This window comes from Pectinophora gossypiella, chromosome 28, assembly GCF_024362695.1.
Source record: "Pectinophora gossypiella chromosome 28, ilPecGoss1.1, whole genome shotgun sequence".
Taxonomy (NCBI): Eukaryota; Metazoa; Arthropoda; class Insecta; order Lepidoptera; family Gelechiidae; genus Pectinophora; species Pectinophora gossypiella.
Window position 1 is genome coordinate 5,598,022 of NC_065431.1, and position 144,179 is coordinate 5,742,200.

At 39.8% G+C, this 144,179-nt stretch overlaps 7 protein-coding genes across 13 annotated transcripts; 3 read left to right on the forward strand and 4 right to left on the reverse strand.

Annotated features, from left to right (window-relative positions):
• The first annotated feature begins 3,093 nt into the window (after window positions 1–3,093).
• Window positions 3,094–21,563, forward strand: LOC126379188 (putative fatty acyl-CoA reductase CG5065). Its single transcript, XM_050027865.1, has 13 exons — window positions 3,094–3,225; window positions 6,124–6,200; window positions 6,999–7,093; window positions 8,354–8,514; window positions 9,438–9,683; window positions 10,584–10,736; window positions 11,405–11,507; window positions 13,089–13,148; window positions 15,016–15,148; window positions 16,334–16,441; window positions 17,463–17,594; window positions 19,132–19,392; window positions 20,682–21,563. Exons 2-13 carry the CDS (start codon window positions 6,154–6,156, stop codon window positions 20,758–20,760), a joined length of 1,578 nt encoding a protein of 525 aa, XP_049883822.1. The 5' UTR covers window positions 3,094–3,225; window positions 6,124–6,153; the 3' UTR covers window positions 20,761–21,563.
• Window positions 21,564–23,866: 2,303 nt separating this feature from the next.
• Window positions 23,867–63,953, reverse strand: LOC126379187 (putative fatty acyl-CoA reductase CG5065). The gene is made up of 14 exons (XM_050027864.1): window positions 63,871–63,953; window positions 53,694–53,835; window positions 52,486–52,579; window positions 44,459–44,625; window positions 43,384–43,474; window positions 42,141–42,286; window positions 40,793–40,902; window positions 39,992–40,063; window positions 30,002–30,122; window positions 29,018–29,140; window positions 27,780–27,899; window positions 27,022–27,173; window positions 26,224–26,329; window positions 23,867–25,827 (listed from the first exon to the last, which is right to left on the reverse strand). Exons 2-14 carry the CDS (start codon window positions 53,828–53,830, stop codon window positions 25,686–25,688), a joined length of 1,581 nt encoding a protein of 526 aa, XP_049883821.1. The 5' UTR covers window positions 53,831–53,835; window positions 63,871–63,953; the 3' UTR covers window positions 23,867–25,685.
• A 3,167-nt stretch (window positions 63,954–67,120) lies between these two features.
• Window positions 67,121–86,733, reverse strand: LOC126379100 (WASH complex subunit 2). The gene is made up of 13 exons (XM_050027682.1): window positions 86,595–86,733; window positions 84,607–84,714; window positions 83,079–83,176; window positions 82,377–82,464; window positions 81,471–81,607; window positions 80,979–81,067; window positions 79,890–80,038; window positions 78,394–78,504; window positions 75,952–76,030; window positions 75,233–75,408; window positions 74,773–74,883; window positions 70,244–74,261; window positions 67,121–69,635 (listed from the first exon to the last, which is right to left on the reverse strand). Exons 2-13 carry the CDS (start codon window positions 84,706–84,708, stop codon window positions 69,529–69,531), a joined length of 5,265 nt encoding a protein of 1,754 aa, XP_049883639.1. The 5' UTR covers window positions 84,709–84,714; window positions 86,595–86,733; the 3' UTR covers window positions 67,121–69,528.
• Window positions 86,734–87,271: 538 nt separating this feature from the next.
• LOC126379255 (BLOC-1-related complex subunit 5) lies at window positions 87,272–94,698 on the forward strand. Its single transcript, XM_050027954.1, has 7 exons — window positions 87,272–87,612; window positions 88,776–88,889; window positions 90,018–90,184; window positions 91,253–91,328; window positions 92,147–92,259; window positions 92,785–92,919; window positions 93,535–94,698. Exons 1-7 carry the CDS (start codon window positions 87,513–87,515, stop codon window positions 93,616–93,618), a joined length of 789 nt encoding a protein of 262 aa, XP_049883911.1. The 5' UTR covers window positions 87,272–87,512; the 3' UTR covers window positions 93,619–94,698.
• A 6,876-nt stretch (window positions 94,699–101,574) lies between these two features.
• LOC126379157 (ribosomal RNA processing protein 1 homolog) lies at window positions 101,575–116,781 on the reverse strand. 7 transcript variants are annotated; one of them, XM_050027807.1, is made up of 12 exons: window positions 116,551–116,781; window positions 114,517–114,596; window positions 112,788–112,937; window positions 111,459–111,561; window positions 108,817–108,908; window positions 107,634–107,761; window positions 106,778–106,829; window positions 106,459–106,559; window positions 105,196–105,345; window positions 104,327–104,484; window positions 103,950–104,050; window positions 101,575–103,545 (listed from the first exon to the last, which is right to left on the reverse strand). In XM_050027807.1, the coding sequence occupies exons 1-12, from the start codon at window positions 116,750–116,752 to the stop codon at window positions 102,820–102,822; spliced, it is 2,043 nt and encodes a 680-aa protein (XP_049883764.1). In that variant the 5' UTR covers window positions 116,753–116,781; the 3' UTR covers window positions 101,575–102,819. The 7 variants fall into 7 exon arrangements, with proteins under 7 accessions (XP_049883764.1, XP_049883765.1, XP_049883766.1 ...); XM_050027808.1 differs by lacking the exon at window positions 106,778–106,829 and adding an exon at window positions 106,912–106,963; XM_050027809.1 differs by lacking the exon at window positions 106,778–106,829 and adding an exon at window positions 107,046–107,097.
• A 500-nt stretch (window positions 116,782–117,281) lies between these two features.
• Window positions 117,282–129,842, forward strand: LOC126379274 (ubiquitin-fold modifier-conjugating enzyme 1). The gene is made up of 4 exons (XM_050027982.1): window positions 117,282–117,512; window positions 118,984–119,115; window positions 127,811–127,978; window positions 129,671–129,842. The coding sequence occupies exons 1-4, from the start codon at window positions 117,390–117,392 to the stop codon at window positions 129,758–129,760; spliced, it is 513 nt and encodes a 170-aa protein (XP_049883939.1). The 5' UTR covers window positions 117,282–117,389; the 3' UTR covers window positions 129,761–129,842.
• LOC126379172 (uncharacterized) lies at window positions 119,451–121,806 on the reverse strand. The gene is made up of 2 exons (XM_050027834.1): window positions 121,457–121,806; window positions 119,451–121,370 (listed from the first exon to the last, which is right to left on the reverse strand). Exon 2 carries the CDS (start codon window positions 121,343–121,345, stop codon window positions 119,642–119,644), a length of 1,704 nt encoding a protein of 567 aa, XP_049883791.1. The 5' UTR covers window positions 121,346–121,370; window positions 121,457–121,806; the 3' UTR covers window positions 119,451–119,641.
• Window positions 129,843–144,179: the final 14,337 nt, after the last annotated feature.

Sequence of the window (144,179 nt, forward strand, 5' to 3'; positions counted from 1 at the left end):
TGAGGAAAAATGTAAAAAATAATAAGAAATTGAAACATTGCGGGTACAAATTATAAATACAACTTACCAATAAATACATGCAATTAAATATATAACATACTTCATCATCATCAGCCCATTAACGTCCCCACTGCTGGGGCACGGGCCTTCCCTATGGATGGATAGGGAGATCGGGCCTTTAACCATCACGCGGGCCCAGTGCGGATTGGTGGTTATTAACGACTGCTAATGCAGCCGAGACCAACGGCTTAACGTGCCTTCCGAAGCACGGAGAAGCTCGAGATGAAAACTTTTTTTTTGTGGTCACCCATCCTATGACCGGCCTTTGCGAAAGTTGCTTAACTTCAACAAACGCAGACCGAGCGCGTTTACATAGAGAGAGAGATAGATAGACGTTAAAGCTGGTAGTACTGGAATATCCCTCTTGTATCACGAATTTTAGCTATACGGGAAACTGACAAAATTGACGAACACTCAACAGTTTTTTTTTGACGTTATTTATTGTAGATTTGCCGCAGATGGCATTAACTACTTGGCCGGACAAATGGGGAGCGCTGAAGGCTCTCACCCGGTACAACGTTTAAGACAACAGGCCTGAGGGTGCCCAGTTGGGCGCGAACCTCGGCTCAGGGCGTCGTCTGAGAGGGAGAATATTTGAAAGAATTAATCGACTCTAGTGGGTCGATAGCGATAAGCGCTGATTGAGGGAAATCGTCGACCACGGCGGGGTCGGTATCGGGGTCCTGAAGTGTTTGGTGTCGCGAGCTGATTGGCTGCCTCTATGGCTAGAGAAACTCAACAGTGCTGCCTACATTTGAGCTTTTAGTTTTTATTTAAGTACAATCCGCTTCCAGGCGAACAGTCTTTCACCTATTGATAAACTTGAGTACTTACTTATGTACATTAAACAGTTTCAAAACAAGGCATACTATTAAGTACATTGGGTAACTTCGAATGTGTTTCATTCGGTCATTTGTTACAGTCTATTGCGGCTAAAGTCATAACGAAACAGCGAAATTATGTTTCGTATATCACGAGGGTACCTTAGTACTTTGTTTACTTACTTTTCAAAACATCAGCCACCATAGACGGCGATACGGCTCACCTATCACGTTGGTCTAACAGAAAGCTCGGTGAGGCGTGGGTACTTTGCTCATCATGCGATGGATGTAACTCTTCTTCTATCGTGTGGGTTGGATTACCAACCCCATCGACCCTGGTATCATGTTTCCTATTGAGCCGCCAAAGGCCACTTACATGGCTCATGTAACGACTTCTTACTTACATCAGGAAGTAGTTAGTAACCGGGACCAACGGCTTAACGTGCCTTCCGAAGCACGGATCGTCTTACTTTCGGACATTCAGGTAATCAGCCTGCAATGTCTTGACCAAACAAGGGATCACAAAGTGATTTTTGTGATATGTCCCCACCGGGATTCTGCAGGACATAAATATAAATTGATATTTTTCGCTATGTAGGTCATAGGTTCTGTTCCGGGTCGGCACTCGTCGTAGTTCCCATAAGCTGGGCACAGGCTCTGCTAATTATTTACCAACGTGAAAATGAAATATACAGATTTGTGTTGTGTACGGAACCGCACTAATGAATACGCAAGTGTCTGTGGTTTTTTATTTTTTATTATTATTTTTTTATTTTTTTTATAAACCCTTGTTCTAGCTCCTATTACAAATACAAAACATAAATATCATAATCTGTATAGTCACGAGCAATATCATTAACCCTGTAGCAAATTAGCAATATCATATTTGACATTTAATGAGACTTACGGTTTGATTCGTCATTCAAGTTAATGTGACATGGTATCAAAGTGTATACATATTAGTACTCGTGACCGTACAGGCTTATACAGGGTATTAGTGACATCCAGATTGCTTGTCCAGAAATAAGATGAGCGTTAAGCCGTTGGTCCCAGTTACTACTTACTGATGTAAGTACGTAGTCTTACTTGAGTCATGTCAGGGGCCTTTGGCGGCTCAATAATAACCCTGACATCAGGGTTGATGAGGTTGGTCAATCACCTCACAAACCTACACGATAGAAGAAGTGACATCGTAACCAAAACTTTGAGGGATGATTCACACAATGATTCTGAGTTGATAAGTGGTATTTTCAACTCAGAATCATGGTCTGAATCATCCCTCTCAGTATTCGTTACGATGGCACAGGCCTCCCCTCAACCAACGGGAGGGGGTAAGGAGCATAGGTACCTACTCCACTTAAGTTAAGCCGTTGGTCCCGACTTTTAGCCGTAAAACTCCTCCACTAACCCGCAGTGGAGCAGCGTGGTGCCTATCCCCTCCGGTTGATTGAGGAAAGGCCTGTTCTGAATAAGGAATAATACTACGTATTGAACAGCAACTCTCCGCTCCCCACCAGTGTCTGAGCTAGGTTTACCTCACCCTCCCCCTCGAATATAGCTTAGACTTGAATCGTATGACGTCAGACGTCACACACACAGATGCGCGTGTACGATAATGTCAATATTTAGTGTCTGTGTAAAACGAGGTTGTTTGTATGAAGTGTCCGGGGTGTGGCCTAGCAGTGGGACATAATGTTTATGTATGTAAGTATGTAACCGTTACATGGCCTTTGGCAGCTCAATAGTAACCATGACAAAGGGTTGATAAGATCGGCCCTTGATCTCTGACATAAGAGCAGAAGAGTTTTTTCGACCTCATGAAAGCTCATGTGAAGCTTCATGTAAAGAAAGCTTATTATAAGATCAATGACTACCTAAATGATAAAAATGTCTGGTATTGAATGTGTTCTTCTAGTTATTAAATAACTTGTAGTACCCTCATTGGTTTTAAAAGATGTGTCGCTGTTGCATTTTCTTGTCATTTCTTCTCCTCAGCCATAACACCTTGCGAAATTACGTAAATTCAATAATGTTACATTCACCTTCAATAAGTTTATCCATGATAATTACGTTGAATAAATGATTCTGATTTCTGATTTCTGACCATTTTCCTTATTGACCTAGGGGCGCCGCACACTACAGTCACCCGTGTGTTTTCACAACATTACAGCGATAGTTACGTGACGACTCCTCAGTGAAAGCCAGACCGCTGAGCTGAGCGGTCGATAGCGGTCGCAGTGATCGACGGAAAGAAGTCGCGCGTTTCGACCGGGGAAAGATGAAATAGACACCCCTATAATTTTGTGCTTGGAAATTTTGTGGGACTACGCTTCCCGGTTTTTTGGTAAGTTGGTTAGCTTCTTCTTCTATCGTCTGGGTTGTGAGGAGATTACCAACCTCATCAACCCTGGTGTCAGTGTTACTATTGAGCCGCCAAAGGCCCCTGACACGAATCATGTAACGACTACTTACATCAGTAAGTAGTAACCGGAACCAACGGCTTGACGTGCCTTCCGAAGCACGGATCGTCTTACTTTCGGACGATCAGGTGATCAGCCTGTAATGTCTTAACCAAACTAGGGATCACAAAGTGTAATTTGTGATAATACATAGAAGACGGTCTGCTGGTTGCCTTTCCATCGCTCTGAGCCGAGGTTCGCGCCCAACTGGGCACCCTCAGGCCTGTTGTCTTAAATTTTGTACCGGGTGAGAGTCCAGCCTCCGTGGTCTAGTGGTTAGAGCATTAGGCTCACGATCTGGAGGTCCGTGTTCGATTCCCGATGGGGACTTTGTCGAAATCACTTTGTGAGACTGTCCTTTGTTTGGTAAGGACTTTTCAGGCTTGAATCACCTGATTGTCCAAAAAAGTAAGATGATTCCGTGCTTCGGAGGGCACGTTAAGCCGTAAAAACACCTCCACCAACCCGCAGTGGAGCAGCGTGGTGGAGTATGCTCCATACCCCCTCCGGTTGATTGAGGGGAGGCCTGTGCCCAGCAGTGGGACTAGTATAGGCTGTTTATCATATGTATGTTATGTTATGTGAGAGTCCTAATTTCGTCATTTCGCCATTTTAAAAGCTGCCACAGAAACGCTGTTTGAATCATCTGATAAAGATGTAAAGGCCTGAGATGATGAATTTCGTACAACGTAGGTACCTACCCACGTATTTTCAACATAAATCACTTATGGATTTCATAATTCTCTTTTAAAGTGAATGTGAGTCGTTAAAAAGTTAGGAAATGTTATTGATTTTGTAAATGCTATCCGATTTATTACAAAACTGAGAGAATATCAGGGGGGTTAAAAAGGCTAAGCTTCTTTCTTTTTTCTTGTCGTTGCCTAACTGCTGAGTAGAGAATGCAATCCCAATCTCGCGAGGTTATTACAATAAGGTTTTAAAACTAGGTACTGGTAACAACATCATCCACAGATAACATACAAACAGTTGGTAGGTTGCCACAAAGTTAAACCTACAAATGCCACTACAAGGGTCCTCGATACCGACCCCGCCGGCGTGGTCAACGATTTCCCTCAATCAGCGCTTATCGCTATCGACCCACTAGGGTCGACTAATTCTTCCAAATATTTTTCCTCTCAGACGACGCCCTGAGCAGAGGTTCGCGCCCTACTGGGCACCCTCAGGCCTGTTGTCTTAAACGTTGTACCGGGTGAGAGCCTTCAGCGCTCCCCATTTGTCTGGTCAAGTAGTTAATGCCATCTGCGGCAAATCTACAATAAGTCACGTCAAAAAAAAAATGTTGTTTATATTCTGTGGCTCTTGAGTTGCTTATTATTAGGTATTTTGTGTCTACTATTTATCTAAGCTATATTATTTATAAGTATGTATGAATTTTTTTGGCACTGGGCCCGCGTGGTGGTTTAAGGCCCGATCTCCCTATCCATCCGTAGGGAAGGCCCGTGCCCCAGCAGTGGGGACGTTAATGGGCTGGTGATGATGATGTATTTTTTTATTTATTTTGGGGAGAAGGCAAGAGGAAAACTACTGCCCTATTTTTCTCTAAAAAAGTAGCATGGAGAATGCTACACCGACAAGAGCGTGGCTCTTAAATTAGTGATGACATAAAATTTATTTATTATTGTTCATGTCTACGTTCATGTACTTATTTATTAGTAAGTTGTACTTATAGTTTGCACCCACAATCTTTTAATTTAAACGTTATACCGGGTGAGAGCCTTCAGCGCTCCATATTTGTCCGGCCAAGTAGTTAGAAGTCAAATCTACAAGAAGTCATGTAAAAAATGCAATATTTTAATATTTACATATTCCCTCGCCTTAATGATGTCTGGAAGAAATCGCTTTAACCGATCCGCCATTTGCCGTGTACCTATTTAAGTCTATTTTGTAACTATTTTCTTTTATTTTGGTGCAACAAAGCACTTATGTTTGTATTTGTAAATGAGTGGAAAACAAGAAATTTCTCTGTACAAGGATTTAGAAGCAGGTTTAAGTGAGCAAGTATATTACGTAAGTCATTGCATGATATTAAGTAACATTTGTTGATACTAGTTATTGGGTAAGCGCGATGCGGTTGCGGGGTAGGCAGAGGTATAATATTCTAATTAATCTTTTGAAATCTCTGTCTCTGTGGTGTAACTGATTGATTTAAAAGATGTGTTGCTGTTGCAGTTTCTTGTCATTTCTTCTCCTCAGCCATAACACGTTGCGAAATGACGTAAATTCAAAAACGTTACATTGACCTTCAACAAGTTTATCCATGATAATTACGTTGAATAAATGATTCTGATTTCTGATTTCAATAACTCTCAATATTTATCTTCTTTCCCTTAATCTTACTAGCACTTCCTCATAGTAACCCTTTCTGTCCAACTTATTTTTTCTATCCTCCTCCAACACCACATTAAGTTAAGTACTTCATCATCATCATCAGCCCATTAACGTCCCCACTGCTGGGGCACGGGCCTTCCCTATGGATGGATAGGGAGATCGGGCCTTAAACTATCACGCGGGCCCAGTGCGGATTGATGGTTATTAACGACTGTTAATGCAGCCGGGACCAACGGCTTAATGTGCAATCCGAAGCACGGAGGAGCTCGAGATGAAGAAGAAGAAGACTTTTTTTGTGATCACCCATCCTATGACCGGCCTTTGCGAAAGTTGCTTAACTTCAACAATCGCAGACCGAGTGCGTTTACCGCTGCGCCACCAAGCTCCTCGGTGCTACTAGGTTAAGTACTTACTTATTTTATATTTTGTTTCAGATCCAAAATATTGTGGAAGCCGACATTAGCATGGAGAACATAAAAATTATGTCGACAGGCACAATGGATTCCATTCAGTAAGTGTCTATTTTAAGAGACATTTTAGTCCAGTTGGAAGAAAATTTGATTCTCACTGTAAGGTCGCATTGTCAAATCCCAGGCCATAATCAATGATTTTCGAATTTGTTTTCGAATTAATGTTTGTAACATAAATCTTTATTAAATGCTCAGAGGTGAAGGAAAAAGGAAAAGTCGTGATGAAACCCACATTCGGAGGTTTTTCTTCTATCGTGTGGGTTGTGAGGTGGATGACCAATCCCATCAACCCTCGTATAAGGGTTATAGATGTATCTTTGACTCCTTTGACAACCACAACTGTATAGATAGATAAAATACTTTATTGAGCACAATGGACACAAAATACAGAGATAAGGACAACATATACAGAAAAGCACAACAGGCGGCCTTATTGCATAATATAAGTAAGTAGTGACGGCCTCCGTGGTCCAGTGGTGTCGCGTTGGGCTCACGATCCGGAGGCCCCGGGTTCGAATCCCGGTGGGGACATATCACAAAAATCACTTTGTGATCTCTAGTTTGGTTAGGACATTATAGGCTGATCACCTGACTGTCCGAAAGTAAGATGATCCGTGCCTCGGAACACGTTAAGCCGTTGGTCCCGGTTACTACTTACCGATGTAAGTAAGTAGTCGTAACATGAGTCATGTCATGGGTCTTTGGCGGCTCAATAATAACCCTGATACCAGGGATGATGAGGGTGGTATTGCACCTCACAATCCACACGATAAGAAGTAAGTAAGTAAGTAGTTATGTTGAGATAGAAGTCCGTAGATGATTTAAACTTTTTTTCACAGGAAGACCATGGAGTGGAACGGCAACGACCCGGCGACACCAAACTTCAACGAGACCAACCAGGAAAGTCTGGAGTCCATCGCCGATTTCTATGATGGTAAGACGTACAATTGTGCTGACTCCAGGGGTGTTAAAATGGCCACATCGAAGCAATTCATCTAACAAAGATCGAAAGAGAGAACCGCAGATGATCGGGCTGTCAGTGCGTTGCATTAAGAATACTTAGTTTTATTATTATTGTTTTTATGATTTTGGTTTGTTTTTCTTTTTGTTTTGGTATATTTTTTTTTGTCTATGTACTTATTGATTTCTGTGTGGTTTCTGTCCTGTTAAATGTAATGTACTTACCTGTCTGTCTGTGTCTGTGGTGTCCGGAAGTAATAAATGTTTCTTTCTTTCTTTCTTTCTTTCAAAGCAATATTGCTATTTGACATTTGATCGCATTGCACACTTAGTTTTTATATGCGCACATGTCAAATTGCGACATTGCTTTCTTAGATGAATTGCTTCGATGTGGCCATTTTAACTCCCCAGTACACACCATCTAATTCTATTTTATGTCAACTTCTAATCCGTCGAAAAGGAAAGGGACGGGTGATCGACAGACACGTTAATTTTAGACACTGGCAAATAACCCGACAGAATCAAATTGACAGCACACGTCAAATAAGTTGTATATCAGTGAGATGTCTATTTGTTCCGCCCGGGTTATTGCTTCATTAATTTTAAAATTAATAGGTGTTTCCGTCCCTTTCTTTTTCAGCGAATGTATGTAAAATTTCAAATATTTGATCATTAGTATACTAAATTACACACCACGCATACGGTCACGCACGAGTACTTGTTTTTTTTTTTTATTTATTTAAAAGGTATACACAACAGGTAACAAACATGGCATCCGAAAATAAAAGGTTACAGATGTGGGTAATACCTAGATTGAAGCCCAAAACGTGTATACACGGCATGGTTAGGAAATTTTTGTAACACTAGCACTTCTATCCTCCTCCAACACCACATTAAGTTAAGTACTTCATCATCATCATCAGCCCATTAACGTCCCCACTGCTGGGGCACGGGCCTTCCCTAGGGCTGGATAGGGAGATCGGGCCTTAAACCATCACGCGGGCCCAGTGCGGATTGATGGTTATTGACGACTGCTAATGCAGCCGGGACCAACGGCTTAACGTGCCTTCCGAAGCACAAAGGAGCTCGAGATGAAAACTTTTTTTTTGTGGTCACCCATCCTATGACCGGCCTTTGCGAAAGTTGCTTAACTTCAACAATCGCAGACCGAGCGCGTTTACCGCTGCGCCACCGAGCTCCTCATTTTTTGATAACCTTACTTTATTTCTGACAGGAGCCGTAGTCATGGTAACGGGCGGCACAGGCTTCGTGGGCAAGGCTCTGTTGGAGAAACTCCTGCGCAGTTGTCCTGGCATCGACACCATCTATGTCCTGATGAGGCCTAAGCGCGGGCTCACAGTCGAACAGAGGTATAAGGAATTGCTGAAGAACCAGGTATGTTCAGATTTTGAATTTTACAGGTTTGTGGTTTTTGTGGTTTTAATTGCATCTAACTCTATACTAGGTATATTTATCTTTTTCTTGCACTTGTTGTTAGTGAAGGACGGCAATTGTATAAGTTCGTCCAAGCAAGTGCTTGCTTGTGCGCACGACTGCAATTGTGTCCTCATTGGTCATCATCTCTTAGCATTATCCAGTTGTTCTCAGGGTCCACTAACCTAATCTGAAGATTTGACAAGTCTAGTTTATTACAGAAGTCTGACCTTGCCGAAGACAAAACCTATTATCACATTATTCCATACTTACCTCCGAAAACACGATTCTCGGGCATGCGGGTTTCCTCACGATGATTTCCTTCACCGCTGTGGACACGATAATCATTTAATGACCTAAAACCATAGGTTTAGGTTCGTGCTGAATTTGAAACCTACGATCTGGTGAAGGTCGCGGGAAGCCGCTGGATGCGGGCAGCGCAGGACCGATCGTCGTGGAGATCCTTGGGGGAGGCCTATGCCCAGCAGTGGGCGTCATACGGCTGATGATGATGATGATGATCTCTATTTTCTTTCTTATATTACTCATATTTAAGCGAATAAATTACCTGTATCTTTTCCCATTGAGGAGCTCGGTGGCGCAGCGGTAAACGCGCTCGGTCTGTGATTGCTGAAGTTAAGCAACTTTCGCAAAGGCCGGTCATAGGATGGGTGACCACAAAAAAAAGTTATATCGAACTCCTCCGTGCTTCGGAAGGCACGTTAAGCCGTTGGTCCCGGCTGCATTAGCAGTCGTTAATAACCACCAATCCGCACTGGGCCCGCGTGATGGTTTAAGGCCCGATCTCCCTATCCATCCATAGGGAAGGCCCGTGCCCCAGCAGTGGGGACGTTAATGGGCTGATGATGATGATCTTTTTCCAGGTCTTCGACCGCATCCGCGCGCGGTGGCCGGAACGCTTAAGCAAGCTGATCCCCATCGCCGGTGACGTCTCCGCCCCGAACCTAGGAGTAAGTGGAGATGACATGCAGTTGATGGAGCGAGTGAGCATGCTGCTCCACTCGGCAGCCACGGTGCGGTTCACGGAGCCGCTGCACGTGGCAGCGGCGTTGAATGTGCAGGGGACTGCGCATATGCTCGCGCTCGCCAGTACCATGCCCAGGTTGAAGGTCAGTCGCTTGTTTATATGACGCTCTCCAGATAAATATAACAGGTATCGGCCAAGCAGTAATAAAAAAATAATTATAGGTGTACCAGAATCTAATGGCACATGGGGAAATAAAATTTCTATAGTAAGCAACACTCGGGTAGTTGGATGAAAACGTCTTGATACGTTTCTTCTTCAACTTTTTGTTTTTTTTTTTTGACGTGACTTATTGTAGATTTGCCGCAGATGACATTAACTACTTGGCCGGCGGCATTAACTACTTGGCGGAGGCATTAACTACTTGGCCGGTGGCATTAACTACTTGGCCGGGCTTCTCCAACTGCTTCTTCACTAATTTTACAATAAACAATGTAAACAATCTTCCTTGCTTGTGATCGAAGTGGTTTTTTCGATATTCTTACGAAATTTAGAATAATTTCAAGGAATCTTTGGAAAAACTCAGTATTGTTGACAAAACATGTACTTTGACTTGACAGGGGACAGTTTAACATTACCATAGGAAAATCAATATGTTTTTTACTTTTTTTATGCCATCATATCCTGGTAGACCTATAGTATATCTTACTCTATGTTAGCAAACGGTACAAAACAGAGTTATAAATATTTGGTAAGTAGGTCACTCCCGCCCCAGCCCACCGGAGATGGCGCAGCATTGACTCACGTAGCAACAGTCGAACTGGTCTGCGATCATGTTTAGGATGATGGATGAGGTGTGTGACGTGTGTAGTGTCTCAGACATTGACAGTAGTCTGTCAGACAACACATTCAGAAAGCTGTTGGCATCCGTTCTCAGGCGATGCATCAGCGATGCGGTTCTTTTGCGCGTTATAACACGAAAACCATCGACGTGCACATCCGCGAATTTTTAAGTTTACATTATGGTACATCTTCTTACCCTCAGGCCCTGGTCCACGTGTCAACAGCCTACAGCAACGCCCCGAAGAGCCACATCGAGGAGCGCGTCTACCCACCCCCTTACGACCCTGATAGCATCCTCAGGTGCGCCAAGATGCTGCCTCCTGAGACCATGGAAGTCATTTCTGCTTCTCTTCAGGTATGGAAGTGGATACGAAGGACATAATACGATCTTGAGGACTATATTACTCTAGCCATCGAGGCGACAAATCAGCTCGCGACAACAAACACTTCAGGACACCGATATCAACCTCGCGTGGTCAACGATTGCCCTTGTTCAGCGCTTATCGCTATCGACCCACTAGGGTCGATTAATTCTTTTAAAATTAATCCCCTCAGATGACGCTCTGAGTCGAGGTTCACGCCCTGGACACTCTCTTCAGGGGCTTACAGCCATTTAGGACTATGGTAAGACCTGAGAGAGCCATCGGCATGGCAATGCAGGACGGAAGGAGCAGGTCACAGGAACTGTAACCTGGAACCTGACAGAGGCCAGCAGTAACTGTCAGTACTATTCAGAAGTAATATTCAGAAGTCCTAGTACAGCTTTGAAATAGACTTCTCTGGACGCCATCCCAATCACGTCAGATAGAGTACTGCAGGGCGAAAGGAAAGAGAAACCACTGCCTTCTCTGATATTGCCTCACTATTTTATTAAAAAGTAGCATGGAGAATGTTAAATTAATGATAATGAAGACCCAAAGGGGGTGAGGTAGCGCCCGATACGAATTAGTGCGGGGCGGAGACTGACCGTTCCATACGTAGTGTTAATCTATGATTCCCCATCATCGAATGTGTTCTTTTCAGGGTGATCACCCAAATCCCTACACCCTGACCAAGGCATTAGCTGAAGCGATTGTCTACAACCACTCAGCTGATCTGCCTGTCTGCATCGTAAGGCCTTCCATAGGTGAGTTCAAAACGTTTATTTAAGTCCCATCTAACAGGGGGCGAGCCCAATGCCTTTTTTTTGACGTGACTTATTGTAGATTTGCCGCAGATGGCATTAACTACTTGGCCGGACAAATCGGGAGCGCTGAAGGCTCTCACCCGGTACAACGTTTAAGACAACAGGCCTGAGGGTGCCCAGTTGGGCGCGAACCTCGGGTCAGGGCGTCGTCTGATAGGGAAAATATTTGAAAGAAATATTGCCATTAACCAGGCACCATCTAATAAAGCAATATATTGCTATTTGACATTTGTTTGCATTGCGCACTTACTTTTATATGCACAAAATTATGTCAAACTGCAATATTGCTTTTTTATGCATTAGCAGTCGTTAATAACCATCAATCCGCACTGGGCCCGCGTGATGGTTTAAGGCCCGATCCATCCATAGGGAAGGCCCGTGCCCCAGCAGTGCGGACGTTAGTGGGCTGATGATGATGATGATGGCCATTTTCATCCAAAAAAGCAATATTGCAATTTGACTTTTGCGCATTATAAAAGTAAGTGCGCAATGCAAACAAATGTCAAATAGCAATACCTATTGCTTTTTTAAGTGAATTGCTTCGATTTGGCCTTTTTAACCCCCCTTGTCTTATGACCGTCTTGTAAACCTTCCCTTTTAGCCGATGCAAACATACAATGACGTAAAAAAATATCGATTATAAGCCACATTAACATCGTATCGCGTCTAGCCTAACCTTTTCATTTATTCATTGGAATGGTAAAAACTTCTAAACTAGGGTTATTGAGAACGGACAGGTGTTCAGTCGATCAATCGATATTGCTTCACTATTTTATTAAAACCGTGAGAACGATTCTATTGACGCAAGGTGGAACATTTTCTTTTAGAATTAAGTACCTAGGTCCGGAATGACGGACTTTCCACGCTGCGTTCCCTAAAATAAATACATATAAGTAGATGACTCTTTACAGTTTAACCTTCTAATTTCAACTTCTTCTATCGTGTGGGTTGTGAGGTGGATAACCAACCTCATCAACCCTGGTGTCAGGCTTTCCCTCATTCAGCGCTTATCGCTATCGACCCACTAGAATCGATTAATTCTTTCAAATATTTTTCCTCTCAGACGACGCCCTGAGCCGAGGTTCGCGCCCAACTGGGCACCCTCAGGCCTGTTGTCTTAAACGTTGTATCGGGTGAGAGCCTTCAGCGCTCCCCATTTATCCTGCCAAGTAGTAAATACCATCTGCGGCAAATCTACAAGAAGTCACGTCAAAAAAAAAGGTGTCATGGTTATTATTGAGCCGCCAAGGGCTCCTGACGTGACTCAAGTAACATACATACCTCCGAAAATGCATTTCTCGGGAATGTGGATTTCCTCACGATGTTTTCCTTCGCCGCTGAGCACGTGATAATCATTTATGATCCAAACATGAATTCGAAAACAAATTCGACAATCATTGGTTTAGGCATGTGCTGGAACCCGCGACCTCAAAGTGAGAGGCAAGCGTTCTACCAACTGGGCTACCACGGCTCTTATAAGGACCCTGGCATCTTCAATATATTTGTTTCCTCTGTTCGCAGTGACTGCTGCCCACCAAGAACCATTCCCTGGATGGATTGACAACATATATGGAGTGACAGGTACAAAACATGGTATAAGAAGAATAGAATAGAAATAGTTTATTATAAAAGGACGCCACACACAAAAAAGACAACAACATCATATCAAATTTCCACTAAAACAATTACAAAAAAGCAAGACACATGTTTGTCAGCCCGTGATCGTGGCACTTGCAACAGTGTCGAAATATCGGGAGTCTCATATCCCCATTTTAAACGCGGTAAGAACCCGTTATTATGTGTTTTAATTATGATAATAATCGCGTAAACTTAAAACAATGTAAGTATAATTGATTGTTAATTTTATTATAATTATATCATGAAAAAACCAACATGACAAACATAGGAGAACCATTTCAAAGGTGTATATGTTTTAATTTTATGCATTTTACTCTTTATGCGTATTATATAAATTATAAATGGTGCTAATTCCTGTAAATACCATCTAATTTTATTTTAAGTTATATCTGTCATTTTCTTATCCGCCGAAAAGGAAAGAGACGGGTAATCGACAAGCATAAAATTTATGGAACACACGTCAACGTCAATTTAAAAAAAATTACATCCGTCAATAACCCGACACAGTTAAGTAGACAGCACGTCAAACGGATTGCATACCAGCGACGTACCTTTTGATTCGCCCGGTTTATTCATTCATTTACTCATTCTTCCTAAAATTAAGAGCTGTGAATCATCCGTCCCTTTCCTTTTCGACGGATATGAAAATGACGGATATAACTTAAAATAAAATTAGGCGGTGTCTGCAGGAATCGGGGCCATTATTTACATTAAAGATATACATTTTCAACTTTGTACCAAATGGTTCTCTATTGTATTCCCTAAAATTTCTTATCCTACTTTTTATTTTCCTTCACATTTTAGTCCTAAGTATGGAATGTCCTAATGATCCTAGTCCAATTTTGTTAACTCCTAGTGTTCATTGCCCTATTTTTTTTCATCCTAATGATGGTAAGCCCTAATGTCCATAGTTACAATCGTTTATATTCCTAAAATGTATAGTCCTAAATAAAATGTGAAGGAAAATAAAAAGTAGGATAAGAAATTTTAGGGAATACAATAGAGAACCTTCACCGCCGCCTCTCGGCCCTTCGGGCCTCGATGGTCACAAGTAACCTAACCCACTCGGCTATATGGCAGGGGGCTCGCTTTGCTCGCCCCCTGCCATACAGCCTTCGTAACCTATATCTACAGTGTCGGGGTGCCGCGAATTTCCGTGCTCGCTTCGCTCGCACCCGTGACTGCTGTCGTTACGAAACAAATCTTCACCGCCGCCTCTCGGCCCTTCGGGCCTCGATGGTCACAACTAACCAAAATATGTCAAATAGATCATATAGGGAATGAAAAATTCGGAATTTCAAACTTTAGGGACATTAATATTAGAACTAAAGAATATTAGGACAAGTATTACGGTAGGATAATCAATATTTAGGATGATCGAACATTAGTACAATTAAATATTAGGAAAATGATGTTCGGAAAATCGACTTTAGGACTATAAACATTAGGAAATACAACAGGCCCCCGTACCAAATAATATTTTAAATTTGTCAGAAAATAAATTTAAAGCTCATGTGAAGCTTACTTTATGTAAAAAAGCTTATTATAAGATTAATGATTACCTAAATGATACTCTAGTTATTAAATAACTTGTAATGTACTTACCCTCATTGATTTAAAAGATGTGTTGCTGTTGCAGTTTCTTGTCATTTCATCTCCTCAGCCATAACACCTTGCGAAATGATGTAAATTCAAAAATGTTACATTGACCTTTAACAGGTATATCCATGACAATTACGTTGAATAAATGATTCTGATTTCAATTTATCTTTAACTTCAACTTGGGAAATTACTCAATTGTACTCCACAGGTCTTCTGATGGAGATGTCTCGCGGCACATACCGTTCGGGCTACTGCAAGCAGGAGATGGTAATCGACATTGTGCCAGTAGACATGGTGGTGAACAGCTGTATCCTCGCCGCGTGGAGGCAGGCTACTAAAAAGTAAGATTCAGTGTGTCAGTGACATCATTTTTTTTATTTACTTATTTCAAAAATTTAGTACACACAGTGATTATGCTAACTGGCATCGTTAAACCATGGTTTGTGTCGATGCTAGGTATCTACGATGTCCGTCTTACATTATACATAGATAAGTAGGTAACAAAAAATGTGGGTAAACAATAGGTAGACAAACATTTTATGCAGTTTGTGTCTCGGCTACGTATCGCAGAGCGCAAGCAAGTGATATGATAACTACATAGCTACAATTGTACCTATAAAACTTATGCCTACTGGCCGATGTGCATAGCAACACGGTAATGGTGGTGGCTGCGCTCACTGCTAAGCCGGAACCTCCCGCCTTCACCTCAGCCGCCGTAGGTACTACATTCAATCATAACGAATACTGAGGGGGATGATTCAGACGAATTATGGCTTTGACAGCGATTTCCCGAACGGCGATTCGCGGTGCGGGACGAGGCTCTTTACGGCGAGTGGCTTTACGTCGCGTATCTCTACAGCGCGTTCGCTTTATGTTCCCTATACTTCGAGCTATTTTTTTTGTATAGTACAGTTATGGTGAAAACTGTTTGGAAATCAGCTTTGCATCAATTCGGAAATGTATTTTTAGGAAATAAACCAGCAAGACTAAAAAAAGTTGTAAAGAGACTCGCCGTAGCGAGACTCGCCGTTTGGGGAGTCGCTATCAAGTGGAATTTTCCATCGCAAAAGTGTAGGATTGAAAATAATTTAAAAAGAAACTAAAATTTTCATGAATTTTCCAACAGGAAATTCCACTCAATATCAACTCAGGATCATGGTCTGAATCATCCCCCTCAGTATTCGTTACCTGTAAGTATTTACGTATTGTACGGTCACGAGTACTAATATGCATTCACTTTGAAACCATGTCACATTAAGTTTTTTGACAAATAAAACCGTAAGTCTCATTAAATGTCAAATATGATGGTGCGACAGGGTTCTAAAGTGGGTACATAATATTGCTCATGACTGTACGTGGTGTTAGTGACATGGTAACGATACTGAGGGGGATGATTCGGCTCATGATTCTTAGGTCATGAACCCCAATACCCCCCCCCCCCCACCCCGGGATCCCCCAATGTGACCACCCCATATTAGTCGTGAACTTATCTTATGTTATTTTTCTTTTTTCTTTTCTTCTCGCAGGCCAGGCAGGTGTCCAGTATACAACGTGACCTCAGGGTCTGTGAACCCGTTGCAGTGGGGAAACTTCTCCAGGCTGTGCATGAAGTGGTCCAGAGAGAACCCCACCAAGTAAGTGGATTTGAATAATTGAATAATTTCAATGTAAACTGGGTGTTAGTGACATCGTAACGAATACTGAGGGGGATGATTAAGCTCATGATTCTGAGTTAATATCTAGTGGAATATCCTGTCGAAAATTCATGATTTTTTTTGCGTTTTTTAATGTTTTTACTGTTGCGACGGAAAATTCCACTTGATATCAACTCAGAATCATGGTGTGAAGTGTGAACCATCCCTCAAAATAAAAATACAATTTAGTAATTTGGCTGCCTAATATTTCCCTCAATCAGCGCTTATCGCTATCGACCCACTAGGGTCGATTAATTCTTTCAAATATTTTTCCTCTCAGACGACGCCCTGAGCCGAGGTTCGCGCCCGACTGAGCACCCTCAGGCCTGTTGTCTTAAACGTTGAACCGGGTGAGAGCCTTCAGCGCTCCCCATTTGTCCGGCCAAGTAGTTAATGCCATCTGCGGCAAATCTACAATAAGTCACGTGAAAACATAAAAATTGCTGCCTAATATCAGTTCCCAGACAGTTAATCCATCTTCTAAATAATCGCTAACCTTATACCTTTTTTTTACAAAGTTTCTGTTTAATTACTGTCTTAAAACAGTTCAAAAGTATATTCTGAATGTGCAATCTTATTATTGTCCCCGAAACCTGCAGACACCTCCTAATTTTAAGTTCTACCCGTCACTTTCTTATCCGCCGAAAAGGAAAGGGAGGGATGATTGTCAACAAGTTAATTTTAAAATGAATGAATAACCCGTGCGAATAAAATAGGCATCTCGCTGGTATGCAATCCGATTGACGTGTGCTGTCAACTTAACTCTGTCGGGTTATTGGCCGATGTAATTTTTTAGACGGTTGTTTTAGATTTCTGTTTAAAATTGACGTGTATTCCATTAATTTTATGCCTTTCGATTACCCGTCCATTTCTTTTTCAACGGATAAAAAAATGACAGGTATAACTTAAAATAAAATTAGATGGCGTCTGCAGGAATAAGTACCATCGTCCCTCCTTACAGGTACGTGATGTGGTACCCAAACTTCACGTTTACGGAGTCTCGCTTCATGAATACTTTCTGGGAGGTCTCACTTCACTTCCTGCCGGCGTTCCTTTATGATATGCTGCTTAGAGCTCAAGGGAGGAAGGCTATGTGAGTATTATTACTTATGAATAAAATAAAAAAAAAATAAAAAAAATAAAATTACTACACGCACACACACACACACACACACACACACACACACACACAAACACACACACACACACACACACACACACACATACATACACACACACGCACACACTCACACATGCTAGCACTTATAGAGTTGATATTATTATTTTTAAAAAATGTTTTATGATTTAGCGTGGTATTAGTAAACTAATCTCAGCTGAGACTGCCCTCAAGATAATGCTCAAGTCCCTGTTTTTATATAAGAACTGTCACATTGACATGATCTTGAGGGCGATCTTGAAGCTGAGATTAGTTTATTAATACCACCCTTAGTCTATATTTAATTCAAGTTCAATTCAATTATTTTTTTCCATTTTTTAAAGTTTGGGGGTGGAGGCCTGGAGTCCTAAAACACAGGGTATCCTAGTTTAGGCACCAGCCTCTACAAATATTGTATTTTTGTATGTATTTAATTATCCATGTGTTTTTGTAGAGGAAACAAAAAATTTTTACTTACTTACTTCCTTATGACACTGTTGTTTGTTTTTTTTTTTTATATAATGGCCAAGTATGTTGGCTCAGCAGCCTCCTAACAGCCTCCGTGGTCTAGTGGTTAGAGCGTTAGGCTCACGATCTGGAGGTCCGGGTTCGATTCCCGATGGGGACAGTGTCGAAATCACTTTGTGAGAATGTCCTTTGTTTGGTAAGGACTTTTCAGGCTTGATACACCTGATTGTCCGAAAAAGTAAGATGATTCCGTGCTTCGGAGGGCACGTTAAGCCGTTGGTCCCGGCTATTAGCCGTAAAAACACCTCCACCAACCCGCAGTGGAGCAGCGTGGTGGAGTATGCTCCATACCCCCTCCGGTTGATTGAGGGGAGGCCTGTGCCCAGCAGTGAGACGTATATAGGCAGTTTATGTTATGTTGGCTCAGCTATGCCTGATGGTATGCATAGAGCTGAAGCCCTAATAGTAGTAGCAACTGATAAGCAACGCAAAATGTGCTAGGATCTATCTTAACAATATTGGTTATACAGGTTAAATATCTTTACTCATTTGAATATCCGTTTTTTTATAACCCCGACGAGCCCCCAAAATTGTGGGATATAGAAATAAAACGGGATATTTTAAATATCTTTACTCCTTATATTTTAATTAGTTTTATAGCAAAACAAAAAAGAACAACTTCTTCCCTTATCCTCTAACCCGATAGACATCCCCCCATCGACTCACCTTTCTTACTTTTTAAAACTGCCTTACGTCCCGTTCATTAACCATAGATAGATAGATAAAATACTTTATTGAGCACAATGGACACAAAATACAGAGATAAGGACAACATATACAGAAAAGCACAACAGGCGGCCTTATTGCCCATGCAGCAATTTCTTCCAGGCAACCTTTGGTTACAGGAAAATCCATCCTCCATTCATACCATAAACAATCAAATTCGCATTCTTTATCCTTCCATAGTATTCTTACTTTCCTACATTTGTATTTTTTTTTTTGCCAGAATGATGAAACTCGCCCGGCGATTCAAAATGGCCGCCGCAACAGGGGAATACTTCGCGAACCACGAGTGGCAATTTGGCATAACAGAACTGACTGCGCTCCACAACGACGCGAGCAATACTCTTGACGGCTCCTCCTTCCCGCACTGGCCGTCCATATATGACTGGAATCAATACATGGGGTCTTATATGATGGGAATACGAAAATTTATTTTGAAAGATACCGCTGAGTCCCTGCCCGCTGCTAGGACTAAGTTGCGAAGGTAAGTCCACATAACACAGGTGCTAGTAACCCGTAATTGGAGATGTCTTAAAAAGGTTCAGTACGATCTACTGTCACGAGTACTATTACTAATATGACACTTTGAAACCATGTCGCATTAACTTTTTTAACAAATTAAACCGCAAGTCTCATTAAATGACAAATATGATAGTGCGACAGGGTTCTAAAGTGGGTACATGACATTGCTCGTGACTGTACTTTGAACCGGCGTGCGTTTATGAAATTGATGAATGTGGAGGAAGCAAGATAAATTTGTCAGGATCGAACCAAATGGAACCATAGTCTCTGCTTACCCCGGTAAGAAAAAGGCGTGAGTTTATATATGTATGTGTATGTAGTAACCCGTAACACACCCCGGACACTTCATAGAAAACACCTCGTTTTACACAGACTCTACCCATCTTTGTGTGTGACGTCTGACGCCATACGATTGAAGAATAAAGTAAGACCGAGGGGGTGAGGTAAACCTCTTTCAGCCGCTAGTGGGGAGCGGAGAGTTGCCTTTCTGTACGTGGTATTATTCCTTATTCTATTACGCCAATCAACCTCGTTGGAAAAATCTTGAAATAAGGTTGAGACGCAATCTAAGAATACCAATTTTGAGCGGGTACGGAACACATGTAAATTTTAGGCAAAAATTTAAAACCCCTTCTTAAAATTTCCCATTGGCCAATAACCCAACATATTTGGCTAGTTTCCAACTAGTCAAATCAGTTACTTTTTACTAAACGTTTTACTACACGAACTTACTATGGAATTTGTATGAAAAACCACACTGTGACTTCATAGAATAACGTAACAAAATGTCGCACTCATTATTACGTTTTTCTTGATTAATATTCATAAATAAGTTAAATAGAAAAAAAGAAAATGTATTTCGTTACTTCTAGATCTGTCTTTATTTGGTAATCAGAATTTCATAATTTATCTTAAGTTGACAGCATATGCCAAACAGGAATTCGGCCGGGTTATTCATTCATTCAAGCATTAATTTTCAAATTGACAGCTGCTAATCACCCGTCTCTTTTCTCTTAGGCGGATAAGAAAATAACAGCGGGCTTAGTACCGTAAGCACGCGACTCTTTCTCGCCGCGACAGAGATCGCCTGTCTCTCTCTGTGCTGTACTGTGAGAGAGTAACGGGTGATGTATGTCGAGACGAGAAAGAGTCGCGCGCTTACGGCGCTAAGTCCGCAGGTATAACTTAAAATAAAATTAGGAGGCGTCTGCAGAAATCAGGGATCAAAAGTTTATTTTGTCTATATTTCAGGTTGTATTGGGTCCACAAACTGCTTCAAGCTGCCACCGGTTATTACATCTTTAAGTTCGTCGCGGGCCGTCTACGATAAGGATAATATTATCAATTAAAATTAAAATATATTATATTATATAGGGGGTTAAAAAGGCTACATTGGCGCATCATCACTAATTTAAGAGCCACGCTCTTGTCGGTGAAGCTTCTATCTTTCCCAAGCGTGTCGTAAAATCCGACAGAGGTATTGTGTCTTCTAACATGATGGACTAATGTTATGGGCGTTAGGCTGATCCCTTATCACCAAAAGGTTCATCATATCCAGCTTATATTGTATCAACAGTGGCTGCAAGTTGTCTTTGATTACTTGTGGCTCTGCCCACCTCATTAGGGATTACGGGCGTGAGTTTATGTATGTATGCTCTTGTCGATGTTGCATTCTTCATGCTACTTTTCTAAGGAAAAAATTGCAGTGGTTTCTCTTGCCTTCCGCCCCGCACTACTCTGTCCGAAGTCAGTGAGAAGCGCCCTGAGTAGTCTATTTCAAAGCCGTACTAGGACTCCTGTCCTCCGCCTCTGAATAGTACTGACAGTTACTGCTGCCCTCTGTCAGGTTCCAGGTTACAGTCCCTGTGACTTGCCACGTCCTGCATTGCCGTACCGATGGCTCCCATATTCGCCTCTGCTAACATTGAGGTACGATAAGCTGCAAAATTCCAATCAGTTTCTTGCAAAATAATAAAATAACTGGTTGCACTTAAGACCTCCTCCTCCGTCGTTTCTGTAATAGACCTACATAAACTGCCTATACCACTGCTGGGCACAGGCCTCCCCTCAATCAACCGGAGGGGGTATGGAGCATACTCCACCACGCTGCTCCACTGCGGGTTGGTGGAGGTGTTTTTACGGCTAATAGCCGGGACCAACGGCTTAACGTGCCCTCCGAAGCACGGAATCATCTTACTTTTTCGGACAATCAGGTGATTCAAGCCTGAAAAGTCCTTACCAAACAAAGGACAGTCTCACAAAGTGATTTCGACAATGTCCCCATCGGGATTCGAACCCGGACCTCCAGATCGTGAGCCTAACGCTCTAACCACTAGACCACGGAGGCTGTTTATATTTTATAATATGACAACTAATGGTTCATAATTTCACCACTGTTTACAAATAATTCGCTGGGCTCAGTGACTGCACTTTTGCTTTTAATGTTCAATAGCAATATTGCTTTTCAGGTGAAGCAATTCACCTGAAAAGCAATATTGCTATTGAACATTTATTGATATTGTGAAATTAGTTTGTAGCCCTTTTACATCCCCTTTCTTCAATAATTACAGGCGTTACGCCTTTCCAGTCACAAATGATAAATAATGTAAATAAAAATCGACTCAGCTTGAAACATATTGAAAGTTTTTGCATTAAGTAAGTACCTTTGTAAATAAAATGGCAACACTGACCGCTTTCATCCAATCACAAACCATGATCGCTCGTAGTGTTACCAATTTATAAATTTAATACTTACTGTAAAAAAATACACTTAAATATTTTTGCTTAAAATATTACTTAGTGTGTTATCATTCAAAATTAGAATTAAATTCATCATCACCAGCCCATTAACGTCCCCACTGCTGGGGCACGGGCCTTCCCTATGGATGGATAGGGAGATCGGGCCTTAAACCACCACGCGGGCCCAGTGCGGATTGGTGATTATTAACGACTGCTAATGCAGCCGGGACCAACGGCTTAACGTGCCTTCCGAAGCACGGAGGAGCTCGAGATGAAAACTTTTTTTTGTGGTCACCCATCCTGTGACCGGCCTTTGCGAAAGTTGCTTAACTTCAACAATCGCAGACCGAGCGCGTTAACCGCTGCGCCACCGAGCTCCTAAATTTAAATTAAGTACTTGATAGAAATCGGTGGTCATTGAGGGACTTTCCAGGCTTTTTTCTTCGTTTAATCTTCGAAAGATACGGATAACAAACTATGCATCATTTATCATTGTTTTTGGGTATAAACGATGACCCTTTTTATTACACGCAGGCAAAATTGCATCTTCCACCCATTATTATTCTGATCAAAATAACGAGAAGCATTAAAGGAAGCGCCAAAAACATCCAAGACTGATACGGTCACGAGTACTTACATGTATACACTTTGAAACCATGTCATATTAACTTTTTTAACAAATTGAACCGTAAGTCTCATTAAATGTCAAACATGATAGTGCGACAAGGTTCTAAAGGTACATGATATTGCTCATGACTGTACACCCTCGCCGCAAACTAACTTCATCGGGTTAGTTTGCGGCCACATTGAAACTCATACCGGGTGGACGTAATCAACATTTTTAAAAGATTTAAACAGGTTTTCGGTGGCCGCAAACTAATCGAAAAATTTTGTATTTTAAGGGGCTCATTGGTGCCACTTTGAGGTCGCGCACCACCTAAATATTTTTCCACTGATTATACCTAATTAAGGGTGGTATTAACAAACTAATCTCAGCTGAGACTGCCCTCAAGATCATGCTCAAGTCTCTGTTTTCATATAAGAACTGTCACATTGACATGATCTTGAGGGCAATCTCGAAGCTGAGATTAGTTTATTAATACCACCATAAGTCTGATTGTAATTAGAAAATAAGTACACTTATGTAAAGTTTAATAGTTAAATGTGAATACATAGTGTAATTAAATATATTTATTGTCTTTTATTTGGGATACCACAGCTTTTTTTTTGACGTTACTTATTGTAGATTTGCCACAGATGGCATTAACTACTTGGCCGGACAAATGGGGAGCGCTGAAGGCTCTCACCCGGTACAACGTTTAAGACAACAGGCCTGAGGGTGTCCAGTTGGGCGCGAACCTCGGCTCAGGGCGTCGTCAGAGAGGGAAAATATTTGAATGAATTAATCGACCCTAGTTGGTCGATAGCGACATTACAGGCTGATCACATTATGTTTTATGTGTGTATAAATAGAGAAAATAAACAACTTTTTATATATTAAAATATAAAAATGTTTTAATAAACATTATACAGTCAATTAAACATTATTTATTAAGTCTTATAACTTACACAGGTACCTGCACCTAATATACTAACCAATTATAATTATTTATACATAATTAAGTGTAATAGATTCCTAATAGAGCCATAGAGCAACACAGACCTCATGGAACTGATTTCAGTAGACACCAACTAATTTTATTTTAAGTTATACCTGTAATTTTTTTATCTGCCGAAAAGGAAAGCGACGGATAATTGACAGCTGTTCATTTTTTTTTTTTGGTTTGGTTTTCCCCGAAGGGTAAGGCAAAGGGAACTATGCCCATACAGCCATGTCTGACGTATTTTTTTTCTTGATGATTAATGAAATGGTGAAAGGTGATGAATCATGATGATGAAACCTAAGCCCCCACCCTCGGAGTAGACTCCTACTCCGAACCCCAAACGAATTAACTCAAAAGTCCGCATAAACTTTTGAGCTATGAAGCGGCTTCCTAGCACGAAGCGAAAATAGGCAGATACACTTTGTTTATTGAATACTCCAATATAATAACACTCGCGAATGTCTTCCGTCCGACTAACTTAATGCGATCATTAACCACAAAACACCACTTCACTTCGTATTAATTATTTAGATTACTCAATGAAGAAAGCAACTGTCCCGTTCCCGTTTCCCGCTAAAAAGCCCCAGCTGTTCATTTTAAAATGAATAAATCTCGCTGATATGCAACCTGTTTGACGTGTGCTGTCAACTTAATTCTGCCGGATTATTGGACAATGTAAAACTTTGAGCGGGTAGCTTAAATTCCTACCTAAAATTGACGTGTGTTCCATAAATCTCATGACTGTCGATTACCCATCATTTTCCTTTACGGCGGATATGAAAATGACAGGTATAACTTAAAATAAAATTAGGTGGCATGTACTGAAATGAGCACCAATATTGTTATAATTATATTAATGTACAAAAATAAAATAAGTAAATTCGACCCGGAGGTCCGGGTTCGATTCCCGATGGGGACACATCTTCACTTTGTAAGACTGTCCTTTATTTGGCTAATCATTGCATGCTAGATCGCTTGAAAGTAAGATGATTCCGAGCATCGAAGGGCACATTAAGGCGTTGGTCCCGGCTATTAGCCGTAAAACACCCGTAGGGTAGCAGCTATACCCCCTTCGATTGATTGAGGGGAGGCCTGTGCCCAGCAGTGGGACGTATACAGGGTGTATATGTTATGATTTTATACTTTAATTAAGCACTTACGACCCAAAATGAAGAAATTTAGACATAAATATAGAACAGACACACAGGCGGTATATTAACTAATCAATTCTGCCTAATAATTCACCATTTTGTCAGTGAATTCTACATTTAAATCAATATGTTGGCTAGCGATTACGATGCAGCTGCAATTTTGTAACCAACTTACAGTTCAAATTGGAAAATTAAGTATACTAATTCTATAATTTAACTACAAAACTTTGGAAGGTTAATAAAGTTACTTTTGAGCTAGTTAGAAATTATGCAAGAGGAAAGACTCAGTCCAATGAACTGACAAATGACAAATATCTATATTAGAAAAGAGCCCAAGGCGTTTATTTCTAAATCGCCCGTCTTCATCTCTTCATCTCGTTCGAAAATGTATACTCATTTCACTTTGAACTAGTCTTTTGCAAGATTTAAACAAACGAGTTGAAACGAGCTTTTAAAAAATAAGCAGTAGTTTTAGGCGGATGAGACGTTCGTTATGTAAAAACGACTTACGGAAAAAAGATATTTTTGAATTTGATTTAAGACCCTTGATTGGTGTGGGTACTTAGTTCATCTTGCGATGGATGTACCTCTGACTACCCCAATTAGGATATAGTCGTTAGCTTATGTTATGTCTACATTCACACCCCTTGCATATTTCTAAAGAAAATTATAATAGATAAGCCTCTACGCCATTTCCCTAAAATGACATCTATCCGCCATTTTGTAAAATGGCGTCAGTCAGCCAATATAGATGATGGCGGTTAAGCGGCCATCTCGTTGACGATGGACGATTGTTCGCTGGAGCCCAGAATGTAAGAGTAGAGAGAGGAAAACCAGCCACTCATCCAGTACAGCATGAGGCCCCAGAAGAGACATCTCGTGAGGATGTCCACACACCACATTCTGTGAAATAAATTTTAGTATTTAATACAATATAATACAACATAAAATAAACAGCCCATACAGGTTTTTAGTGACATCGTAACGAAAACTTTGAGGGATGATTCAAGCCCAATCAAACAATTCAATTCAATTTAATTTTTTAAATTAGGTATTTTTGTTCAATTTTTGATTTGGCTTTGTTTTGATGAGTTGATATCAAGTGCAACCTCATCAACCCTGGTGTCAGAGTTACTATACCGCGTAAGCGCGAGCGAGACAGATTGCGCGCGCCCCCTTCCTCCTTACGGCCATTTAGACTAAAGTAAGACCCAGAGGGAGTGAGGTCAGCACCCGATTCGAATTGGCGCGGGATGGAAAGTGACCGTTCTATACGTAATAAGCATCATTGGTACTCACACTTTCATATGCCTCCTGGCAGCGGGTAGAGTGTCGTCATACTCCTTGAGGATGAAGATCCGAGCGGCCCTGATGCAGTCTTCGAAGTACTTCGATATGTCGAGACCTGGAACGAGAATGATCAAGTATTACTTATACATCGTGGCGGCTTTAGGGTAGTGCGATATATCTTTGAAAACTTAATATATGTAAAAAAACATATAGGATTATTTGCTAAAAATAGCGATCGGCACATTGTTAATACCCGGAATAAAAATAAACTTGCTTTACAAGTCAGTCGATTACATAAGATTACTAAATCTTTTAAGGGGCAATGTATACGTTTTTACAATAAGATTCCCATTGACATTCAGAATTTGCCTTTCAACTGCTTTAAGACAGTAGTTAAACAAAAACTTTACAAAAAAGGTTATTATAAAGTTAGTGATTATTTAGAAGATATGAATGCATGGGATTAACTGTTTGAGAACTGATATTAGGCAGCTAAATTACTCAATTGTATATCAATATTTTATGTTTATTTTTATTTTTTTAAAGAACGTCTAGAGCCCTGTGCCGAGGTTTTTCTTGCAGCTTCTTTTCCCCGGCTATACAGGTTGTGAGAAGCTGCAGTAGTTTTAGGCGGATGAGACGTTCGTTATGTAAAAATTGACGATTCAAAGTGTAACTATGTTACCTACTGAATAAAGATATTTTTGAATTTGAATTTGCGAACCGGGCGGGGGGCGAATGTCCAATAACATATTATTAGTCCTAGTCTATTTTTAGTTTTCGTTGTGTAGCGGAGTGAGCACTTACCACCAGCGTCCACCTTATAGTCTCTCCTCTCTTTAGCGTTGAGGCTGAGCCGCACCGTCTGCGCAATGTCAGATTTAAAGTCCCACTGGTTGTTAGTGTAGTATTCGAATACTTCGAAACCCTTGCCGATACGACGTTGGACGCGCATGAGACTGGAAAAGAGATAACATAACATTAAGAACACAACAACAACGTAACAAACAACAACAACATTAACAACAACACAACAACAACATTATTTTAATTGATGATATCAAGTGGAATTTTTCGTCGCAATAGTATGAAATTGAAAATAATTTTATAAAGCACTTAAGTTTTCTTACATTTTCCGAGAGGAAATTCCACTTGATATTAACTCAGAATCATGCTATTCGTTACGGTGTCACTAACACCCATACGTACAGTCATCAGCGATATAATGTACCCACTTTAGGACTCTGTCGCACTAACATATTTAACATTTAGTGAGACTTACAGTTCAATTTGTCAAAAAACTTAATGTGACATGGTACCAAAGTGTATACATATTAATGCTCGTGACCGTACTTGTATGGCAACCATGTATGTACTTGTAGGAGGTGTAAGTGATAGCGTAACGAATACTGAGGGGGATGATTCAGCTCATGATCCTGAGTTAATATCAAATAGAATTTTCCATGGCACTTGAGTTGGTAAGGTCAGGCTCAATAGTAACCACCAGGGTTGATGGTGTTGGTAATCTACCTCACAACCCATACGATAGAAGAAGATTAACTTACACAGGCTTGTATCCGAGACAGAAGAGCAGTATGTCGACCAGGATGGCCGGGATCCAGTGGAAGAGCACCATGCAGATGTTGTGGTACAACCGGGAATGTTTCATCGACCCACCAGGGTACCTGGACAAAAACATCATCATCTGCATTATCCCGTTTTTCACAGGGTCCGCTTACCTAACCTGAAGATTTGACAGGTCCGGTTTTTTACAGAAGCGACTGCCTGTCTGACCTTCCGACCCGCGAAGGGAAAACCAGCCCAATACAAGGATGGGAATGTGGGATTCCTCACGCCCGGCGAATACGTGATTAATCATTTATGATCAAATTTGACAATCATTGGTTCAGGCCTGTATTGGATTCGAACCTGCGACCTCAAAATGAGAGGCAAGCGTTCTGCCAACTGGGCTACGACGGCTCCGGTACCTAGACAGAGATATAAATAATTCAAATTCAAAAAATATCTTTATTCAGTTGGTAACATAGTTACAATTTGAATCGTCATTTTTTACATAACGAACGTCTCATCTGCCTAAAACTACTGCAGCTTCTTCACCCTGACAGACGTGAGAGTGCACAGATGGGAATCTCGGCTCAGAGCGTCATAGTGGGTCGATAGTGGTAAGCGCCAAATGAGGGAGACATCGACCACGCCGTCGGGTTTGTATCGGGGTCCTGATTGGTCGCCTCTATAGCTATAGTGATCGGGTCGTCAGGATAGTATACACAGTGTTAGTGACATTCTAACGAATACTGAGAGAGATGATCGAGACCACGATTCTGAGTTAATCATCATCAGCTCATTAACGTCCCCACTGCTGGGGCACGGGCCTTCCCTATGGATGGATAGGGAGATCGGGCCTAAAACCACCACGCGGGCCCAGTGCGGATTGGTGGTTATTAACGACTGCTAATTCAGCCGGGACCAACGGCTTAACGTGCCTTCCGAAGCACGAAGGAACTCGACATGAAAACTTTTTTTTTGTGGTCACCCATCCTGTGACCGGCCTTTGCGAAAGTTGCTTAACTTCAACAATCGCAGACCGAGCGCGTTAACCGCTGCGCCACCGAGCTCCTCAATCTGAGTTAATATCAAGTGGAATTTTCTATATAGTGAAATATCAACTTGGAATCATGGTCTGAATCATGGCCTTAAAGTCTTCGTTACGATGTCCTAATACTGTATAACGAAGGCATATCTCTCCTGTTTCCATGATCTGTGGATAAAGCTGTCGACTCACCAAGCAACTCCGTTGAGCGGGACCCGGTTCATGATGATCTCCCGACCAGCGTCGATCATCTCCGACCAGGTCACCTTGATCTCAGCCGATGACGTGAAGTTTACAATGTTCGATTTCGTATCTCTGGGAGAGAAGATAGACAAATCAATCATATCTGATGATGTTGCTGGCAGACATCTTTCTTTGTCGTGACTTATTGGCAATCTTGATTGGGAATCTCACCCGATGCGAAAAAGGCAACGGACTGAGGGAATTCAGGTGGGTGAGAACCTTGCCTCAGGGCGTCGTCTGAGAGTTATGCCACACCCCGGAAACTCAGTACAAAAATCTAAATCTTACCACACCTCAGTAGTAACCCTGACACCAGGATTGATGAGGTTGGTAATCCACCTCACAAACATCAGGAATTAGACAGTTACATAAGCCAGTTATTACAGCATTAGCAATGTAAGACAACGTAATCGTTTATGTAGATAACTAAATTATACAAATACAATTATACAGATAATTACGAACACATTTTTGAAAATGGATTGATACATTATTTTTTATCATTACTTTCCTATATGACAAAAGTTTGGGACCGACTATGTAAATAAGTATATAAAAAAAACAAACAAAAACTAATAATAATAAATAAAAAATAATTTAATAAAACGCACATGCTTTAGACACGTAAAGTCTTGAATTGTTAATTTATAATTAAGTATATTAATTTTATGTGTTCTCGCAAATAAATGGATTTGATCTTCTTCTTCTTTGCGAGTCGATGGCGATCGAAACTAAATTTTTGCTGACCAATAATTGGCCACGCTTACGGCATTGTTAGTGGCTTCGTACAGGTCTTTAATAGTGCAGGTGTTAGAGCACTTAGGACAGCACAAAAGGTGAGCCATAGTTTGTGGTGATACTCCACACTCGTAATCATCGCAACCATCAACCAGGTATCCCCACGTATAATCCGTATGGATAAGGAGTACTCACCCACGAGTAATGTAGTTCCATGCGCAGATCATAATACCATTGATGAACACGTCCACTGGAAGGTAGTCAGCGTAACTGTCACTCTTGCAGTACATGCTTCTGATCACCCCCTTGCCGGCACCTGAGGATAATAATAAACTGCAATATGGATCTCGGTGGCGCAGCGGTAAACGCGCTCGGTCTGCGATTGTTGAAGTTAAGCAACTTTCTGCAAAAGGCCGGTCATAGGATGGATGACCACAAAAAAAAAGTTTTCATCTCGAGCTCCTCCGTGCTTAGGCACGTTAAGCCGTTGGTCCCGGCTGCATTAGCAGTCGTTAATAACCATCAATCCGCACTGGGCCCGCGTGATGGTTTAAGGCCCGATATCCCTATCCATCCATAGGGAGGGCCCGTGCCCCAGCAGTGGGGACATTAATGGGCTGGTGATGATGATGGATCTCGTACCCCCTCCGGATTGAGGGTAGGCCTGTGACCAGCAGTGGGACGTATATAGGCAGTTTATGTTATGATATGTTATGTTATGGATGTCGTAGATCTGGGGGGTTAAAAAGGCCACATCAAAGCAATTCATCATCATCATCATCAATTTAAGAGCCACGCTCTTGTCGGTGTAGCATTTTCCATTCCAGTCAATCAAAGGCCAATTCCTTGACTACCCTATAAGACACGACGTCGAACTTTTCTTTAATCTGTTCCATGTAAGCTCTTCTTGGTCTTCCCCTTCCTCTCTTTCCATCTAGCTTTCTTTTCTATGATGTTTTAATAAATTCGTCGTGTGTTATTAGATGTCTAATCATCTTGCCTCTTCTGTTCTCAATAATTCTCAGTATTTGTCTCTTTTCCCTTACTCTTACTAGCACTTCCTCATTTGTAACCCTTTCTGTCCAACTTATTCTTTCCATCCTCCTCCAACACCACTGTGTCTTATAAGACACGACGTTAACCTTTTCTTTAATTTGTTCCATGTAGGCTCTTCTTGGTCTGCCCTTTCCTCTCTTTCTTTTTTCTTTCCAATCTTTTTTTTTTCTCTTTTTCTTTCTTTTTTTTACTTTTATATGCGCAAATGTTAAATCGCAATATTACTTTTTTACATGAATTGCTTAGATGTGGACTTTTAAAATAAATATAATCATTTTATTAAATGGTCGATTGATCATGAAATGATCAGGGGGCTTACTGAACATTTCATGATGAGTTCGACTATTTCATAAAATTGTCATATTTCATGAAATAGCCAACTTAAGTTGATCATCTCGTTGAAACGTCAACGTTTAATGATATTTAAATCAACGTTTGGCCATATCGTTAAAGTAGGCGGTGTCCATATTATATTCGCATTGTAATAAAAAAAATAAAAAAAATGTTTATTTCAAAAGATGTACAGCTTACTTTACATACACATTTACAATTTTACATGGTTTTACATTGTTTCTAAAATATAATAAACCATCGTATCCTAAGCTAAGTTCTTACTTGAGACTTGTGTTATAGGATACGAAGATTCTCCGTTACATGGGTAGGTGATACAACCGCCAATATAAGTACATGGGTTTTAAGTATTATTTGTGTGGAATGCCGTACAGCGCGAGTGCGCGCTGTTGTCGTTTAATTTCTTAGGTTAATTGGGTTGTGTGTGACGTCTGACGCCATACGATTGAAGACTAAAGTAAGACCGATTGGGGCTGAGGTAAACCTAGAACAGCTGGTGGTGGGAGCGGAGAGTTGCCGTTCTATCTGGTTAACTAGTTCGATCCGGCACAAGGCACCCTTTTTTTCGCATAATGTTGTTTGTCCTATTTTAATTAGGCATAACCGGTTAGGCATATTTTTTAGTCATAATCGTCTTTTGGCATAATGGTTACTTGTCATACTGTTTTACTTAGCATAATGCTTGTTGGCAGAGGACAGGAGTCCTAGTATGGTTTTGTAATAGACTACTCTGGGCGCCATCCCACTTGCGTCAGACAGAGTACTGCGGGGCGGAAGGCAAGAGGGAAACCACTGCCCTATTTTTCCCTAAAAAAGTAGGATGGAAAATGCTGCACCGGCAAGAGCGTGGCTCTTAAATTGATGATGATGATGAATGCTTGTTAAGCCTAATGATGTTTGCCCTATTCTTGTAGGTTTATCACATTTAACTTGGATACCATAGAGTAATAGTAGGTTAGGGTGCGGCGGGGTGGCCCTTGGGTCACCGCTAGGCCGCCAACATGTCTATTTAAATACTTAGGTATGAATTTATGCTTAAAGTGTTTATGCTTTATTATATTATGTATAAATAGTTATGTTCAAGTATCAGACATTCCCGCTTCCTACCCTTTCCTATCACCCGGCGGCGCTCATTCATTCATTGAACACGCTCACTCAAATTTCCGAATCATTCATTCTCTTCTTGCTTCAACAACCGTGCGTGAGAGTGCCGGCCGACCAAACAAAATACAATTATCATCATAAAAGTGCACGCAGCCATCTGAATCATCATCTCCGAGGGCCCTCGTCGAGCAACGGTGTCCCCGGGGATATAAATCTCCGTTTTGCAGCGCATCTGTAAGTTTTTCCCACCTTCCCTCTGTTACTTGTCTGTAGGATATTTTTGTATAACCGCCCTTTTCGCTCAAACAACCAACGCGACCTATGTTTACGTACACCACTGGAGCTATCGAAGCTATCTTTACCACAACACAAACATTTTTGGGCCTTACGAGCCGAATTTTCATATTTGCACCGCAAATTGGTTGTTTGAGAAAAAGTTTTGGCGTCCATATTTGTTCGCAAAAGCCATCAACTTTCTAATAAAAAACAAGTGATATTTCACGTAGGGAACATAAATATTATCATATCACAACATATTTTACACTTTTCAACATATTTACATCATATTTCATTAATTAGTTTCATCCATTTGGGGTAGTAAGAGGAAGATTCATTCATATTTTTTCTTCTTCTACCGGTTGAAACTTGTCGGTTCGGCGCGAGCGCGGTCGTTGGGAGCCGATTCTCATAACGTTTTTGTACAATCGTATAATACGGTTTTCTAACCTACGTTTTGTACCATATCAAGCGTTGTTTTATGTGTAACATGCGACACTAAAACATTTCATCAAATTCATTTTTTTTGGGCGTACCATACGGCGCTTAAAATTACATCATTTTGTTTTGTTGTGAGAATCACTTTGTGCAACATCAGCACATAAACGTATTTTTGTTTGAGTGTAGCATATCGCACTCAACGAATATCGTTATTTTTGTATTACATTCACATCAGTTAATTTTCAGTGTAGCATATCGCACTTGAAAAATATCATTTCATAATTGGCGTATGATTTCAGTGTAGCATATCGCACTCGAAACATAGCGTTTTTCATTAAACATAAATAATTATCTTTTGTGTAGCATATAGCACAATAAGTTAATTTGCATCACATCTATAATTTTATTTCATTTTAGTGTTCGTACCATATGACGACACTTTTGTCATAATAAATTAACGGTCCTTCGAATTTAATATTAAACAAAAAAAAAATTGTATCGTACGTAAACAGTTATCAGAATAGCACTCATCATAACATTCAATCATTCGGATAATATTCGTTCTATGGTAGAAAAATATTACCATTCAATGAGTGAATAATTAATGTCATTCATTCGAATTCTTCATAACATTCATTCCATTAGCTGTCAATTTGCATTTTCGTATCGTATTGCATTTTGTAGAAGATTATCGTTTATTTTTCACAATTTTCTATTGTTTTCGGGATAATAACATTATCAATCGATAGATCATCATATGTTTTATGTTTTTTAGCCTTCTTTACAGCCTGAATTAAGCACAAAGTTAACAATATCTCGGAAGTGTTGGTTATAATATCAAATCAGTTTCTTGTTGTTTTTTTCAACTTTACTGATTAATTTCGTTCAAAATGAGTGAATCGTTGCTGTCCCACTATAGATCAAAGCGAAATATAGCTTTCAAACGCCTAGAAGATGGTGTCAAGTGCGCAAGAAGTTGTGAGAAGGATGTCGCGATTTTGCCTCGTTTTGTAACATGGTGTTCACGCTTAGAGTCTATCATGGACTCCTTTAATGATGCGCATGTCAGTCTTATGAGTGAATTAGACAAGTCTCAAGCTACAAGTGACATGATAAGTGAAGAAGCGATATACCAAGAGAAAGCTGATGACATGTTCTTCGAAATTCTTGAGATTAAGCGTAATTTATTGCCTGCGGAAAAACCAAACCCACAACAAGATGCACCTCCACCTAGCAAATCACATAGCAAATTGCCCACTATTAAGTTGCCAACATTTTCAGGTCAATTTAAAGACTTTCCGGGTTACATTGACTTATTCAATACCCTTGTTCACCGCCGTACAGATTTGTCTAATGTGGAAAAATTCCAGTATTTACAAACATCACTGTCGGGTGAACCAATCAACATCATCAGGCCATATCCTATTTCGGAAGCCAATTATCTAAGTGCTTATGAGGCTTTAAAAAACAGATACAATAACAAACGATACCTTGCTTTTGTATGTTGGGAACAGATCACCAATTCAAAGCCGGTTCCTTCAGGCTCGGCTCATCTTAGGAATTTGTTGGATACATTCAACGAGAATCTTTCAATGCTTAAAAGCTTAGGGCTCCCTACAACCGATTGGGACTTTGTTCTGTTTCATTCTTTGTTGACAAGATTAGATCCGAAGTCACGTGAGGCATTCGAATTGTCTACGAAGGGTAGTGATTTCCCTTCCTACTCTGAATTACAAAAATTCTTAGAAGATAGGTGCTCCGCTCTGGAACGCTCTACCTTGTCAACAGGTAATGTCACATCCAATAAAAATCAAGCACAGCCCAAGCAGAACCAGTCAAGAACGGCACCAACCATGTTGCTAGCACAAGCATCTGGCACAGGTTGTATTTTGTGCTCTAAATATCATCCTCTTTTCATGTGTTCAAGCTTTTTATCAAAGTCTCCTCAGGAACGTTCCAAACTTGTCAGACAAAATAAACTTTGTTTAAATTGTCTCCGTTCAAATCACTCTGCTGATCAATGTTTCTCATCACATACTTGCAAATATTGTAATAACAAACATAACAGTTTATTGCATTTTCCAACCAACAAAAATCAACAATCTAATTCATTAAACAAAAGTCAACAATCTAAGTCATCAGTTAATAATAATCAAACTTCATCATCATCAAACAATCAGACCGCTTCAGTGTCTGATGAGAGTGCGATCACACCTGTTACCTCTCTCTCCAATGTTTCTGGCGGTATGTCCGGGTCTTCATTTGTGATGCTGGCTACGGCAGAGGTGGAAGTTAGGGATGGTAGGGGTTGTTATCAGAAGGTCCGCGCATTGTTGGACCCAGGTAGTCAGAGCCACATCATAACAAACGCTTGTGTCAACCGTTTAGGCCTGACTCGTTATAAATCAAACACACCCATGTCGGGTATAGGTGGAATACCTACAAAATCATCTAACAAAGTTTTCATGGAGATCCGTCCAGTAGGTAAAACGGAGCCATTGTTTTCCACTGAGGCTGTGACTCTTAACAAGATTTGTGGCGACATGCCTACTCATCCTATTATCAAGGATCATTTCAAACATATATCAAACATAAAGCTCGCAGATGAGCATTTTCATACTTCGCGTCCCGTTGATATTCTCATCGGTGGCGAGATCTTTCCGCACATCTTATTGCCGGGCAAGATAGACGGCGGAGATCAGGCAGCATCAGCCATCAATACCGTGTTTGGATACGTCCTCATGGGTAAAACATTATCATCAACATCATCTCCCGTACCATTATCAATCAATCATTTATCAATGGATGCAAAGTTAGACGATGCAGTCCAAAAGTTTTGGGAGATTGACACTATACCATCATCATCAGAAAAATCAAGTCTCTCTCCAGACGACGTGCGCTGTGAGGAGATTTATCAATCAACACATGAGCGTGACGCACACGGGCGATACATCGTTCGGCTTCCGTTTCGTGACCAAGAGCCAACTTTTGAGGGTTCATATGATATAGCCCTTCGTCAATTCAAGCAGCTTGAAAAGCGTTTGCTTCGTAATCCATCATTTCATCAAGATTATCAGGAGCACGTCATGGAGTATCTATCATCAGGGCAGATGGAGATTGTTCCACCAGAGCAGTGTCAATCCCCTACTGCTTACTATATACCACATCACGCAGTTATTAAGCCTGGAAGGCTTCGGGTCGTCTACAACGCCTCCAATAAAGACAAGAACGGCGTCTCTTTGAATGACACTCTGCTGACCGGTGCCAAGCTTCAAGCTGATATCAGTAACATCATTTTGCGCTTTCGACTCCATGCCATTGTCTTCACTGCTGACGTACGACAAATGTACCGGCAGATTATAGTCGCGAAAGAACATCGTGATTATCAACGTATCCTGTTCAGAAGTTCACCTGATCAATCAATCCAGGAGTACCGTCTCAATCGAGTTACGTTCGGCGTATCATCAGCGCCGTACTTGGCTATACGTAGCATGCACCAACTGGCCGAAGACGTGCAGACAGCTTTCCCTGCTGCTGCAGAAGTTCTGCTTAACGATCTGTACGTCGATGACGTCGTCACTGGCGCTCAAGATACTCACCAGGCTTTGGAGATCAAGCACCAGCTCGTTAACATTATGGGTTCTGCAGGCTTCGAGCTCAGGAAGTGGTCCAGCAACCACTCAGCTGTGCTACAAGACGTACCAGAAGATCACAAGGCGGTTCCAGACGTGACTTTTGACAGTGATACCCAATTCGTGAAAGTTCTCGGGTTAGCCTGGAATTCATCTCAAGACATTTTCAATTATCAAGTCAATCAGATATCACGTGATTGTACCAAGCGTACAATGCTTTCGGAGCTTGCACGCATATATGATCCGATTGGTCTTTTAACACCATTAACATTTTTAGCAAAGCATCTTATTCAACGTTTGTGGCTCTTGGGTTCTTCGTGGGACGATCCAGTACCCGACGAAATCAATCAACTTTGGACGAAGTATATTTCACAGCTCCCCAATCTTTTGCAACTTCACATCCCGAGACGCATCACGCGGGACGACGCAGTCACTTATCAACTTCACGGTTTCTGCGACGCGAGTGAGGCTGGATATGCGGGTGTTGTATATCTCCGTTCCACTAATGCTCAAAATCATTATCATATCGCTTTGGTAAGCGCAAAATCACGCGTTTCACCTACCAAACGCAGGACTCTTCCAAGGCTCGAATTATGCGGTGCCTCATTGCTCGCAGATCTCATGCATTATGTCTTGAACATCTTTTCTAACATCATCAACATAGACGGCGTTTACGCCTGGTCTGATTCTATGATAGTCCTGGCTTGGATCAAGTCCAAATCATCAAACTTTAAAGTGTTCGTCGGCAACCGCATATCTAACATCCAACGCAAAGTGCCTAATGCCAAGTGGGGTCATGTTCCTGGGAAACAAAATCCAGCGGACTGTGCCAGCCGTGGCTTAATACCAGATGATCTCATCAGTCATGACCTGTGGTGGACAGGCCCGGAATGGTTAACTGAAGACGAAGACCACTGGCCCAGCGAACCTGTAACTGAAAAATCATCATTAGAATCAAATCAGGATGTGGTGTGTGAGAAACGTACCTTGACAACTCTGATAACAACCTCTATCATCGAAGATCCTGCCGTAATCGATCAGTTGATCAACAAACATTCATCCCTGCGCAAGATACAGCGCATTTTTGCCTATTGCAGGCGTTTTATTGAGGCTCTGCGTAAAAATCAGCGCTCTGAGTCTGCCCACTTAACAGAGACTGAGCTGCATAATGCTCTCATGGTTCTCGTGATACATGTTCAGGGCTCTGAGTTTAGCGAGGTAATTCACAACCTCCGTTCAGATCGTCCTTTATCAAAGCAATTTAGGAAGCTTAATCCATTTTTAGATCAAACAGGCGTTTTGCGCGTGGGGGGAAGGCTTGCTCGTTCTGAGCTTGAATATAACTCAAAGCATCCTGCTTTACTTCCGCGTAAACACCGCTTAACACAACTTATCATTCAATGCGTTCACAATGAAAACTTTCATCCTGGTCTACAGACCTTGCAGTATTTATTGCTCCAAAATTTTTGGATTTTATCACCAAGACGAGCTATTAATCATGTTATATCAAAATGTTATCGTTGCTTCCGTGTGAAGCCGATTGCTTTTCAGCCTGAAATGGCAGACTTACCAAAGGCTCGCATTACTCAAATCAAAGCATTCCAGTCAGTGGGCTGTGATTATGCAGGTCCTTTTAATATCACATTTCAAAGATATCGCGGTGCTCGCACCACGAAAGCTTATTTGTGTCTTTTCGTATGCTTCGCTACGAAGGCACTCCATTTGGAATTAGCATCCGATTTATCAACGGAATCATTTTTGGCAGCCCTCCGTAGGTTCATTGCCCGACGCGGTAGGTGCAATACAATTCATAGTGACTGTGGCACCAATTTTAAAGGAGCTCAGTCTCAATTATCAGATCTCATGCGTACAGCTTGTGAAACAGAGCGCATTGAATTCAAATTCAATCCTGCAGGAGCACCACACTTCGGGGGCCTGTGGGAAGCAGGCGTCAAGTCTGTTAAAACTCACCTTTATCGTGTTATCGGTATACAAACGTTAACATACGAAGAATTAAATACACTTCTGACTCAGGTGGAGTCCGTACTAAATTCGAGGCCCTTATGCCCACTTAGTACGGACCCCAATGATTTGACAGTACTTACTCCAGGTCACTTTTTGACTCTGGCTCCTCTTACTACATTGCCAACACCAGATTACACTAACATACAAGTGAATCGACTCACGCGTTGGCAGCTTATTCAACGCATGCATCAAGACTTCTGGTCAAGATGGCACGCTGAATATCTTACCACACTATCACAACGCTTGAAATGGACAAAACCCATTGGTACTGTTAAACCTGACCAGCTCGTTATTATCAAAGACGAATTGACGCATCCTTTGCGATGGCGCTTCGGTCGCATCATTGCTCTGTACACTGGTCGTGATGGTATAGCCCGCTCCGCCAGTGTCAGGACTACACAGGGTGTCATTACACGGCCTCTTGTGAAGCTTTGTCCTATCCCAGATGGATATGACTAAACATTCTCTGTTAACTTGGCAATATTTTGACATTCTATTAATTTATCATATGTATATTTTCAATGTTAACATTTCTTTTCAAAAAATCACACTTATCATAATGTATCATAATTGCATATTTATCATTTCTATCACACATCATATCAGTTTACATTCAGTCACACAGAACTCATCATATCATAGTCTATCAAATTTACTCTGTTGGTGGCTGGAGTGAACAAATGTGAAGATTTTGATTGCCTTTCTGGCTCAAAATTTCGCCAGCGGGGGGGGAAAATGTTCAAGTATCAGACATTCCCGCTTCCTACCCTTTCCTATCACCCGGCGGCGCTCATTCATTCATTGAACACGCTCACTCAAATTTCCGAATCATTCATTCTCTTCTTGCTTCAACAACCGTGCGTGAGAGTGCCGGCCGACCAAACAAAATACAATTATCATCATAAAAGTGCACGCAGCCATCTGAATCATCATCTCCGAGGGCCCTCGTCGAGCAACGGTGTCCCCGGGGATATAAATCTCCGTTTTGCAGCGCATCTGTAAGTTTTTCCCACCTTCCCTCTGTTACTTGTCTGTAGGATATTTTTGTATAACCGCCCTTTTCGCTCAAACAACCAACGCGACCTATGTTTACGTACACCACTGGAGCTATCGAAGCTATCTTTACCACAACACAAACAAGTTATGCCTAATGCCTTTTATGCATAACGATTATTAGGAATAGTAAATATATGCCAAAATATAAATATATAACAAAATTTTATGCACGTGGTCGGGTATCGAACCCGGACTTCCAAATCGTGAACCCAACGCATTAACCACAGATGGTTGTCTTACTTACCAATAAGTAGGCCTGTGGGTCCGTTTATGTTGTCTGTCCATCCTGGCACGGGCTCTTGCCAAATGGGGATCACTGAAATAACAAATAATCAAGGTTACTTAAATAAATAACCTAAACCAAACCTAACCAATAACCAACCAACCCTAATAACCTTTCCTTTCTTTCTCTTCCTTTTCTTTTTCCTTTTTGTATTTTATGTATTCTCGCAAATAAATTGACTTGATTTGATTTGATTTGATAAATAAATAAATAAAAATCATTTATTTCGGACACGATAGTCCATTACATTACTACACACTGCTAAAAATAATAAAACTAAAATACAATAAAATTAAAATACAAATATAATAAAAAATAAATATAATATATTTAAATATATTATTATTTAGAAGATATTGAGCCATGCTAGCCCAGTTGGTAGAACGCACGCCTCTCACTTTGAGGTCGTAGGTTCAAATCCTGCACAGGCCTAAACCAATGATTAGCAAATTAAATGATTATCACGTGCTCAGCGGTGAAGGAAAACATCGCGAGGAAACTCACATTCCCGAGAAATGCATTTTCGGAGGTATGTGACCTAACCTGTATTGGGCTGGTTTCCCTTCGCGGGTTGGAAGGTCAGACAGACAGTCGCTTTTGTAGAAAACCGTACCTGTCAAATCGTCAGGTCAGGTAAACGGGATCTGTGAAAAACCCTGACATCAGGGTTGATGGGGTTGGTAATCCACCTCACAACCCACACGATAGAAGAAGATAAGCAACTAATATGTTTTTACCTATTTGAATTCACATATGACATACCAATGGATGGTCTCAGAACGGCAGCCGGAATGTGCTGCATGGCTTCGACAACCAGCGCCTCTCCCAGCGCCTTGGTGAAGGCATACGAGTTGGGCAGCTTACTCAGCAACCTGTCAACCGATAACCCCAATTAGGGGAAGTCAGAGATACATCCATCGCAAGATGAACTAAGTACCCACGCCTCACCGAGCTTTCTGTTACACCATAATTAAAACACATAATAACGGGTTCTGACCGCGTTTAAATCAGAGATATGAGACTCCCGATAACAAACATTACGATATCAAATACATTAACAAGCGGCAAAGAAAGAGGGTAGACAGATATGTCTGCCCGTACAAAATTATGGATCTACCTACTCCACTCCAATCTCATCAGTCATCCCGTGATCATGGCACTTGCAACAGTGTCGCAATATCGGGAGTCTCATATCCCTGATTAAAACGCGGTAAGAACCCGTTATTATGTGTTTTAATTATGATAATAACCGCGTAAACTTAAAACAATGTATTACTATGTTCTCTGTAAAAATGACATCGTAACGAAAACTTTGAGGAATGATTCAGACCATGATTCTGAATTGATATCAATGAAATAAAATACCACTCACATAACCCGTGATTCGGTCCTTAGGTTCCTATGAGCGAAAGGGTGGTAGGACACTGGGAAGGCCAGTGGTAATGACTCACCACACTATCACCACATTTTTGTTAACGTGACTTATTGTAGATTTGCCGCAGATGGAATTAACTACTTGGCCGGACAAATGGGGAGCGCTGAAGGCTCTCACCCGGTACAACGTTTAAGACAACAGGCCTGAGGGTGCCCAGTTGGGCGCGAACCTCGGCTCAGGGCGTCGTCTGAGATCTACCACCACCACTAACTACTACTATGGTATGGTTTCTGGTACTATGGTGTTTATACTAGTGATGTTCCGAATATCCGTATCCGTATCCGTGGATATCCGAGATAAAAGAAAAATCCGTATCCGTATCCGTGTCCGGTACTTTTCACGCGGATCTTTTACGGATCTTTTTCAGGTGATTAAGTAGAATTATTAAATAAAAACCTATAAAATTCCATTCAGATTGTTTTTATTTCTTAAAATCAAATATTTGGCACCTTTATATTGCAAACATTTAGATAGATAGATCTTTAAAATGAAAGCAAGATAAAATATTACTGTTAGAACAATGAAATAACTATTACCTTAATCTTTTTTTTTTTAAGAAAATAAAGATCCGTATCCGTATCTGCGGATCTTTACACTAAATATCCGTATTCAGATCCGTATCCGCGGATATACATTTTTAACGATCCGGCACATCACTAGTTTATACCAACTTACTTAGGAGTAAGAGCAGCGACCGTCTCCTCATCCATCCACTCCATAGCCTGGATGATCTGATGGGGGTTGGCAGGTGGCGGGTACGGCTTCTCTTCCAGAAGCTTCTCGTGCAGGTGGCAGTAGGCTGTCGATATGTGGATGAACAGCTGAGGAAGAGACGCAACAAGGTAAGAATTAGTAATGTTCCGGCCAGCGCCTTCCTAAATCAAGTCCGCAATTATCACCCCCGTATAACAAAAATTGCATTTTGCGTAGGAGTTTCTTGCTAATAAAGCAATCTCACTTTCGTTCTGACCTCGTGACCGAACGCATCACTTACACAATTTTGTACAATTTTATAATTAATATAAGTTTAAGTTGAAATTTTATTCTAAATTAAAACTCACAATGGCCCCGATTCCTACAATCGCCTCCTAATTTTATTTAAAGTTATACCTGTCAATTTCTTATCGGCCGATAAGGAAAGGGACGGATGATTGACAGCTCTTAATTTTAGGAAGAATGAGTAAACGAATGAATAACCCGGGCGAATAAAATAGGCATCTCGCTGGTATGTAATCCGTTTGACGTGCTGTCTACTTAACTCTGTCGGGTTATTGGCCGATGTAAAATTTTTAGACGGTTGTTTTGGATTTGTGCTTAAAATTGACGTGTGTTCCATAAATTTTATGCCTATCGATTACCAGTCCCTTTCTTTTTCAGCGGATAAGAAAATGACAGGTATAACTTAAAATAAAATTAGATGGCGTCTGCAGGAATTAGCACCATTGTGTATGCCTAAGACAAGTAACTTTATATTTAAGTAATTGTTTTTACCTTTGATGGGTTTGCTCTTGGCCCAAGACTTGCCTAAGGCATTGACGAGGCCTAAGATGGAGCTCGCCCAGAAGGTGCCTGTTCACTCTGGCCTTGAAAGCACCCGGGTTATTGCATTTGGAAATACAGAAGACGGCAGAGAATTCCACTCCTTAATCGACTCACATACATACATAAACTCACGCCTATTTCCCACCGGGATAATTAGAGACTATGGAATTCCATTTGCTTCGATCCTGACACACTTCTCTTGCTTCCTCCACATTCATCAATCGCTTCATACACGCACGCCGGTTCAGAGTAGATCGTACTAAAACTTTTCTAAGGACATCTCCAATTTGGTCAATGTACGTCCTTCTAGGTCTTCCTCTGCCAGTCCTACCGCCCCTTAGGAGTTAAAATGGGTGGCACAGGGGTGGTAAATTACCAGAAGGTTCTTGCACTCCTTAGCCAGCTCCAGCATCAACTTGGTACCTCGTACGTTCAGCATGACTGCTTTCTTCAACTCCTCGTCAAACCTGAAAGGATGGAGGTTTCTTTTAAGCCGAAGGTTGTTTTGAGTTAAGGAATAGAGCATAGTACCTGTTAGAAGAACATTATGAAACAAATAAAAGAGAAGGTGCTGGTCGTGTCGTATCAGGAGGTGAAGGGTTTGGCGGGAAGAGAGGAATGGCGATTACTCCACCGACAAGAGCGCGGCTCTTAAATAAGGAGAGAGACTCGCTAGTCTCAAGTTGGAGAGTGACTAGAGATCGACGAAGCAACGGACTTCCAGCGGCGATTAGACGTTGTATAAGTATACATCGTGTTAGTGACATCGTAACGAATACTCAAGGGGATGATTCAGACCATGATTCTGGGTTATTAATATGAAGTGGAATTTTCTATCGCAAAATTCATGTTTTTTTTTGTTGTTTAATTATTTTAATTTCTATACTTTTGCGATGGAAAATTTCACTTGATATTAACTCAGAATTATCAGGTGAATCATCCCTCTTAGTATTCGTTACGATATCACTTACACCAAATACAAGTACATACGGTAGCCATACAAATATGTCATGGGTGTTAGTGACCCCGTAACGAATACTGAGGGGGATGAATCAGACCATGATTCTGAGTTGATATCGAGTGGAATTTCCTGCCAAAAGTTTATGTTTTTTTTGTGTTTTTTTAATTATTTTTCTATCCATACTTTTGCGATGGAAAATTCCACTTGATATCAACTCAGAATCATGGTCTGAATCATCCTCCTCAGTATTCGTTACGACGTCACTAACTCCCTGTATTAGGTATGCGTCGCTGCGACAACTACGTTAGCACTGTTGTTGAAGTCAATGAAGGATTTAACTTCTAGCTTGCCAGGGACAGGTCCGATTTTGATGATTTTTTTTCTTTAATAGGGGTAGTTTTTTATATACTAACACCCTGTATGTATGTATGTATATATGTTATGTATGAAAGTGTATATGTAGTTAGTGTCCGGGGTGCGCCTGTGTTACCTGATAGTAGCAGCGGCGTGGATCACGATATGCACGTTGTCGACGATGGTTTGTCTGTCAGCCGCGCTGATGGCCAGGTCCGGAGCGCCGGCGTCCCCGGCGATCAGGGTCATCTTACTAAGTAGGGCTCCGATGCCGCCCCGGAGCTTGAGGAGTTTCTCGAAGAGCTGGAAGATGGGAGGAAGCCTTGAAAAAATATATACAAGGTGTCTTCTATCGTGTGGGTTGGGAGGTGTATCACCAACCCCATCAACTTTAGTGTCGGGGCTATTATTGAGCCGCCAAAGGCCCTTGACATGGCTCTTGTAACGACTACTTACTTACATCAGTAAGTAATAACCGGGACTGTTTAGGATTTAATTATTGTTTTGTTTAAGTATTAAGTGAAACACGATTGTTTGGTTCTTTTTTCAATATTGCATATAAGTTATGTGTCTACAAGCTACTAGGCTGTACGTCAATGACAACCACAGCCTCGGTGTCATTAAAAAAAAAAAACTCTCCATCTTGCGCGTGACACCCACTACTGTGTGCTCCGCATTTTAATATTGTTTTTGTGGTGAAATAATTGATAATATTCTTCGTGGACTTGTGCCTCTGATCTAGAAACTGTACTGTAACTATTATATACAAAATCAAAAGGAAACATTGTGTAATACATCTCAAACATCAGCTACCGGACGGTACTTCATAGGGCGACGCCGTGATCACGTGGTGAGTGGCTCATTTCTTTTATGTTTTATTGAGGAGAGTGCCTACAATCGTGGAGATCTTTATACTTACTTTAAACTACATAAGGTTAACTGGTCCTTCACAGTTCATTCCCGAAAACCTACTTATTTTTCGTACAGGGACCAATGGCTTAACGTGCCTTCCGAAGCACGGGTCATTACTTGCGGGCAATCAGGTGATCAGCATGTAATGTCAATAAAGAAGTAACATAATATCACGCATATTTCCCTTTAGGGTAAGCAGCGCCCACGGAATTACATTTACTACAATCCTGATACAATCCCTTCGCTTCCCTAACAAAAAAGTACTTACCAAATTACCTAATTCTAATACGGCCTACATGGTTCAGTGGTTGAGCGTTGGGCTCACGATCCGGAGGCCCTGGGTTCGAATCCCGGTGAAAATCACTTTGTGATCCCTAGTTTGATTAGGACATTACAGGTTGATCACCTGATTGTCCGAAAGTAAGATGATCCGTGCTTCGGAAGGCACGTGAAGCCGTTGGTCCCGGTTACTATTTACCGATGTAAGTAAGTAGTCGTTATATGAGCCATTTCAGGGGCCTTTGGCGGCTCAATAATAACCCTGACACCAAGGTTAGGTTGGTATTCCACCTCACAACCCACACGATAAGAAGACCTGATTCTAAAATTAAATAATAAACCAGTAACCTACTACCAACCTAACAATTAAGTAATAACTCGGAAAGTAAAGACCGATTCAGGCAGATGTTACGACATAGCATTAGCTTGTTACAAAACTGTTGTCCAACTCAGTTTGACCTTGGCTTTAATTCTGTGAGGACCGGATTCTTTATGTTACTTTATGGTTTACGTATTCAAAACTCACGCCTTTTGCCCTTATTAGGGCAGACAGGGTTATAAGAGGTGAGAAGACTGCTTGTCGTTGACTTAAAGGATAAACTATGTAAGCGTCTTTTTGAAAAATCACATTGGGATGTTAATTTTGTTAACAAAACCTTGCAATTATTGTTAATTCTTCTCTTTGGTGTGTAGAATGGCCAAGAATGTTCAGTCCTAGTTTTCGTTCTCATTTGTTGCCATAACTCATTCTCCTATGCGTTTTCTTCCAATTAGTGTTGTCCCTCGATAGTGCCCTATCGATAGTTTTCGATCGAACTATCGATAGTTTACCAAAAAACGATAGTATCGATAATTAATCGATACTATCGATAGTAGTTTTGTACGATCGATAGTGACCTTAATTTCGATAGTATTGAATGTAGCATTGTGTGGAACAATTCACACCATTTAAAGCTCGTATTTAATAAATTTTATGTTACGTGGGTGGTTTTGCAGTGGATGTTTGGTTTTGAAGTAGGCAATTCTCAAAACTTTAAAAAACACTATTAAGTGAGTGGATAGGATTTTTTTTTACAATACTATCGAAATTAAGGTCACTATCGATCGTACAAAACTATCGATAGTATCGTTGCTTATCAATAGTATCACCAAAAAAGAGCTATCGATACTATCGATAGGCCTATCGGTTGGGTAGATGATTTTGGCTGTTTACTATCGATAGTAAAACTATCGATTTTTCGGCAACACTACTTCCAATCCCGAAACTTTCGTTACGTACACCACTTTTGCAAACGGTCTCCGTGGTCCTCATCATTGGAGGCGGTGGTGACAAGACAGGCGTGGCCGCCTCGACAAAGGTATAGATAGCATAGAATAGAAGAAAGAGGTATCTGTCTGAGAACTGATATAGGCAGCTAAATTACTCAATTTGTATAACAATATTTTATGTTTATTTATTTTTTTAAAGAACGTCTAGGGCCCCATGTCGAAGTTTTCCTTGAAGCTTCTTTTCCCCGGCTATACAGGTTGTGAGAAGCTGCAGTAGTTTTAGGCGGACGAGACGTTCGTTATGTAAAAATTACGATTCAAAATGTAACTATGTTACGAACTGAATAAAGATATTTTCGAATTCGTATAAATAAAAAAATTACAATTACAGTGCAGTGCAGTGTTTACGAACGTGAGTTTATGAATCTATGGTCACAACAATGCGTGCTCTCTGAAGCACGGAGTTATAATTATCTAAGTTGTATATGATGCGAAAATTACACCTCATATTACAAAATTTAGTTGGTTCGTTGCTAAATTAACTCGACGTAAAGATAAGTAATTGCTAATACTATGTAATAAATTGCTAGATTTAATTGGATGCTAGATTTTTTAAACAGCGCTTGCTACTTACGAGTACTTGTATATTAAGACACATAGGTATAACAAAGCATCACGCCTATGTCCCCAAAGGGGTAGGCAGAGGAGTATAGTATATAAACCCATTCCTCGCCAGCTATGTACAAGTCCTTTTTTCATTAATTTACCACTACCGTAGATACAACGATTAATACAAAATTGCGACGAAAACTTGGCGCTTGTTTAGCTATACATTCGTACACAGCGGTATATAAGTAAGTACGGTCACGAGTACTAATATATACACACTTTGCAACCATGTCACATTAACTTTTTGACAATTTAAACCGTAAGCCTCATTAAATGTTAAATATGATAGTGCGACAGGGTTCTAAAGTGGATACATTATATTGCTCATGACTGTACATTCAATAAAATCGTGTCACATTAAGAAAGTACGCATCGTCTTATTACGCATATTAGCGCGTGGTGCTTCGTAACGCGGTCGGGTTATACTGCGACTCTGATTGACCGGGAGTACTTGTTTTAGTGTATTTTAAACTAACTGGGTTTTAAAATGACGGTCTAAAGGTGACTAAAAACGTTTTCTTTTCTTCAAATAGAAAGAAACTTATCTTATCTAGCCTAAATTGTCCCACTGCTGGGCAAAGGCCTCCCTCCATTTCTTCCAGGACTCTCTCTCCAGTGCTTCCTCCGGCCAGCCTTCCAGGAAAGCATCCAAGTCGTCGCGCCATCTCCGCCTCGGTCTGCCGCGCCTTACAGTGCAGTGCAGTGTTTAGAAAGAAACTTATTTAAGAATTTTGATAAAGAAAAATGTAGGTAATAATTTAAGTGCGACATTTTGTCACGTTTTTCTGTAACATCACATTGTGCTTTTTCACACGAATTCCATTGTAATTTCGTGTTTTAACGTTTAGTAAAAAGTAACTGATTTGACTAGTTGGAACCTACCCTATTCCATAGTCTCTGCTTTCCCCGGCGTGAGTTTATGTGTGTATGTTTTTTTCCAAACAATTCTTTATGTCTTTAGTTCTTCTTTCTTCTATCGTGTGGATTGTAAGGTAGAGTACTAACCTCATCAACCTTGGTGTCAGGGTTACTATTGACCCGCCAAAAGCGCCTGACATGGCTCATGTGACGACTACTTACTTACATCAGTAAGTAGTAACCGGGACCGGGTTAACGTGCCTTCCGACGCACGGATCATATTACTTTTTGGACAATCAGGTAATCAGCCTGTAATGTCCTAGCCAAACTAGGGATCACAAGGTGATTTTTGTGATATGTCCCCACCGGGATTCGAACCCGGGATCTCCGGATCGTGAGCCCAACGCTCAACCACTGGACCACGGAGGCCGGTATATGTCTTTAGTTGTCCACTGGGGTACAGAATAAGCCCTGTAATCGTTTGTCGGCGGCTAATGTCGACATAGATCGCACAGACACCGATGTAGGACGAAGTGTGCAAGGCGCACAGAAAGGGATTTGGGATATATCACATAACATAACAAATACTTTATTGCACAAACAGGAAAAAACAAAATACAAAACAAAAGAGAAATAGAATTAGTACAATAGGCGGCCTTATTGCTAAGTAGCAATCTTTTCCAGGCAACCTTTAAGTATAGGAAATATTGAATATTATGTAATATAGCGGGATAGTGCAGCATGGGAATACTTGTGCATATAAAAATAAATACACTTTCGACTACATAAACTACATAATAATAATACACATAATTATAATTGTTATAATAAATATATATTACTACTTAAACTACTACATATACTAAGGAAGAAAAGGAGTAGATAGACTAGATAGATTATGAAGATGAAGAGGAAATAGAGGAAATATTTATATTTTAATATGTGCTTACTAAACATAGTATAAAGTCCCTTACTAACCATTATGGGTGTACAAAAGTCTGAAATACAGTTTTATTTATTTATTTATTTTATAATATTAATAATAATAAATAATTTTAATTATTATTATTATTTGTTTTTTTTATATTTTTTTAACTTTTTTTATTGGGCTAATAAATAATTTTGAATTTGATTTTTTTGAATTTGAAAAAAGATCATCCTTAGTCCGTCCCTGGTTCATTGTTTTTCGCAACCATCTGCAACAGCGCACTGGGCATGCAACTACTAACTATTGGCGCAGAACAATATTACACTACCTTGTCATTTAGTAAATTGTTCGCGAATTTACTACCTTCACGCTACGCTACATGCGGCGTGGGCAGCGCAACGCGGTTTGAGTAACGTAACTGTTGTTTTTAGGGTTCCGTACCTAATGAGGGAGGGATGAACCATATTGAAGACTATAGAGAACCGGAGAGGAAATATGATTGGCCACCTGATACGACACGATTCATTTATAACAAACATTATAGAAGGAAAAATTGAAGGGAAGAGAGGAAGGGGTAGACCTAGGATAACATTTATGAAACAAATAAAAGAGAGGGTGCAGGTCGTGTCGTATCGGGAGGTGAAGGTTTTGGCGGGAAGAAGAGAGGAATGGCGGTTACTCCACCGACAAGAGCGCAGCTCTTAAATAGAGAGAGAGAGAGAGAGAGAGAGACCTAATGAGGGAGTCCTAGTACGGCTTTGAAATAGACTACTCTGGGCGCCATCCCACTCGCATCAGGCAGAGTATAGGTCCCGGCAAACTTCTTGAGCATCGACCTTGACTGCGCACAACCGAATTTTAGATCTCTTTGGTGGTGCGGTACGGGGCGCGGGGGCGGATGAGCCCCGCATCGACCGGCTATTGGTAGATCAGTCGATACTTCCCCCGCGCACTCTGTCTTCGTCCCTTTGACTCCCGAATACACTTGCGTGCAGTGAAACTGTCACGTTTTTGTTATTGCTCATTTGTTTAAGTTTAAGAATTGGTTACTAGCACGAGGTCTATATCTACAGATCCAAAACCTAGCATTAGCTCTGGTATTGCTGGTTTCAACCTCATGGAAGGAATATTATACTTACCTGACGATTAGTTTTTTATTAAATATAATAATAAAATATAAGTTTTAATAAACTATAATAATATAAGTTTAGTTTTATTTACATAATTAAATAATATAATAATTGTTTTTTTTAATGAAGTTAAGAAAATAATCAAAAGTTCATTTTTTTGCATGCTCAAGAAGTTTGCCGGGGGTTATACTGTTTTTTCGACGTGACTTATTGTAGATTTGCCGCAGATGGCATTATACTTGGCCGGAAAAAAAAATGTCAATGGTACGGAACCCTTCGTGCGCGAGCCCAACTCGCACTTGGCCGGTTTTTTTTATTCAATTAATTGGAGATAGTTTGTTTATTATGTTTTAATTGGGTTATGTTGGTACATGATGTTATGTTGTAACGTTACACGTATATGTATAAATACACAGGGTGTTAGTGACGTCGTAACGAATACTAACCCTGGTGTCAGAGTTATTATTTAGCCGCCATAGGCCCCTGACATGACTCGTGTAACGACTACGTACTTACATCAGTAAGTAGTAACCGGGACCAACGGCTTAACGTGCCTTCCGAAGCACGAATCATCTTACTTTTGGACAATCAGGTGATTCGCCTGTAATGTCCTAACCAAACAAGGGTCACATAGTGATTTTTGTGATTTGTACCCACCGGGATTCGAACCCGGGACCTCAAAGTGAGAGGCAAGCGTTTTACCAACAGGGCTACCACGGCTCGGCTTTAGAGTAAGTTAGTAAATGTAGAAATAAGTTTGTATTCACTTCATTCCAACTGCGGCCGCAAAGTTTCGCAAATACTAAACTATGACCCGAGTTGAATTACAACTGACGAATGATTGTGTAAAAATGTTTCCTCAGACATTGTCCGGAATGTTCTAGGTTTAACTTAACTTGTCACAAGTATGATGAGGTACTTATTGGCCCCGATTCCTGCAGACACATCCTAATTTAATTTGACGTTACACCCGTCATTTTCTTATCCGCCGAAAAGAAAAGGGACGGATCATTGACAGCTCTTAATTTTAGAAAGAATGAGTAAAGAATGGATAACCCGGGCGAATCAAAAAGGTATCTCGCTGGTTTGCAAACCATTTGACGTGTGCTGTCAACATAATACTGTCGGGTTATTGGCCAGTGTAAAAAAATTAAACGGTCGTTCTAGATTTGTGCTTAAAATTGTCGTGTGTTCCATAAATTTTATGCTTGTCGATTACCCGTCCCTTTCCTTTTCGACGGATAAGAAAATGACAGATATAACTTAAAATAAAATTAGATGGTGTTTACAGGAATTAGCACCATTGTCCGGATTATTCTAGCCTTATAACTTTTCACAAGAATGGTTAGGTTACCTATTATTTGTATTACCGGCGCTTTAGATTGTATGTGTTAATTTTTTTTCAATATTCAATTTTCTCTATTTGCATACTATGATGGTGTACAAGTTTGTAAGTTACATAAATGTGTTTAATATCACAGACCTATAATGACCCATTCTATAAATTGAATTCAATATAAATTAAATTAAATTCATCTTTTTTGGGGTTATGTATACGTTTTTACAATAAAATACCAGATAATATTTTAAATTTGTCAGAGAATAAATTTAAAGCTCACGTGAAGCTTACTTTATGTAAAAAAGCTTATTATAAGATTACCTAATGATTACCTACATGATAAAAATGTCTGGTATTGAATGTGTTCCTCTAGTTATAATAACTTGTAATGTGTACCATTGGTTTTTAAAAGATGTGTTGCTGTTGCAGTTTCTTGTCATTTCTTCTCCTCAGCCATAACACCTTGCGAAATGACGTAAATTCAAAAATGTTACATTGACCTTCAACAAGTTTATCCATTACTTACATTGAATAAATGATTCTGATTTCTGATATAGTCTCTGCTTACCCCTGTGGGAAATAGGCGTGAGGCGTGTCTTTTTCCCACCGGGGTAAGTGGAGAGTATGGAATTCTATTGGCTTCGATCCTGACACACTTCTCTTGCTTCCTCCACATTCATCAATTTCATACACGCACGCCGGTTCAGAGTAGATCGTACTGAATCTTTTCTAAGGACATTGGTGGTATGCTTCGGAAGAAGTAAATGAAAAAAACTTACAGCATCATTGAAGAGTTCTTCCAAACGTTGTTTTGGTGTTTTCCCTTTCTTTTGTCGCACGAGCAACATAATCTGACCGATATCCGGGCATTTTCTGGAAGAAACCATAAACATTGTTAATGTTAAAACGCGCTTTTTTTAAGAATATATTTTTTTAATCAAATAAGGTACAATTTAAACAGTTAACAGCGAGCCCTGTGCTAGGATCATTCTGTATCGCAGTGCCTCAATGAGATACAATTTTCGCTTAAAATTAATAAAATCAGCCTTTGGCGGCTCAATAATAACCCTGACCAGGGTTGATGAGGTTGGTAATTTGAGAGTTGGCACCTCACAACCCACACGATAGAGGAAGAATAAAATTATAAGTACATCAAGTCCGGTGGAAACTTAACTTACTTACTTACTTGTAGAATAATACAGTTAAAAATTATATTAAGAAAATTAGGACAACAAATCTTGGAATCTAAAACAGTCCCTGGTCGTTATTGTGGTGAGCTAGAAGATATTTTTAAATTTATTTATTGGATGGATTTGTATGAATACGTTTTGAACTAAGGCGTCTGTGCCTTGTAGTCTGTTTCTGTATAATAGACCTTGACCCTTGATCCTATGCCACAATACTGATTACTAACGCACTGACTGACACCTGTCGCCTTGCCAGCGTGCCTTCATTTGTATGCGCGTAGTTAATGCGTCAAGAGTGGGTTTTTTGTGGGTCTTTTAAGGGGTCTATAAGGGGTGCTTTTTGAAGGGTAAAACGTAGTTTATCTACGAGCTTTTTCAGCTTGAAGCCTGACTCGCGGGAAAGGTTTTTTGAGGGGCTTTTGGGGGACTTTTAGGGAGTAGATTGCCGGTTATGTTATTGATTGGCGGTTACGGATATTTGTATTGTATTATATATTTGTATTTTCGGGGGTTCTTTTAAATGGGATCTGGGATATTAGTCTCGGTTTATCATTTAATTGAAAACGAACCTATGCAGTTTTTCCTGTCCCGCCGTTATAGGGACTTTCGAATAGTACTTTGGGGGTCTTCTGGTGTAATTTATTATTTATTTAGAAAAACAGTAATGAGTGAACAACGAACATAAGTATTTTCTCCACCAGCACTTTCCTTATGAAGCCTGTTTTGCTGTTAAAGGGTTTTTCGAGGGGTCTTTGGGAGACTTTCGGGGGGTCTTTCGCTGGAATAAGTGAAGGACGAACCTGAGCAGTTTCTCCACGAGGACTTTCCCCATGAAGCCTGTCCCGCCGGTGATCAGCACATTTCTGTTAGTGAAGGTCGCCGCGATCCTGTCTGGCATCGCGTCCACTTCCTCCGCCGTGAAGCCTTCAGCTGACATCTTGGCTGGAACGAAGAATAATAATAATAATAATAATAATAACGTTTATTGCATGAAATCAGGTTAGGTACATAATTAGGTAATTAATTACCACCATACAAAAAGCTACAATATTAAATACCTGTCGCATAACCCGAAAGTTCCTTACTTCGCCCACCATTTCATCGAATCACCTCGACCCCACTACACTTGGTTAAGGCCCGTGTAGTGGGTATAAACTACCCCTTAAAAGGGAGAATAGAAAATAAAATATAAATAATAATAACGTTTATTGCATGAAATCAGGTTAGGTACATAATTAGGTAATTAATTCTTTAAAAAAACAACAAAAAACCAATAACACAACATAGAGTGTCGTTGTGCAATAAAGTATAAGCTCACGTATATATCCCAATTGGGGTAGTCAGAGGTACATCCATCGCAAAATGAGCTAAGTCCCAGACTACCATATTGTTGTTAATTTATCTTAAGTACAGTTTTCACTAACACAGTTGGCTCGGCCATCATAGACGGCGATACGGCTCACCACCTTCTTCTTCTATCGTGTGGGTTGTATTACCAACCTCATCAACCCTGGTGTCATAGTTATTATTGAGCCGCCAAAGGCCCCTGACATGACTCATATAACGACTACGTACTTACATCAGTAATTAGTAACCGGGACCAATGGCTTAATGTGCCTTCCGAAGCACGGATCTTCTTACTTTCCAAAAATCAGGTGATCAGCCTGTAATGTCCCAACCAAACTAGGGACCACGAAGTAATTTTTGTGATATTTCCCCACCGGGAATCGAACCCAGGAGCTCCGGATCGTGAGCCCAACGCTCAACCACTGGATCACACCTAACACGGTGGTCTAACAGAAAACTCGGTGAGGTGTGGGTACTAAGTAGTTCGTTTTGCGATGGATGTACTTATGACTACCCCTATTAGGATACGTGAACTTATGTTATGTGTAATGTTTTATTTTACCCGACTGCGACGAAGCAAAAAGAAGGGTTATTGCTTCACCTGGCCCTCATTATGTGAGCGCCCTACTAACCTTCCTTACAAAACTATTGTTACTTTTAGTATTGTAATTATTCAGTATTTTATTCTCACATGTTAATTTATACGCAGCGACCTTCGTGGTGCAAGGTAGACCTTGACCGCTAAACCAAGACCCGGGTTCGATTCCCAATTGAGTCAACTTATTTTTCTTATCGTGTGAGTTGTGAAGTGGAATACTAACTCATCAACCCTGGTGTCAGGGTTACTAATGAGCTACCAAAGGCTCCTGACATGGCTCATGTAATAACTACTAACTTACATCAGTAAGTATTAACCGGGACCAACGGCTTAACGCGCCTTCCGGAGCACGGATCATCTTACTTTCGGACAATCAGGTGATCAACCTGTTATGTCCTAACCCTAACCAAACTATCCCTAGTTTGTGATCTCCACAAAGTGATTTTTGTGATATGTCCCCACCGGAATACGAACCCGGGGCCTCCGGATCGTGAGCCCACGGTAGTTTTATTATTTATTCTATCACGGGTGTTTTAAAAGGGTGCTCTATGTAGCTAAAGGGGTGAATATCAAAATGTGTCAAGTTTGGTGGCGAACTTTCATATTATTTTTTCGTGAAAAATTGGGTTCAACAAGTCACCTCGTAGATAGAGCTATTTTTTCATGACGAACCCAATTTTTCACGAAAAAATAATATGAAAGTTCGCCATCAAACTTGAAATTTTGATATTCACCCCAAGAAGAGCAGGAATGTTGGAAAATAATGAACTACAGTTTAATAATTAAGTATTATACGTCATATGAACGTAACTAGAGGTATAATTGGCCGCATCGTAATAATCATTGAAACAAGTTCCAAGAACAGACAGAAATAATAATTTACTTATAATGTTTTTATAAGTACACACCTACGTCGAATGTTTTTGTTCGTTTTGAAACAATACTTGTATGACGTTGATTCTCTTGCTTAAAAAAATACATGTTACTACAAAACACAAACTAAAAATAAACTAGGTTTGAAATAGTATTTCGCGCCGCAAAAGAAGTCGGCGGATTTTAATGAAACTAATTTGACAAGTCATAATAATTCTATGCAGAATCTGCGACAGTAGCGCCGCGGCGTTCGGGACTTCTTTCGTATACGGATTATATTTTAAACATAGTTTATGTTTTAGTCTTTTGTTTTGTAGTAACACTCTTTATGTTTACTTACACAGAAACCTTGCTCTTTCTTATAGTAAATAATAAAAATAATATCGCACAAGTGCTTTTCTATTATGGTATTTTTTTAAACTTACAATGGCCCCGATTCCTACAGTCACCTCCTAATTTTATTGTAAGTTATATCTGTCATTTTCTTATCCGCCGAAAAGGAAAGGGACGGATGATTGACAGCTCGTAATTTTAGGAATAATGAGTAAATGAATGAATAACCCCGGCGAATAAAATAGGCATCACGCTGGTATGCCATCCGTTTGACGTGCTGTCTACTTAACTCTGTAGGGGTTATTGCACGATGTAAAATTTGTAGACGGTTATTTTAGATTTCTGCTTAAAATTTACGTGTACTTATTCCATAAATTTTATGCCTGTCGATTACCCGACGCTTTCTTTATAACTTAAAATAAAATTAGATGGTTTTTACAGGAATTAGCACCAATAGAGTGCTTACATCCAGAAATTAAGGAACGAAGAAAAAAACAAGAAGAAGAATTCTATTGTATTAAGATTGTATTAAGCATTATCGAATTGGGCCTGGTCTGTAATGATAATGTGTGTTTGGATATGTAAATAAATACATAACATAAACAGCTTATATATGTCCCACTGCTGGGCACAGGCCTCCCCTCAATCTACCGGAGGGGGTATAGAGCATACTCCACCACGCTTCTCCACTGCGGGTTGGTGGAGAAATAAATAAATAATAAAAGAATAAAAAAAGAGTTGAAAGACAGACGAATAGACAACAAAATGATCCTATAAGGATTCTGTTCTTCCGTTTGAATTTCGTAACTCTAAAACAAAAGACAGCTGATTAAACATCATTTTGCTCAAAGCAAACTTCAGGACACTTTCCCTTTCTACTCCACAGAGCACATACAGCGTGATGGCAAATATACTCAGCTCAATTAAGGCCAAATCCACACAAATATGGCCATATTACCAACTGTCAAATAATTTCATGCAAATAGATACGAAATTATGTAAATATTGAACAAGTTATGTGAACTTTTAAGAGAAAATTTAACAATGGTATAAGAAGATAAGGTATGCTCAAAACTGACAGCTAGAATTTCAAGGTTAGCCCAGCTGACGTCATCCCACCCTGGGTTGCCATTTTATAAATTTACTAATTTATTTTATAAATTACCCACGACCGATGTTTTTATATTTACGTTGCAAGGAAATTTTGAACTTTAGTAAAAGAATTATTTTAATTCACTTAATTTTCAATAATGAAATTTACGTCCTTGGAATGTTGGAGATACCAATTTAATGGTAACACAGTGGATCTTCTTCTATCGTGTGGATTGTGAGGTGAATTACCAACCCATCAACCCTGGTGTCAGGGTTATCACTGAGCCGCCATAGGCCCCTGACATGAATCATGTAACGACTACGTACTTACATCAGTAAGTAATAACCGGGACCAACGGCTTAACGTGCCTTCCGAAGCACGGATCTTTTTACTTTTTGGACAATCAAGTGATCAGCCTGTAATGTCCTAACCAAACTAGGGATCACAAAGTGATTTTTGTGATTTGTCCCCACCGGGATTCGAACCCGGGACCTCCGGATGGTGAGCACAACGCTCAACCACTGAACCACGGAGGTCGTTACACAGTGGTAACACGTTATCAATGGGCTAGCAATGGCGGCTTGTTATAGGATTCTCAAATCCGAAAATACTAAGTACTTACATACCTACTAATGTACTATCGCCTTAAAGTGAAAATATTTTTTTGTAAAAGCACATTCGCAAGTGAATTTTGTTAACAAAACTTCTCAGTAAACACATATTACTTACATACATACATAAACTCACGCCTATTTCCCACCCGGGTAAGCAGAGACTATAGAATTCCATTTGCTTCGAACATGACACACTTCTCTTGCTTCCAGTAAACACTCTAAAATTTTTAGTCTCATTTTTAATCCTGACTTTATTTTGATTAGAATAATAATGGGTGGAAGATGTGTTGTGCCTGGGTGTAATAACAAGGGTCATCATTTATACGAGCCAAAAACAAAAATAAAAGATGCATATGTCTGTTCTCCATGAAATTAGAAGGTTAAACGAAGACAAATCTATACAGCGCTATCTATATTTTCTTTTGGGAACGTAACACGGATAGTCTTTTTTTCCCCCTTTTTGACGTGACTTATTGTAGATTTGCCGCAGATGGCATTTACTACTTGGCCGGACAAATGGGGAGCGCTGACGGCTCTCACCCGGTACAACGTTTAAGAAAAGTCTCTCATAGAATCTTGGAATCAGTGGTGAAAACCGAAAATGTTGTAACATAGCGTACAACCAGTTTGTGACTCAATGTGTTACTTATCAGGTAGAACTCGGAAACTAGTCCAGTGTAGGTATTTGTAATATAACACTAACGTTAACTGGTTCCACTTCTGAAGTCACTTTAGTTCTGTTGTACACCGGCTTGGAGGAGCTCGGTGGCGCAGCGGTAAACGCGCTCGGTCTGCGATTGTTGAAGTTAAGCAACTTTCGCAAAGGCCGGTCAATGGGTGACCACAAAAAAGTTTTCATCTCGAGCTCCTCCGTGCTTCGGAAGGTACGTTAAGACGTTGGTCCCGGCTGCATTAGCAGTCGTTAATAACCACCAATCCGCACTGGGCCCGCGTGGTGGTTTAAGGCCCGATCTCCCTATCCATCCATGGGGAAGGCCCGTGCCCCAGCAGTGGGGACGTTAATGGGCTGATGATGATGACACCGGCTTGCTTCTCAATCGGATTGCGATTCGAACTCCGGTACCGGACTTGCACCAACGCATTATTAATTTATCTTAAGTGCTGTTTCATAAATGTTATCCTAGGTCTACCCCTTCCTCTCTTCCCTTCAATTTTTCCTTCTATAATGTTTGTTATAAATGAATCGTGTCGTATCAGGTGGCCAAACATATTTCCTCTCCGGTTCTCTATAGTCTTCAATATGGTTCTCTTTTCTTTAACTCTTTCCAGCACTTTTTCATATGACACCATTTCAGTCCAGCTTATACCCTCCATCCTAACAAATAAAAGAGAAGGTGCAAGTCGTGTCGTATCGGGAGGTGAAGGTTTTGGCGGGAAGAAGAGAGGAATGGCGGTTACTCCACTGACAAGAGCGCAGCTCTTAAATAGAGAGAGAGAAGTGCTGTTTAACAAAGTTGGCTCGACCATTAAAGACGGCGATCATCAACATCAATTTAAGAGCCACGCTCTTGTCGGTGTAGCATTTTCCATTCCAGTCTATCAAAGGCCTTGACTTCCCTATAAAACACGACGTAACCTTTTCCTTAATCTGTTCCATGTAAGCTCTTCTTGGTCTTCCCCTTCCTCTCTTTCCTTCTAGCTTTCCTTCTATGATGTTTTTAATAAATAGTCGTGACTTATTAAAAATGGCGATACGGATCACAAATTTTTCTTGCAGCTTCTTTTCCCCGGCTACACAGGTTGTGAGAGGCTGCAGTAGTTTTAGGCGGATGAGATGTTCGTTATGTAAAAGTTGACGATTCAAAGTGTTACCAACTGAATAAAGATATTTTTGACTTTCAAATCTCGATGAAGTGTGGGTTAGTTCATGTTGCGATGGATGTACCTCTGACTAGCCCAATTGGGATATAGTCGTGATGTTATGTTATGTAAAAGACACAGTAAAGCGTGAAATGTACCACACGTAATATTTGTCTGCCTTAAGGTCAAAAATATGATAAATTCAATTTACCCGACCCGACAACCCTAGACAGAATGTCATGGCGCCGCAAAGTTAGGAGAGCCGACCCCACCTAAAGTGGGATAGCGCAAGGAAGAAGAAGAAGAAGGTCAAAAATATGATAATGTCAACCTACCTAAGGTGTTTATCGCATCATCTCACAGGGTCCGCTTACCTAACCTGTAGATTTGACAGGTCCGGTTTTTAACAGAAGCAACTGCCTGTCCGACCTTCCAACTCGCGAAGGGTGTACCAGCCCAATGCAGGTTAGGTCACATTCCTCCGAAAATGCATTTTTCGGGTACGTGAAATCCACTCACGATGTTTTCCTTCACCGCTGAGCACGTGATAATCATTTATGATCCATATGAATTCGAAAACAAATTCGACAATCATTGGTTTAGGCCTGTGGTGAATTTGAACCTGCGACCTCAAAGTGAGAGGCGAGCGTTCTACCAACTGCGCTACCACGCGGTGACATGTGGGAATAACCTTAAACAGGTTTTTGATGATAACTAATTTAGTATTCGAATCAAGACGTAACGCGTGTTCAAGGTCTTCATTCACTAGATTATAACGTAAAAGAATGTTGAGGAAAGTACATAGATGCATAAACTCGCGCCTATTTCCCACCGGGGTAAGCAGAGACTATAGAATTCCATTAGCTTCGATGCTGACACTTCTCTTGCTTCCTCCTATCATCAATCGTTTAATACACACAGTGTAGATCTTCTTCTTCTATCGTGTAGGTTGTGAGATTAATTACCAAATTCATCAACCCTGGTGTCAGGGTTAGTAGAAGAAGAAGTGTAGATCGTACTGAACCTCTTCTAAGGACAACTCCAATAACGGCCTCTGTGGTCCAGTGAGTGTTGGTCTCACGATCACGGAGGCTCCGGATTCGAATCCCGGTGGGGACATATCACAAAAATCACTTTGTGATCCCTACTTTGGTCAGGGCATTACAGGCTGATCACCTGATTGTCCGAAAGTAAGACGAACCGTGTTTCGGAAGGCACGTTAAGCCGTTGGTACCGGTTACTACTTACTGGTGTAAGTATGTAGTCGTTATATGAGTCATGTCAGGGGCCCTTGGCGGCTCAAAAATAACCCTGATACCAGGGTTGATGAGTCTGGTATTCCACCTCATAACCCACACGATAAGAAGAACCTTTAACTAGGATTGTGATATTGTCGTGAGCTTATGTTGTTAAAATCGAACTCAGAGAAAACATAACATAAACAGCCTATACACATCCCACTGCTGGGCACAGGCCTCCACTCAATCGACCGGAGGGGGTTTTTAAGCAAACTCTACCTAACCTAACGCAGCTCCACTGCGGGTTGGTGGAGGCGTCTTTACGGCTAATAGCCGGGACCAACGGCTTAACGTCTCGGAAGCACGAAATCATCTTACTTTTTCAAACCTGAAAAGTCCATACCAAACAAAAGACAGTCTCATAAAGTGATTTCGACAATGCCCCCATCGGGAATCGAAGCCGGACCTTCAGATCGTGAGCCTAACTCTCTAACCACTAGACCACGGAGGCTGTTCGAGAAAACAATATTAGCATAATCATACATAAATAACGCGGTGTAGTGTAGGCCTACCTCTCTAATATTGCAAATTTCAAATTGCTCTGACCAAAAAGCCTTAAAGCATTAAGTGAATTTGGGTCAAACGTATCTAGGTGAGCCTCGGATAAGGTAAGATATCGTAACACTGTATATTGCAACTTCAAGGTCGTTTCTGTAACATTCCTCATGATGATGAATACAAAAATGCTTTCTTAATGTCGGTTGGTAACAAAGTTTTCTTCTAATCATTATTTTTATATAAAACTACCTTTTGCCAGCGACTTTGTCCGCGTGGCGTGTATCTTATCACGCGGTTTACATTTTTTCATACAAATGCTTTTTCCCGCATACTCCCGTTCCCGTGGGAATTTTGCAATATCCTGTTGCAACTAAGCTTTAAGTTTACTTAGGTACCAGCATGCCAAATTTCAAACGTGTAACTTAAGCGGTTTAGATTTTTCATACAAAAGGATTTTCCCGCTAATTCCCGTTCCCGCGGGAATTTCGGGAATTCCTTTCTTAGTGCACCTCTACGGTACCTAAGCTACGTCCCTTCCAAATTTCAAGTGCCTACGTTTAGCTGTTTAGGCTGTGCGTTGATATGTCAGTCAGTCAGTTTCTCCTTTTATATTTTTAAAAACCATAACGGCCTCCGTGGTCCAGTGGTTGAGTGTTGAGCTCAGGAGGTCCCGGGTTCTCCCGGTGGGGCCATATCACAAAAATCACTTTGTGATCCCTAGTTTGGTTAGGACATTACAGGCTGATCACCTGATTGTCCAAAAAGTAAGATGATCCGTGCTTCGGAAGGCACGTTAAGCCGTTGGTCCCGGTTACTACTTACTGATGTAAGTGAGGAATCGTTACATGAGCATGTCACGGGCCTTTGGCGGCTCAATAATAACCATGACACCCTGGTTGATGAGGTTGGTAATTCACCTCACAACCCACACGATAGAGGAAGATATAAAAAACTAAACAATTTGTCATAATAATCAGAAATATACGTAACTTCGTTAAGTATATACAATTAGACACTTAAAATGATTTGAGTCAATTTTCTTGTAACAAGTAAATTCCATTGAAGTAAAAATATAGAATTTATTGACGTCTTCCTCTATCGTGTGGGTTGTGAGGTGGATAACCAACCCCATCAACCCTGATATCAGAGTTACTATTGAGCCGCCAAAGGCCCCTGACATGGCTCATGTAACGACTACATTACATTAAGTAGTAACCGGGACCTAATAGCTTTAACGTGCCTTCCGAAGCACAGATCATCTTACTTTCGGATAATTAGGTGATCAGCCTGTAATGTCCTAACCAAACTAGAGATCACAAAGTGATTTTTGTGATATGTCCCAACCGGGATTTGAACCCGGGACCTCCGGATCGTGAGCTCAAATCACTGGACCACGGAGGCGTTTTTGACGTGATTTGTTGCAAATGGCACTAACTACTTGGCCGGACAAATGGCGAGAGCTGCGGGCTCTTACCCCGGTACAACATTTAAGACAACAGGCCTGAGGGTGCCCAGTTGGGCGCGAACCTCGGCTCAGGGCGACTTCTGAGAGGATTATGTGCTCAGCGGGTTTTACCTAAATAAACTTTTTTATTATTATTATTTTCTTGTAAGATTAATATTATCTCAGCTTAATGCTGGTATGTGCTGGATTTAGGGATTATCCCTATTATTATTTTATTATTATTATTAAGGAAAACATCGTGGGGAAACCCACATTCCCAAAAATGATCGGGGGTACGTAACCTAATCTGCTGGTTTTCCCTTCGGGCTGGTCAGACGGGCAGTCGCTTGCCACCAGACCTGTCAAATCTTCAGGGTAGGTAAGCGGATCCTGTGAAAAACGGGATAATGCTAGGGAGATTGTGTTATAAAGGATAAGCCTGTTGCTATTAACCGTGCATAAATCAATCTAATTAAACACCTATGTAGTAAGTATAATTTAGTGGTTTAATTGAAGGGAAAAGAGGAAGGGGTAGACCTAGGAGAACATTTATGAAACAAATAAAAGAGAAGGTGCAGGTCGTGTCGTATCAGGAGGTGAAGGATTTGGCGGGAAGAAGAGAGGAATGGCGATTACTCCACCGATAAGAGCGCAGCTCTTAAATAAAGAGAGAGAGAGAGACGACATAAGCCAGGATTCGAACCGGTGACACTGCAATGTAGGTAGTAAGAGCGTTCACTGAACAGGGCTCAGATTAACCATCCCCCTAGCATTATCCCGTTTCTCACAGGGTTCGCTTACCTAACCTGAAGATTAGACAGGTCCGATTTTTTACAGAAGCGACTGCCCGTCTGACCACCCCGAAGGGAAAACCAGCCCAATACAGATTAGGAATTTTTCTGGAATGTGGGCTTCCTCACGATGTTTTCCTTCACCGCTGAGCACGCGATAATCATTTACAATCCAAACATGAATTCGAAAACAAATTGTAAAATGATTGGTTTAGGCCCGCGCTGGGATATCAGATTTATAACTCAAATAATGAAATGACCACTCACCTAATAAAACGCAAGCACAGATTTGAAACGCGAAACACGATAGAACTGTGGGCCAATAGAACGAACACTGAAGGACATCTAACGTCGAATCTCTTGCGCCACCGGGCAAGCCTGAATTGTGACGTCGAAACCCCCACTTGAGTGCCCCGATGCTGGCGAGAACCAGTTTACTGTGACCCGTGACATTTGCGAGTCATCTTCCTTTGATTATGACGTAGTATATAAACTAGAGAATATTATTTATTCTCTTATAAGTATGTACCTTTTTTCCCTTTCAAAACTTTAACAAATAATGAAATAGATTTCTTAAAGCTTTTCCCGTAAATATTCTTTTAAACTTAAAACCGTAAATTCTTTGTAATTGTTAAGTTTAAGAATATAATATATAACCTGTAATTGAAGATGTAATTATGCCTAAGTGTAATAAAAAGGGTCATCATTTATACCCAAAAACAAAGATAAAACATGCATATTCTCTTGTCCATGAAATTAGAAGGTTAAACGAAGACAAATCCCTGGAAAGTCCCTGACCTGAGTCCTGATTTGACGTGATTATTCTCACAAAACCTTGAATTTTTCAATCAAAATTTAAAAATAAAAAACTGAAATTTCGGGTTAAAATTGTTTGTTCTTTATTTTAGACTTCACAGGGTACAATCTAAGTGCAAAACTGCAGTCACTGAGTAATTGTAAACAGTGGTGAAATTATGAACCATTAGTAAGTTGTCATAATTATAAAATTTATATTATAGGTGTTTTTTGTCTATTACAGAAACGACATGTAATCAGGAGGTCTTAAGTGCAACCAGTTAATTTATTAAGTTTCTTTGCAACAAACTATAATGAAATACCTACATGCTGCAGAATTAAAAACAAAATTAAAATCCAAACAGCTAAAATAAATGTTAAAAATAAAATTGCAATCAAAATTTAAAATTGTAATTATGTAAACGAATTAAATTAAAAAATGAATGACAGGAAAACTACATTAAAATTAGCTACTTTCGCAGCGCACTCTTCCGTCGTGTGGGTTGTGACGTGGATTACCAACCTGATCAACCCTACTGTCAGAGTTACTATTGAGCCGCCAAAGGCCCCTGACTTGGCTCATGTAACTATGACTAACTAACATCAGTAAGTAGTACATAAACTGCCTATATACGTCCCACTGCTGGGCACAGGCCTCCCCTCAATCAACCGGAGGGGGTATGGAGCATACTCCACCACGCTGCTCCACTGCGGGTTGGTGGAGGTGTTTTTACGGCTGATAGCCGGGACCAACGGCTTAACGTGCTCTTAAATCAGATGATTCAAGCCTGAAAAGTCCTTACCAAACAAAGGACAGTCTCACAAAGTGATTTCGACAATGTCCCCATCGGGAATCGAACCCGGACCTCCAGATCGTGAGCCTAACGCTCTAACCACTAGACCAACGGCTTAACGTGCCTTCCGAAGCACGGATCATCCTTCTTTCGGACAATCAGGTGATCAGTCTGTAATGTCATAGGACATTTTTATCACCAGGTTGTCCGAAAGTAAGATGATCCCGGTTGCTACTTACTGATGTAAGTAAGTAGTAGTTACAGGAGATGTCAGGGGCCTTTGGCGGCTCAATAGTAACCCTGATACCAGGGGATGAGGTTGGTACTCCACCTCACAACCCACGCTATAGAAGAAGACGACCTAAATATTGTTTTTTCTTTCGGGTTGGAAGGTCAGACAGGCAGTCCGGACCTGTCAATTCTTCAGGTTAGGTTTGGACAGTGTAAATAAGTAGCTATGGTAACAATTCAAAATAATTATGTAAATAATTCTGTTGCTAACAACGCCGCGACGTAGAGTTTATGTAATAATTTATTCTTTTCTTGCAGCTTCTTTTCCCCGGCTATACAGGTTGTGAGAAGCTGCAGTAGTTTTAGGCGGATGAGACGTTCGTTATGTAAAAATTGACGATTCAAAGTGTAATATGTTATCTACTGAATGAAGATATTTTTGAATTTGAATTCATACAAAAACAGAGCAACACGGACCTCCGCGGAGTAGCCATGGCTTTAGTTGCCAACACTACATTTTCTGCCCAAATTTTGCGGGGCGGGAAAGTGTGAGAAGTAATAATGATCTGTGATGTTAATTCTCCTGAAAAAAGTAGTGTCGCCAGCCGCCAAGAGATGTCGCTAATAAGAAATTAAAACGCGGTATCAAAATATTACTACTAAAGTTATTAGGAACGGTGAATCACTAAATTTATGCTTGAAAACTCTGATTAAATTGGGACTTTTTGCAGAGAATCCTTCTGCCTTAGTGGTGAAGTCGTCTCTCCGTTCTCTCTCTCTTTATTTAAGAGCTGCGTTCTTGTCGGTGGAGTACTTATTCGCCTCCATTTTCATTACTCCATAGATAGGGCGTGTAGAATGGTGGTTGCCCCAATCGCCTCCCGTTCCGCAGTACACCGACCAATTCCTCAATCGGTGATGTTCTAGCTAGAGCCCTACCAGAATCCATTTCCTCGGCCTCCAACCAGTACTGAATCCCGTTAGTCGATATGATATAGGTACAGACATAGAATAAGGAATAATACCACGTATAGGACGGCAATTCTCCGCTCCCCACCAGCGGCTGAGCTAGGTTTACCTCACCCCCCTCGAACATAGTTTAGTCTTCAATCATATGGCGTCAGACGTCACACATATGCGCGTGTACGATAGCGTCAAAGTGTGGTGTCTGTGTAAAACGAGGTGTTTTGTATAAAGTGACCGGGGTGTGATACAGGGTGGTTTAGAGGTTATACTACTATCGCAGATTAAACATCAGCGCTCAAAAAGTAGGACGCAGTGTTACAGTCTATGTAGCGCTGTTGACAGTACTTTTCCGCAGTGCGCGATTGGGCGCCGAACCGGCAACATGTGGGGTAAAAAGTTGCAAAGAAAGAAGCTCGAAGCATAAACACACCATCCTGCGCGCGCTAGCTGACCGGTGGGACTCTCCGATGCTGGTGTGCTGGATTCGGCTGCACGCAGTCGTATGATTGGCCGCCATGGTCGGGGAGTCCATCCCGACTTGCCATTTCAATATATTTGTATGTTACTAACACTAGTTTGTAAGCTTGCAATTTTACTAACAAATATGGATGTTATCAATGTGGATGAGAGAAATATTATTATTTATTATAAACAAGGATGGAATATTTTCAGGGAACCTAGCCTGGAAACTCATTAATTTGATTTAATTTGAATTAAGAAATAAGACAAAATAAATAAATAACGATTTTATTTCCATTCCAACTTACAAGAATAAATACATTTAGGCACTTTTTACAGCATTCAAACTTGTATTAGACACTACGTTATTTGATCGCTTTGATAACAAGCATTACGATAATGACGCTATTTTTGTACACACCATCTAATTTTATTTTAAGTTATAGCTGTATTTTTTTTAGGCAGAAATCTAAAACAACCCTCTAAAAATGTTACATTGGCCAATACTTATTTTTGTTCTTTAAGTATACGTTATAGTTTTAACTCTTATGTTTGCTAAGAAGATTTATAGCTGTTTTCATTTAGAAGTTAATTCTGTTTAAGTTTTATACATATTTATTTATAATATAATTCTATTCACCTAGATATACGTTTTGTTGTTGTAATTGTGAATGCAGTGTGTACCTGTAATTGAAGCACATATACAAAAACTAATTTATGACTTGCTTTTTATAACTTTGAAATATGTGTACTGTTTGTATACCTATCTTAATAAAATAAATAACCGGAATTAAGTTGACAGCACACGTCAAACGGGTGCATACTAGCGAGATTCCTACTTGATTCGCTCGGGTATATATATCACTCATTCGTTTTAAAATTAACAGTTGTCAATCACCCGTCCCTTTTCTTTTCGGCGGATAAGAAAATGACAGGTATAACTTAAAATAAAATTAGGAGGTGTCTGCAGGAATCGGATCCAATACTCATATTTATTTTTTATCTGTTAGAATTATTTTTTACTTATACATTTACAAATAAAAAATATACCAGGGGTGAACGTGGGTTTATGTATTTGACTCTCTCTCTCTATTTAAGAGCTGCGCTCTTGTCGGTGGAGTAACCGCCATTCCTCTCTTCTTCCCGCCAAAACCTTCACCTCCCGATACGACATGACCTGCACCTTCTCTTTTACTTCTTTTTTTTTTGGATGTATTTGACAGCCAATCAAAATTGAAACCAATTATGATACAATTGGGTCGTGTACTAGGTTCAAGATAAATTATGAAATTCTGATTACTAAATAAAGACACATCTAAAACTAACGAAAAACATTTTCTTTTTTCTATTAAACTTATTTATGAATTTTAATCAAGAAAAACGTAATAATAAGTCCGACATTTTGTCACGTTTTTCTATGACGTCACAGAGTGCTTTTTCATACAAATTCCATAGTAATTTCGTGTTTTGACGTTTAGTAAAAAGTAACTGATTTGACTAGTTGGAAACTAGCCTATTCGACTGAACTTTAAAATACTTAAACCCACGTTCATCCCTGGTTTATTTTTTATTTGTAAGGTGGTAGATTTATGATGCAGGTGTAAGTAACCTAAGCGTACATACGGCGATCAGATCCAGGATGTTATATAGAAAGGCCATAACTAGAACGAATTACGATTACGAATTTAACGAAAATTAATAAAATTGTTCCACTTGCACAAGACATCAATTATAAACATTATTATTTACTATTAATTATAAACTTTTATTTAAATAATATTAATAAATTTCTTTAAACAATAACAATCTCAATTAATGGAATGATAAATTTCATTAAATTGCACTTATTACAAGACATATAATTAAAATTATAAAAATATATTAGTCATTAACATGAGAAAACCACATACCCGAGAAATGCATTTTCGGAGGTATGTGACCTAACCTGTATTGGGCTGGTTTTCCCTTCGCGGGTCGGAAGGTCAGACAGGCAGTTGCTTCTGTAAAAAACTGGACCTGTCAAACCTTCAGGTTAGGTAAGCGGACCCTGTGAGAAACGGGATAACGCTAGGGAGATGATAACATAAGCAGCCTATACATGATTTTACTGACCGTAACGAAAACTTTTGAAGATGATTCAGCTCATTATTCTCAGTTAATATCAAGTGGAATTTTCCATTGCACAAATATAGAATTGAAAATAATTTAAGCAAACAAGAAAAGTCATGAATTTGGCAAAGGAAAATTCCAATTGATATTAACTCAGAATCATGGTGTGAATCATCCCTCTCAGTATTCGTTATAACAGCAGCAGTGTCTGTGTCCTGTATGAGTTGTTTCAAGGTGGCACTTTCAAGAATGAACAGTTTTCAAGTTAGTTCCACAATTCTGCAGAGATGGCGTTCACATCACTTTAGGAAAACTTGGTATAATATTCAAGCGAAGTTATCATAATATGATATAGTAACAATTCTAAATCACAAAATTATTTGAAAATATTATTTTTTTCTTCTTATTAACATACATAAAAATCTAAACTGCATAAGTTAGATGCTTGAAATTTGACATGCACTCCCACACACACAAAGATCTCTCTTTTATAACACGCCACGCGGACGAAGTCGCGGGCAAAAGCTAGTATTACATAACTACTGAACAACTCCTGATACCAAGACGTTTTCTAATCATCTCCGCCTCCCAGTAATGACAGCGGGTCTTCAAAAACAGGCTCTGCTGATTTGCTATGCGCTTCCTTGGTGGATTTTGATCGATCGTGAGGTTTTGGTTCTGAAAAAGACACAATGTTAAATGAGGATAAAAACTGCGGGCTAGCGCCGTAAGCGCGCGATTCTTTCTCGCCTCGACATACATCACCCGTCACTCTCTCACAGTACTGCACAGAAAGAGACAGATGATCTCTGTCGCGGCGAGATAGAGTCGCGTGCTTACGGCGCTAAGCGCGCAGGTGTCGCTACTGTTGAGAGTTCTTAAATTTCTTAAATTTTGACCGTTCCCCATACTATTTGAGTAAACAAACATATTGTTTTGGTTATATTTTCACACTATAACCCTCTAGGCAGCGTTATATTAATTCCCTGAAGATCGGAAAGAAGAAAATTTTCAATCAAAACTGTCCTTTTCCAACTGACGGCTTTTCTTTTTCGTAACTCATCCTTCAGGCGGGATATACTCCACATTGCTCTACATTTTATAGCAATTTATCACGAATTTTAGCTGGACAGTATCGAGAACTGTCAAAAGTTAGGAACACTCAACAGTGTATACGCTTACATTTGAGCTTCTAGTATATATCCTCATTATATTATCAATATTTTCTATGTATTTATAATCTATATCTTAATCCGTGATAGCTCTGTTGTGAGGACGATGCTTACCTGTAATTTTCTTCGATTTATTTCCAAACAAGTCATCATCACTCTCGTCACCGAAAAGAGATCCTTTCACTTCTACTCCTTTGAACTCTTTCTCCACTAATTTCTCCCGTTTTTTATCTTTCTTTGCGCCTGTAAACAACTCTTCTTCGCTATCTGATCCGAAGATAGATATCTTTTTCTTATCTTTTCCCTTATCTACCTTTTTGCCCGTGAATAACGCTTCATCGTCTAAATCGCCGAATATTGAAGATTTTGGTTTACGATTTTGCGTTTCAGTAGGTTTATTTTCCGGTTTTGTTGAATTTTCATTCTTTTCAGATTTGGTAGTTGAAGAATTTTTAAAAAGATTATCATCGTCAGAATCTAAGATGTTTTCCACTTTTTTAGGTTTAGGTTGTTCTTGAGCTTTACTTTTGTTTGTTTTAGGTTTCATGGTTTTGAATATGTCTTCATCATCATCATCATTCGTTAGAATATTTTTAGGTTTCACTTCTCTAGAAGAATTATTACCTGAAATATTAACTTTTTGATGATTTGGTGGTATCATAGTTTTAAATATATCGTCATCATCATCATCGACTATGTTTAGAACTTTTTTAGGTTTTTCCTCAGGTTCTTGACTCGGTTTCGTGTTGAAAATATCTTCATCATTTAAAATGTAAACTACTTTAGATTTAACATTTCTGTTTGGACTAGTCTTCGGTATAGTACCTGTGTTTTTATTAATATTAGTAATTTCTTCGTTTTTGCTATATGTAGCATCCGTTTTAGTTGTTTTGTCATCTACGATAGGTAGCAGGGAATCTCTTGAATCAGTATTTGTTTGTGAATCTAATTCATCTTGAGTAATTTGTGCAACAGTTATAATTCCATCATGTTTAGTAGTTTCATTACTGTCTTTTTTTGAAATTTGTGCTTTAGAAGAACTCGTTTCTCTAGTAACTTTTGTTTCAATATTTGTGTCTTTAGAATTGTCGGTTAGTTTTTCATAATCTTGTGTAATGACTAAACTTCTAGGCTGATCATCGATAGAACTAGAATTATCAGTGGAATCTTCACCGAAATCAATTCCGGACTTTTTCACTGCTTCTCTTCTCGCTCTTCTAGTAGACGGTCGTCTTTTCACCTGAATTTTAGCCCTTTCCTTAGACAGTTTGTTATCCAGAACATTCGACTCAGGTTTGCCTTCGAAGCTAACTGATTTTACTAACTTTGCGTCTGTGGTCGGTTCTATGATTTCATTAGTTCTAAGTTCTTCGTTGCTTTTGGAAGATATTGCCTGTCCGTCTGTCTGTTCAATTGGCTTGGCTACTTTCTTAGGCGAAGCGCCTGGTAAAAGAGTGTTGACGTTAATATTAAAATTCATAGGTTTAAGTTTGCCAATTTTTTTGGTTTCTGCCTGAGGGCCATCTGTTTTATCTATACCTTCACTTTTTGTTATTTTATTGTCTTGTTTTATTTGAGTATTTGTTACATCTTCTTTCGGTGTTTTAAATAAATTATCATCATCATCATCTTTTAACAGACTAGCTATATCATCACTTTTAACAACTGTTTCATTAGATTCATCGCCAAATATATCAATCTCAGCTGGTTTTTTGAAAATTTCATCATCTTCTATATTACTAAATATATCGCTTTTGGTTGATTTTTGACCTTCGACATCAGTAATCTTGCTTATTTCAGATTTTTGAACGGAATCTACTGCACCAACACTAAAAACGTCATTATCTTTAACATTTTGTTCAAAATCTGCACCTTTAGTAGGAAAGATATCTTTTTTGGGTTTTTGAACGAAATCAACATCTATGGCCGGTGGTTCATCTCTGAATAGACCAAATAGTCTATCATCGGCTGCAGAACTGAAGTCTTCAGGGACCTCTTCAAGTGTGACGTCATTCTTTTTGAAAAACAAATTCTCATCATCGGAATCGTCATCAAAGAGTGCGTTAACGTTTTTACTCTTTTTAGGTTCCTTCGGTTTTTCGAAAGCTGGTGGTAAATCGTCAAAAATGTCGGTAAACGCGTCTTCTTTTACTTTCTCTTTAATTTCAGAAGGGTTGGATTCTAACTCTTCATTTTTTGTTTTTGTTTCAACGGTTATTTGTTTTTGGTTATCTTTTTGAAGTTCATTGTAATCTTCTTTTGGAGTATCTGTGATGTTTTTATTCGCATGTACTTCTTTAGTATTGTCTAGAGCAGTATTTGCCGGCATTTGTTTTGCACTACTGTCTGCGTTTTCGCCCGTAGCATTATCGACTGCTGCCGTTTCTGTATTTGGTATAATGTCTTTAGTTGACGCAGAAACAGGTTTAGGAATTTCAACCTCTTTAGTAGTTACTTCAGTATCTGGCGTAGATTTATTAAACATGTCATCAGTATCACTATCATCAAAAACACCGATTTTTGAATTTTGTGAATGATTGTCGAAAATATCTTTTGGTTTTTCAGTAATTTTTGGCTTTGGTGTTGTATTCGGTTTTTTAAATAGATCTTCTTCTGGCAAATTATCGGTGCGGTTTTCTTGAGTAGATTTAAAAACTTCTTTTGCTTCATGCTTTGTAGTATCCTGTTTATTATTATTTCTCGCTTCCGCTAAACTCGAAGTGTTGTTTCTTGGTGGTTTACCATCAATGGCTTTATCATTGGTGACAGGAGTATTCGATTTCGTATTATTTTTAAACAGATCATCATCTTCATCGAGCATAGATGTAGCTGTTTTAAAAATGTCATCGTTTTGAAGCTCATCATTTTTATTATCATCACTTTTCACTGTTGCTGATGAGTTTTTAGTATCTGTTCGAAATAAATCATCGTCGTCATCATTATCAAGAATAGATTTAGTAGTTTTCATTGGACTATTATTTCCTTTCTTAGATGATGAATCATTTTGAACTTCATCACTTTTGCTTTTCAAGTTCTGAGTAGATGTGAAAAGATCGTTCATTTCATCATCATCAAATAGATTTGGGCTGTTGATAACTTTTGATGATTTCGCTTTTAGTTGTTCGACAGTTTTCGATTGGTTAGATTCACTACTATCATTTATAACAAGCTTTGGCGTTTCTTTTGCAATATTCGCTTTATTACCAACATTAAGTGTTTCTTTCTTATCTGTAAATAGACTTTCTCCGTCATCTTCCCCAAATAGATCTTCAACTTTATTCTTACTTGCTGTAGAAGCTAGATAACTTTGAGCATAGTTTTTAGAATCTACATTACTTTTGACAACATCATTTGTGACGCTTTTAGCTACCGTAACATTATTAGTAGAATTTTTAATATCTACAGTATCTGACTTATTGGCTGTTTTAGTAACTTTATTAACAGCAACATCACAAAATAAATCATCATCACTGTCATCAAAGATACTTTTGCTGTCTTTAATAAGCTTATTTACTTTTTTAGGTTGATCACTTGTTTTAGTTTTTTCAGTAAAAAGTTCTTCATCACTGCTGAAAATTCCTTTTTCTTTCTCTACCTTATCTTTACTTGTCTTACTTACTGTATCTTTTGCTACATTATCTGTTATAGTTTTAATTACAGCTATATCTGAGAATAAATCATCTTGTTCATCGAAAATTGACGTGTCTTTTCTCTTTTCTTTATCTTTTGGTGTTACTACGTTACTAGTAAAAATATCATCGATATCATCGAATATATTGTCACTGAATAGATCTACTTTCTTATCTTTCCTCACTGGCTCTTTAACTGTCTTAGCCTTCTCCTTTTCCTGCCTTTCCTTTTCTTTCTGTTCCCTTTCTTTTGATTTAGCGAAGAGATCGTCGAATATATCTCTTTCTATTTGCCTTTGAGGTGTCTGTTTTTCTTTCGGTGATTCTGTGGTTTCTTGTTTCTTAAGAGGATTATCAATCATCTGGGATTTTTTTGTAGCCTGTGGTTCTGTGCTGTCAGATTCTTCGCCGGAAGTGGATGATGCGCGCTGGTTCCGCCTCAATATGGCCGCCCCGATGCTCTCTGCGTTGTTTCCGAACAGAGACATTCCACCGATGGGTTTCTGTAATGGAACAGTGCCTTGATCAATAATGGGGAGAGGAAGATCAATATATTGGCGCTCTTCTTCCTCTATCGTGTGGATTGTGAGGTGGATTACCAACTTCATCAACCCTGGTGTCAGGGTTACTATTGAGGCGCCAAAGGCCCCTGCCATGACTCATGTAACGCCAAAGGAAAACCAGCCCAATACAGGTTAGGTCACATACCTCCGAAAATGCATTTCTCGTGAATGAGGATTTCCTCACGATGTTTTGCTTCACCGCTGAGCTTGTGATAATCATTTATGATCCACAAATGAATTGGAAAACAAAGTCGACAAGCATTGGTTTAGGCATATATGCTGGATTCGAACCTGCGACCTCAAAGTGAGAGGCAAGCGTTTTAACAACTGGGCTGGGCTACCACGGCTCCGTTCTATATGCAGTATAATTCTCAATTCTATCTATGGTATAAAGTATTGGTGAAGTCGGTCACTGACCTTAAAAAAGACAAAAAAGAACATTCATACTAACCTTGGTATTAACTTCTTCCTGTTTCGTAGTTTGAGCTGGTTTAGGATTAGCAGCAAACAATTCATCTTTGAATAAGGGTGATTTTTCCTTGACATTTGATTTTTGTGTTGGCTGAAAGTAATTGAACTGATAATTTAAACATAAACAGTCAAAGAGCAAAAGTTCAGTCACTGAGCCCAGCAAATTATTTGTAAATAGTGGTGAAATTATGAACTACTTATTAGTTGTCATAATTATAAAATTTATTTTTTTGTAGGTGTTTTTGGTAAATTACAGAAACGACTTATAACTAGGAGGTGTTAAGTGCAACCAGTTAATTTATTACTTTGCAAGAAACTGATTGGACTTTTGCAGCTTACCGTACATCCATCGCATAACATAATTATGATACAATAATACACTTAAATAGCTATTAGAGTTTATATATGAGTATATTGTTTAAAAAAAAAGTATTTCTTACCTTGTTATCAACATCTTCAAACATATTCCTGCCAAACAGGTCGTCGGCCACGCTGCTTTGGTCCCTGCTGCTCTGGCTATAAGGTTTATTTTTGTGTATCTCTGCGAAGATGTCCTGGTCGGATTCCTCTGATTGGTCGAAATCCAACGGAGGGGGCTCGTCCGAGAATATAGCACCTAGAAATAATGAATAATTGGGTCCTGTACGGTCACGAGTACTAATATGTATACACTTTGAAACCATGTCACATTAACTTTTTTGACAAGTTAAACCGTTTTGGCGGCGAGGGTGTGCTGCCGCCAAAGGATGTTTTCGGGGTACCGAACTGAGCATAGTACCCCGCTAGTCACAAGTTGTTAGTGTGACTAGAGATCGACGATCCTTTAGTGTTGTGTTGGAAGTTGTATATATGCGTCTTGTTGTGTAAACTTCGATGGCGCGTTTCACGACCGCTTGAAGACTGCATTATTGAATGTGGCGCCATCTGTTGCATGTGGGCGGAACTAGGTGGCCAACTAGTTGGGTCCGCTACATCGTAATAAGTCTCATTAAATGTCAAATATGACACTGCGACAGGGTTCTAAAGTGGGTACATGATATTGCTCATGACTATATTAGGTTCAAGATAATTTATAAAATTCTGATTACTAACCAATGCAACATAGTTACGCTTTTAATAGTTATTAAAAAAACATCCATTTGTCCGGTCAAGTAGTTACCTGGAGCTGGTTGTTCCGGCTTATACAACTTCCTGGTTGTCGGCTGTGGTGCAGAATATTCCGTGTCTTGCTCTGGTATCTGTAGGCAAACGTTTAAAATTACAAGTGGTTAGCGACACACATACATGTATTTATTGGTAAGTTGTACTTATAGTTTGTACCCGCAATCTTTCAATTTTTTTTTACATTTTTCCTCACCTTATGGTTGTCTGGAAGAAATCGCTTTAAGCGATAAATCCGCCATTTGCCATGTACTTAGTTAAGAGACTTTTTGTAATTATTTTTGTTTTTATTTTGGTGCAATAAAGTGTATTTGTATTGTATTGTATACATACATACATAAACTCACGCCTTTTTCCCACCGGGGTAAGCAGAGACTATAGAATTCGATCCTGACACACTTCTTCTTGGGTAAACCCAGCTCAGCCGCTGGTGGGGGGCGGAGCGTTGCCGTTCTGTCTCTCTCTCTATTTAAGAGCTGCGCTCTTGTCGGTGGTTCTGTACGTGGTATTATTCCCTGTTGAGCGAAGTTGCCTTTGCAAAAGGAAAGGTGGGAAGGCCGTTGTTGCGATTTAAAGACTGCACAAAGCGTGACATGTTTATGTGTACAAAAATCTTTAATAAACTGCCAGAAAGTATCAGAGACCTGCCCATAAGAATGTATAGACGATCTTTGTTTAAGCTACTGAGCGAGAACCCCTCTTATAGTGTCAGTGAATTTCTTAATTAAAACACATAATAACGGGTTCTTACCGCGTTTAAATGGGGATATGAGACTCCCGATATTTCGACACTGTTGCAAGTGCCATGAGTGTTATGTGTTTTAATTATGATAATAACCGCGTAAACTTAAAACAGTGAATTACTTGATCACAAAATGTAATAATTAATTGTATATAAAACTGCATGGCTCTTTTCTTTATTAATGTATGTTATTTAAATTTAATTCAATGTTATACTTTGTTTTAAGTTTACGCGGTTATTATCATAATTAAAACACATAATAACGGGTTCTTACCGCGTTTAAATGGGGATATGAGACTCCCGATATTTCGACACTGTTGCAAGTGCCATGACGGGAGTCTCATATCCCCATTTAAACGCGGTAAGAACCCGTTATTATGTGTTTTAATTTCAATGTTATACTGTATAATAATTTGTATTATGTATTTATATTGTTTTATATTATGATGTAAGTGCTGATTGTAATTGTAAATCTTGCAAGACCTCTCTGTATTTGCATACCAATATTGTTTTGGTTAAATGTGTGAAACTTTAATTTAATCATATATAACAACCAATGTACCACATTTACTGCAAATAAATGATTTGATTTGATTTGTGATCAGCCCCGATAAATGGGAGGACCTGGCCAGTGACCGGAATAAGTGGGGGACGTCTTTGGCCGATGGGTGCAAAGCACACGATAAAACCTGGTTCCAGATTCTAGCCGACAAGCGCGAGAGGCGACACAGAAGTGAGAGGGCCGATTTACCACCTGTACCATAATAACCCTCAACTACAATGCCAGTCGTGCGGCCGCTACTGTCGCTCTCGCATCGGACTTTACAGTCATTTTAAAAGCTGCCACAGAAACGCTGTTTGAATCATCTGATAAAGATGACCATCTTGTAACAACCATGTATCCAAGCAAATAAAATTATTCTTTATTCTTCTTTATTCTTTATGTAAAGGCCTGGGATGATTATTATTCTATGCTTTAAGTTAGTGAAAATAGTATTTTATGCAACAGTTGTATAAGAAGGGTCAAAAAATGCGAGTGGCGTGAGTTGCGATGTGAGCCTTGGCGAACATCGCAATAAGAGACGCCACGAGCATTTTTTGACCTAGTTATACAACGTTGCATACAATACTTTTTCTACGACGACGTAATTTTAAATGAAACAAAAATTATACAAAGAAAAATTTTATTTATAAAAATGAAGATGTAAATTTTGAATGGTATTGTGTGATATGGTAATCAATAGTTCTTCATCCATTTTTCCTTTTTACATACATACATACATACATAAACTCACGCCCGTAATCCCTAATGGGGTGGGCAGAGCCACAAGTAATCAAAGACAACTTGCAGCCACTGTTGATACGAAGTCCAAAGATGGATATTTTTCCTTTTTATTTTATACTTTTTAGTGTTTTGAAACGAAACACAAAAATTTTCCAATTTATTTTCCAACGCGCGGGAAAATGGCGGCAAATGTATACTTTTTTTTTATAGTATATCTATGGCACCAAACAAAGTAAAGGTGCCAGTTTCCAGGTCAAAAAAAAAAACAACAACAACAACAATGCTTTTATAGGCCATAGAGCGTACACTTTTTCAAAGAGTTTAATTATGTATGTACTTATATTAGACTTTTTGGTTATTTAAATGCCAGATTAAAGTAGAGGAGTAGAAAAAGATATTTATTTTGTACATACCTTATTGACGCCTCCTCCTAGCCTTCGAGCCAATTCCGCAGCAATGTCCGACTGGCTGGGTTTAGGATGGGTGACCGGCTCCGAATGAAGCTCTGAACTTGATGATGATATCTGTGACAAGAAAATAATAAACATGTATCCTCGAAGGGGTAGGCAGAGGTGTATGTATAATGTATATGTCGTGGCCAGATCTTAGAATTGATCATTTCATGATGTATTCGATCATTTACGGCTAGAAGTAAGGAGAGACTAGCTACCTTGTATGTATTGTGTTATTTGTCATAAGTAGATATAAGTGCTGTACTATCGGATTAAGATGGTCCAGTAATGATAGTTTTAAGTTTTGATAAATAAATAAATATTTCATGAAAATTTCCTGGGGTTCTGTACTACAAGCTAACACTTCTCACAGACCCCAGTCTCTCTCACCAACCACTGTATCATAATCTTGTTTTATTGTTAATTACCAATTATCGTTTATGTGGTCACCCGGACCAAACCATATCTCACATAGTGAACGAGTGCCCTCTGCACCAGTTCCCAGGTGGTATAGCCGAGCTACATTGTGTGACGGATGCAGCAGAGACTTGGTTAAGGGAGCTTAAGCTGGATATTTGATCCAAGCAGGATATTTGTCTGCCATACGCAATTATCGTGTTGATGTGAGAGTAATAAAAAAAAATAAAAAAAAATGGTCATATTTCATGAAATAGAATATCACACGTTGGCCACATCGTGATGTAGTTTGGCCAGATCAATGTACAGTCATGAGCAATATAATGTACCCACTTTAGGACTCTGTCGCACTAACATATTTGACATTTAGTGAGACTTACAGTTCAATTTGTCAAAAAAGTTAATGTGACATGGTACCAAAGTGTATACTAATGCTCGTGACCGAACACAAAACGTTGAAACGTTGTCAAATTTGTTTTCGAATTCATGTTTGGATCATAAATGATTGTCACGTGCTCAGCGGTGAAGGAAAACGTCGTGAGGAAACCCACATTCCCGAGAAATGCATTTTCGGAGGTATGTAACTTCTGTAAAAAACCGGACCTGTCAAATCTTCAGGTTAGGTAAGCGGACCCTGTGAACGAACGCCAGGGAAATGAAATTTTTACCTGGAGTTTTGTTAAAGAAAATCATGTCGAAATGTGATTTTTGAAAAAGTTTATAATAGGTAGTTTTCACTAGAAGGCAACTATTTGTTATTCTATTGACAATTACTGCCGCACAATATCCCAGGAAATGACTGAAAACCAGCGCTGGATGGCGCCATAGCATGGCTCACAGTGTATAACCAACTTTTTGTTAATATTATTATTATTATTTATTTTATACTTATACAAACTTATAAACTAAAAACAATAAATCTCATCAATAAACCCCAAAGGGGTTTGTCCTGATGAACATTCCGCTTTAAAATTACTAAAATTTACTTAAACTAAAATTATAATAATTATGTATTTACTTAACTAATAAACACAACATACCGTTCTATCCCGTGGTACGGGCACGCCCAGAGTCTCAGAGTGGTACTGGGGGTACTCTGAGGGGTCGGGCTCTGAGTCTGAGAACTGCTCTTCGTCTTCAAGATCTCGCTTTGTTGAGCTGTCGGAGTCGCTTTCGTCTGGGAGAAGGCCTGAAATTATGTATTCAAGGATAAGTGTATAACCAACTTTTTGTTATGTATTGCGCAGAAGTCAAGAGGGAACCCACTGCCCTATTTTTCCCTAAAAGTAGCATGGAGAATGCTACACCGACAAGAGCGTGGCTCTTAAATTAGTGATGATAGTGCACCAACAGCAGTACAGTCATGAGCAATATAATGTACCCACTTTAGGACCCTGTCGCACTAACATATTTGACATTTAGTGAGACTTACAGTTCAATTTGTCAAAAAAGTTAATGTGACATGGTACCAAAGTGTATACATATTAATGCTCGTGACCGTACATACAAACACATCATCATCATCATCCCCCTAGTATTCCACAGAGTCCGCTTACCTAACCTGAAGATTTGACAGGTCCGGTTTTTTACAGAAGCGACTGCCTGTCTGACCTTCCAACCCGCGAAGGGAAAACCCGCCCAATAGATATCAGGTCACATACCTCCGATAACGCATTTCTCGGGAATGTGGGTTTCCTCACGATGTTTTCCTTCACCGCTAAGCACGTGATAATAATGTATGATCCAAACATGAATTCGAAAACAAATTCGACATCATTGGTTTAGGCCTGTGCTGGATTCGAAGCTGCGACTTCAAAGTGAGAGGCAAGCGTTCTACCAACTGGACTACGACGGCTCCTCAGTACAAACACAATATCACAAAACTCACTTTGTGATCCCTAGTTTGGTTAGGATATTACAGGCTGATCACTAAGACGATCCGTGCTTCGGAAGGCACGATAAGCTGTTGGTCCCGGTTACTACTTACTGATGTAAGTATGTAGTCGTTAGATGAGCCATGTCAGGGGCCTTTGGTGGCTCAATAATAACCCTGACACCAGGGTTGATAATGGTAATCCACCTTACAACACGATAAGAAGAAGAAACATATGGTTTTAATAGTATGTTACCTGCATGCCATTTTGACTTCCAAGCCTGAGTTCCAATGATATGCGGTAGAGGGCGGTCGGCGTACAAGTCCTTTGGTTTAAGTACGATTCTGAAACAAATATTTAATTCTGAAACAAATATTGAGGGGAGGCCTGTGCCCAGCAGTGGGACGTATATAATTTATGTTATGAAACAAATATTTAAATTAATCAACCCTAGTGGGTCGATAGCGATAAGCGCTCATTGAGAATGTGTGAATGTCTTCCTCTAGTTATTAAATAACTTGTAATGTACCCTCATTGATTTAAAAGATGTGTTGCTGTTGCAGTTTCTTGTCATTTCTTCTCCTCAGCCATAACACCTTGCGAAATGACGTAAATGCAAAAATGTTACATTGACCTTCAACAAGTTTATCCATGATAATTACGTTGAATAAATGATTCTGATTTTGATTCTGAGGGAAATCGTCCACGCCGGCGGGGTCGGTATCGGGGGGTGCAAGTAACACTCACCTCGTCATGCTGTCGTCGTCGCTATCACTGTCACTGTCACACAATATGGTGACCTGCTCGTGCATACTCTCCAAAACCTGCAGGCTTGCTTTTAACCTATCAATGTCCATATCTGACGACTGCTGTTTCGCTTGTTCCTGAAAGATTTGGAATTACTTTAATAAAGGTATAACATATACCAGCGCGCTTAGCACCGTAAGCACGCGACTCTATCTCGCCGCGACAGAGATCGTCTGTCTCTTTCTGTGCAGTACTGTGAGAGAGTGACGGGTGACGTATGTCGAGGCGAGAAAGAGTCGCGCAGTGCATTGCCCGAAACGACAGAATATATATTATTATGGTTTGACGAAGCTTGTGCGGATTTTATTATGTACGAATTGAATATTCTTTCCCTTATTTTTTTTTAATATGAATGTTGGTACTGACGAAGCCTGTGGTGGATTTACATTCTGTTTTTTTATTATTTATTTTAATTTTAATTTTTAAATGTTACTTTGTTGATGTCAATACAAAATAAAGTTAGTTTTTCTGTCTTTATTATTATTATTAAAAATAAGTACAGTACTAGTAGTAGTATATGTGAATCGATTATATTGATTCAAGAATTTTATAATATTATATTGCATATTTATTTATATATTTAATTATACCTACATGTATTACAATAAGATGTGTTTATGTACTTATGGAAACACTACACCAGTCAAATACCGTATTGTACAGGGGGGTTAAAATGGCCACATGGAAGCAATTCATCTAAGAAAGCAATATTGCTATTTGACATTTGTTTGCATTGCGCACTTACATTTATATGCGTAAATATGTCAAATTGCAATATTGCTTTCTTTGCTTCGATGTGGCCATTTTGACTCCCCAGAACTGGTCGTTATTTTTAACAGTACTGACCTTAGGTGGTGATACTTCAGCGATTACGTCACCATCATCATCATACACTCTACTCTCTATGAACTGGCTGTTGCTGAGCGCTGTAAACCTTAAGACAGAGTAGAATAGAATTTATTAGACTACACTGTAAACCGACTCGAACAAGGAGAGTATAATACAGGGTGTTAGTGACATCGTAACGACTCATTCAAGTTTTGTTAAAATGTACTAAAAATCATCATCATCATCATCATCAGCCCATTAACGTCCCCACTGCTGGGGCACGGGCCTTCCCTATGGATGGATAGGGAGATCGGGCCTTAAACCATCATGCGGGCCCAGTGCGGATTGATGGGTATTAACGACTGCTAATGCAGCCGGGACCAACGGCTTAACGTGCCTTCCGAAGCACAGAGGAGCTCGAGATGAAAACTTTCTTTTTGTGGTCACCCATCCTATGGCCGGCCTTTGCGAAAGTTGCTTAACTTCAACAATCGCAGACCGAGCGCGTTAACCGTTGCGCCACCGAGCTCCTCAACTAGCTAATACAATATAATACATATAAGGAGAATAAAAAAAAACACTTTATACTTAGTCAGCTATGGTACCTACCTATTTATATCTGTGTCTAAGACTAAGCTACTTTAAGGAAATAATTGTACCTACTTTTTTGGCAATAAATTAAATTATTATTATTATTATATTATTACTTAGTTATCATACTTATTGTTGACATTCTGCAGGTGTATGTTGGCGTCATCAAGCGCCATCACCATCTCCTCAAGCTTCCTGTTCGTCTCCTGGCATTTTGATATGATTCGCTGAAACAAATTGAGTGAGTCAAAATGAGATAATGAATTCTTCTATCGTGTGGGTTGTGAGATGGATTACCAACCCTATCAACCCTGCTGTCAGGGTTACTATTGAGCCGCCAAAGGCCCCTGACATGGCTCATGTAACGACTACTTACTTACATTAATAAGTAGTAACCGGGACCAACGGCTCAACGTGCCCTCCGAAGCACGGAGCTTCAAGCTTGAAAAGTCCTTACCAAACAAAGGACAGTCTCACAAAGTTATTTCGACAATGTCCCCATCGGGAATCGTACCCGGACCTCCAGATCGTGAGTCTAACGCTCAACCACTAGACCGCGGAGGCTGTTCAAATATTGAGGAGTAATGGACAGAGGCAAGATGATTGGACACCTAATAAGACACGACGAATTTATTAACATCATAGAAGGGAAGCTACAAGGAAAGAGAGGAAGGGGAAGACCAAGAAGAGCTTACATGGAACAGATTAAAGAAAAGGCGAACGTCGTGTCTTATAAGGAAGTGAAAGAATTGGCCTTTGATAGACAAGAATGGAGAATGCTACACCGACAAGAGCGTGGCTCTTAAATTAGTGATGAGTAAATAAAGAAAGTACCAAACTCATCAGAGCATAAGACGGACTTTCCCCAAAAATTAGCTGTGAATAATTAGATTTTATGTTAATAAGTCTCATTAATATGTTTATTAAGTTACGAATGTTAGGTTGGTTTGGACACGTATAGCGGAAGGATAATTGGATTAAAGAAAGCAGTATATATAAAGTGAAGGTTGATGGTTGGGCTGGTAGAGGAAGACCTAGAAGGACGTACATTGACCGAATTGGAGATGTCTTTAGAAGAGGTTCAGTACGATCTACTCTGAATCAGCATGCGTGTATGAAACTATTGATCAATGTGGAGGAAGCAATTTTTTTTTCTTGCTACTATGAGCAGATTTGTCATGAACAAAGTGTTATTTATTTATAGATGGATCACATACAGCTATGCACATTATAACATTCAGTTAGGTCATAATTGATGATTGGACACCTAATAAGACACGACGAATTCATTAAAAACATCATAGAAGGAAAGCTAGAAGGAAAGAGAGGAAGGGGAAGACCAAGAAGAGCTTACATGGAACAGATTAAAGAAAAGGTTAACGTCGTGTCTTATAGGGAAGTCAAGGAATTGGCCTTTGATAGACTGGAATGGAAAATGCTACACCGACAAGAGCGTGGCTCTTAAATTGATGATGATGATGAGGTCATAATTAGACAAAGTAAAACTACTTATGTGTAAGCCAATTACAAGTGAACACAACATTTGTCATAAAAAAAGCAACATCTAGTCTGTTGAGACTAACTTCTCAGCAGCTAAAAACTAAAAAAATAGTAAAGTAGTAGTGTAGTGTTAAATAAATAACTAAAAATCACTTACCTCGTGTAGATTCTGTAGTGCCTCCAGTAGGTCCTTGTCTCCGGCGAGGGACCACTGCGAAGCCCCGCGGCGGAGCGCCTCCGTGGCCGCCGCACCATCCATGCTTACCTGATCCAAATTTTATATAAACCATAACTATAAAAACTCATAATGTGTGTGTGTGTGTGTGTGTGTGTGTGTGTGTGTGTGTGTGTGTGTGTGTGTGTGCGAGTGTGTGTGTGTGCGAGTGTGTGTGTGTGTGTGTGTGTGTGTGCGAGTGTGCGTGCGTGCGGTCGCGTACGTGCGTGCGTGCGTGCGTGCGTGCGTGCGTGCGTGCGTGCGTGCGTGCGTGCGTGCATGTGTGTGTGTGTGTGTGTGTGTGTGTGTGTGTGTGTGCGTGTAGCTGTCTGTTTATTTGTCCTTCAATAAAGTCTGTCTGTTTTTCATTGTGTGCCATGTGACCGTCAAGTCGAAGTTCGGTTTCACCAGCCACATCAGAGGCCACCACAACAACGACCCGGGACAGATATTTAGGAGTCGCGGGTACGGTTAGGACGACATGATGATGATGATTTGTCCTTCATTCATGGCAAAACAAATTGACGTGTTTTTTTACATTTTTTTCTCACTTTTTACGGTTGTCTGGAACAAATCGCTTTAAGGGATAAGGCCGCCATTTGCCATGTACTTAGTTAAGAGACTTTTTGTAATTATTTCTTTTTATTTTGGCACAATAAAGTGTATTTGTATTTGTGGAGATAGTTGAAGGGATGGAGAGTGACATAGGCTATATTTTGTCTCTTTCTAACCCCTCCACTTCCCTAAAATGGGGGGTGGAAGTTTGTATGGAACATTCCGCAATTTTCAAGGGAGAAAGCTAAAAGTTGGTATGCAGACTATTTGTGACTAACAGAAAAATCATGCATATTTTTTGTCAGGAAAAATACCCCTCAGCTCCTTCAAAGAGGGGGTAAAATTTTAAATGGGACTTTCCGTAGTTTTTAAGGTAGGAAGCTAAAAATTAGTACATTAGAAAAGGTGAACTGTGCTACAAACCAAAAGCTAGTACTTTTATAATGATTAATAATTAACATAATAATATTATGTGATAATACACTAGTATAATGATTATTAACAGTTGACAGCAGCTGTCATATTTCTGTTTAAGCTAGCTAATTGCTGTTATCTAGCATTTTTCATGTTTTCAGTAAAACTTTCATGAAAAAGTTATTGAAAACACCGTTCCTAATGCAATTTACTTACACATTACTTGCATACGGCAGACAAAAATAAAATATCCTGCATGGATCATATATCCAGCATAGTGATAACAAAGGATATTTGGTAAGTTTAGTACCTACTGTAAATATATATCAATATCATAGTGGTCATGACCCACCCGTGGGCCACAGGTTGGGTCATGGGTGGCCACAACAATTGGATCTAATACTCTATGGAGATAGGTTGCCTGCAACCTGGTGACTCCCCCTTGACATAAAAGCTGGATCCACTCCTACATACATACATAACCCACACCCATACACCCTAATGGGGTAACAGGAGCTACCTGATTGAATAGCCTATGTGCTCCAGTGATTGGGCTCACAATATGGAGCCCCAGGTTCAAATCCCAGTGGAGACGAAATCACAAAAAATTGTGATCCAAATAGGCAAATCTTTTTTAACATTATAATTATTTACAGTCAAAGATAAACTTCTTCTTGTTAAATCGTTTTAAAAGTCCATCAAAACAACATGGCAAATCACCAAAAGTTTTTAATAACTTTCCCTACAATAAAAAATCTTCAAAAACAGTGGTCAAAACCAGTTAATAAAAAACAAATAGTTTATCACGGAACAGAGTGGGCGGCGAGTCATCCGCGAAACAGATAATTGTTTGCGTCCGCACATCGCAATTGTCAATGAAAACCTATCATTTATTTAATAGAATCATGGTATACCATCAATTTATACATATCATTAAGAGTTAAAAAAAGTACTATACTTACTCGCGAGACACTTTTTAGAACACTTCTACATAACAGGTAGAAAGTTAACTGTACAATTCGAGCATTTAAAAAGGTAACTCGCGAAATAAATGCGATTAAAAGTATTTATTTTATAAGTGAAATCTTAACTAACATTCACTCTCACTCAAATAGCAAAACAAAAACTGAAACGTTCTAAAACTTACTGATATTTTAAGAAGTAATTTAAGATTTGCACACCTTTTGAAATAAAATATTGCTTAAACCTGAGAAACAGTGGGGGTATGTGAAATCGACTACAATTTATGAAAAAAAGAATAATTCGATTTCAGAAAAACGACGAAATCCAAGTAATAATTTTAAAAGCTAGCAGAAACACGTTTTGGTTTTAGAACCGACCTTCATATCTGACATTGACAGTTAAATGTTCAGTGTAGCCAATTTTTAGCATAACCCTCCCACACAATACGCTTTTGCAAAAAAAATCATCACTAAATTAAATAATAATGTAGTAACTTTCATTAGTTACTATTTGCGTACACATACTTTCTTAACTTTAACAAGATATATTAACTGAAAAATTACAAAAACTTTATTTACTATTCAAAACAGCACGCCGCCTTAGCTGTTACCCGTTACCAAGGAATATACCTACTCCTCTCCCTGTTACATTTTGACAGTTGACAGCAGCTGTCATATTTCTGTTTAAGCTAGCTAATTGCTGTTATCTAGCATTTTTCATGTTTTCAGTAAAACTTTCATGAAAAAGTTATTGAAAACACCGTTCCTAATGCAATTTACTTACTCTGCCATCTCTCTGTAGTCCAACAGAATTCGTATTTTTTCAAAAAAAGGAGTTAATTGGCAGAACTGCTTTGGGTGTGTTTTACTATAATTTTATCGTGAAAAAAGACTTTTAAGAAGGAGATTTCTATCACCATGGGTTCGGAACAGTCTGTGCCCCCTAAGAAGCAACCTGCACAAAGAGCTCCGCCTGTTAGAAGGGGACACACGATAGCTGTAGCAAGTGCTATGCCTGGTAGGTACAATACGTATACATAATAATAATATCCTTATTTGTATTATATATAATGTATATAACAATATTTATTAACTTTTATAAGTATGTAGTTACTCTAATCTTAGTTAATTAACTACTGGTAATGATGATTTATGAAGGAAATCTAATACAACTTGGGTAAGGATGATACAATTTTGTTGCTCTTGTTGATGGGATTTGGGATTTTTTACTAATTTACTAACAAATAGGCCTCCCCTCAATTAACCGGAGGGTGTACAGAGCATACTCCACCTCACTGCTCCACAGCGGGTTGGTGGAGGTGTTGCTGTGCCCAGCAGTGGGACGTATATAGGCTGTTTATGTTATGTTACTATTGACAGGCTAAGATAATGTTTTTCTTTTGTTGACTATTGTCTGTAATTGTTCTATTTGTTGTTATGTATGTACGTGCGGAGAAGAGTTGGGTTGGGGAATAAAAAAATTTAAACTATCTCAAGTGAACATAAAAAGTTTAAAATGTCCATACAGACTCAGATACAGCCAGAAATGAAATAAGGGTCCTTGGTCAGCAAGGTTTTTACACTTTGAATGCCATTTGAAAATAGGTCAAAGCGAGTATCAGTATTACGCTTATTAACTAATCTTAATGTTCTTGGTAAGAAGCTGTTCTATAATTAGTGCGACAAAAAAACAACAAAAAAAGAACCTTATTTTTCTGTTTTAATGCAACAAATGGGTGCCGAGACAAACCTCTGTGGTTTAACTGCATCATTCAAACCATGTATTTAGATTAAGGATATAATGAAAAAATTAAAAAAAAAACTGAAGGAAATCCATATAAAAAGTGTTCTTTGTAATACTAAATTTTATCTCATGCACAAATAATATTAAATATAAATATGAAAATATAATATAAAGATGCTCCACTCATTTTGTTATGTTTTTTTTTAATTGTACATACACTTCTCAGCTTCTCTTGCTTCCTCCACATTCATCAATCGTTTCATACACGCACGCTGATTCAGAGTAGACCATACTGCACCTCTTCTAAGTACATCTCCAATTTGAACAATGTACATCCTTCAAACACCTCAAAATGAAAACGAAAAGATTCAAAGATTCCAATGTCCTTTGTGTAAAGTCAGTATTATATAAAATATAATTATATTTTCCGTTGACAGAAGCATGCCGAAGCAGTGATCCTACGGCCAGCGGTAACAATTCACCTGGAGCCAGCGTCTGTTCAGACTCTGAGTTGCCGTACATCTCTTACACAGTGGACCGACCTATTGGAGGTAACTATAAAGAATGTAACATAACATCTTATATAAAAATAAATAATTATTAGGTAAGACTTAAACATAGATAGTGAGGAGCAGAAATGTTCCTTTGGCGGAGGGTCACCAGTTTGGCGGCGTGGGTGTGCCGCCAAAGGATGTTTTCGGAGTACCGAACTGAGCATAGTACTCCGCTACCCACAAGTTGGTAGTGTGAATAGGGATCGACGATCCACTTGAGTCATGGTAAAAGTTATATACATATATGTGTCTCGCTGTGTAAACTTCGATATCGCGTTTCACGACTGCTCGAAGACTGCATTATTGAATGTGGCGCCATCTGTTGCATGTGAGCAGAACTAGGTGGCCAATGTTCCTGGCAGTAAAATTGCGCAATAGTTATGTAATTAGAGATAAGTTTATTACCTAACTTTTAGGCAGATCAGAGCACAAGAGAGAACAATTTGTAAAAGAAAGGCAACCAATGATGCTAATTCCAATACACACCATCTAATTTTATTTTAAGTTATACCTGTCATTTTCTTATCCGCCGAAAAGGAAAGGCACGGATAATCGACAACCAAAAAATTTATAGAACACACGTCAATTTTAAGCACAAATCTAAAACAGCCCTATAAATATTTACATTGGCTAATAACCCGACAGAATTAAGTTGACAGGACACGTCAAACGGTTTGCATACCAGCGATATGCCTTTTTCATTCGCCCGGGTTTTTCATTAATTTACTCATTCTTCCTAAAATTAAGAGCTGTCAATCATCGGTCCCTTTCCTTTTCGGCGGATAAGAAAATGACAGGTATAACTTTAAGTAAAATTAGAACGTGTCTGCAGGAATCGGGGTAATTACTATTAAAGACTTTGGGAACATTATCGGAAATGGAAAATCACTGGCGAGGAGTCAATGTTGCCATGCAGAGCCTGTTGGCATGATGCTATGTTATGTACGGTCACTAGCATTAATATGTATACACTTTGGTACCATGTCACATTAACTTTTTTGACAAATTGAACTGTAAGTCTCACTAAATGTCAAATATGTTAGTACGACAGAGTCGTAAAGTGGGTACATTATATTGCTCATGACTGTATGTAGGAGTTAACTTAGAAAATAATTCTACAAACAGACTCGCCAAAAACATCGGCGAAGACCCAAAGACAAGACACCAAGAAGACTGTGCTGCAACGCAGGCAGCTGTCCCTGCAGGCCAGGAAGACCAAACGCAGCCGTGACATCATCGTGGTCAAGCCAGCAACGGACACTCAGCTTGATGAGGATATCAGGAGACTGCAGGTAAGCGATAAAATAAGCACACCCTGAACAGCCTCCGTGGTCCAGTGGTTGAGCGTTGCGCTTACGATCCGGAGGCCCCGGGTTCGAATCCCGGTGGGGATATATCACAAAACTCAATTTGTGATCCCTAGTTTTGTTAAGACATTACAGGCTGATCACTTAATTATCCGAAAGTACACGTTAAGCCGTTGGTCCCGGTTACTACTTACTGATGTAAGTAGTCGTTACATGAGCCATGTCAGGGGCCTTTGGCGGCTCAATAGTAACCCTGACACCAGGGTTGATGAGGTTACACACAACCCACACGATAAGAACACCCTGGACACTTCATACAAAAATAGGCTAGCAACACATCTTTTAAATCAATGAGGGTATACATTACAAGTCATTTAATAACTAGAGGAACACATTCAATACCAGACATTTTTATCATTTAGGTAATCATTAATCTTATAAGTAATAAACTTTTTTAAATAAAGTAAGCTTCACGTGAGCTTTAAATTTATTCTCTGACAAATTTAAATTATTATCTGGTATTTTATTGTATTTTTCGCAGTGGAGCAGCGTGGTGGAGTATGCTCCATACCCCCTCCGGTTGATTGAGGGAAAGCCTGTGCCCAGCAGTGGGACGTATATAGGCTGTTTATGTTTATGTTATGCATTTTATTGTAAAAACGTATACCTACATAATAAACTATAACAGCCTCCGTGGTCTAGTGGTTAGAGCGTTAGGTTCACGATCTGGAGGTCCGGGTTCGATTCCCGATGGGGACAGTGTCGAAATCACTTTGTGAGACTGTCCTTTGTTTGGTAAGGACTTTTCAGGCTTGAATCACCTGATTGTCCGAAAAAGTAAGATGATTCCGTGCTTCGGAGGGCACGTTAAGCCGTTGGTCCCGGCTATTAGCCGTAAAAACACCTCCACCAATCCGCAGTGGAGCAGCGTGGTGGAGTATGCTCCATACCCCCTCCGGTTGATTGAGGGGAGGCCTGTGCCCAGCAGTGGGACGTATATAGGCTATTTATGTATGTAATAAACTATAAAAAAAAATACTATTTTTGTTGCAGGAAATACCTACTTTTCTACCTATAATGCGCGCGACACTAGGCCTGCCCGGCGCGAGAGACCCAGAAGTACTAGAAGGTAACATTTTAATACACACCCAGTTATTTTTAAAGTAAAATGATCCGTGCTTTGGAAGCCACGTTAAGCCTTTGGTCCCGGTTAATATTTAATGATGTAAGTAGTCGTTACATGAGCCATGTCAGGGGCCTTTGGTGGCTCAATAATAACCCTGACACCACGGTTGATGGGGTAACCCACCTCACAACCTACACGATAGGAGATGGGAAAAAATGAGCAGTGGTTATTTATTTGTTTATTTTCTTATAAAAACAATGTTACAAACATTGGAATACAGACATCGGTAAACCTGCAAAAGTTTGTCTCGATGCCTGCTCCTCGCACCACGTCACAATGATTGTCTTATATTTAATAGAAATTCTTACTCTTTCCTGGTTCCCTCTTGCCTTCCGCCCCGCAGTACTCTGTCTGACGCGAATGGGATGGTGCCCAGAGTAGTCTATTTCAAAGCCGTACTAGGACTCCTGTCCGCTTCTGAATAGTACTGACAGTTACTGCTGCTTTGTCAGGTACCAGGTTACAGTCCCTGTGACTTGCCCTTTCTATCCTGCATTGCCATACCTGGCTCCCATCTTCGCCTCTGCAACAGTTGAGGTCTTCACCCGTTATGCCCCGTAGGTTTGGGTCCCAATCCGAACTCAGCCACCATCTCACTCCGGCCTACTGAAGCAAGAGGCCTCCCTTCCGCGGCAAGGACGCGCCGAACAGGAATTGCCCCAGTGGAGGGCAGAGAAGATGACTCTGTTCCCCTGGGACCGGGTTAATAGTCTTGTATGAAATTCAACTTCGCCGCTGAAGTATGCAACAATTGGTACCAGGTCTGGACCCGCGGCCCTGGGTGCGTCTCACGACGCGGCTGCAGGCGCACCTGGCGGCATGCGCGCACCCGCTGGCGGCCGACCAGGTCAGCCTCGCTGCGAAGGTTAAAGAGGTTAGTACTTGAAACTTAACGGGCTCTGTGGTCTAGTGGTTGAGCGTTGGTCTATCGATCCGGAGGCCCGTACTATTATGCTACCTGTACGTACTTGTACGGGGTGTAAGTGACATCGTAATGAATACTGAGGGGAGTGATTCAGCTGTGTTTTTTTTTTAATTATTTTCCTGCACCAGTTATTTTAAAAGAACGTCTAAAGTGTAGAAGATATGAATGCATGGCATATGAATTATATTAGGCAGCTAAATTACTCAATTGTATAACAATATTTTATGTTTATTTTTTAAAAAGAACGTCTAGGGCCCTGTGCCGAGGTTTTTCTTGCAGCTTCTGTTCCCCGGCTATACAGGTTGTGAGAAGCTGCAGTAGCTTTAGGCGGATGAGACTGAATAAAGATATTTTTGAATTTGAATTCGAGGGGAGGGAGGGTGAGATAAACCTAGCTCAGCCGCTGGTGGGGAGCGGAGAGTTGCCGTTCTGTACGTAGTGTAATCCCTTATTCTATGCCCCTGTAAATTACAGGCCGACATGGAGATATCAAGACTGTACTCCTCGATGGTGGAGAAGCAACGTAACAACGCGCGCCACGCCGAGCGGCTCGCGCGCGTGCACGAGGTGCAGCACCAGCTCAGCCGCTGCAACTCGCTGCTCAACCAGGTAACACTTGCTTAACCCAGTAATTTCTGCTTAACCCAGTAATTTCTGCTTAACCCGGTAATTTATGCTTAACCTGGTAATTTCTGCGTAACCTGGTAATTTCTGCTTAACCCGGTAATTTCTGCTTAAACTGGTAATTTCTGCTTAACCTGGTAATTTCTGCTTAACCTGGTAAAGTCCGCTTAATAAGGTTAACGGCCTCCGTGGTTCAGTGATTGAGCGTTGTACTCACGATCCGGAGGTCCCGGGTTTCGAATCCCGATGGGACATATCACAAAAATCACTTTGAGGACATTACAGGCTGATCACCTGATTGTCCGAAAGTAAATTGATCCGTGCTTCGGAAGGCACGTTAAGCCGTTGGTCTCGGTTACTACTTACCGATGTAAGTATGTAATCGTTACATGAGCCATGTCAGGGGCCTTTGGCGGCTCAATAGTAACCCTGACACCAGGGTTGACGAGGTTGGTACTCCACCTCACAACCTATACGATAGAAGAAGACAATTTTATCACAATACATGTTAACCCTACAAGTCTTCCTTCGCCAGCCCTACTAACCTTTCAACCTTAGGGATTCCAAGCGTAAAATAAATGTTTCTTTTTTTTGTTTCAGGCATTACAAGATATCGAAGAACTTAACAGTATGCTACCAGACGACAAAAAGTTGGAACCATTCATTTGGGGAACTGAAAATTAAATATTATCTACGGAATCAAAAAGCCGCTTGGAAAGGGAGATTTTCTTTTTTAGGGTGGTATTAATAAACTAATCTCAACTTAGAGACTGCGCTCAAGACAATGTCAATGTGACAATTCTTATATAAAAACAAGGACTTGAGCAGGTCAGGTCATGATTCTGAGTTAATATAAAGTGGAATTTCCTGTCGGAAAATTCATAAAAATTTTAGTGTATTTTTAAATTATTTTCAGTTCTATACTTTTGCGACGGAAAATTTCACCTGTTATCAACTCAGAATCATGGTCTGAATCATTTCTCAAAGTTTTCGTTACGTTGTCACTAACATCTCTGCCTACCCCTTCGTGGATACAGGCGCGATGTTCTGCTACGTTGCTATAATATAACGTAAGCTCACGACTATATTTCCAAGTGGGGTAGCCAGAGGTACATCCATCGCGATATTTTTTTTTATAATATTAATTAAGTACCGACGCTTCACCGAGCTTTCTGTTACAGTTTTTTGACGTGACTTATACTTTGCCGCATATGGTATTAACTACTTGGCCGGACAAATGGGGGACGCTGAGGCCCACCCGGCTTCTGCTCAAGTGTGGGCACTAATTGGTGCTGACTCCAGTAAACACCATCTAATTTTATTTTAAGTTATACCTGTCATTTTCTTATCCGCCGAAAAGGAAAGGGACGGTTGAGTGACAGCTGTCAAATTTAAAATGAATGAATGATCCGGCTGCAAGCCGTTTGACGTGTGCTTTTAATTTAGTTCTGTCGGGTTATTAGCCAATGTAAAATTCTGAAAGTAGTTTAAATTTCTGCCTAAAACTGACGTGTCTTCCATGGTATAAGCCCAATCATTCATTCATTTCAAATTTGACAGTTGTCAATCATCCGTCCCTTTCCTTTTCGGCGGATAAGAAAATGACGGGTATAACTTAAAATCAGGTGTCTGCAGGAATCGGGTCCATTAGGTATTCAGTTCATCTAGACGTCTAGAGATAAGTTTGTATTTATTAAATATAATAATAAGGGACTTTCCAGGCTACGGTCCCCTAAAATAATATAGATGGCGCTGTACAGAGTTGCCTTCTAATTTCACGGATAACAGACATATGCATCTTTTATCTTTGTTTTTGGGTATAAATGATGACCCTTGTTATTACACCCAGGCACAACACATCTTCCACCCATTATTATTCTGATCAAAATAATGAGAAGCAATATAGGTAGCAACATAATTTTATACATAATGTGATCCAAATATCAAGCAACAATTGTTTATATATACCTCTGCTATTATATTATATTTTTTAATAATAATGAAGGTGGAGCAGCGTGGTGAAGTATGCTCCATACCCCCTCCGGTTGATTGAGGGGAGGCCGGTGCCCAGCAGTGGGACGTATGTAGGCTGTTTATGTATGAAGGTACTCGAGAAATGTCAAAATTGACAATAGGCTAGTTTCCAACTAGTCAAATCAGTTACTTTTTACTAAACGTCAAAACACAAAATTGCTATGTAATTTGTGTGAAAAAGCAACCTGTGACGTCATAGAAATGACAAAATGTCACAATTATTATTACATTTTTACTATTGGTTACTACTTACTGATGTAAGTAAGTAGTCGTTACATGAGCTCAATAGTAACCCTGACACCAGGGTTGATGAGGTTGGTACTCCACCTCACAACCCCACACGATAGAAGAAGAGTATTAAAATTCATAAATAAGTAAAATATAAAAAAAGAAAACGTTTTTTGTCACCTTTAGATCTGTCTTTATTTAGTAATTAGAATTTCATAATTTATCTTTGACCTGGGAAACTATCCAATTATCACGTTGAAGGTACACAGCGCCATCTAGTTTTATTTCTTTTGGGGAATGTGGCGTGGGAAGTCCCTCGTCGGAGCCAATGTTTTGGTTCGCTTGGCTAGAAAAATGTTAATGTCAAGATCTCGGCGAAAAAATCGCCAACCGATCAAAATTACAAGCGTTAATATCGTACAAGGTTATAATTAAAAATATACAGCATAACTAAACAAATTGATTAAAAAACACAGTCAAGTGCGAGAGGGATTCTCGCATCGAGGATTCCGTACAGTTACAAAGTGTTTTTTCTTCTAAAATATTCAATCAATAATAATTTATTGCACTATTGCAATATAATTTACCCACTTTAGGACTTTGTTGCACTAACATATTTGACATTTAGTGAGACTTACAGTCCAATTTGTCAAAAACGTTAATGTGACATGGAACCAAAGTGTATACATATTAATGCTCGTGCCCGTATATAGGCCTTACAGATAAATAGCAATTTCCGCCAGACAACCTTAGAGTGAAAGAAGTTGATGAATTGGAGCGGCGGTAAAGAATCGGGTTTTTAACAGTCAGTTCGGGATCTTTAATGCGAGTCCGACTCACACTTGGCCGGTTTCTATTTTTTGTTATTTCACTCTAGACTCTGCTGTGTAACCTCACAAAAACACAACTTTTTATAGGTTACCTTTACTTTTTGTTTTAAAAAAGTATTATTTTTTACAGCGCCATCTATAATATATTAAATATATTAAAAATATATTATAAAAAATAAAATAAATATTTATTTGAGACCGTAGCCTGAAAAGTCAATTGATTGTTTCTCTTTTGTCATGTATTTTTGAATTTCCTGTGTATGCAATAAAGTACATGTTATGTTAAGGAAATGGAGGTCTTGTAGAAAAAAAAAGAAAAGAAAGTCACATTCTTATTTTGTAAAAATAAAATATAAAAAAATGATCTAAATAAAAAATACAATTGTATAATAAATGATAAACTACAATATCCGACATATTTCAGATTTTATTGTTACAACCTGTTAGAAGAACCCTAAAAATTTGGTGTATAAACAAATGCACATTTCACAAAACATTATAACGCTAGTATGTTTTAATAAGTGTTATTTTTTATTTAAACAAATTAATAATATAAACAAATAAACATTGAAAATGTTCTGCACATTATTTGTTATGTTGTTATTTTATTGTCAAATGTCATCGGCGCAGTTAGGGTTTCGACCAATGAGGAACATTTACGGAGTGCCCGGACCTAACCCTATAGTGCCGATGTTGCCGGCACCTGTAGTGCCTGTCCCCCCCACGGCTGGGTGGCAAAACTATTTTCGATTTGGAAAAACAGCCGACTTGCTCAAGCTAAAAGACGGCAATGACAAAACCACGACGACGACTGAAGGGTTCATCATTGGACGAGGAGGTGGTGACAAGACAGGCGAGCCCGCCACGACAAAGGTATAGATAGCATCATCATCATCATCAGCCCATTAACGTCCCCACTGCTGGGGCACGGGCCTTCCCTATGGATGGATAGGGAGATCGGGCCTTAAACCATCACGCGGGCCCAGTGCGGATTGGTGGTTATTAACGACTGCTAATGCAGCCGGGACCAACGGCTTAACGTGCCTTCCGAAGCACGGAGGAGCTCGAGATGAAAACTTTTTTTTTGTGGTCACCCATCCTATGACCGGCCTTTTGCGAAAGTTGCTTAACTTCAACAATCGCAGACCGAGCGCGTTTACCGCTGCGCCACCGAGCTCTTGTTCGGGAATAGATAGCATAGAATAGAAGAAAAGAGTTATCTGTCCGAGAACTGATATTAGGTAGCTTACTCAATTTGTATAACAATATTTTACGTTTATTTATTTTTTTAAAGAACTTCTGGGAGTTCTAGGGCCCTGTGCCGAGGTTTTTCTTGCAGCTTCTTTTCCCCGGCTATACAGGTTGTGACAAGCTGCAGTAGTTTCAGGCGGACGAGACGTTCGTTATGTAAAAATTGACGATTCAAAGTGTAACTATGTTACCTACTGAATAAAGATATTTTTGAATTTGAATTTGACATGCACGGGAAGATAGGCAGCTGAACGCATTCTATGTTTTTTATTTCGGTTTTAAACGGTTTTTTCGTTTTAATTAAACAGATTGATGGAAATGGTTTTGAACCGGCCTAACATCTATAGGTGTACGGTGACGAGCATCAATATGCATACACTTGGGGACCATGTCACATGATGTTTTTTGATAAATTGCACTGTAAGTCTCACTAAATGTCAAATGTGTTAGTACGACAGAGTCCTAAAGTGGTAGTTAGGTAATTAGGTCCCCGATACCGACCCCGCCGGCGTGGTCGACGATTTCCCTCATTCAGCGCGTATCGCTATCGACCCACTAGGGTCGATTAATTATTTCAAATATTTTTCCTTTCAGACGACGCCCTGAGCCGAGGTTCGCGCCCAACAGGGCACCCTCAGGCCTGTTGTCTTAAACGTTGTACCGGGTGAGAGCCTTCAGCGCTCCCCATTTGTCCGGCCAAGTAGTTAATGCCATCTGCGGCAAATCTACAATAAGTCACATCAAAAAAAAAAGTGGGTACTACTACTAAGTCCTAAAGTGGGTACATAGTGGGTATACTAAGTGGGTGGGTAGGTATATTGCTAATGACTGTACAGACCGTTTTACACAGGTTACACAGGTGTCGTTATGGCGTCACTAGTGATGTGCCGGATCGTTAAAAATGTATATCCGCGGATACGGATCTGAATACGGATATTTAGTGTAAAGATCCGCGGATACGGATACGGATCTTTATTTTCTTATTCGATATTATTCGATTGGTGTCGGCGCCCGCGACCTTGAAACGATAGTTGACGTCTTCGCTCGCCGCAACGTCAGGCAGGACACGTTTTAACTTGCATTGCGCGGGTAGTACTTTTGTTTTGGTTATGATTTAGCGAGACACTGTGGAATTTTATAGTTTTTTATTTAATAATTCTACTTAATTACCTGTAAAAGATCCGCGTGAAAAGTAACGGAAACGGATACGGATTTTTCTTTTATCTCGGATATCCGCGGATACGGATACGGATATTTGGAACATCACTAGGCGTAGGCGTCACTAATGTTTATAACCTTTGTAATTACCTACTATTACTGAATTATATACGAAGTGGCAAAACAATCAGCGTTTCCTTTAATACGGTCTGCGAGTGGTGAAATAATCCACACACAAACAAACATGGTCCTTCGAAAGTGACCACTTCGTGTTCAAGAATTTTACCGTCACACGACGATCACCGACAACGATCTAAGAGAGACGATGACATTATTTATATTTATGTACCATCAAGAGGATTGAGATACCTACCGTGCTGTTCAGTATATCGGACCGGTCAACAACGTATCAAGAAGATTCTCATACAAGACAATTCATATTTTTTTATAACCTTTTTTAAAAGGTATTTTTATACATTGTTTTAAGTTTACGCGGTTAATGGTGCTAATTCCTGTAAATACCATCTAATTTTATTTTAGGTTATATCTGTCATTTTCTTATCCGCCGAAAAGGAAAGGGACGGGTAATCGACAAGCATAAAATTTATGGAACACACGTCAATTTTAAGCACAAATCTAAAACAACCGTCTAAAAATTCGCCCGGGTTATTCATTTATTTACTCATTCTTCCTAAAATTAAGAGCTGTCAATCATCCGTCCCTTTCCTTTTCGGCGGATAAGAAAATGACAGGTATAACTTAAAGTAAAATTAAGAGATGTCTGCAGGAATCGGGGCCATTATCATAATTAAAACACATAATAACGGGTTCTTACCGCGTTTAAATGGGGATATGAGACTCCCGATATTTCGACACTGTTGCAAGTGCCATGATCACGGGATGACTGATGAGATTGGAGTGGAGTAGGTAGATCCATAATTTTCTACGGGCAGACATACACACATGTGGTGTCATGTGGTGAAAAAACGTGAGGACACAGTGAGTGCGGTTTGTCGTAGTGAGTTTCGTGCGAGTTCAGATGGTTCCGAACATTCCGATATCAAAAACATAAACAAGCGGCAAAGAAAGAGGGTAGACAGATATGTCTGCCCGTAGAAAATTATGGATCTACCTACTCCACTCCAATCTCATCAGTCATCCCGTGATCATGGCACTTGCAACAGTGTCGAAATATCGGGAGTCTCATATCCCCATTTATACGCGGTAAGAACCCGTTATTATGTGTTTTAATTAGGTATTTTTATGTTGCAATTGTCAACAACTAATACCCTGTTTTTAATTATTTTTACAGGACCCGGATCTGCCGGAGAGGCCGACAGCCGGCAGCACGAGTACAAGTACGATGGTGGCCTTCGAGAAGGGCTCCCCTCCAGCCCCGGACCGGTTTGAGCAAGACATCACTCGGTGCCGGGCCTACGCCAACTGTCGCACGCATCCCTGGGATTAAACACAAACTTTGCTTCCATGTTGTATGATTTAACCATCCATACCATAGCATAGCTGAGGAGCTCGGTGGCGCAGCGGTAAACGTGCTCGGTCTGCCATTGTTGAAGTTAAGCTTCGCAAAGGCCGGTCTTAGGATGGGTGACCACAAAAACACAGTTTTCATCTCTAGTTCCTCCGTGCTTCGGAAGGCACGTTAAGCCGTTGGTCCCGGCTGCATTAGCAGTCGTTAATAACCACCAATCCGCACTGGGCCCGCGTGGTGGTTTAAGGCCCGATCTCCCTATCCGTCCATAGGGAAGGCCCGTGCCCCAGCAGTGGGGACGTTAATGGGCTGGTGATGAACCATATAATATAGTAGGCTGAGCTGTAGGCCATCTACGGGGTCCACAGGTGGCGGATAGTGGAACGGCCATCAGATATGATGGTTAGCTGCGAATATAAAAATAAGCAGTCCCCGACCAAACAGCGACAGGATTAGCAGAACATAGTGGGTAGCTCACTGGGACGGGCTAACCTATAAAATGCTACTTAGGTTCTATGACGATCTTATGACGTAGCGAGAAGGCGCCGCTACTTCAAAAGCGCACCCCTGATGCCGGGCAGCAGCGGTATCAGTACTGGTTGGAGGCCGAGGAAATGGATTCTGGTAGGGCTCTAGCTAGAACATCACCGATTGAGAAATTGGTCGGTGTACTGCGGAAACGGAAGGCGATTGGGGCAACCACCATTCTACACGCCTTATCTATGGAGTAATGGCGATTACTCCACCGACAAAAGCACAGCTCTTATAAAGAGACCATATCATATATCCTGTATAGGACCAACCATGGAAAGTCAAACCATCACTTACATAAATGGGGCTTAAGAGTCGCCATACTGTGAATGTCACCCTATCTCACATAGTGAACGAGTGCCCTCTGCACCGGTTCCCAGGTGGTATAGCCGGGCTGCATTGTGTGACGGATGCGGCAGAGACTTGGTTAGGGGGACTCTAATACTGAATTTCGAGTTTTGAAATTCCGATCTATGTACGTCACTTCGAACACACACTATAGCGAAGTACGAAATTCCGATGTATGTGGGATCGGCGGTATACGAGTACAATGGAGCTTAATATATACGTATGATCCACGCAGGATATTTTATTTTTGTCTGCCATACGCAGTGATAATCATCCATACTTCTACTGGGATGTAAGGTGGGTTAAAAGGCCGTTTCGAAGCAAGTGCGCAACGCAATCAAATAGCAATACCGCTTTCTTAGATGAATTGCTTCGATGTGGCCATATAAACCCCCCTGTTGTGCATAACAGCCTCCTTGGTCTAGTGGTTAGACCGTTAGGCTCACGATCTGGAGGTCCGGGTTCGATTCCTGATGGGGACATTGTCGAAATCATTTTGTGAGACTGTCCTTTGTTTGGTAAGGACTTTTCAAGGCTTGAATCACATTGTCCGAAAAAGTAAGATGATTCCGTGCTTCGGAGGGCACGTTAAGCCGTTGGTCCCGGCTATTAGCCGTAGAAACACCTCCACCAACCCGCAGTGGAGCAGCGTGGTGGAATATGCTCCATACCCCCTCCGGTTGATTGAGGGGAGGCCTGTGCCCAGCGGTGGGACGTATATAGGCAGTTTATGTATGTTATGTTGTGCATATACGTGTTAATAAAACATCATTTTAATACTTAAAACTATATTTAATACATGAACCAAATTTAACAAATTGTCTAAGTAACATCTGCTTAAACACCCCAGAATTAATTTATTTTACATAACTCGGCAACATTGATTCCATTTCTCCAATCAAATAACACTATTCGATGTTGCCAGCGCAAAATTATGGACTTCGTAAAGATAATGCTAGTAACAGCATTATTGGAAATGTTAAAATAATATTTATTATTTCATTATTTTTTGTCATTGTAGAAAATCTGTTACGTATTTATAATAGGTAATTACAGTGCGTAAGTCTCGCAAAAATACGAAAACGGCTCGACCGATTTTGATGATATTTTTAGCTTGCTATATTCCATAGACATTTGAGGCGGACAGGAGTCCTAGTACGGCTTTGAAATTGACTACTCTGGGCGCCATCCCGTCTGGGCGTCAGAGTACTGCGGGGCGGAAGGCAAGAGGGAAACCACTGCCCTATTTTTCGCTAAAAAAGTAGCATGGAGAATGCTACACCGACAAGAGCGTGGCTCTTAAATTAGCGATGATGATATACCATAGATTATACAATGTATCAAACTACATAAAGTAAAGATAAAACTATTGGTTTTAAAATCCATAATGGCTTTGGAGGACTAACTTACATTTCGGGTAATTAAATTAAATTCCGGGTTCGAATCCCGACTCGGGCTGTAAACCACTGAATTCGAATTGGGTTTTGAACTCGTTACATGAGTCATGTCAGGGACCTATGGCGACTTATAGTAACCCTGACACCAGGGTTGATGAGGTTGGTAATTCACCTCACAATCCACACAAGAGAAGATACGAAACTTATAGCTGGTGAGGAGTGCGTGTAGTATACACCTCTGCCTAGCCCTTGGGGGATACAGGCGCGATGCTGTTATATTGATTTCTGCGGTGTTCAGATAATTGGCGGTGCCGCGCTCACGCACTAACCTGCTCGGGCAGGCGCCGTTCACACGCGCATTGCGCAATCTTAACACTGTAGCAGAGACAATTGACCTATTCTGCTGCTCTCTGAGTGAATTCGCAAAAGCCACCATGTTTGTGATTTGTTATCAATGATATTATGTAATTTTGTTGTTGTAATAATGTTTAGTGTTTAAGATTGCTTCACTGTCGTATTGGGTGTATACCTGTAATGAGAGTTGTAAGATTGAATAAATAAATAAATTGAGTTATTGTTTCTGTGTGTTGTATGCAATCGATAATTTTAAAGGTTCTTTTTAATGAGTAATTTTCCACTTTTTTTTGAAGAAGGGGTTTATAGGAGACGGTGTAGATGGCTTCAAATTGGTCTTCGAAGGTTTCCGACTGCTGTCGAAAGGAATTTTGGGACTTTGCCTCACACTTTTGTAGTAATCAATTGTACCTTGCATCGAATTGTTTTTAAGAACGAATTTCACCTTTTTGGGCGTGTCAAATGAGGTTTTATCCTTTTTTTCCTTAGGGGACAACTGTTTTTGATATATTTTGGCCTTTTTCGTTACGAGAGTTGGCGCGTTTTTAACTTTGATGGCGCTATTTTGTTTTTTTTCTGGCTCGGGTTTTTTCTGTTTAGCCGTCTCTGGTTTAGGTTTTTCCATGTCCAGTTTAGGTTTGTCCGTTTTGGATTTTTCTTTTATTATTGTAGGGGCGTTTTTCGATTTTTGAATATGTTTTTCTGGTTTCTGCGCGCCAGATTGTGTTTTTTGTATATTTTTCGCGTCACCTTTTTGTGCGTTCAATTTGGGCTCGGATTTCGCTTGTTTTTTATTTTTTTGCTTTTGTATTTTGTTGTTCTCGACGAGTGTATCGTCTACTTTTTTTTTCTTCGTGGGGCTGTCTCCGTTCTCTTTGTCCGCTTTCCGTTTTTTATTTTTCTTGTTGACATTTTCTTTGTTGGACGTGTCTTCGGGTTTGCCCTTCGTGTTCTTCCCTTCGGCCGCTTCCTCGACTTTCCAGTCACCGGCCTAGAATATAAAATTTATCGTCAAATAGATCACCTGATTGTCCGAAAAAGAAAGATGATTCCGTGCTTCGGAGGGCACGTTAAGCCGTTGGTCCCGGCTATTAGCCGTAAAAACACCTCCACCAACCCGCAGTGGAGCAGCGTGGTGGAGTATGCTCCATACCCCCTCCGGTTGATTGAGGGGAGGCCTGTGCCCAGCAGTGGGACGTGTATAGGCTGTTTATGTTATGTGTTAAATAGATTTAGCGAGAAGATTAAAAAGAACAAAACCGTTTGAATTAACGTAGTGAAAGAAATGGAGATAATTAATAATTATTATATTATTGATTGGATCTCGAGTCGGGATCGCACACCCTAATCGGTGGTGCACGGTCGTACAAACTTACATCGTCAAGTGGTACTTACAGCGTTGTTATGTGTGGCGGTCAGCGCGGCGACGTCCTCGACGATACTCAGTCCAGCTCGACTTTTAGCCAGCAGTCGCTTACGATGTTTACGGCTTAGACCTAAGAGCAAAACAGAAACCACAATCATATATTCAATGTTGGTTTGGACACGTAGAGCGTATGAAAATGATCCGTGCTTCGGAAGGCACGTTAAGCTGTCGGCCCCGGTTACTACTTACTGATGTAAGTATATAGTCGTTACATGAGCCATGTCAGGGGCCTATGGCGGCTCAGTAATAACCCTGACACCAGGGTTGATGGGGTTGGTAATCCACTTCACAACCCACACGACAGAAGAGAAGACCTGGTCTTCTTATACTATGAATTGATTATTACCTCTAAGAGCGAGTTCATCAGACGCCGGCAGCAGTGTCTTCTCCAGGGTGAGCAGAGATCTCGCAGCGCGGCCCACTTTGGGCTTCACCACCACCTCTGCTGGAACCTCCTCCGGTTTGATGGCCAGAGGGTACTCCTTGTTCGCTAGTTGCTGGAACCTGCAAGGGAGAATTTAACATTACATCGATTCTGTCTTACGATTGAAGAACTGTGGAGCTTGGTTGAGTAGAATACTGTGGACATCCGCACATGGAAATGACGGTGGATTGGTCATGTCCTTAGAAGACCTGTGGAACACCCGTCCCGACGAGCTCTGACTGTTTAGGACATTACAGGCTGATCACCTGATTGTCCGGAAGTAAGATGATCCGTGCTTCGGAAGGCACGTTAAGCCGTTGGTCCCGGTTACCACTTGCTAATGTAAGTAGTCGTTACACGAGCCATGTCAGGGGCCTTTGGCGGCGCAATAATAACCCTGACACCAGGGTTGATGAGGTTGGTACTCCACGGCACAACTTGAACCTGAATGCTGATTGTTTGTCTCTTTCGCACTTATGCGGTAACAATGAGATCTATTGCTTCTATGCTGTTCTGGGACCATATAAAAAACATAGAACACGTTCAGCTGCTTCTCTTCCCGGGCATGTCGTAAAAACCGACAGAGGGATTGTGTCCTCTAACATGATGGACTAATGTTATGGGCGATAGGCTGATCCCTTATCACCATAAGGTTCATCATATCCATCTTTGGAATTCGTATCAACGGTGGCTGCAAGTTGTCTTTGATTACTTGTGGCTCTGCCCACCCCATTAGGGATTACGGGCGTGAGTTTATGTATGTATGTATGTAATGAGATCTATTCACTCACCTCTGCATACATATCTTGGCTCGCTTGTGCGCCTTGGAGCCGGTGCTGGCGAGCAGCTCGCCGAGCATGCTGGCGAGCCGCGCGCTCGGCACTGGCAGCGGGGACAGCACCACGTCCACACGACCCGCGCGGGGGTCCAGGATGCGTTCCCTGTTGGACACAAATATAACTTTAACATACAGCCTATATACGTTCAACTGGGTCGTGTACTAGGTTCAAGATAAATTATGAAATTCTGATTACTAAATAAAGACACATCTAAAACTAACGAAAAACATTTTCTTTTTTCTATTAAACTTATTTATGAATTTTAATCAAGAAAAACGTAATAATAAGTCCGACATTTTGTCACGTTTTTCTATGACGTCACAGAGTGCTTTTTCATACAAATTCCATAGTAATTTCGTGTTTTGACGTTTAGTAAAAAGTAACTGATTTGACTAGTTGGAAACTAGCCTACTGCTGGGCACAGGCCTCTCCTCTATCAACCGAAGGGAGTATGTAGCGTACTCCACCACGCTGCTCCACTGTGGTTTAGTGGAAGTGTTTTACGGTTGAGGCGGTTTAACGTGCCCTCCGAAGCACGGAATCACTATTTCGGACAATCAGGCGGTTCAAGCCTGCAATGTCCTTACCAAACAAAGGACAGTCTCACAAAGTGATTTCGACAATGTCCCCATCGGGAATCGAACCCGGACCTCCAGATCGTGAGCCCAGCGCTTTAGCCACTAGATCACAGAGGCTGTTGGATACGCAAATGTAACATTCATAAAACAAAGATGCATCTTACGTAAGTAAGTAATAACAGTTAAATTAGGTATTGAAATTGGCAGCCCTCACACGTCACCACACAGTTGCACGTTTACGATAATGTCAATGCGTCATCATCACCAGCCCATTAACGTCCCCACTGCTGGGGCACGGGCCTTCCCTATGGATGGATAGGGAGATCGGGCCTTAAACCATCACGCGGGCCCAGTGCGGATTGATGGTTATTAACGACTGCTAATACAGCCGGGACCAACGGCTTAACGTGCCTTCCGAAGCACGGAGGAGTTCGAGATGTTTTTTTTTGTGGTCACCCATCCTATGACCGGGTTTTGCGAAAGTTGCTTAACTTCAACAATCGCAGACCGAGCGCGTTTACCGCTGCGCCACCGAGCTCCTCAGTTAATGTGTAGTGTCTGTGTAAAACGAGGTAGTTTGTATGAAGTGTCCGGGGTGTGGTTATAGGTGGATAAAATACTCATGTTTAATAATTACCTTTCCTCACCATCGGATTCTTCATCTGGGACTTCTTCATCATCATCATCATCATCAGACACCAGTTGTAACGCATCCGGACCACCTTCCGGGCACCCCATCTGAGAAAAAATACAGAATAACTTTATTTTATTACTTTAGATGGTTCCGTGCTTCAGAGTGGACGTTAAGTCGTTAGTCCGGGCTACCATCAGCTCAACCAACACCACCACTGCCCCAGCTCCGACTGCCCCTCAAGTTCTGCCAGGCTACCTTCTGCCAGGCGGCGGCCCTGCCCTGGTACTGCAGACCCAGCTCCGACTGCCTCACTAGCACCCACCTGCTGCCAGGCGGCGGCCCTGCCCTGGTACTGCAGCCCCAGCTCCGACTGCCTCACTAGCACCTACCTGCTGCCAGGCGGCGGCCCTGCCCTGGTACTGCAGACCCAGCTCCGACTGCCTCACTAGGACCCACCTGCTGCCAGGCGGCGGCCCTGCCCTGGTACTGCAGCCCCAGCTCCGACTGCCTCACTAGCACCTACCTGCTGCCAGGCGGCGGCCCTGCCCTGGTACTGCAGACCCAGCTCCGACTGCCTCACTAGGACCCACCTGCTGCCAGGCGGCGGCCCTGCCCTGGTACTGCAGCCCCAGCTCCGACTGCCTCACTAGCACCTACCTGCTGCCAGGCGGCGGCCCTGCCCTGGTACTGCAGACCCAGCTCCGACTGCCTCACTAGGACCCACCTGCTGCCAGGCGGCGGCCCTGCCCTGGTACTGCAGCCCCAGCTCCGACTGCCTCACTAGCACCTACCTGCTGCCAGGCGGCGGCCCTGCCCTGGTACTGCAGACCCAGCTCCGACTGCCTCACTAGGACCCACCTGCTGCCAGGCGGCGGCCCTGCCCTGGTACTGCAGCCCCAGCTCCGACTGCCTCACTAGCACCTACCTGCTGCCAGGCGGCGGCCCTGCCCTGGTACTGCAGCCCCAGCTCCGACTGCCTCACTAGCACCTACCTGCTGCCAGGCGGCGGCCCTGCCCTGGTACTGCAGACCCAGCTCCGACTGCCTCACTAGCACCCACCTGCTGCCAGGCGGCGGCCCTGCCCTGGTACTGCAGCCCCAGCTCCGACTGCCTCACTAGCACCTACCTGCTGCCAGGCGGCGGCCCTGCCCTGGTACTGCAGACCCAGCTCCGACTGCCTCACGAGCGCGGTGAGCGCCCGGCGGCACGCGGCGCACACCCCCGCCTCGCCCCCCGCGCACATGTACACGCACAGCGGCCGCAGGAGCTCCGCCACGCTGTCCGCCGGAATGTTGCCTTGTGATACCTGCAAAAGTTATAATAACATAACATAAACTGCCTATATACGTCCCACTGCTGGGCAATGGCCTCCCCACAATCAACCGGAGCGGGTAAGGAGCATACTCCAGCACGCTGCTCCACTGCGGGTCGGTGGAGGTGTTTTTACGGCTAATAGCCGGGAACGTGCCCCCCGAAACACGTAATCATCTTACTGTTCCAGACAATCAGGTGATTCAAACCTGAAAAGTCCTTACCAAACAAAGGACAGTCTCACAAAGTGATTTCGACAATGTCCCCATCGGGAATCGGACCCGGACTTCCAGATCGTGAGCCTAACGCTCTAACCAATAGACCACGGAGGCTGGTAAAAAAAATTAACATAAACATAAATAGCCTATTACGTCCCACTGCTGGGCACAGGCCTCCTCTCAATCAACCGGAGAGGGTATGGAGCATACTCCACCATGCTGCAGTGGAGCAGCGTGGTAAAAAAAAAAATAATTTAAAAAAAACACAAAGGGCCCTAGAAGGAGTTACATTGACCGAATTGGAGATGTCCTTAGAAAAGGTTTAGTACGATCTACTCGGAACCGGCGTGCGTGTATGAAGCGATTGATGAATGCGGAGGAAGCAAGAGAAGTATGTCAGGATCGAAGCAAATAGAACCCTATAGTCTCTGCTTACCCCGGTGGAAAATAGGCGTGAGTTTATGTATGTCTTAAAAAAAGAACAATTAATACATACATTCCCGAAGATTTCGGGATCTCGCGAGATTGCATTCCCTATTTGATTCATAAATGATTATCGCGTGCTCATCGGTGAAGGAAAACATCGTGAGGAAACCCACATTCCCGGACGTTTCGGAGATATATCACACAACAAAGAAAAGTGAATATCGAATTATCATGATCCGTGCTACAAGCCCGGTTACTGCTTACTGATGCAAGTACATAGTCGTTACATGAGCCATGCCAGGGGCCTTTAGCAGCTCAAGAACCCCTAACACCAGGGTTGATGAGGTTGGTAATCCACCTCACAACCCACACGATAGAAGAGAATGTTAAGTTAGGACTTACATACCTTTGCAATTTCTTCTAGGTAACAATCGATGATATGTAAAATCATTGATGTGGCGTTGCGGGCGTACAGTGGTGTCTTTACGGCCAAAATACCTATCGGAGAAGAAATAAAAAATAAATTTAGTTATCAGAAATTCATATTTATTTATTATTCGTATTATATTATTCATATATAATATTATAATATATTCATATACACTTCTCATCAAAAAAATCGAAACACTTCCGTTTTCATTGTTTCTGTCCGAATTTAACACAAAAATGAATTCATACGATGAAAAAAAATACATAAATGTATAGCTGGCAGTTTGGCCATTACAGTAATAAGCGAAAATTCTAAATTCAAAATTAGAATTTCATTTGTTTATCTTATAAACGAAATGAATCACTGTTTTGAGACAAATGTGTGTTTAGGGTTGGAGTACATTTAGCGTTTAAAAACTAAAAATTGGCGCCTATCCTTAAACTTTTTGTTTTTTATTTCAATACTGTGACTTTGGGACGTCTGAAAAAAGGTTTTTTTTCTAAAACGTATGGATACTTCGCCCACAGAAGCCGCCCAAGTTGTGGCATTGCTGGATTCTGGCCTTAGTCAGCGTGTTGTGGCTGCAAGACTGCATCTAAGCCTGTCATCTGTTCATAGAGTCTATAAACGTTATCGGGAGACTGGTTTGTTCACGCGCCGTTCAGGATCTGGCAGGAATCGGGTCACTTCTGAGCGAGATGATCGATTTATTGTAACAACTTCTTTAAGAAATCGACGCCTTAACGCTTTTCAACTGCAGCAGCGGCTTCGTGTTGTACGAAGGGTGGCTGTAAGTGACTCTACAATTAGAAGAAGGTTGAAGGATCGTGGACTGGTACCGCATAAGCCAGCAAATGGGCCGAAATTAACTGCAGACCATCGAAGAGCGCGCCTTAACTTTGCACGTGAGCACCTAAATTGGTCATACCTACAGTGGAGCAAAGTTCTCTTTTCTGATGAGTGTAAAATTATGCTGTATGGTAACGACGGAAGGAACAAGGTCTACAGAAGAGACGGAGAACGCTATGCACAATGCTGCATTGAAGAAAAGGTCAGCTATGGTGGCGGTTCGTGGACGGTTTGGGGAGGAATCAGCGCCGACGGTAAGACAGAGCTTGCTTTCGTGTCTGGGCCACGTCTGCCTGCATTAAACTGTCATCGGTACGTCGAAGAGTGTCTCGAGCCTCATGTGATGCCCTATGCACATTTTATTGGCAACGGCTTCATATTCATGCACGACAATGCTAGGGCTCACACCGCGGGCGTCGTACGAGATTATCTTAACGAAGTCGATATCTCTATTATGGAATGGCCAGCAAGAAGCCCGGACATGAATCTCATTGAACATCTGTGGGATGAATTAAAGAGACGAATTCGAGCAAGAGATCCTGCCCCAGAAACACTTAGCCAGCTGCAAGATGCAATCCAAGAGGAATGGGACAATATACCACAGCATGTGATCGTGACTCTCATCCGATCGATGAAGAACCGTATGGAAGCAGTAATTAGAGCTCGGGGAGGGAATACAAGTTATTAAATAAACGTTTATTAGCTTTTTTTTTCATTTACGTGTGTTGTTTTATCCATTTCCTTTATACTCCATACGGAATAAAAATGACTCATTTAACAAAATACGAAACCTATGAAAAATTCATTTAAATTTAGAACATTAACATTAAGATTTGATAAGCTCATATTACTCACTATTAAACGACATTTAACATTTATTCCTAAATGTACACATTTTTCTGATAATCCTGACAAAACGTAAACTTGCAAGGTGTTTCGATTTTTTTGATGAGAAGTGTATATTATAATATATTATTCATATTTAGTTATAAGAAATTCATAATTTATCTTGAACCTAGTACAGTCATAAGCAATATCATGTACCCACTTTAGAACCCTGTCGCACTATCATATTTGACATTTAATGAGACTTACGGTTTAATTTGTCAAAAAAAGTTAATGTGACATGGTTGCAAAGTGTCATCATCATCGCGTCCAAGCCGTGTCCGGCGACGGCGACTCCTAAATGTCTATCCCAGGTCGATGTTATGATAGGCTCTAATGTGGCTAGCAAAACCGAACTTCGATTTGAAGGTTCGGCCACATGGCGCACAGAATAACTGGCCAGCAGAATTAAACGTATAGTTGTAGGAGGGCTTCTGTCGAGTCTTCCGTATACTGCAAAGTGTAAAAGTGTAGTGTGTGTGTGTTGTCTTGCAAAGTGTATACTGTATATGTTCGAGGGGTCGAGGTAAACCTAACTCAGCCGCTGGTGAGGAGCGGAGAGTTGCCGTTCTATACGTAGTATGGAGCTCGGTGGCGCAGCGGTAAACGCGCTCGGTCTGCGATTGTTGAAGTTAAGCAACTTTCGCAAAGGCCGGTCATAGGATGGGTGACCACAAAAAAAAAGTTTTCATCTCGAGCTCCTCCGTGCTTCGGAAGGCACGTTAAGCCGTTGGTCCCGGCTGCATTAGCAGTCGTTAACCATCAATCCGCACTGGGCCCGCGTGATGGTTTAAGGCCCGATCTCCCTATCCATCCATAGGGAAGGCCCGTGCCCCAGCAGTGGGGACGTTAATGGGCTGGTGATGAAATACATAGGCACTCACCGTCGGGTCCAGATAACATTTTAGCGTACTGACGGCACGCCTGCTCGCTCCACCCGCAACGGGCTACGCAGCGCAGGCTACCCCGAAGATATCTTCGAACCAGCTGTAATGTAACATCAACCACATTCATATTAGGTATAAACCAATATTTATTCAAAATTCTTACTTGCATACTATGATGGTGTACAAGTTTGTAAGTTACATATGAGTTTCACATCATAGACCCTTTCGGGCACAACAAAATAGAACTTTAAAAGCGAGAAGGAAGCTTTACAAATAGTAACATCAGTATCATTAAGGTATTCACTAGTGCTGTAGTAACATTTATTAATTAGAAATTCTTTTATTTTTTTAATATAGATTTTGTCACTTTTTTCTTCTTTTAATATGTTAGGCAGTTTATTATAAATTTTGATGGACATCACATATGGGCTAGAAGAATGTAGGACCAGTCTAGATATAGGTAAATTTAAGCTTTTTCCATGACGCAATATGTATTTTACAGGGAGATCTTCGCGACGTTTAAATAAATCTAGGTATTTACGAACAAATTTACAATTTTTTAAAATATATAGAGAACCATCTGTTAGAATAAGGAATAATCTTCTACCGTGTGGGTTGTGAGCTGGATTACCAACCCCATTAACCCTGCTTATTATCCCTTATACCAACCAACGGCCTCCGTGGTCCAGTGGTTAGAGCGTTGGGCGCACGATCCTGAGATCCCGGGTTGGAATCCCGGTGGGGACATAACGTAAAAATCATTTTGTCATCCCTAGTTTGGTTAGGACATTACAGGCTGATCACCTGATTGTCCGAAAGTAAAGTAAGATGATCCGTGCTGAAGGCACGTTAAGCCTTTAGTCCCGGTTACTATTTACTGATGTTCGCAATCTATCACCCTTGGATAATAAGCACTTCTTGTGGTGTATAGGTATCATTTTAGGTAAGCGACCAGTGTCGCTTCCTATTTTGGGCCTTAGTTGGCTAGATCCTGCGGCAGCCTCCTTTTTAGTCTTAGTTGTGTGTGCTCATCCATGAGCGGCCTGGCCAGTATATTAGGATGGGCTGTTATTCTGTTTTTGTAAGAGCAGCTTACATTTTTTAACTCTTCACTTACTGTTGGGATTCCCAACTCTTTGTGTAATTTACTGATGTAAGTGAGTAATCGTTACATGAGCCATGTCAGGGGCCTTTGGCGGCTCAATCGTAACCACGTTATATCATTTATCTATGATCCAAACATGATTTCAAACTCGTAAAGTCGAAAGGATTTTTTTTATAAATATAGTATACTTTTTTCTCTTAAAAGCTGTTACCGAATATTACCATGAGAGATTTGTCCATGCGATGGTGGTCGATACCATGCCACTCGGTCGCCACCGCCTTAAGGCCAACTTTGACCATCAGCAGGGCATGACGGTACTGCTCACTGGAAAACTGGTCCAGAATCCCGGCTATGCTCTCACACAGTTCCTCCTGCAATATACAAAGAATGTTACATGTTTATAAAGGGTGTTAGTGACATCGTAACGAAAACTTTAAGCGATGATTCAGACCATGATTCCTTTTTTTTTCTTTGTTTAAACTACAATCAGTCTTCTAGACTATAAGCAGTTTTGTTGAGTGGATAAGTGACGTGTCAGGAGCTACAACCAGTGTCAGACACGTCTGTGGGAGACGTGTCACTACAACCAGTGTCACAGCCTCCCACTTTACACAACATGGCTTCTCTTCAGTTGTTTCACCACATTTACGAGGTCTATAAGCTCTGATGCGAGGGGATTCGGATGATCGGCTAGTAGCTCTATACGTTTCTTTTGGTAATTCTTGATCTCTTCAGCGACAGTTGGAATGTTAAGGTATTCATGTATTTCTTCATTCTTGCTTAACCATGATTCTGAGTTGGAATTTTAAGTGGAATAAAAAAAACACTAAAACCTTTCATTAATTTTCTGACAGGGAATTCCACTTGATATCAACTCAGAATCATGGCCTGCATCATTCCCCTCAGTATTTGTTACGGTGTCACTAACACCCATACGTACTTGTATGGTCACCTGTTTGTACTTGTATGGGGTGTAAGTGACATCGTAACGAATACTTAGGGGGATGATTAATATCAAATGAATTTTTCCATCGCAAATGACAAAAATATGAATTTTGCGACGGAAAATTTAAAGAAAGAAAATATTAATTTCCATATTGGACGCCACATTTACAAACTTACATTACAGAAATAATAAAAATAGAAAAAAAAACAAAGACAAAAAGACAAATAATACAGACATTAGATACACAATGGAGGCGCCCAAAATAAAAAAAAGGATCTCCCTCAGCACAATGCCGTGACACGTGCTTAGCACGGGCCGCGGCGCTGGTGTTATGGGAGACCTATCGAACGTGAGCCACGGACACACCAAACTCAATTACGTACCTACTTATATACAATAAAGAAAACATACTATGATTTTACTTGATATTAACTCAGAATCATTTGCTGAATCATCCCACTCAGTATTCATTACGGTGTCACTAACACTCTGTATACAACTGTATTTGGCTTATGTTTGTAGAGGAAATAAAGAGTTTTTACACATACTATACATACATAAGATAACGACAATTACCCGTAGCAGAGACGAAGGAAATTCAACTGACTAAGACACTACTTTCGCTTTTTATTTTGTATTATTTGTTTTGAGGTATATACCAGTATAAACAGCCTCCGTGGTCTAGTGGTAAGAGCGTTATATTATCTGGAGGTCCGGGTTCGATTCCCGATGGGGACATTGTCTAAATCACTTTGTGAGACTGTCCTTTGTTTGGTAAGGACTTTTCAGGCTTGAATCACCTGATTGTCCGAAAAAGTAAGTTGATTCCGTGCTTCGGAGGGCACGTTAAGCCGTTGGTCCCGGCTATTAGCCGTAAAAACACCTCCACCAACCCGCAGTGGAGCAGCGTGGTGGAGTATGCTCCATACCCTCTCCGGTTGATTGAGAGGAGGCCTGTGCCCAGCAGTGGGACGTATATAGGCTATTTATGTATATTTATGTACCTGTATGAGTGGTTTGTCAGACATCCACACCGCGTAGAATAGACCCTTCCAAATGCGCGCGAAGTCATCTTCTTTGAATTCTAAAACAGATATACATACATATTAAGACAGTTATTGGTACACACCATTTAACTCCATTGTATGTTATACCTGTCATTTTCATATCCGCCGAAAAGGAGTACAGGTAATCGACAAGCATAAAATTTATGGAACACACGTCAATTTTGGGCAACAATTTTAACGAACCTCTAAAAATTATACCTATAATAAATATACTGACAGAATTAAGTTGATAGCACACTTCAATCGGGTTGCATATTATCGACATGCCTATATGATTCACGCACTTACTTGTTAATTTTAAGATTAACAGCTATCAATCACGCATCCCTTGCATTTCCGGTGGATAAGAAAATGATAGGTATAACTTAAAACAAAATTGGGAATTGTCTGCAGGAACCAAGGCCAGTAATATTCAGGCACTTCACTAAAGTTACATTAGATGACTGTTATAGATAACATTTTGTTTTTATAAAAAAGGCGCGAAACTGACGTCGACAACAACCGGTAGCATACATCTTTTTTTTTATAAAAAAAATACTTTTTTTTTTTTTTGTTTTGGTTTTCCCTGAAGGGTAAGGCAAAGGGAACTATGCCCATACAGCCATGTCTTACGTATTTTTTTTCTTGATGAATGATGAAATGATGAAAGGTGATGATGATGAAACCTAAGCCCCCACCCTCGGAGTAGACTCCTACTCCGAACCCCAAACGAATTAACTCGAAAGTCCGCATAAACTTTCGAGTTATGAAGCGGCTTCTTGACACGAAGCGAAAATAGGCAGATACACTTTGTTTATTGAATACTCCAATATAATAACACTCGCGAATGTCTTCCGACTAACTTAATGCGATCATCAACCACAAAACACCACTTCGTATTAATTATTTAGATTATTCAATGAAGAAAGCAACTGTCCCGTTCCCGTTTCCCGCCAAAAAGCCTAAAAAAAAAATACCTCAAGGGGTAGGCAAAGGTAAGGTAGTATAAGTAAATGTTTTTTTTTATTTATTTGTGTCATTGAAGTATTAGATAAAATATAGCAGAAAAAATAAAAAAAGCTAGAATATATTTAAAACTATTGTAACATTTAATTTGTTCCTGGATTTTTTATTTACAAATTTTCTTAAACAGCCACTTCTGTATTTTGGAGGAGTGGATGTACTAGGTATACACCTCTGACTACCTAGCCATCTTTTGTAAGGTTCTCTAGAAGAATCTAAACCTATGGGGTACTTCCTATAGACCTAGAAAAAAAAAAAGAAAAATAGAAAAAAAGAAAGGCAAAGAACTTACAGTGCAAGTAAAGGAAAATATTTGAAAATTGTTATTGTGATTACAAACTTATTTGCAAGTTAGTAAACTAATCACAACTACATACGTTATACAGAGATAATAGTTTCTCAACGGCAAAGTCAGTGTGTCTCTTACCTTTATATTATTTATTTTATATTACCTTTGATAATTTACGGCAATTTTTTATTGTACCTCAATATTCAGGTATTTTTTTTCTGACTAATTACGAAAGGCTTGGCAGATCGCGTTATTCTCACTGTACGACATAGTTTTTACTCCTTATTCTATGACGATGCTGAATATATATATATAAGAAAAATTCTAGATTATATAAAGCTCAACAGATGTTACTTACTTATACTTATACTTCTCTAATTTCAAATTTTTATGTTGGCTGTATAATTTTAATTTTACTTTAAATATTACCCTTAATTGTATAAATTATGTACGCCGTAATTGTTATATAGGTATATTAGTCACAATACCGTAACCTTCTAAATGTAAAAATGTTTTAATGTATATGATGTGGCTGCACTTTATAAATAAATAAATAGACGACGTAAAAAGTATGTTTACATTTTGAGGTTATGTTTCAACGTGTTATTTCTTAAATAGTATTTTTAAGTGAACATGACTAAAAGTCGAATAATAATGATACAATTGTGAACATAACTCACCATAACCCTTCTCAAAACAGTTTAAAAGCCATTTTTTTAATGTTTTGAGCGCGCGATCGCGAGTTTTCTTTTCATTTCCAGACAGCAATCTGGCGAACTTTATTTCTTGCGCTACAATTAACACATGTTCTTTTTTGGGTTTACTTAGTTTCTTCTTCTTGTTTTCGTGCTGTGTAATTTTGGTTTTCTGTGCAATTTTCATTTTTGAAAATGTGGATGTTTCTGTTTGACATGACAATGACACACTGTGTCACTGTGTTGCTGTTATTGTTTAAATTGTAAAACAGGCAAAGATCTGAGGACCCTACAGCCTACTTTGACGGTTCGTTGATTTAAAATTTTTGAGCTTATTTAAAAATACAAGTACTTTGTTTATTTAACGCATAGCTAATGATGGAATTAATCAGCACGCCTATCGCAATCTGGGGCACCTTTCATAGTCAGTATAAATCAAATATAAGGCGGCATTGCACTTCACCCAAAAAAACGTAAAAGCGCGTACAAGATAATAAATTAAACGTTCGAACCCACGCATATGCTAGTGCTAGACATTTATTAAATTATCCTATATAATAATATTAGATTCTCGGTTTTTTTACTACCATTCTAATTCTTTTAAGTATATTTGATATTAAATGGATATTAATTATTAAATCAGAACACGGTGAAAGTGATACATGCGTAGAACAAAACGTAAAGTGACACGTTGTGATGACATCAAAGATGACATATTTTGATTGACATTTCGCAATACAATCGTACTGTACGATTCACCAAATCCGCGTTTTAACGTTTCTCTTTATTAAAAACAATGAAATAGTATATTGAAAGACATTAAAATGGTAGATGAAAGTACTAAGAAGACTTTGAGTAGCATACCATTGCTCCAAACAAAAGCAGGACCAAGAGACAAGGATTTATGGGTAACCCGATTGAAAGAGGAATATCAAGCACTAATCAAGGTAAAACATCAATTATTTATTTATAATTATTGTGTGCTGTTAGACTGGGAGCGCCTAAACCCGTATATATCTCGTTACGTAGATTAGCTGGAAGAAATATCTTCGTTTTGAGATGAGCTTACCTGGGGGGTTATAAAGGCTAAAAAAACAATATTGCTATTTGATATTTCTTTGCATTGCACATTTACTTTCACATGCGCAAATGTTGAATAGCAAAATTGCTTTTTTAGATGAATTACTTCGATGTAGCCTTTTTAACTCCCTATTACTTCTTTCTTTCATATGTTTTATTGTGTACCAACAATTGTTATTTTGATTCTGAGAAAAAGGTGACGAGTTGGATTCATACTTGACATCTTGGATAGAGAAAGCCCTAGATCAGGAGGAGTGGAAGAAAGGGAGAGAGGCCTCTGCCTCTGGATTTTCGTAAAACGAAATATGTATACAGAATGACAGAGAATCTTTTCACAGTTACCAATCAGGTATTTATTTTGTGACGAAACTTATAGGATTTGAGGATATCGTCAGCATAATAAACCAACCCATTTAGGCTGAATAGTTTAGTACCTTTGCCTATCCTATTAACAACAACATTAGCAATAGCAAAGTGTAAAATTTTAGGATACTCAATAGAAAATAATAGTGATTATTTTAGCAACTAACAGTTTCCTCACAAAATGAATACCTAATTTTTTACCATGAAAAGATACCCTATCAATCTATATATTTTGCTTTCTGAAAACCCAGAGGCAGCATGGTAAACCCCAAGCATTCCAAACATGTTGACTTTCAATATAATAAAATAAGAGAAAAATATGCTGAAGGTTTTGTAGATATCAAGTATGTCAGTTCTAGTGAACAAGCTACAAATATTTTAACTAAAGGTTAGGTTTGCCTAGAATTCAATTGCAGAAAATTTGAGTTTTTTTTTTATCAAATTTTTTCCGTGGCTTGAGCCACTCTAAAAAAATAAATTTAGAGAAATGATAGGTATTATAAGTTTGTAAATTTTTTATTGGGTAGAGTCATGGTAGAGTTCAGTTTCGTGTGCTTATAATATTTTTATATTGTTTCTAAATGTGTTAAGGGAATACTTATTCGGTGAGAGTGTTGAGCAGCGGGCTTAGCACCGTAAGCGCGCGACTCTTTCTCGCCTCGACATACGTCACCCGTCACTCTCTCACAGAACTGCACAGAAAGAGACAGATGATCTCTGTCGCGGCGAAAAAGAGTCACGTGCTTACGGTGCTAAGCCCACAGATAGAAATAAGTATTCTGTAATCTGTGGCATTACAAATGGCAACATTGGTCTGCCATTCTTAATTTTGTTTCTGACAGCTTCTTCCGGTTTCTGTACGCTCTATGTATGGCAGGGCTTTTACTAAATAAACCATTTATTCAGTATTTTCCGTCTTTTCATCGTTGGCTACCCATACACCTTAACACAGTCTAATAAATAATAATGTTTCAGTACGTGCAAAACAATAAAGCCGCTGATAATGATTGGTTCCGTTTAGAGTCCGATAAGACGGGAACCCGATGGTTCGGGAAGTGTTGGTACGTTCACAACCTACTCAAGTATGAGTTTGATTTGGAGTTTGATGTGAGTATTTAGTGAGAGAACATCCTTATTCATACAAATAATAATAAGCATAAAATAATTTTATTGCCCGTAATTAAAAAATAACCGTGGTCCAGTGGTTGAGCGTTGTGGTCACGATACGGAGGTCCCGGGTTCGAATCCCGGTGGGGACAAATCACAAAAATCACTTTGTGATCCCTGTAGAATAGAAGATTAGTAATTTGTTTGTAACTTACAGACTACAAACATATTTGCACCTAAACAAAAACAATTTATTATTTATTGACAAAAAAAAAAATATTGACTAAATAGTAAGATTTTGGGAACGCGGTAGAGCATTTTTAAAAAATACAAAATTGAAGTTTGAATTTTATATTATTAAAAATGGAGCTGTGCTCTACATTCGAGTTATTAGACAAGACTAAAAGCTAAACTAAAACTATCATGCATATCTCGCTGGGCCGGATGCATCCCACACCTCGCTTCCAGTAACAAGAATGGACGAAAGCTTACGCGGCAATTCGCGGTGGCCATGGCGCGACTCGAGTCAGCGGCGGCCACCCGTACTGATAACAATTCTAGGAGGTGTAGGCTGCATAACTCCTCCCCCGTTAGAATCAAAGTCATCATTTCCATTTTGATGACTTTGATAGCATAATAATAAATGTAACTTAAATTTATATACTATGAATATACAGAGACTTATAGCTAAAGATACATATAAAATAACCGTTCCTAAACTAATACTTTTCACCTTTATTACACTTTCACTTTCACCATCACGATTGAATGCTCTTTCCGCTTCCATCGAAACCGTCTGCAGTTCCATCAGTGCTGTTTCATCTAAATTGAGATGTCTGCTTGCTGGTACTGGTTCGGTCTTTAATATGTCAGGTAAGGTCATGAAGGCCGTTTTGTATGAGGTTACAGGTGCGCCAAAAGTTTGATGTCTTTCCAGCATCAATTCGTTGATGTTCACTTTACAGTCATCATCTATAGTAAGTATGTATGTGCCCTTTATGATTTCCCGGTTTTCCTCTAGCCCACACGATTTCTTCAGTATGTTTTCCAGTTTGCTATATACAATCCACTGATTTGGTTTTAAGGGCTCTATTTTGATATTGTTAACTGTGACCAGGATAGGGTTGCAATTGCTGGTGTTAGATGAAAACCTGATGAGATCTTCGATACATGGATCCGCCGGAGGTTGCTGCCATTCATCTTTAAAACACATAAAGAATTCTTTGTCGACTTCTCTGCAGGGTTGCTTTAGCCAGACTGCTTTGGACCCTTCCAGGATAAGGTAAGGATTTTTGGGTAGAATGAGAGTCGTTTGATTAAATGGATTGGTAATAGGTAACGGGATCATTTTATAGTATATATAATTTTCTTTTGAAATTAAAGGTATCTCTAATATAAACGTTATCTGATTTCCTTTTGTGTATGCTTTCAATTGGATATTTTGCTCCAATTTCTGTAAGTTTTCTAAATTAACATCAAATAGTAATCTATGAGATTTGGCGATAGAACTTAATATATTTAACAATTCATTAGTATTAATGATAGATTGATGTAGAGTGTAGAGCCTACTAAAAGCTACAGCAGTTTCAACCTCGTCCAGTTTTATATATATCATTTCAAAGGTGTGTAAAAATAAATTATAAGCATTTACCAGTTGAGTGTACAATAGGGTTTTACTTGTCTCATTTAGTTGTTTGCGAATTTCCCACAGTGATTTATCTACCTGGACGAAATTGTTTCTGGCAGATTTTGAAACATTAACAAATGAATGCATAATTTTGTAGATTAGAGTAATCCTTTCCATAAGTATGTTCTCACGTTTACCTATGCTATTTATCAATTTCTCGTATTTGATTGCGTCCTCGTTATCGAGGTTACCGGTTATGGCCTTTATCAAAGAGCCTAAAGGATTTAAAATTCCACGCCTAGATCTCTGCAGCGGGATGATTTGACTGAATTTGTCTATTGTCATGTTCATTAGATGATCTGTCTGGATTTTAATGTTATGTATCTCGTATTGTAGTTTCTGTTTATCAAAAAAGGATAAGACGTGATTGTTTAAATTAGAGTATCGGTTGACGTTGAATTCCAAATCCTCTCGTAACACTTGCAAATCTAATACTTTTAGAACAATCCATTTGTCAGAACTAATAACCGCTTGGCCTTCCTTAACGGGTAAAACGCCTGGGTTGTTATTGATTTTTTGAAGTTGAAGGCCGAGGGCTGCCATTGCCGGCACCAGTAGCAGCGTGAACCTGTGAAGGACGTTTGACGTCTTTAATGGGGACTTGTGTTTCGCGACCCTTAACTTCCACAGGTAATATTCCTCTCATAATCTCACCTGTTACGTGTGCCTTCTGAAAACGTGGTTTATCTTTACTTCTTCGGGTATTCACACCTTTTACAAATACATCATCCTCTTCACTCACTCCGAACTCTTTCTCACCTCCCCGTTTATTCCTAATCTTTTCCTTTCTTTCAATCATCTTGTCAGTCAAATATTTGTAAAGATATTCAGTTCTCTTGGCATGATCCCTAACCAACTTTTGGGTATATTGTTTAGTAAAATCTACATGAAACGTGCTACATGCATTCGTATGTCCAAAGGCGACCTCAAAAGGTGTCAGACCAGTAGTGGAATGAATAGTATTATTGTATGACATAACTGCATACGTCATTACCGTTGCAGCATCTGTTAATTTGTGCTCGTACTTGGCAAGTCTGTATATTTCCAGAATGGTGGAATGGAAACGTTCAACTAGACCCATAGAATTTGGGTTATGAGGTGTCGAAATATGAAGGTCGATTTTGTAAAATTGTAATGTTTCTTTGAGTAAGGCGTTATTAAATTCACTTCCAGAATCTGCGCTAATTTTGGAGGGGGTCCCGTAGTATGAAAAATATTTAATTAAAGCGCGCACTACTTCCGGGGTGGATTTGTTTGATATTTCTAAAGCTTGACCGATTTTACTGAAGGCGTCTATGATAGTAAGAAAAGATTTCCCTTCGATTGAGAATAAATCAATGAAAAGTTCCTCAAAAGGTTTCAACTGAGTTTGCGTTAGTTGTAGTTCGGGCTTAAAGGGTTTTCGGTCATATTTCATTTGTTTGCAGACTTCACACGCATTTATAACACTTGCGATCGTCACTTCCATGTTATTCCAATAATAAGTTCGTTTCAGTTTTATGAGAGTTTCCCGAATACCACGATGTGTCGTAGTACCAGAATGGTATTTCAATATGATTTGACGTTGTTCTTCTTCATCTTCAACATTAATTACTCGTTGTGTGCATTCGAAAATTTTAACTATATCCTTTTTAAAAAGTTTAATGATCGCATTTGTAAATAATTTTCTGTGTAAGTCGTCTTCAAAATATATGAAATATTTTATTTTAGGTTTAATGTGCTTCAAAAGAAAATCTTTTACTAGTTCCGAATTATCTGTAGGTAAGTGAACTTCTAAGATTTTTTGTTTTTTGTTAGAAAGATCTTTGACTGTAGTTTTTTGTCTATTCCATGAATATATAAGTAACTGATTTGGTTTGGTATCTATCGCTTCGTGAAGGATTGGGATGCCATTAGTATCTATGTCCGGGGCAGAGTGAATTGTGTCCGATTTAGAGCTTGCTGCGGTGATTGTACTAGAAGTAGGCGACACTATCGGATATTCACTTTCCAGTTGGTTTCTGTCAAGATCGTCATAGCTATTTGCAACACTTAGTGTCTCTTCAGAGTCAGAAATTTCGATCGTCTCATTGTCGTCTATATTCACCCTAATTGAGGAAGTCTCGTCGTTATTTAAAATATTTAATTTTATTCGCGACAGTGCGTCCGCATTGGTGTTCTGTTTACCGTTTTTGTAGATTATCTCAAAGTCGTATGCTGCTAGGTGTAATTTCCATCGCGTTAACTTACTGTTCGGCTCTTTAATTGAATTTAACCAAGCAAGTGGTCGATGGTCAGTAAATATTGTGAATTTTCTTCCGTATAAATAGGGACGGAAATGTTTCACCGCCCAGACTATGGCTAAGAGTTCCTTCTCTATCGTACTGTATCTAGTCTCTGCAGCGTTTAGCGATCGACTAGCATATGCTACTGGTTTGTCACTACCGATGGGGCCTTGAGAAAGTACTGCCCCTAAAGCGTAATCTGAAGCGTCTGTAGTAAGTATGAATTGTTTAGAAAAATCTGGAAATTGAAGTAAGGGCGCATTTACTAACAGTTCCTTGCACTTTTCGAAAGCTGTTACAAATTCAGGAGTAATTTCAACTCTTTTGCCCTTTTTTAAACAGTTTGTTAAGGGTTGAGTTAATTTTGAAAAATCTTTTAAAAACTTTCGGTAATAGCCAATCAAGCCTAAGAAACTTTTAATTTCTGTAGGGGTTTTAGGTAAGGGAAATTCCAAAACAGCTTTGATTTTATCGCTGTTAGGTTTTAGGCCATTTTTGGTAATTTGATGGCCCAAATATAAAACTTCTTTTTGTAGGAACTCACACTTATCTAAGGTCACCTTTAAGTTGGTTTGCCTTAGTCTCTCAAAAACTCTACGTAGCTTGTCGAGGTGTTCCTGTAAACTTGAAGAGTATATGATTATATCGTCAAGATAGACAAGGCAGTGAATGCCTTGTAGACCACGTAGTACGTTGTCTATGGTACGTTGGAAGGTGGCAGGCGCCGTCTTGAGACCAAACGGCATTCTCAGAAACTCATAATGCCCTGATGATGTTGTGAAGGCTGTCTTCGCTCTGGATGCTTCTTCGACCTCTATCTGGTGGTAGCCACTTGCCAAATCGATCGTACTAAAATAAGTTGCGCGTCCCAAACGATCAAAAAGGTCGGAAATATTAGGCAAGGGGTATCGATCATCCACAGTTATTTCATTTAGACGTCGATAATCGATAACCATTCGGAATTTTCTTTCACCAGTAGCATCTAGCTTTTTAGGCACTAGATGCACGGGTGCACTCCAAGGTGAATAGGATTCTATGATGACGTTATCCTTAAGAAGTTTTTCGATTTGCCTCTCTATTTCATCGTTTTCGGCGGGTGCGTGACGGTATGGCTTGGAATAAATCGGATTTTCGTTATGAGTCCGGATTTGATGCTTGACCTGGTTCGTAAAGGTCAATGGCAAACTCTCGCAGTAGAAGATGTCTTTGTATTCATGACAAAGAGCAATTATCGCCTTTCTCTCCTCAGAGTTCATGTGATCGGTACGTAATCTATTTAAATTTTGTTTGAGCATTTCGTCAATTTCAAAATCGTTGTTGTTTACCGTGTTTACTTCACATGCGTCATTTTGGAACTTCGTAACTTTGAACGGTCTTTCAAAGGTTAGGGTCACTTTGTCGTTTGATATATTTTGTAGGACTGTATAAGCGAATGAGTTTTTACATGTTATAAGGGCGCTTGGCATGCGTACACCTTTACCAAGATCTAGGTAGTCTAAAATCGCCTCACCATTTGGAAGGTCAACGGGAACCTTTACACGAGTTTCAGTTCTTGGTTCAAGGGTGATTTCATACGGTGGATTATAAATGATCGGAATCTCTACATTTTTTGTACGTAAGACTTGATTTTCCATGTCCACTATCGCGCCTAACTGTTTTAATAAATCTGACCCAATCAATCCGTCGTACCGCTCATCAACACTGTAAATGTAGAATTTATGTTTGTCGAAGCTTTTAAAGGTCTTGAAAAGAGGTATATATATAACTTCACCGTGGCAACTACGTGCATGTGTGCTCACTACTTCGAAGGGTTCGTTATATTTAAAATCAGAAAAGTACTGATTGGCTTTTGTAGGGCTAATGAATGATCTTGTACTACCGGTATCGATCATGAAACGAGATTTAATTTCAGGGATGTTAATATAAGGAAGTTTCAATGTGTTGTTACAATTTAACTGTACTATCTCGGGACTGTAGGGCATGAGGCCGTTGAACGAAAATTTGACTCCTTATGTTCACATTGTGGGTCACTCTCTGTAGATTCAATAACTTGAAATTCGACAGGGGTCTCGTCAATCAATTGGGGTTCGAATGGGGTACCATCATTAAAATAAAATTGATCTTCGCAATAATAGTTTTCGTAACCGACAGGAGTCGATTCAGTCTCAGAGTCAGTGTAAAATACGTCTTGTTGGTCATAAATCATATTTTGTCTAATAGGCGGTGCGGTGCGCATTGAAACGTCTCCAGACCCTATTTGAGGGTTTTGAACGCGATTTTGTTGCGGTTGTGTATTCGGAACACCAAATCTAAATTGATTTTGATTTTGGTTAGGTTGGAAAAAGCGCGTATTTGGTTGAGGGTATGGATTACCGAATCGATACTGATTAGGAACGCCAGCATAATTTTGCCGAGGTATTATAAAACCGGAATTTGGTACTGGGGCTCCAAATCGGTGTTGTAACGGAATTCGGAAACCTGAGTTCGGTACTGGAGCTCCGAACTTATGCTGTACAGGAAAACGGAACCCTTGTTGCACAGGAAAACGGAAGTTTTGCTGGTCAACGGGTTTAGTAAAATTTTGAATAGGAATAGTTTGAAAGTTTGTAGGTTTAAAGCCAAATACATTTTGGGGGTTCTGTGAAGTTTGAAGATTTTGTGAATTTTGGTTACTTTGCCTGGTTTGTTTTTTAGACATGTACTGATTTCGAAAATTCTCTTCTTCAAGAACCACGCTCAAAGCCTGCTCTAAATTACTACAATTTTTTAACCGCACGATACGAATCATGTCTTCGGACAGGTTGTATAAAAACGTATTAAGAGCTGTGTTATTATATATAATCATCTTTGCGGCCTTAACACCCTCGTCATTCAAAAGGTTTACTTTCGAGAAGAGCGTGCTACGCACGGATTGAATACGATGGCAAAAGTCTAAATGAGATTCACCCTGCTTTATTTTAAGCGACTCTAGTTCTATTGCGACACACTCTTCCGATCGCGGATCACCGAAATGTTGCACTATCAGAGATTTCAATTGCTCCCATGTAGTCACATCCTCTCTCTCACTTATTAGTGCTGCCGCTCTACCACCAAGCCTACTTGAAATTGAATGCAGAACATAAGTGTTCTGGGCAATATTGTTTTGTCGCGTAAAACAGTCCAAAACGTATTCGCTCTTTCTGACAAAAAGATTGATCAAATTGGGTTCCCCTTCGAATCTGGGAATGAGACACAGCATCTCTCTCGGAATAACAGTAATGTTTCCTTCCATTTTTATTTTTTATTTTTTTATTATTATTTTTTTTTGGGGTTTCACAATTATAAAAGATAAAAAAAGAAACGTAAGCTATACACAAGTAAAATAAGACACAGGAAATAGCACGAAAACACAAAAAAAAATAGTTAAAAAGGTAAAATAGAATAATAAAAGCTTCTTCCTAAATTAAAAGCACACTTATAACTCCGATTTAGTGAGTTATATAATTTAAATCACTTAATTAAAATATGGGTATTGCCAATGTAGTGCAATACGAGCAAAAGAAAATCAGATAAGGTTCAGCTATGTCGTCTGAAACGTTACCTACACTAAACTAGACTGCCAAAGGGAATAGAACTGGACAAAACAGGAATGAAGGGTTTTACTCACAGCCTGGCTGCTCTCATTTCCTCCCTCTATAGCAGTGCTGCTCCAGATGTTGAGTCTTGTCTCTCGCGCCGATAATCGTTACTTATTTATTTGGTTCGCAGATTATTCACTCGTTTCACCCGAAAACCGATGTTTAGAGTCCTCGAGATCAGTCCTTTTTCGCGAATAATCCTACCGGCTGCGCCAGTAAGATTTTGGGAACGCGGTAGAGCGTTTTTAAAAAATACAAAATTGAAGTTTGAATTTTATATTATTAAAAATGGAGCTGTGCTCTACATTCGAGTTATTAGACAAGACTAAAAGCTAAACTAAAACTATCATGCATATCTCGCTGGGCCGGATGCATCCCACACCTCGCTTCCAGTAACAAGAATGGACGAAAGCTTACGCGGCAATTCGCGGTGGCCATGGCGCGACTCGAGTCAGCGGCGGCCACCCGTACTGATAACAATTCTAGGAGGTGTAGGCTGCATAACTAAATACAAATTGTACTGTATTTATGTATTTTGTCTGATTGTTGAAATTTTAGTTCTGTGCAATAAAGTATATTTGATTTGATTTGATTGACAAAAAAGAAATGAGGTAACTGTCAACGTCGCTATATTAGTAGTAACTTTGCGTCCCACTATTTGAGCGCTGATGTTATATCTACGGTAGTAGTAAATCTACGATCTGAGTAATTTAATAATATTTTAAATCATTAAATTATAGGCTTATTTCTAGAGGGCTGCCTTCGTTAAGGTTCGTTTTAAATGTAATGGTGCTAATTTCTGCAGATTCCATCCAACTTTATTTTAAATTATACCTGTCATTTTCTTATCCGCCGAAGAAGAAAGGGACGGGTAATCGACAGGCATAAAATTTATGCAACACACGTCAATTTTAAGCAGTAATCTATAATAAAAATTTTACATCGGCGAATAACCCGACAGGGTTAAGTAGACATCACGTCAAACTGATTGCATACCAGCGAGACGCCTATTTTATTCGCCCGGGTTATTGATTCGTTTTAAAATTAACTTGTTGACAATAATCTGTCCCTTTCCTTTTCGGCGGATAAGAAAAAGACGGGTATAATATGTATTTTGTTTTCCTCAGCTCCCAGTAACATATCCAACTACAGCTCCTGAATTAGCTCTGCCAGGGTTAGACGGTAAAACTGCTAAGATGTACAGAGGAGGGAAGATCTGCCTCACTGATCACTTCAAACCGCTTTGGGCTAGGAATGTACCCAAATTTGGTATCGCCCACGCTATGGCTCTCGGGGTAAGCAAGTCGCCTATTTACTATAGTCCGGCAATCTCGTGCGCGACCCTCCTGCGGGGCGACAGACGGTGGCGGGGACGGGGTAGCGCGTCATCCTTTTGACATTCTAGAACACGGCTGCACACGTAGAGAAGTGTGCCAGGATAAATCTTGCAATAAGTTGTACTTACTTGTGACGTAATATATGTAGGAGTGAATAAAAAGATAGAACTATTTTATTTTATTTTTATTATTATGCTTGAGGACCAATTATTAGGAAAACTAAAATATTAATAGATTGTTTTATTATAAATCAATTTCCATATCGCTTTCATTTTCACTCTCCGTTTGATATTCTTCGTCACTTCTCTTTGATTTCTCCGTGTTTTGCTCATTAATTATTTATGCACAACCTCCTTAAGTTGTCTTGAGATAGCCTTACTCATCCTCAGATATTAATCTCGTGTGCGTCGCCCTCAAAGTAGTACAGATTATCAAGCACGTGTTGCCGCTTCGGCTGCGCGGCCGAGACTGCCGTACTTGACGCGCAGATGCACGCGTTTCCCTTCCCCGCTACACCACCTGCTACCCGCTGACATCTTAGCTACCCCGTCCCCGCCACCGTCTGTCGCCCCGCAGGAGGGTCGCGCACGAGATTGCCGGACTATAACTTTCGTTACCATCATCCCAGCGGCGTAGCGTGCGTGTCAGCCGCCCGGGGCGGAAGACAATTTTGCCGCCCTTTTATTTAGATATTTCAATTTACAAATTACCACAGATTGTTTTGTTTTAAATTGAATGACGTTTATATTCGTTACGCGCGTTTTTTAAAATATGCAAAATTAAATGTATATTTTTCAATCTTTCTGAGAGATTTTCTTAATATTTTTTTCCGTAAGAACCTTGTACAGATTATTAGAAAACTACAAAAAAATCTGCCAAATCGGTCAAGCCGTTTTTATGTTCTGTCGTGACAACGGAAAACGGGTTTCATTTTTATATATATTATAGATTGTGAAATATTGCCGCCCCCTAAAAAGTGCCGCCCGGGGCGGGCCGCCCCTGCCGCCCCCACTACGCTACGCCGCTGCATCATACATTTTTCACAGGCTCCACTTACCTAACCTGAAGACTTGACAGGTCCGGTTTTGAAGCGACTGCCAGTTTGACCTTACAACCCGCGAAGGGAAAACCAGCCCAATTCAGGTTAGGTCACATACCTCCGAAAATGCATTTCTCGGGAATGTGGGTTTCCTCACGACGTTTTCCTTCACCGCTGAGCACGTGATAATCATTTATGATCCAAACATGAACAACAAATTCGGCAGTCATTGGTTAAGGCCTGTGCTGGATTCGAACCTGCGACCTCAAAGTGAGAAGCAAGCGCTTTTTACAGAACACAACACTAAAAATATTACTTTTATTTGTGTTTAGTTTTTGGATAATAGCTGTTATTGTACGTACTTACCGCGTGTGCTTTAATAATAACCCCCAACCTAATTCCCCAGTACCGTGACACAATTTTTCCGAACGACCTCCGCGGTCCAGCGGTTGGGTCCTGGGTTCGATTCCCGGTGGCGACGTACCTATCACAAAAAGTACTTTGTGATCCCTAGTTTGCTTACGACATTACAGGCTGATCACCTGATTGTCCGAAAGTAAGATGATCCGTGTTTCGAAAGGCACGTTTAAAATAAATTTTACCTTTTTCAGTTGGGACCGTGGTTGGCTGTTGAAATACCCGACTTAATAGAAAAAGGTGTAATAACTTATCAAGAAAAAACGGAACAGGAAAAAAAATGAATAAAATACATTCTATGTACCTATAATTTGTATATAGAAGAGAGTGCGCTGTTAATAATAATTAAATATTCATTTTTTAATACATAGCATTTTTTGTTGTTAGTAGCCAATGTATCTCGCAAGATGCGAGGATGGCTGTTCACAATGCAGTGCTTGTCCCTACGCTGAAGTACGGTAGTGAATGTTGGGTATGGCAGAAGAAGCATGAAAGTAGGATCAATGCCGTAGAAATGAGGTCTTTGCGTAGCATCTGCTGTGTGAAGTTGAGTGATAGAGTGAGAAACAGTGTGATAAGACAGAGATGTGGTGTAAAAGACGATATAGTGACTAGGATTGAGAAGGGAATGTTAGGTTGGTTTGGACACGTAGAGCGGATGAAGGATAATAGGATTGCAAAAGCGGTATATAAAGCGAAAGTTGATGGTAGGGCTGGCAGAGGAAGACCGAGAAGGACTTATGATGACCAAATTGGAGATGTCCTTAGAAAAGGTTCAATACGATCTACTCTGAACCGGCGTGCGTGTATGAAGCGATTGATGAATGTGGAGGAAGCAAGAGAAGTGTGTCAGGATCGAAGCAAATGGAATTCTATAGTCTCTGCTTACCCCGGTGGGAAATAGGCGTGAGTTTATGTATGTATGTATGTATGTAATACATATTTCATTTAGTCATTTAGTTTACTAGCGTTTGCCCGCGACTTCGTCCACGTGGCGTGTTATAAAAGAGAGATCTTTGTGTGTGAGGGAGTGCATATCAAATTTCAAGCATCTAACTTATACAGTTTAGATTTTTTCATACAAATGTTTCTTCCCGTTTACGTGGGAATTTTTGATATATCCTGTTGCAACTAAGTTATAAGTTAACTAAGGTACCTTCATGCCAAATTTCAAACGTTTAACTTAAGCGGTTTAGATTTTTCATACAAAAGGATTTTCCCGCTAATTCCCGTTCCCGTGGGAATTCCGGGAATTCCTTTCTTAGTGCACCTCTACGGTACCTAAGCTACGTCCCTTCCAAATTTCAAGTGCCTACGTTTAGCCGTTTAGGCTGTGCGTTGATATGTCAGTCAGTCAGTTTCTCCTTTTATATATTTAGAAGATATTAGTTTGAAAGTTTGAAAAAATTACTGGCAGATAAAAAAAATAGCCTGGAAATTCCCTCATTCATTGTTTTTAACGCAAATAGGTGTAAGTACCTACCTATACACTTCATATAAACAACCTCGTTTTAAACAGACACTACACATTGACGTTATCGTACACGCGCATCTGTGTGTGTGACGTCTGACGCCATACGATTGAAGACTAAAGTTAGACCGAGGGGGGTGAGGTAAACCTAGCACAGCCGCTGGTGGGGAGCGGAGAGTTGTTTTACACGTAAGTCATTGTTCATTATTCTGTGCCTATAGGCATATGTAATCCACATTTTACGTTACAGATTATTCTATAATAAAAGTATGTATTGTGAAATTCCAATATACCTAACTATAAAATGTGAGGGAAATTGATTTTTTCTAGCTTCATAATATTTTTTATCGATTCAGACAAGTCGCTTACGCAAACAACACTCGCATTTCAGAAGTTAAAGTAAGTAATAATTATAATACCTACCTAACTACTAAATCATTTCATGCTAAATGATTTTGTCGTTAGAATTTCGGTTCGAACTCGTTTTACGCTTGTGCTGGGATTTGAACCTGCGACCGCATAATGAGAGTCAAGCGTTCATCCAACTGGGCTACCATAGATCAATCATTCACACTAATATTATTTATTATTATTATTAGGTAGGTAATACTGATCCCACTTCTCGATAAGGCTCCCTTTTTTGGTTGATTTTCTCCGAAAGGCAGGGCAAAGGTAACTATACACGTACAGCCAAGTCCTATGTGTTTTTGCTTGATGATGATTAACGAAATGATGAAAGGTGATGACGATGAATGATGAAACCTAAGCCCTCACCATCGGAGCAAACCCTACTCCAAACCCCAAACCCCAAACGAATTAACTTAAAAGTCCCATAAACTTTCGATTTATTGAAACGGTTTCTTGGTAGGTACAAAGCGAAAATAGATAGGTACCTACACTAAACTTGGTTTATTGAATATTACAGTTATAAAACACTATCGCGAATGTTTTCCGACTAACTTAATGCGATCATTAACCACAAAATACCATTTCGTATTAATTATATTTAGATTATTCAATGAAGAAAGCAACCGTCCCGTTCCCGCCAAAAAGTTATAAAACCTTCCCCGTGTCTTTCCCCAAGTCGCGGTCCCGTGCATGCTCCGTGGCCAATTAATTATTTTTAAGATATAAAACCAGCGCATTTATGATTTTAATTCACTTTCAAAACAACTGTCGTACCTAATTTGATTGACGAATTAATCTACCGTCTGATGGCGGCACCCTAAAATCTATGGATTAATGGTGCGAAATAATGATATTTTATTTTTATTTTATTTTATTAAAATCAAACGTGCGATTATTTTTTCTTTCGCATCATGCACGCACGACAGCTTGACCATACATACCATAATCATACTGCCTAGTTATCAAAAAATATTTGCATATGTATTAAATTCTCTTTGGCGAATATCGGCCAGTTGGTTTTCCCGCCTTTTTTTGATTGACATTTGAGACTTGATTTCACTTTTGTTTTTGTTTCGTTGATTCAATTGTTTTGCATTTTCTCGAAATTTCTCGTGATTAGTGTCTTTCGTAGTTATTAATAAGTTATTAAGTTGAATATTTACGATCCGGTTTATTATTTCAATTTTCGTGATAACTGTGTGAAGTTCATTTGTTATTGGTTTTTGTGTAGCATATTATCAAGTAAGTCCAAACTTAGTTACTAAGTAGGTAAGCGAAAATAGCCCTGTCTGTTAGCACCGTATTAGGATGAAACTTGACAAAATATTATTTATAGCTAATGAAAACCATGTAGGTACTTTTTGAAATATCCCATTCCGATGATCAAAAAGGCGCTTATATGGGTTTTGGAGATTAAAATAGCCACGGGCATAGGATATTCTATATAGACGGATGTAGAAAGCCCCTGACATGATTCATGTAGGTCTCGTGTAACAACTAGGTAGGTACCTACCTACGTACTTACATTAGTAAGTAGTAACGAGTACTCACGGGTTAACGTGCCTTCCGGAGCACGGATCATCTTACTTTCGGACAATCGGGTGATCAGCCTGCAATGTCCTAACCAAACCAGGGCTCACATGGTGATTTGTCTATGTCCCCACCAGGATTCGATCCCGGGACCTCCGGATCGTGAGCCTAACGCCCAACCACTGGACCACGGAAGCCGTCATAAATAAAGATAAACTATGTTATACCTAATTAGAATTAGAAGTGTGTCAAGATCGAAGCAAATGGAATAAAATTCATAAATAGATTACTTAAATAGAAAAAAGAAAACGTTTCTTGTCATCTTTAGATCTGTCTTTACTTAATAATCAGTATTTCATAATTTATCTTTGACCTAGGAAACTACCCAATTAAGTATTCGCTTTTTTTCAGGATGTGGTCTAAAGCAGATTCTCTGGTATTGGCTCTGGTCTTCCTAACTATGCAACATGGATTCGCCAACCCTGTTGTAAGTAAAACTTTAATTACAGGGTGGTAGTGACATCGTATGGAATACTAAAAGGGATGATTCAGACCACGATTCTGAGTTAATATCAAGTGGAAATTTCCGTCGCAAAATTCATGATTTTTTTATAGATTTTTTAAAAATATTTTCAATTCTATGCTTTTGTGATGACAAATTCTACTTGATATTAGCTCAGAATAATGGGCTGAACTATCCCTCTCAGTATTCGTTACGATGTCACATACACCCCATGCAAGTAGGTATGGGTGTTAGTGACACCGTAACGAATACTAAGGGGGATGATTCAGACCATGATTCTGAGTTGATATCAAGTGGAATTTCCTGTCAGAAAAGTCATTAAAATTTTATTATTTATTTATTTGTACACAATGAAACAGACACAAGAAACATACAAAGAAAACAGATAGTACAGGCAAGCTTATCTCTAAACAAAGAGTGTTAGTGTTTTTTTTAATTTAATCATCCCTCAAAGTTTTCGTTACGACGTCACTAACACCCTGTATATACCTAGGTACATATATGTCGTATAACTGAGCTGGAAATACTTACACTTCCGTCTGTCGTAACTTATCTTTATTTATTTAATTGCTGTGTACGTATACACACATATTGATGGGTATCGACTACGCGGGGACCAGGGGGGTTATAATGGCCACATCGAATCAATTCATTTAAGAAAGCAATTTTGAAATTTGACATTTGCGCATATAAAAGTGAGTGAGCAATGCAAACAAATGTCAAATAGCAATATTGCTTTTTTAAATGTATTGCTTCGATGTGGCCATTTTAACTCCACAGGCCGTAAAAACGCTACGGCACGCGAATGGACTCCAACCTGTCAGACACAGACTCGCCAAGTCCAGTAAACTGACTCATATGACTGGGCCAACCGTATTATAACAGATTGCCTAAATCAATCGTTGATTGCCATCACTGAAATGTTTCAAAAGTAGGCTTAAATTGGATACTCGAGCACACTTTCTGTAGCTTTGAAGAGTTTTTAACTTTAAAATTTACCACTTAGTACCTAAGTACTATTATTGTATTATTATATATGACATGTAATATATTATAACTATTACGAAATAAATCTTCTTCTATCGTGTGGGTTGTGAGGTGAATTACCAACCTCATCAACCCTGGTGTCAGGGTTATTATTGAGCCGCCAAAGGCCCCTGACATGGCCCGTGTAACGACTACTTACTTACATCAGTAAGTAGTAGTAGTAGTAAGTCGTAGTTGGTCCCGGGACCAACGGCTTAACGACCCTTCCGAAGCACGGATCATCTTACTTTTTGGACAATCAGGTGATCAGCTTGTAATGTCCTAACCAAACTAGGGAACACAAAGTGATTTTTGTGATATGTCCCCACCGAGATTCGGACCTGGGACCTCCGGATCGTGAGCGTAATGCTCAACTACTGGACCACGGAGGCCGGTACGAAATAAATGAATATTATGAATAACAAAAATAGACAACTAGTGATGTTCCGAATATCCGTATCCGTATCCGCGGATATCCGAGATAAAAGAAAAATCCGCATCCGTGTCCGTTACTTTTCACGCGGATCTTTTACGGATATTTTTCAGGTGATTAAGTAGAATTATTAAATAAAAAACTATAAAATTCCATTCAGATTGTTTTTATTTCTTAAAATCAAATATTTGGCACCTTTATATTGCAAACATTTAGAAAGATAGATCTTTATAATGAAAGAAAGATAAAATATCACTTTTATAACAATGAAATAACTAAAATTTTAATCTTGTTTTTTAAATAAAGATCCGTATCCGCGGATCTTTACATTAAATATCCGTATTCAGATCCGTATCCGCGGATATACATTTCTAACGATCCGGCACATCACTATAGACAACCAATCTCTGTAAAAAAGTGTCCCAAGCGCATCTTGTCACAAACGACGGCGTGTAACGACACTGTACAACCGATATTGCACTTTTTTGAACAGCCATAACATAATTTGACTGCACGGTCACGAGTACTAATATGTATATGTCGTGGCCAGATCATAGAATTGATCATTTCACGATGTGCTCGATCATTTCATGAAATGGTCATATTTCATGAAATAGAATATCATTCGTTGGCCACATCATGATGTAGTTTGGCCAGATCAATGAACACAAAACGTTTCTTTGAAACCATGTTACATTAACTTTTTTGACAAAATTAAACCGTAAGTCTCATTAATTGTCAAATATGATAGTGCGACAGGGTTCTAAAGTGGGTACATGATATTGCTATGACTGTACAAACTTATACTAGGTACCTTAATGTATACGTATTTTTTTTTTATCTTTTTATTATTACAGAGGGTTTTATCAGGGACTGATAATGCCACCCCCGATGAAAGACTCAGTACAAATGAGTGTGTGTACATAAACAAATCCTGAACTAAGCTATCTTCTTCTTAAAGCACAGTCAACCATTTCATACAAAGCTTTTGCTTTTTCAGAAGTAGGATAAGCCAAAACGCTGTTAGCCCAACCCACCTCCTTAATTCCTATACAAAATTTGCTTATATAATTGTATCTCTCGGACTCGTTCCGCACACACTCCTTCATCACGTGTTCAACATCTTCTATGACGCCACACTCTGAGCACAGTGGTGAAGCCACTTTACCCATTAAATGTCCAAACTTATTCAAAGGAATGTGTCCCGAGCGAAGCCTGTGAGATGTTACAATGTCAATGTATGTGTATATATCGTGGCCATATCATAGAATTGATCATTTCATGAAATGATCGACCATTTCATGAAATGGTCGTATTTCATGAAATAGAACAACATTCGTTGGCCACATCATGATGTGGTTTGGCCAGATCAATGAACACAAAACGTTTAACGATATGACCAACTAAATGCATGATTACTTCATGATATGGCCAAACGTTAGCGATCATATCGTAAAATAGTAACATTATCCACCGGTAGTGGCGCTGGTGTCGCTTTGTTTATGTTTTGCATAATGGCGGCGGACAATAATTATTCTTGTGTGAATGCGAATAATACGAATAATAATGAGCAAATACAAGATAAAAGTGCATTGAAGCAATGTTTTGACACTAAGGTGAAAAGAAAAACTCGTATTAACAGTAGACAGCAACTTTATTTTTATTTTTAGGTTATATGGCAAATAATGAAGGTCAAGTGACCACGCTACGTAAATCAATGGACTATTATTGGATTTCAAAATATGATATAATTAAAACTGCGAATGAAGAGATATTAATTTAAAAAAAGAAAAATATAGACGATCCTACTGTCCGTAAAGTTTCTTTTTTTGACGTGACTTATTGTAGATATGCCGCAGATGGCATTAACTACTTGAAACAGGATTCTATTAAAACGCATAAATGTTTTTGTCATAATTTAAATTATCATAATCCTTTTTTTTATAATTTTTACAAGGCATAACAGTAGGTTAGGGTGCGGCGGGGGTGGCCCTTGGGCCACCCCTACGCCGCCAGTATGTTTATCTTACACACGAAAAGTATACTGAATGATGACCAATGGCATGAAATAGTGTCAAAAAATATGACGACGACTTCAAAGCGAGATGCAGTTACGGCGTATATGTCAACTACATCAACCCTCCGTTAATCGAAAATGACTTTTTAATTTTTAATTGACTTTTAAACATTTTTGTACTTTGTACTAGAGTAATACATTATTTCCTACCTTATTTCGCGTTTTTATTACACCACTTATCATGGACACCCTACATTAATGATATGGCCAAACGTGGATGGAAATATCATTAAACGCTGACGTTTAAACGATATGGTCAGTTGAAGTTGGCCATTTCATGAAATACGACCATTTCATGAAATGGTCGATCATTTCATGAAATGGTCAATTCTATGATCTGGCCACGACATATACGTATTTACAACAAGGATTTGACGCTATTTTAGAAAAAACTCCTTAGCGAATGCGAGTATTTGTTTATAGGATGTCAGTGTCTACATTCTTTATGTTGATGATGGCCCCGATTCCTGCAGGCCCTTCCTAATTTTCTTCTATCTTGCCTCTTAACATATTTATATTTTTATTAGATAGGTAAGACCTAACATAATAATATAAAGATATATTTTTCGCTTTCAGCCTGTAAGTATACAAATTTTTCGTTTTAACATCTTAAAAAGAAAAAATAAACCAGGAATGAACGTGGGTTTATGTACTTATTGAAAACCTCCAAAAATGCATTTCTCGGGAATGTGGGTTTCCTCACGATGTTTTCGTTCACCGCTGAGCACGTGATATTTATGATCCGAACATGAATTCGAAAACAAATTCGACATTCATTGGTTTAGGCCTGTGCTGGATTCGCACGTTGCGTTGTACATGTTGAAAACAAATTCGACATTCATTGGTTTAGGCCTGTGCTGGATTCGCACGTTGCGTTGTACATGTTGAAAACAAATTCGACATTCATTGGTTTAGGCCTGTGCTGGATTCGCAGGTTGCGTTGTACATGTTGAAAACACATTCGACATTCATTGGTTTAGGCCTGTGCTGGATTCGCAGGTTGCGTTGTACATGTTGAAAACAAATTCGACATTCATTGGTTTAGGCCTGTGCTGGATCCGCAGGTTGCGTTGTACATGTTGAAAACAAATTCGACATTCATTGGTTTAGGCCTGTGCTGGATTCGCACGTTGCGTTGTACATGTTGAAAACAAATTCGACATTCATTGGTTTAGGCCTGCGCTGGATTCGCAGGTTGCGTTGTACATGTTGAAAACAAATTCGACATTCATTGGTTTAGGCCTGTGCTGGATTCGCACGTTGCGTTGTACATGTTGAAAACAAATTCGACATTCATTGGTTTAGGCCTGTGCTGGATTCGCAGGTTGCGTTGTACATGTTGAAAACAAACTCGACATTCATTGGTTTAGGCCTGTGCTGGATTCGCAGGTTGCGTTGTACATGTTGAAAACAAATTCGACATTCATTGGTTTAGGCCTGTGCTGGATTCGCAGGTTGCGTTGTACATGTTGAAAACAAACTCGACATTCATTGGTTTAGGCCTGTGCTGGATTCGCAGGTTGCGTTGTACATGTTGAAAACAAATTCGACATTCATTGGTTTAGGCCTGTGCTGGATTCGCAGGTTGCGTTGTACATGTTGAAAACACATTCGACATTCATTGGTTTAGGCCTGTGCTGGATCCGCAGGTTGCGTTGTACATGTTCTATGGTTTTCATATTTCCTCCCAGTCCAGCATAGAAGCTAGTGGACAAGGTGCATGTAGCGAGTCCCTCTGATTCTGGTAGTGCAACAATTAATGTTGTAAATAAAAAATACTACTATTTTATTATAATAAAGACAATGCAATCCTATTGGTAGACTGACATTAATCCATTTTCGGCGTTACTATAGTTTCAATATTCTTTATTTGCATACTATGATGGTGTACAAGTTTGTAAGTTACATAATAAGAGTTTCACATCATAGACCCTTTCGGGCACAATAAAATAGACGTTTAAAAGAGAGAAGGAAGCTTTACAAATAGTAACATCAGTATCATTAAGGTATTCACTAGTGTTGTAGTAAGACATTAAAATTTAGGAGTCGCCGTCACCGAACACGGCTTGGACGCGATGATGATGATGATACATACATACATACATAAACTCACGCCCGTAATCCCAAATGGGGTGGGCAGAGCCACAAGTAATCAAAGACAACTTGCAGCCACTGTTGATGATGATGATGAGTAACATTTATTAATGAGAAGTTCTTTTATTTTTTTAATAAAGATTTTGACACTTTTATCTTCTTTTAATATGTTGGGCAGTTTACTTATTATAAATTTTGATGGACATCACATATAGGCTAGAAGAATGTAGGACGAGTCTAAATTTAATCTTTTTCCATGACGCAATGTTTCAATGTCATTAATGCCACTAATCATGTTTTCAGGACGTAAGTATTATTTATTTTTAAATTTCATTAAAATAATAGTATAATATGGGTGAATATAAAGTGCTGATTTTCTTCGATTTTGGTGGCACAGATAACAGAGTTAAAGAATTATAACAGGCCACCAAACTCAAATTTCGAGGCGAAAAAATATATTTCTCATTATTTATACAAATGGAACAAAAAATAATATTGCCCGAACACAATCAAGTGCTGTAGTAAACATATAAAAATATATCAGAATGATCGCATCATTTTACACCTTGGTTCTCAACAACAAGTCAAATTTTAGTTTACTTAATTTTAGTTTTATTTTTTTAAAGAACGTCTAGGGCCCTGTGCCGAGGTTTTTCTTGCAGCTTCTTTTCCCCGGCTATACAGGTTGTGAGAAGCTGCAGTAGTTTTAGGCGGATGAGACGTTCGTTATGTAAAAATTGACGATTCAAAGTGTAACTATGTTACCTACTGAATAAAGATATTTTTGAATTTGAATTGTTTTGATATTCATCCATATATAGCTTTTAGAAACAGTCCCCATCTTCAAGATCAGACACTGCAGTCAGAGAAACACACTAACAAAAGGCAACAGATTTTATTATTCACAATTAAACTTAATAGTAAAATAACAAATCACAACTGCACTGGCTACTTGCTTAGGAGCTCCTTCCTCTATGACAGTCGAAACAAGACTGAGCTCACTAACTGACAGCAACTCGCACGTGCACTTCGAACGAACGCAACTCTCCCCACCATGTTCAAAGCCCCCCGCGTAAACCGACTGATTATAAAAGTTATAAACACTGGTTTAATCATATTTTACAGCTGATGAATCCAAGTTAATTAAACTAGTGCTGTAGTAACATTTATTAATGAGAAGTTCTTTTATTTTTTTAATAAAGATTTTGTCACTTTTTTCTTCTTTTAATATGTTAGGCAGTTTACTTATTATAAATTTTGATGGACATCACATATAGGCTAGAAGAATGAAGGACGAGTCTAAATTTAATCTTTTTCCATGACGCAATGTTTCAATGTCATTAATGTCACTAATCATGTTTTCAGGGCGTAAGTATTATTTATATTTAAATTTCATTAAAATAATAGTACAATGTGGGTGAATATAAAGTGCTGATTTTCTTCGATTTTGGTGGCACAGATAACAGAGTTAAAGAATTATAACAGGCCTCCAAACTCAAATTTCGAGGCGAAAAAAAATATTTCTCATTATTTATACAAATGGAACAAAAAATAATATTGCCCGAACACAATCAAGTGCTGTAGTAAACATATAAAAATATATCAGAATGATCGCATCATTTTACACCTTGGTTCTCAACAACAAGTCAAATTTTAGTTTAATTTTAGTTTTATTTTTTTAAAGAACGTCTAGGGCCCTGTGCCGAGGTTTTTCTTGCAGCTTCTTTTCCCCGGCTATACAGGTTGTGAGAAGCTGCAGTAGTTTTAGGCGGATGAGACGTTCGTTATGTAAAAATTGACGATTCAAAGTGTAACTAATTAACTATGTTACCAACTGAATAAATATATTTTTGAATTTGAATTGTTTTGATATTCATCCATATATAGCTTTTAGAAACAGTCCCCATCTTCAAGATCAGACACTGCAGTCAGAGAAACACACTAACAAACAGATTTTATTATTCACAAATAAACTTAATAATAAAATAACAAATCACAACTGCACTGGCTACTTGCTTAGGAGCTCCTTCCTCTATGACAGTCGAAACAAGACTGAGCTCACTAACCGACAGCAACTCGCACGTACACTTCGAACGAACGCAACTCTCCCCACCATGTTCAAAGCCCCCCGCGTAAACCGACTGATTATAAAAGTTATAAACACTGGTTTAATCATATTTTACAGCTGATGAATCCAAGTTAATTAAACTAGTGCTGTAGTAACATTTATTAATGAGAAGTTCTTTTATTTTTTTAATAAAGATTTTGTCACTTTTTTCTTCTTTTAATATGTTAGGCAGTTTACTTATTATAAATTTTGATGGACATCACATATGGGCTAGAAGAATGTAGGACGAGTCTAAATTTAATCTTTTTCCATGACGCAATGTTTCAATGTCATTAATGCCACTAATCATGTTTTCAGGACGTAAGTATTATTTATTTTTAAATTTCATTAATATAATAGTATAATGTGGGTGAATATAAAGTGCTGATTTTCTTCGATTTTGGTGGCACAAATAACAGAGTTAAAGAATTATAACAGGCCACCAAACTCAAACGAGGCGAAAAAAAATATTTCTCATTATTTGTACAAATGGAACAAAACATGATATTGCCCGAACACAATCAAGTGCGGTAGTTAACATATAAAAATATATCAGAATGATCGCATCATTTTACACCTTGATTCTCAACAACAAGTCAAATTGTTTTGATATTCATCCATATACAGGGTGTCAGTGACATCGTAACGAATACTCAGAGGGATGATTCTGAGTTATTATCAAGTGGAATTTTCCGTCGCAAACATGTTATTTTTTTAGTTTTTTTAAATTACTTTCAATTCTATACTTTTGCGATGGAAAATTCCACTTGATATTAACTCTGAATAATCAACTGAATCATCCCTCTCAGTATTACGTTACGATGTCACTTACACCCCATACAAGTACACACAGTAGCCATACAAGTAGGTATGGGTGTTAGTGACACTGCAACGAATACTGAAGGGGATGATTCAGACCATGATTCTGAGTCGATATCAAGTGGAATTTCCTGTCGGAGAAGTCATGAAAATTTTAGAGCTTATTTAAATTATTTTCCGTTCCATACTTTTGCGACGGAAAATTCCACTTGATATCAACTCAGAATTATGGCCTAAATCATCTCTCAAAGTTTTCGTTACGATGTCACTAACACCCTGTATAGCTTTTAGAAACAGTTCCCATCTTCAGGATCAGAAACTGCAGTCAGAGAAACACACTAACAAAAGGCAACAGATTTTATTATTCACAATTAAACTTCTCTCGTCTTTATCGTACAATACAAAAAATTACATAACCCATTTACGGTTGTTGATATTGCGCACTAAATTTTATATGCATAAATGTCAAATTGCTATGTATTGCCTTATATTTAATAATATAATGTCATTGTCAGTAATGTTATAACACAATGTTTTCAGGAAGTAAGTATTATTTATTTTATAATTAAATGTCATTATATTATGTCATCATCATCAATTTAAGAGCCACGCTCTTGTCGGTGTAGCATTTTCCATTCCAGTCTATCAAAGGCTTATTATATTATGTAAGTGGAGATAAAAGTTGCCTCTCACTCCACTGAGGCCGAGTTAATGGTCTAGTATGAAACCAAAAGTATAATAGTAAATATGTCCAAAAGGACATTAGGACAGATTTACATACGACCGCGCTATCTACTAAACATCACTATGCGGAAGAATTTCAGAGAAATATAATTATTTTCTACTTGCGTGAGCGTGATTTTTCGGTAGTCGGGTTTTAGTTTTTAGTTGTTTGCTAGTTGTCTCAAAAACGTCCATTACGAGGGACACACTCGCGGCTTGGAACTTACTTGAAAACTCCGCATTGCTTCAATGTTTCTCTTTCAGATCCCTAATAAATCGCAATGACGTCACATTTTGTTTTAATGTTACACAATATTACACATAATGTATTCAGACTAAGCTCAAGATGTTTGGCAAGCCGATCCCTTGGGAGAAGCAAGTCAAATATCTCGGCGTAGTCTTAGATAGACGTCTTACTTTCAAGGCCCATACCAAACGTGTGCGCGATCGCGCCGCGTTTGTAATGGGCCGTCTTCATTGTCTCCTTAACAAGCGTAGTAAATTATCCCTTAGAAATAAGGTGAAAATCTACACGACTTGCATCCGTCCGATCATGACCTATGCAGGGGTAGTTTCCGCTCACGAGCCCCTAACACATCCATCGTCTAGTCACGGGAGTTCCGTGGTTCCTTCGCAATGAAAATCTGCACATTGACGTAGGTCTGCCAACCATTGCCCAATGGCTCAAATTAGCTTCAAAACGTTTTTTCGATTTTGCTCCGCACCACACAAATGCCCTGGTAGTTGCGGCTTCCGAGTACATCTCGCTCAGGGACGGTACTGAAAATATCATCGTCCGAAGGACGTAATATAATGATCCTGACGACCCGATTACTCTAGCCATAGAAGTGGCCAATCAGCTCGCGACACCAAACACTTCAGAGTCCCAATACCACCCCAAATATGCGTTAATAGTGTACTTACATAGATTATAAATACCAACTTACTTAAATAGAATTAGAGTGGACATAAACAAAAATTATCACAAAAATGTATACATAAATAAAAAAGTTATCAATATAGGTATAAACAGTAAGTAAATGTAGTAATATAAACAAATACGAATCCCATGAATTTGTATTGTGTAGTCTGTTTGTGTTAGTACTTATGGTAGAAGTTATCAAAGCTAGAGAACTTTGGTAATATCATACATTCATGCGCGGCAAACCTACAGTAAGTAACGTCAAAAATTAAAGGTCACACGTCCAACTTCCGAACACTGCAGCCCGTACTTACATTCCTCATCTAGTATAGATTCTACTAACAATCAATATTCTGTTTCATCGACACCCTAGATTCGATCAATTCTTTCAAATATTCATTATTTTAGACGACGCCCTGAGCCGAGGTTCGCGCCCCACTGGGCACCCTCAGGACTGCTGTCTTAAGTTTTGTACCGGGTGAGAGCCTTCAGCGCTCCCCATTTGTCCAGCCAAGTAGTTAATGCCATCTTCGGAAAATCTACAATTAATTCTATTAAATAATATACAAG

What these genes read in the sequence shown, in the direction of transcription:
- LOC126379255 (XM_050027954.1), top strand. Translation starts at nt 87,513, where the DNA reads ATGGGTTCGGAACAGTCTGTGCCCCCTAAGAAGCAACCTGCACAAAGA. An exon ending in AGTGGACCGACCTATTGGAG is followed by an intron (nt 88,890 to 90,017) that starts GTAACTATAAAG and finishes TTCTACAAACAG; the next exon opens with ACTCGCCAAAAACATCGGCG. An exon ending in GCAACTCGCTGCTCAACCAG is followed by an intron (nt 92,920 to 93,534) that starts GTAACACTTGCT and finishes TTTTTGTTTCAG; the next exon opens with GCATTACAAGATATCGAAGA.
- LOC126379187 (XM_050027864.1), bottom strand. Translation starts at nt 53,830, where the DNA reads ATGTCAGCTGAAGGCTTCACGGCGGAGGAAGTGGACGCGATGCCAGAC. An exon ending in AAGAACTCTTCAATGATGCT is followed by an intron (nt 44,626 to 52,485) that starts GTAAGTTTTTTT and finishes CCCATCTTCCAG; the next exon opens with CTCTTCGAGAAACTCCTCAA. An exon ending in CCGCTCAACGGAGTTGCTTG is followed by an intron (nt 27,900 to 29,017) that starts GTGAGTCGACAG and finishes GTTTTTGTCCAG; the next exon opens with GTACCCTGGTGGGTCGATGA.
- LOC126379172 (XM_050027834.1), bottom strand. Translation starts at nt 121,345, where the DNA reads ATGGCAGCCCTCGGCCTTCAACTTCAAAAAATCAATAACAACCCAGGC.
- LOC126379188 (XM_050027865.1), top strand. Translation starts at nt 6,154, where the DNA reads ATGGAGAACATAAAAATTATGTCGACAGGCACAATGGATTCCATTCA. An exon ending in AGGAATTGCTGAAGAACCAG is followed by an intron (nt 8,515 to 9,437) that starts GTATGTTCAGAT and finishes ATCTTTTTCCAG; the next exon opens with GTCTTCGACCGCATCCGCGC. An exon ending in CATCGTAAGGCCTTCCATAG is followed by an intron (nt 11,508 to 13,088) that starts GTGAGTTCAAAA and finishes CTCTGTTCGCAG; the next exon opens with TGACTGCTGCCCACCAAGAA.
- LOC126379100 (XM_050027682.1), bottom strand. Translation starts at nt 84,708, where the DNA reads ATGGATGGTGCGGCGGCCACGGAGGCGCTCCGCCGCGGGGCTTCGCAG. An exon ending in CTGCAGAATGTCAACAATAA is followed by an intron (nt 82,465 to 83,078) that starts GTATGATAACTA and finishes CTCTGTCTTAAG; the next exon opens with GTTTACAGCGCTCAGCAACA. An exon ending in AGGAAGAAGTTAATACCAAG is followed by an intron (nt 74,262 to 74,772) that starts GTTAGTATGAAT and finishes GTTCCATTACAG; the next exon opens with AAACCCATCGGTGGAATGTC.
- LOC126379274 (XM_050027982.1), top strand. Translation starts at nt 117,390, where the DNA reads ATGGTAGATGAAAGTACTAAGAAGACTTTGAGTAGCATACCATTGCTC. An exon ending in AATATCAAGCACTAATCAAG is followed by an intron (nt 117,513 to 118,983) that starts GTAAAACATCAA and finishes ATAATGTTTCAG; the next exon opens with TACGTGCAAAACAATAAAGC. An exon ending in CCCACGCTATGGCTCTCGGG is followed by an intron (nt 127,979 to 129,670) that starts GTAAGCAAGTCG and finishes TACCTTTTTCAG; the next exon opens with TTGGGACCGTGGTTGGCTGT.
- LOC126379157 (XM_050027807.1), bottom strand. Translation starts at nt 116,752, where the DNA reads ATGAAAATTGCACAGAAAACCAAAATTACACAGCACGAAAACAAGAAG. An exon ending in CTGACAAACCACTCATACAG is followed by an intron (nt 112,938 to 114,516) that starts GTACATAAATAT and finishes TGTATATTGCAG; the next exon opens with GAGGAACTGTGTGAGAGCAT. An exon ending in GAATCCGATGGTGAGGAAAG is followed by an intron (nt 105,346 to 106,458) that starts GTAATTATTAAA and finishes TGTGTCCAACAG; the next exon opens with GGAACGCATCCTGGACCCCC.